The 128,198-nt window shown below is 24.4% G+C and overlaps 5 protein-coding genes across 15 annotated transcripts in view; 3 read left to right on the forward strand and 2 right to left on the reverse strand.

Moving 5' to 3' along the window:
• The window catches only part of LOC129614718 (hepatocyte nuclear factor 3-alpha), a 1,813-nt gene extending 1,551 nt beyond the window's left edge, over positions 1 to 262 (reverse strand). The window contains exon 1 of the mRNA XM_055529556.1: positions 1 to 262. This exon is cut by the window's left edge and continues 45 nt beyond it. Coding sequence (XP_055385531.1) covers positions 1 to 262 — 262 coding nt within the window.
• A 32,323-nt stretch (positions 263 to 32,585) lies between these two features.
• LOC129614690 (GATA zinc finger domain-containing protein 4-like) lies at positions 32,586 to 36,127 on the forward strand. Its single transcript, XM_055529510.1, has 3 exons — positions 32,586 to 33,149; positions 33,449 to 34,449; positions 34,588 to 36,127. The coding sequence occupies exons 1-3, from the start codon at positions 32,828 to 32,830 to the stop codon at positions 35,875 to 35,877; spliced, it is 2,613 nt and encodes an 870-aa protein (XP_055385485.1). The 5' UTR covers positions 32,586 to 32,827; the 3' UTR covers positions 35,878 to 36,127.
• A 652-nt stretch (positions 36,128 to 36,779) lies between these two features.
• Positions 36,780 to 73,471, forward strand: LOC129614689 (nuclear factor 1 X-type). 7 transcript variants are annotated; one of them, XM_055529509.1, is made up of 13 exons: positions 41,171 to 41,787; positions 43,707 to 43,748; positions 53,631 to 53,783; positions 54,331 to 54,895; positions 56,958 to 59,444; positions 66,225 to 66,380; positions 66,880 to 67,333; positions 70,000 to 70,101; positions 70,218 to 70,406; positions 70,652 to 70,918; positions 70,993 to 72,089; positions 72,267 to 72,483; positions 72,945 to 73,471. In XM_055529509.1, the coding sequence occupies exons 6-13, from the start codon at positions 66,339 to 66,341 to the stop codon at positions 73,004 to 73,006; spliced, it is 2,430 nt and encodes an 809-aa protein (XP_055385484.1). In that variant the 5' UTR covers positions 41,171 to 41,787; positions 43,707 to 43,748; positions 53,631 to 53,783; positions 54,331 to 54,895; positions 56,958 to 59,444; positions 66,225 to 66,338; the 3' UTR covers positions 73,007 to 73,471. The 7 variants fall into 7 exon arrangements, with proteins under 7 accessions (XP_055385482.1, XP_055385484.1, XP_055385478.1 ...); XM_055529503.1 differs by having other exon boundaries at positions 41,175 to 41,787; positions 56,958 to 59,395; positions 72,945 to 73,470; XM_055529505.1 differs by lacking the exon at positions 41,171 to 41,787 and adding an exon at positions 42,287 to 42,367 and having other exon boundaries at positions 56,958 to 59,395; positions 72,945 to 73,470.
• An 8,192-nt stretch (positions 73,472 to 81,663) lies between these two features.
• Positions 81,664 to 95,618, reverse strand: LOC129614687 (putative uncharacterized protein DDB_G0282129). 5 transcript variants are annotated; one of them, XM_055529501.1, is made up of 14 exons: positions 95,029 to 95,617; positions 94,825 to 94,933; positions 93,637 to 94,094; positions 92,707 to 92,796; positions 87,920 to 88,008; positions 87,309 to 87,472; positions 86,680 to 87,243; positions 86,218 to 86,590; positions 85,485 to 86,068; positions 84,540 to 85,335; positions 84,049 to 84,281; positions 83,628 to 83,916; positions 83,306 to 83,575; positions 81,664 to 82,536 (listed from the first exon to the last, which is right to left on the reverse strand). In XM_055529501.1, exons 4-14 carry the CDS (start codon positions 92,751 to 92,753, stop codon positions 82,025 to 82,027), a joined length of 3,921 nt encoding a protein of 1,306 aa, XP_055385476.1. In that variant the 5' UTR covers positions 92,754 to 92,796; positions 93,637 to 94,094; positions 94,825 to 94,933; positions 95,029 to 95,617; the 3' UTR covers positions 81,664 to 82,024. The 5 variants fall into 5 exon arrangements, with proteins under 5 accessions (XP_055385476.1, XP_055385474.1, XP_055385477.1 ...); XM_055529499.1 differs by having other exon boundaries at positions 94,795 to 94,933; XM_055529502.1 differs by lacking the exon at positions 87,920 to 88,008 and having other exon boundaries at positions 94,795 to 94,933; positions 95,029 to 95,618.
• Positions 95,619 to 101,635: 6,017 nt separating this feature from the next.
• LOC129614719 (uncharacterized) lies at positions 101,636 to 104,707 on the forward strand. Its single transcript, XM_055529557.1, has 4 exons — positions 101,636 to 101,827; positions 102,517 to 102,840; positions 102,943 to 103,325; positions 104,448 to 104,707. The coding sequence occupies exons 1-4, from the start codon at positions 101,743 to 101,745 to the stop codon at positions 104,631 to 104,633; spliced, it is 978 nt and encodes a 325-aa protein (XP_055385532.1). The 5' UTR covers positions 101,636 to 101,742; the 3' UTR covers positions 104,634 to 104,707.
• Positions 104,708 to 128,198: the final 23,491 nt, after the last annotated feature.

The following is a 128,198-nucleotide window of genomic DNA, read 5'->3' on the forward strand; positions in this document are numbered from 1 at the left end:
CAATACTGGTATTGTTGTTATTATTATTGATTGATTGTCCGATAATGTTTGTCGATGATAATTGAGATGATGAAGTTATAGAAGATGATGATATTGCCGCTGCAGCAGCTGCTGCTGCTGCTTGTTGCTGATGTTGTTGATGTTGATGATGAGAATTTCTTAAACGTTCAACCATCGCATAGTTATATAATTGTAACCGATAATGATCTAATGGTGGTAAAATACCAGGTGGAACAATATTATTACCCAACATTGATGACATTTATTTATTAGAAATGTAAATTTGTTATTTAAAAAATTTCATAATATTTTTGCACATTAATTAAATTTTTGTTTTTGTGTAAAAGTTTTTTGTTGTAAAAGTTGTTTTTTTTTATGAATTTCCAATTATAATTATGTAACTCTTTTTTTTACACCCATATTTTGCACTATATTTTAAATTATTGATATACTACATCATTTTTATTTTTAATTACATATTCTTCAATTAAATTTTATAATAACTAAATTTTTTGTATATTTTTAAATTTTTTGTTTACTTTTTTCCTCTTTTTCCACACTTCTTACAAAATTTGGAATAGACATGTTGTATATTGAATGCCTTATATTTTATTTATTTTTGAAACAGTTTAAAAAAACCTATGCGGATATAAACGAATTTCACATTAATACTTAATTCATTTAAATATTTTTAATTATTAAGTTTAATTTTAAATTTATTTAAAAAAACGGCATTAGAATCAATGCTTTTTTTTAATTCTAACAAAAAAAATTTATTTACGTATATTTTAAATTAAGAAATGTTTCTCACAAATAATTAAATATAATTATGCTACTTATTATGGTACTTAAAATGTGCATAAAATGTGGAATTTTACAATAATTTATAAATTTTAAAAATGAAAATATTAATTTTTCAATATTTCTTTTTACATTTTCGAGACGACGGGGTTGTATGTATTTCATTAAGCTGAGTTATAATTACATTATAATTGCAAAAAAGTAAAACACCAACAAAATAAGAAAACCTCAAAATAACACAGAAAAAAATGAGTTGAAAAAACAAACAAATTTTATTTCTTTTTTTATTTTACTACTCTTTTTTGCTATTATTAATTTTTTTTTTAACTTTGTTTAAGATTTTTAATTATTGTAATAAAATATATGTTGTATACTAGTGTAACACACAAATTGTACTGGCTTACAACACTGCTGATAAAACTTTTGTAGCAAAACAAAAAAAAAATATTAACATGTATGTGTATAAATATATATATATATATATATATATATATATATATATATATATATCTATGTAAACAAAAACAAAAATACTTAAAATGTAAACGTTTTTAATTTATCGCGTGTAAATAAAATGTAATTTTTGTTTTTAATCGATTGTGTTGTGTGTCGAATCACATCGAATCGAACGAATGCAACAATCACTTTATTCTTGAAAATAAAAAAAAAGTATTATTATCACTGTGTACATTTTTTTTGTTAAATTTTTTATTATTTTCTTCTTTTTATTTGGTATTTTATTTTTTTATTAACAACGAAAACAACAGCAAATTATTTTGTAAACAACAACATTGAAAACAAAAATAAAAAACACAAAAATGATATAAAAAGTAGGAATAGGAAAAAATTTTTTTATAGGTGGAATATTAATATTAGGTATAGGAGTTTGCTTGTTCTGTGTTGTGTTTAAGATGAAAACTATAAAACCAAAAAAACAAAAAAAACAAAAAATAAATAGAAGATGAAGAGAAGTTATATTTAAGCTATTTGTTTTGTTGCTGTTTGTTTTTTACTTCTTATTATTATTTGTTTCATAGTCCACTTTTTTTATGCTATTTAAATTGCTTGCTTATTTGCTTGCTCTTTGGTTGACTGACTGGTCTCTGTTTTTGTTTTTTCATTTCAGTTTTTTTATGTACATATTTTTACCTATTAGGTACCCATTTGTAACGACGACCCATTCTACAATACAATGTTATACATATAATACTATTTTATATAATGTGTATGTATACAATTACTCTCTCGATATTTCTTTCCTCTCATTTTTGCTGTATATTTATTCCATTACTTGCTGATCCTACTGGTGTTTACTTAAGTAAGTAAAACAAGATACATGAAATGTGTATTTTGTCATTTAATTTTGTTTTTTCGTTTGTTGTTTTTCAAAGTTTTACTGTGTTTTTTATAATTTCATTTATTTCTTTCTTATGTAGGTATTTTATTGTTACTTAATTTTTTTGTATATAGTAAATTTTATATGTAATAGGTATATTATATACATATATGTATACATATGCATATACGTGTTTATGCAATTCATTTTTATTTAAATTTTCGTCATTGATTCAATTCATTATGAAAAATATATATAGGTACTTACATTTTATGTGTAACATATATATTGTGTACTTTATGTATATACAAATGTGTATTAGAGAGTCAAAAGTAATTCTATGTTGTTTTCTTTGCTATGTGCAAAAAAAAAGAATTTATTTTATTATTAACGTTTTTATTAAATAAGTTTATATGTAACATAAAATATACAAATAATTGACAAAGTATATTTGAATTAGATTATTTAATTTATACATAATTACGGTAAATACATAAATATATCTTACTTAGATATTCTTAAAATGTTTATTTTTATGACTATGTAAATCAATGTTAAATCAATTTTTCTTAATTTTTCTTCCTCAATATTTTTGAATTCTTTCGAAGAAAGTTTATTAAGGTTGGAAATGTTTATCATATGTATATGTTAAAAGATCTTCTTTTCAGCTTTCCATTGCATCGGTTAATAATTATCGAAGTTGCAGCCATTTAAGTCGATACACCTTTTTATCGAAAACAAAAATTTTTCACTGGGATTTTGGGGGTTAAATATTAATTTTCGTCTAAAATTGTCCCACGTTTCTGCCCCGGGAGATTGTGCATTATATATGTATAATAAGAAAAAAAAAATGAATATTCTCATATTGTATACTTGTAGGCATGTATATGTATGTGTAAAGTAACAAAAAATAAATTACCAACATCAAGCGGACATCCCACTTTTTTTTTTCTTTAGGAACAACTTGGAAATACAAAGTAAAAAAAACAATGAACACATTTTTATTTTGTTCTTATGCTTTTTGTTTTTGTTTTTGTTTTCTACGTTGAATTTTTCTTTTCATTTTAATTTTTTTTGTTAACTTTCTGGGCTGTTTTTGTGTTTCACCATATTATTATTTTAGTATTCGAATTTCGTAGTTTTCCAAAAATACAAAATAAAAAAAATAAAGGAAATAATATACATTCACACATATGTAGCAAGCAACAACTAAACAAAAAAAAATTAATGAACACCACCCTATATATGCATGTACCATAGATATGAAAGTATGTATGTATTTTATTTTATCAATAATTAATTTTTTATATCTTACCATTCAAATTTGAATAAAATTAAAAATAGAGGCATCAATAAAAACAATTATTATAATTTTAACTCTTCATTTATGTACTTCTTAAAATTAAAAAATGTGTAGAATATAATGTAGAATTCATAAATAATTAAATAGGATAAAATTTTAATTAATTTTTTTTTAAAATGTGTATAAGTACTCGTAAAGATAATTTTTATATAAAGATTATTCAGTAATTAAAATTTTACATTGGGGTTAGCATAATTTGATTATAAAAGAAAAGTATTTTGAATCATTTTTGAGGTCGTTAGTTTTAAAAACAGTAAAGGTTTTAAAACACTAAAGGTTTTAGTTGAAAAGGAATAAAGTATTTAAGTCATAAATATGTATGTTGTTAAAACAAAATGAGAAAAACACTAAGCGATATGACGTATAGATATATAGGAAAACAATTGAATAAAATTGAATAAAATTAGTTGTCGTTTAATAAAAGAATGTTTATCAAAACATTTCAATTTGCCGAAATTTAATAAAAAGAACGTTAAATGGCCATATTTATTTATACAAAGCCAAAGTATTTTAATAAGGAACAATTACTAGCAAATAAAAAAAGGAGCCAGTTTGATTTAGTTTTTCCTTCATTATTTCTCTTTGTATTTGCTTTATTTCAGTTTTTTATTTATGATTGTTTCTTTTTCAAAAAATTTACTATTATTTTCAAATAATTTTAATTTGGGATCATTTTTATATAGTGCCAACACTAACAATAGCCGCGTTTTTTAATTTTTTATTTCTTAATCCGTTATGGTATGTACATATATGTATAGTAATTGAAATGTTTTACACAATTTCCGTGCGTAACAATAAATTACTGACTTGTTTGTGAAAATTTTTGTTTTGTATCTAGTTACGCTTTTAAACAGCAGATTTTATTATATTCGCTCTTCACACAAAGCATAGCCGTTATCAAATATTTTCATGACAAATATAAGAACATAGGTATGTACATATATGTATGTAAAATTTTATATATTTTTTATAATTCATATTATAAATTTTTTAGTTTATTTTTCTTTTTAATGATTTGTTTGTGTTAATGTCAAAATATTATATATAGAAATAGAAAATGGGTTCGGCTTGCTTTTCTATTGTTCAGTACAAACACATCCAAACACACAGATGTGTGTATAAATTATACTAGTATAAGAGTTTACAATTGGATGATTTTTTCACTTTATATAAATAATGATACAAAGTAATGAAAGAGCAAATGAAGGGAAAGGCAAGAGAGAGAAGTCATAAATTGAAAATTTGTATGCCTTTTTAAAATGTTTTATTTATTTTTATATAAGATACAAACATTTGTATATTTTTTAGTGTAAACTATTGCATTTATTAGGTCAATTCAAACTGTTCAAGGCATTGAAAGCTTTATGCTCATTTTCTACTAGGAGAGAAAAAAATTTTATTTTATTCAACACGCTTGTATGTCTTTCACACAAAAAAAAAACCTTTTGTTGTTTCTTTTTATTTAATTTAATTATTTTGTTTAAATAACTTCGTGGATTAAAAACTTGGCAATACAAAAAATCAAGGCCTTGAAAATAATTTTTTTTTTGTTTTTTTTTGGAAAAGCATTTTAAAATTTTTGCCTAATTTTAATTCGAGTTTTCTATAAAAAATGTTGACTAAGACTTAAAAATGAAACATGGAATTTTCCCCATATTTTATTTTAACTATAATTTTGATTAAATATATGTTCGAGTTTTTTCAGCATTTTTTTGTACCTGCTTGTCAGGCAACAAATTAAAAAGGGGATCTGAGAGAATTGAGAGTAAAAAGTGATAATACACGGGGAAAAATGGGTGTTATATATTTTACTGTTCATTTTCGCATACTGTTTACTATCATTCACATAGCTTTTAAATCAGTTATATGCATTATACCAAATTCATACAGAATTCGTAATAATATATACTGTATATCGAACGCTAAAATACTATCGTAACTTTTTTTTTACCTAAATATTTCTGAATATGCGCAAAGCAGCACTTGCATTAGAACTCTTTCCAAAACCACATTGCCTGTGGTCAATAAGATTCTGTTGCGTTAAATAATTAGTTAAAAGTTTATTAACCCATGTTTCTAACAATTAAAGCGATTTAGATGGGTCTAGGAGAGAAGCGAGTTCCTTTGGGACTTCTACCAAATTTATTGAAGCAATTATTACAAAAAAAAAATCCTTTTGTTGTCTCTTTTTATTTAAGCGAGTTCCTTTGGGACTTCTACCAAATTTATTGAAGCAATTATTATTTTTTTGATATAATCAGCTACTTCATCTTTACAAGTTTCGCGTTAATATCATCATTCTTAAATTTCATAAACCAATTCAGCTAAATCTAGCTTGTTCTTCCTGTCATTTTTTTCAAATATTTCATTGTACGAACATACGCAGTTATTTTATACAAATTGCTTTTAAATGTATAGAATATGATTGATCCGGTACCTCTTTACATTATAATATAATGATACAAAATCCATGTTAGCTTAAATTAGAATAAAATTTTTCAATATTAAATAGATATGTATGTAAATGCGTTTATTGGTATGCTCAAAAAAAATATACCAAAGAAAAAAAAGTAAATAAGAAAGAGGGTGTGGTTTTTATAAAAGTAGGAAGTGCTTGCTTGTCTATATGGTGTATGTGTATTATAAAAATTAATGTTTTTTTATCTCTTCTAACAGTATAATGTTATAGTACTTAGATTTAATTTTTTGTTTCTCTTTGTATTTTATTTTTGATATGGTTGGAATTCACTAGAAAACTTATTGCTATATTTAACTGAATCCACACATAGTTGTTACGTGTTCTCCATAAACGTGATCACACATTCATACGTATATAGGTAATAATATTTATGCACAATGAGTTTAACCAAATAAATATGGTATATGAGGGATGCATGTTGGCATGGCGTATCTAAACAGAGGTACATACATTCGTATACATATGCACGTACATATCAATACCTATTTTATTTCCCGTTTATTTCCATATTTTATATATGTAATAATACTTTTTTTCTTTTCTTTTATTGAAAGTGGGTATATTTCTATCAGTTTTCATTATTTTTTGTATGTATGAAAATTTATGTATGGATGTAGCTATATGTATGTATGTATGTATATTCATCTGACGTATGACGAACGTTTAAATTGCTATGTTAAACAAAATGAGTATTCTTTTATAAAAGTTTTAAAAGTATACAAATATGTAAATGTTTATTTGAATAAATATATTTTATTTACAAAATAAAATATATTTGCAAAAAAATAAGTGAAATTCTTTAAAAATTTAAAAGATATCATTTTAAATTTTCGTTTTGTTTAACGAAAAAGTTGTACGAAATTTGAAATGTTCTATAATTGCATGAATATGCGTACATATACATATATATGTATATTGTTACACATTTTCTTAACTAGAGCGAACTTGTAACAAACTGTTAATATTTGGCTATGTTTCTTTAAATCGTTTTATGTAAAAAGGATTATTTTAATCCCTTAACATAACGTATAAATACTATATACAGAAATATATTTACGCGTTCTATATGGTTTAAGTGTTACGTGGTTTTTTTCTGAAGCCCTACAACTGCAAGTCTTTAAAAAGAAAAGTAATTTGAGTAACACTATTGTAGTAGATGCGCTACGCAGCAGTGTTTTTTATATTCCTTCCTACGGTTAATATCTTTGTTTAACGTTTAAGAGATTTATTATTGATATAAATCTCTTAAACGGCCATGTAAACCTGCTAGGGGTCTACGAAAACATATAATTTTGATCAAATAAGTGTTTTATTTAACTTTCTCACATCATAGGTGCACCTTGCTACTGTTACAGATTTAAATTTATTAAAGAAAATAGCAGGGGGCTATGAAAAATCTATACTAAATGGGACGGTTATCAATAAATATTTAAATATTTTTTATTTATAAATTATAATCTAATCTTTTTATAATTTTTTTTTTGGTTTCACTCTTTACTCAAATATAAATTGTATAAAGTATATAAAAATTAACGTTAATTAAAGAAAGACAAACTTTATCAACTTAATGTCTTTGTACAATCCTCCTTAAAGTTACACTTTAACTAATTATACTACATAGTATTTGCATTCATAGGAACCCTACTTGTCCGTTGAATTTATTATTCTTGTCAAAAGAGATAAAAACTACAAACATCTTTATATAAGACTTGACAATACACAATTTACTAATACATTCATACGGTGTATTGAAAATTGATCATCGTACTTTTTGGTAAGAAATATATTTTATACTAGGTATTTTCGAATAAATTAGAAATGTTCATATGGTGATTTGGGATGTCTGTAAAATAAAAAACGATTAAATACAAAAAATGTGCAGAAATTATTTTATTTCATTTAAATATTAACAAAATTAAATTTCTTGTTCTTACAAACTAGTTACTTACTACATGTAACAAATTACATTATAATAAATTACAGGTAACAAAATATTTTTCAGTTAACCAAAATAATAAAAACATTACAAAATTGTTTTTGAAAAGACTGCATGAAATAAAAAAAATAAAATTTACATAAAAAAATAAAATTTTTAATCAATATTTCTTAAAATTAGTAATATTTGATGAGAAAAGCAATTCATTTTATGACATAAATGTACCTATGTATTCAACTAAATTCACAAAATTTTTTAATTTTCTTTTATAAGAGATTAAATTACATACTAATTTAAATTGTTACTCGTAAAATCTTAACATTAGTAGGTACTTGATTATATTATATTTGCAACAGGCAACAAAATAAAATTTAAAGTTCTTACAATTTATATATGGAAACGTACGAAATTTATATATGGACTAAAGAATACAATAGACTCATTTTTGTACAATAATCAATAGACACAAATACAAAAATATTAACATGACTTGTACATTATAGAAGGCTATGTAAAAACACAGGAAAACTAAGGAACCGTTAGTTTAATGTTTTTAACTAACACACAGAATTTATCAACTATTTATTGTTTTTTTTTTTATTTCACGGAATCTTTGAATCTTGCGCCAAGTTCGATAATAAATAAAAATAAAAACACAGTTAGTTTGTTTTACTTTACTCTTGAGTATCCAACCAAGAATCGTGGCAATAATTAATTTTATTATACTAAACTTAAAATAAACAACTAATTCATGCTTTTACAAGTTGAAACTATTATATATTAGAAATAAGTTCAAGTTACATTTCGTCCTTAGAGATGTCTCCGGTTTCGTACTTGGAACGGGGATATTGTAGGGAGGACGTGGGGAGACCACAATAAGTCGCGAATGGCTGCGGTGGCCTGAGAGATACTCCTGCCCCACTCGGTTCCCTTGAAAATCTACAATCTACAATCTACATTTCGTCCTTTTTCAGTCTTTCATGTTTATTCCTTAATTGGAAATAATAATGTCTAATACCTTCAGGAAGGATTTGAACCAAGTCTTCTAAGTATGCTGCTACTTGATTTGGTTTTAATAACAGAGTATTGTTGAATTTGCCGTGATAAATTTCATGGATAATGTCTAAAATCATAACTTGCATTTTTTTAATTCATTGTTTAGTAAAGAAACATATTGAGCTACCATTAGAAACATCTGAGATTGAAAGACTCTTGCTTATCGTCAAGAGCTTTTAATATATCCTCAATTCTGCTTGCATATTCACCATCTAGTAGTTCAAATAGTTTATTTTCTATATTACCCACAATATTGAGTAATCCACGTTTCTGTCGTTAGTTAAATGACGTGTGGGTGAACAAGAGTTGGTTTCTCTCATGAAGATCTCCTATTTCGTACAGATTTCCTCTCTCTTACTCATTTTTTCTATAAATGCTGATATCTGATCTACGCCTTGAATGATTGCTGCATTGCGATTCCGAAAATTCGTCATACGTTGTAATGTACTGTTTCCATTTCCAAAATCCATTTAGTTGCGATGAATTGTCTTTCGGCTCTTGGGTTTTTCTGTGGCTAAATTTTTACCTTCGGTTCTTTCTCTGCTTCTTGTTGTACTGCTTTCATTTTGATTCAACATATCGTCTTTAATTGGTACTGGTGCTATTTGATGCATCACTTGCTTAAAAGTTCCATATACAGTTTTAACCACTGTCACTTTTACTAGTCTATCTGTTCCACAAATTATTGTTCCAATGCGACAAATTGGTCATTTAAAATATAGAGAATTGTCTTCTTTCATTAATACTAACATCCTTGGCTGAATATTGTTTGTAGCCTTCTTTCAACGATATCTGTGCTGAAGAGTTTTTAGGTATTCTTGCTTCAATTTTGTCCATTGGTCTTTTGATTCGTCATTTGTGACTCCGGTAATATATTGGTTGGTTTTTGTTGATTCATTTTTCCGATCCAGAACTGTCTGTTTTACATTGTCTTTAACTGAAATATCAAATATTTTATTTTTTTTTCATTGTGCGTAATTATATACAATATAAATGTAAGTAATTGATTTAAATTATTTTTTGTTTTCTAATTGATGAAGAATTGTTCTATATTTTCAAATTCGTTGGTTCTTACTCCCCTCTTCATTCTTTTTTAACATAAGTTCGTCTTTGTCTTTTAAAAATATTCTTAAAAATTAAATATTTCAATCGCAATTTATTCGAAATGTTATTTTTGCAAGGCTACTAATATGCTGAGCGCCTCAATTATTCTTGAATCTCTTTCTAATAATATTTTATATAATTTGATTTGAATTATTCAAAATTATTTTTTGTTTTTAAAACTGTATTTTAGAAGGAAAATATAGTACTTTGTTATTATTATTATTAAGTTTTTTAAATCTCCCAAAGATTTTTGACGATCGCTCATTCAAGTGAACATATCTTAAAATTCATTCCATTTTAAGTAATGTCCATCGACTTCACGAAATTCTACAGATGGAAGATTAATACTAATTTTTATTTTGACCCTATTTCTCCAATTTAATTTGTTGATTGAGCGCATCAGCATCGTATGACATTACGCGCATATCTTCTTCTATCTCATCCCATAAATTCCATAATTTTTGTTTGTTTTGTAAATAATATTCTTCTCTGGCTTCTACATTTGTACCTTTCAGTATATGTTCTTTGTTACTTGTAATTGCACTTGGACCATCTTCTTTGCTCTGTATTATATCTCCTTTGATTTCCCAAACCTGCAATTTATCTGTACGCAGGCTTAACAATTGTATGTACAAATGACCGTTATACAGTGAAATATGTGATTGTTGTGATATTCGTAATGTATTGTATACTGTGAATTCTGGGCTACACTACTAAAACCTTTACGTAAATATCTCGCTAACCGCAATAGCCTTTTTGTGTTAATCGCCAACTTGAATCACGTCGGGGTCCAAAATTTATAATCCTCGTTACCTTTTAGCATTAAGAAGTTATAACGTAATTATACGAGGGTCAATATTTATATTTGGGGTCTAGCAATAAAAAACAAACATTTATCATTGGAAATGGTTTTATTGTTTTTCAAAATATTCCCCATGAAGATCAATACACTTTTGCATGCGCTGAAACCAATTTTCGTAGCACTTTTTCCACTCCGATTGAGACACCTCCAAAACATGGTTTTTGAACGCATCGACTGCTTCTTCAGGTGTTGAAAATCGTTGTCCACGCATTTTTTTTTTGATGTGAGGGAATAAGAAGAAGTCATTGGGTGCTAAATCAGGACTGTACGGCGGATGACCCATCAATTCGACATTTTGAGTGCTCAAATAGTCCATTGTTTCAGCTGATTTGTGAGAGCTTGCATTGTCATGATGAAGAATGATTCGCCGGCGCTTGTTTGTTTTCCTTATTTCTTCGAAAACTTTCGGCAAACAGATGGTGGTGTACCATTCAGAATTGACCGTCCTACGTTCCACTAAAGGTACTGTGGCCACATGACCGGTTCTACCAAAAAAAAACGCGATCATTTGCTTGGATGTGCTTCTTCCACGAACAACTTTTGTTGGATTTGGTTCGTCTTGGAACTCCCATACGGTCGATTGCTGTTTCGTTTCGGGCTCATATGCATAGATCCATGATTCATCACCTGTGACTATCTTATAAACGTCTTTTGACGCACCGCGATTGAATTTTTTCAACATTTCTTTGCTCCAATCGACACGAGCCTTCTTTTGTGCAATCGTCAAATTTTTTGGGATCCATCGACAACACACCTTTTTCACGGCAAGATGTTCATGCAATATCTTATGTACGCTGGTGGAACTAATGCCCAAGGATGCCTCAATCTCACAGTATGTCACATGCCGGTCCATCATTACCATTTCGCGCACAGCATCGATGGTTTCCGGCAAAACGACCGAAATTGGCCGACCTTCACGAAATTCATCCTGGAGCGAACGGCGTCCGAAACCAAACTCTTGGTACCAGCGATTTACAGTCGAGACACTCTTGTCTCGATAATCCGCGCCGAAAATCGTAAAAAATCATCGCACGAAAATTTTCACGGGACAATTCCATTTTTTGACCGAGATGAATTTTTCAAGTCACTGTAAACAAAACAATTCGCGCTCGAATGACAAAACGTTCTGAGTGAAGTTGTCCTAAAAAATGTCAAACTTTCCAATGGAAGTGTCAGATTGCACCTGGCAGCCCTAGTATTGCCAGGACCCGAAATATAAATAGTGACCCTCGTACTTCGTAGTACTCTTCTTCATAGAAACCCTTTAATTACTATTAGGCTCCTGAATTTAATTTAAATATTGTTGTATAATACATTATCAATCGTTAAACTTAATAAAAATGTGTTAATTTTATAAAATTTTTGAAATCGTTATAACTAAACATTTTATTAAATAAAAATATATAAATATAATTGCACCCTTTATTCGGAATCTTCTCAATATCTGGTTAACTAGATCTTGAGAAGTTTGTTTGTGGTGACACTGCTATAGTTGATTCTAAACATCATTCTTTTAAATATTAAGTTTCTATTTTGTTTGTTTCAAATTTATGACTTCCATTATTGATTATCAATATGTTGTTATCAATATATAGTGCATCTACTAAATAGGGATGGTCATCAATAAATATTTAAAAAATTCTTTTTTCCTTTTTTTATATCTGTATTATTTTTTTTGTTTTTTTTTTTCAATTTTTATTTTAATATATTTTGTATAATATAAAATGTATGATCCAACCAGATAAAAATTGTGGGTTCATTTGATTCATAAAAGCTGTTGCTTGACTCAATGTCTTGGACGTTCAGGAATCTGAAGAGTTTTACTACGATATTCTTTCAATTGCTGTTTTTGTTTAACAAAAATAAATACCAATAAAAATTGTTTTGTATTCTTGTTTGTGCTTGAAATTTAAATAAGTTCTATGTAATATACTTTACATTAAGACAACATTAAACTGAAAATTCAACGTTATGTCTCCATCGTAAGGATACATCATTATTCTTTAATATGTCTCTGATTCTCAATGATTCTTCTGATTAATGCGTCTTTGAAGTTTCTTTTTGACTCATATGTATTGTAGCAATTTTTTCAAGATTTCTTGGTGAATTGTGTGAGTTGTTCTCTACTGTGACACAAATAAAAGTTTTGATTCATTCAAAACTAAACTTTATACATATCTCGATTATGTATAAGGATACATCAATATTAGGTCTGTCTGGGATAAGAAAGTTTTTAAAAACTTTTAAAGTTTTTGCATGCAAAATGCCAGAGATAATACTTTTTGAATAAAAATGAGAGAAAATGATGACATTTTCATTTTCTCAATGTTTAAAGTTTTTTCGAGTTTTGTAAAGTAAAATTTAGTGTTTTAAAAACTTATAAAATCTTTCAGCTGTCGAAACATATGTTTTTCTTGGTTATGTCAGATGGTTTTATTTTTGAAAAAAAATTTTCATCAAAAATAACTTTTTGCTCAAAACTTTTCAATTAAAAATAAAATAACCAAATGGGGCTCACAAATGGTTTTTTCTAAGTTTCACACTTTTATAATCCAAAATCAAAATTTTCGGTTTTTGGCGTAACCAAAAAAAATTTGTTTATTTTTGATAAATACTTTGAAATTTGAAGTTTATTACCTATTTTGTAAAGTTTTTAAAAGTTTTTTCAAGTTTTCTGTCTGGCTTATTTTAAGTGAGAATTTTTTTATCTTTTTGAGAGAAATTTAGTCATTGTTTCTCTTTTTAAAGTTTTTGCAAGTTTTATCCCAGACAGACCTATTCTGTAATACATCTTTGATACTACCTGCTTTCAGTTTCTGCTTTCAGTTTATCTAGTTCAGTTTCTGCTTGATTTATATGCATATGTGTATCTTGATTCATATACATATGTATTGGAGCAATGTTTCCAAAATTTCTCGGAGTGAGTTCTTTTGTAATTTTACGTTTTTCAATGTCAGTTGTTCCTTCTTTTTTATACTCATAAAATGGTTAATACAGTTCAATATATAAATACCATTTTGGTTTCTGGGTTTTGTTGCAGAGCTTTTTTTTAAATATTTCGCCTACCACTTGAATTTTAGCTCTAGAGTTAAAAATTTAGATACAGCATTCTCTAGTAGTAAATTCATGCTGTTACGATGCGATGAAGGTTAAATAATAGCGATTAAAGCTAAACTAAAGGATAAACTATAAATAATTATAAATTATTAGAATTTTTAGCCATGAATTTTACTTGTTCAGTTTATTTACTAACGGGGAACTTTCGGTGTTAACATTACTTTACTTCTTATATGTATATGGTTATAGATTAATGTAATTATATTATATATTGATATTTTGAATTCTCAACTTAAATTTTTGATGTTAGTTTTTAATTACAATTAAAGAGTATCAAATACAATATTTATATATGTATATGCAATATATACTCGTATAAGTACAATGTATTTGTTCAAATTATGGAACAATAAATTAAGATTATAATTAACTATAATTTAAGATTATAATTAACTTTATAGGTGAATGTAGTACATTATTTATAAGTATCACATTTAAGATGTATTCTATGTCTATTTTATTTATGTACTTGTATTCATTCAGTGTTATCTCTTCAACTGAGTTCAGTTGATAATTTTTACAAATACATATATCAGTAGAATACAGTGTAAATATTATTGTATTTGGCGACTTCTTATAATCATGAAGCGCTCAGCTATATGATCTCATTTCAAAACATTAAGTAATCAAAAAAATTTTTTATAAAAAAATTTTTTAGATTAAATCTTACATACGCATATATTAATGTGTTGTATATACTTTTTGGTTTTCTAATTTAAGTATAATCCATTAATTTTTGGTTCAAATTTTGTATATAATAAAAATGACAGCTTAAAAATTATGTAAAGTGACTTTTTTGCAACATTGTGTTTAGGAATAAATATAGTAGTAGAAATAGGAATAGAAAAATAGATTTTTTTATTTTACATATTAAAATGATTAAAAACATTTCACCTAAAAAAATTTGTCAACCTATAAAATTATTTTTATCCCTTATTTGTTAAATACAACAATTTTTAATTGTATAAAACATATATCTTATAATTTTGTGTTATCCTTCATTTTGTGTAATTCGTATAAAAAGTAAATAAATGGAATGCAATGAAATGAAGTGATAATAAACGAAAAATAAATAAATTCGAATACAAAAGATTATTGATTGTGCGATCCTCTCATTTTACAAAAAAAAAAAACTAATTTATTTTTTAAATAATTTTTTAAATATTTTTTTTGATTATCTTCGTGTCCTTTTTACCACTTCTCAATCTCAATACAAAATATATAATTAGTATACAATAATATATTTATGTGTATGTTGTGCATTTTATAGACAAAAATGTGTGAAATTTTAAGTGGTTTTTACCTTTAAATTGTTAATAAGAAGAGGTTCCTTTATAAGAGGTTCCTTAAAAAATAAAAAAACGAACTTAATAAGCAAGTTGCATAAACATTAGCTTATAAGAACAATATATATGTCCTTTTGAAGAGAGAAAAGCAAAATATCCTTTGTTAAAAAAAATAAAATTTTTCTTTAGAAGCGATAACTAATAGTTTTTCTCTCTCATTTCCTCTCTTTCATTTATTTATGTTTTCGTTTATTTTTTTTTTTAGTTTAATTATATTCATTAGAATTCATTTATACCTTATTACCTTTCATTACTAACAAAGAAATTAAAAAAAATGTATAGGGTTTTCGATGGATTTATAAGAATTAGGTAAGGAAAAAAAATCTTAAACTAAAGAAACTGAAAGAATAACTCAATCACTAAAACTACTATGCACCTAGTTTAACAAAAAAAATTTAAATATTTTCATTAAAAAAATCATTTAAATATTAACTAAATAACCTAAAAACGCATAGTTATATATATAGATCATGATATACAAACTTACTTTAATATCATTGATAAGGTGGGTAATATCATTTTGATAACATATATAAAGAAACTTGAGTTTTTAAGAAAACTGGAAAACTTTTCGCTATTATAATAAAAATAATCTGCTTCCCTCAATAATTTAGTACAGTTAATATGTTATTGCGGATTTTTAATACTTTGATATCAATAAAGTTAAAAAATAGTCGTGAATCCAATTTCGGGCCTATTTACTACAAATACCACGTTGGAATACTTTTATTTTATATTAAATGTTTTTTTTTAATAAGAAGAATTCATTTTTTTCCCTTTGAATATACTCTTTAAAAAGATCTACTATGTTATAAAAGTAAATTGAAAACTAAAAGATAATATTTGCGGCTTTTACGACTACTGTGTCTTTTGATTGTTCTTTTATAGCATTATAGTAAACAATTAAAAAATACAAAACAAAAAATAATAAAAAATAAAAGAAAAATAAGTTACAAAAACAACTTTTTTTTTGTTTTTTTTTTTTTCTTTTATATTATTCTCATGAAAATCTTTGTCTTTTTTCCTTAATTTTATACCTTTATTGTTACAACAATAAACAGTATTAAAATTATTATTATTATGGTTATTACTATTCAGTTATTAATATTATTTTTATTAGAGAGTATCCAGGTATATGTATATAATGTGTGTAATATTACATTTATTTATATAAAATTCACCTAAAAATTCTGCATAGGAATGAAAATTAGATGCTAATCTGTATATAAAACATAACATACTGTTCAAGTAAGGATATGTGAATACAAGCAACCCTCGTACAATACGTTTCGTGTAAAACGTATACGGTAAAAAATTTTAGGATCTGTTTGTGTCCCAATAATGAATATCAGATTCAAGAGAAGTTCACACTTCAAAATTTGATTTCGAAAATTATTGAAGTCAGAATCCGAATTAATTGAATTCAAATTTTGAGAATAATTTCAACAATCGCAATCTATAAGGGTTACCTGTATATACTTTTTTTCGTTTTGCAGAAAACGAAATTAAAAAAAAATAAATATATGTGTAAGGAGTCTTTTTTCCTTTGATTATAAAATTTGAAAATCTATACCTAATACCTTCGAAGATTTTCAAAATGTATTAATATAATAATAAATATTTATAACAATAGATGATGTGACACAATAAGCAAAAATAAAATAAAAGAAATGTAAATAAAAAAAAGATCAATTGACAGGATACTTTGAATACAATTAAAAAAAATTATAAAACAATTTTGATTATTTTATCATTTTAAAAATGTATCTATACAATAGTTTTAAAATGTAACTTAATAAGGGATAAAATTTCTAAAAAGTAAATATTCAAACAGTTTTTGTGTTATTTTTATAGTATGAGTGTGTGTGCACTTATAATACTCGTAAGCACCCGTTTTCCTAATTCATAATTTATAATCAGATTACCACTAAGAAATCAGATAATAAACTTTGATTCTTTAAATCTTCTTTAATAATATATGTATTTATAAATTCCAATTTTTTCAACTTAATCATCATCTAGCAGAAAAAATGTTATTAAAAATTTTTTTTGAATGTTCTGTGGTGCAATACTTGTAAGAATTTTGCGGTATTTGTTTTTTTAGAAGAGTGTCCACATACATATTCTCTATGTATCTTGTTTTAACTTTTTGGTTTTCCCGATTTGGATGATATGACTACACTACGACTTTATTGGTAAAATTATAGTTTTCAAAGTAGCACAACAGTTCAATAGTGCCATCAGTGTATTATGGAAACATATATCTGAGAAAAGCTATTCAATAAGAGATAGAACGTAATAAAAATATTTGCTATACATATACAAAAAGTTTTCCGACGGGTCTCCTATGAATGTCAATCGAACATACATTTATTTATTACATTCATATATGTATATACAAGTATGTATGTTTTTTTAATATACATTATATGTTATATTTTCATTACACATATGCACACATAATTTGCTCTCATATCATGTATATATATAAAATTTGTATTATATATATAGATATAGATTGTTTTAATAGAATTATAGCCCAAATAACATTATTAAGATCGTTTAAATTGAATGATTTTGCAAAAGAACGAATAATATTATAACTTGGATTTCTTCAGGTTTCATATCTGAAAAAAAGGAAAAAAAGAACTTATAAAATATGTTCATAAAGAAATAAAAAAAAATTCTTTTTTCTTTTAGTTAGGGTTACCTAGCCGTCTGAGAAGTGATATGTAATTCTATGTTATTATTTTGTTTTCATAAATTTTGTATATTATGTATGAAGTTCTTATAACGTTTGCAATAATAATACATATAGAATTTTAAATAATTGAACGAAAACACATATATTAAGGTACAAAATGAACTAACAACCAATATATTAAATGATATAAGAAGGAATATGACGAAACGTCTTTTGAACTTCCCTTCGTCTACAGGGGCAAGCACTTATCCAATTCCCACTTTGAAATTGAAATAAATCTAAGCCAATTGTTCCAGTGTTCCAATTCCAGTGTTTTTAATTCCAGTTTTAATTGTTGGCTAAAGTGCTTGTGAATTTTTAATATTTTGTTCGTTTTCTTCTACGCGCTACTATGCATTCTTCAGAGCATTTTCAAAATGAATTAAAAATTATGTGGATAGTATAGTATGCCATTTTTTTAACCTTTGGATGTTAGGTGCAATATATAATATACATATATAAAAACTAATTTTTTTAATGGTATTATAATGTAATTCCACCTTTTTGCGTGTTTTGTTCTTTTTAATTCCTCATAAATAATGTGTTTAATTTTGGTGTTATATTAAAAAAAAAACAATAAAAGAAAAACCTTTTAATAAAATGCCGACATTTTATTTATTTATTTTTTCTTTTTGTTTTTTTTTTATAATAGTTTTTATTTATTATTTGCCGCATTTAAAAAACAAAAAAAAAAGGAAAATTTGAAAGGAAAAATATTTCTTCGTTCTTTGCTTTTTGTGAATTAAATTTGTATATTTGAAGTATGTATAATTAATTTTAATGCATTTTCATTATATATGAATGTAGAAAGCAAAATAAAATTAAAACAAAATAATTTTCTTTTCCAATTAAAAAGAAACTTTATATTCTAATTTAAACAAGGCAAATTTTGAATCGATCTAGCTATGAGCACATTCATCTCAAAGAGTTATCGTATAATGCAGCTTTGCTAGAAGCACCGATTTGAATATCTGGTATTCAATTCCAAATTGATGGTAATAAAATGTTATGGTAATAAAATGTTATATACATGACTTTCTATAGTTCATAGGAAATTTCTATAGTCGGTACAATGATTTCAACTGGGAAAACCCATGTTCGCACGGGTATTCTAGAATTGTTATGATAAACTCTATCTTTTCTCGTGTTTTGTCATTATTTTTTTTTAGATCACTAATGATTCAAAAATTATTCTTCTGTCGTATTAAATATTCAAATAAAATAAAAATCAATTAAATTATTTTGTAATGTATAATATTCTATACGTAGCTAAACTATACATTTTTATAAGTGAATATATATATATCCATGAGTAACGAGAAAAAATAGAGTTGACCTTGTCAACTCTGTGATATCCGTACGAATTGGTTATCCTATGTCAAATAAATAAGCCATAACTGACTATGGGACAGACTATGACTTTAAGTTGCCGTATTTCCATATTAATTTATGCAAAATTTCAGTACTGTGTTTTTGAAAATACTGTGTGTGCCAAACTACTATTGAAGTTGTACGGCAGCTACCAGAAAGAGGTAAGATATTTTAACTAATTTTTTCAAGCACATCGGCCCTACTAATAAATTCGCTTGTGTAAAATTTCAATACAATAGCTTTTATAGTTTCTGAGATATAGTCAAACAACTTTTGAAGTTGTATGGCAGGTACCAGAAGGAGCCACGTAATTTCAACGACTTTTATCAAACATATTGGCCCTACTAATATATTTGTTTGTGCGAAATTTCAATACCACAGCTTTTATAGTTTCTGAGATATAGCCAAATAAATTTTGAAGTTGTATGGCAGCTATCCGAACCGGTACCCCGTCCATGTCCAATTTAAATAGGGTTCTGGCATTTACCACAATAAATCATTTGTGAAAATTTGGTGAACTTAGCTCAATTAGTTTTTGAGTTATCGTTGGGACGGACGGACGGACAGACAAAGCTAAATCAACTCAGACTTCGACGCTGGTCAAAAACATACACTTCAAAGGTAAGGCAAATTTAGTATACCCTTCGAACATACGTTCGTACAGGTATAAAAATTATAAGATTTACAATTCAGTTTACATTAACTATTATCATCACATCATTATATATCATTATCAGATTCTCTTGTACATGTTTGTATTATAATTACAGTGATTTTAATTTGAAGTGATCACTTGAAGAAATCCCAGAAAAAAACTTTTTAAATCGATATCCCTATTGAGAAGGTATATAGATTAGTAGTATATAATATAATTATTATATATAGATTGCGTTTCGCATAAGGTACTAAATAATTTGAGGGATGATTCTTTGATCAATTTCCAACAAAAAATTCTATGGTTACAGGAATTAAAAACTAGGTATCCTATTTTTTTAGCATATAAATAAATGCTTATAACTTAGATGGAGTCATGCGACATAGAGTAACCATTGGGGGTTTGTTTGTTTTATAAAGGCGATTTATTGCTCTTTATTTTCGGTCTTGCAATCAATTCGATTTGAGCCATAGATAAAGCTCGTTCCACGCCTACAATTTTTTCTGAAAATCGATCAAAGAATCATTTCTGAAATTAATTATCACCTAATGCAAAACACCCCGTACATATAGATCAGTTATAAAGAGATAAAATCATTGAATACCCTCCAAATGATGATTGATAGAAGTGTATTTAACTTTCTTTTTTTTAAGTTGTATATTAATTGAAAATAATGAAAAATTGATTATGATGACTTTGTCTTTTTTTTATTAAATTATTTTATATTGTATTTTACTTAAAAAAAAAATCGGACTGTCTTTCAATAATTCTTTTATTTCAATTAAATTTAGTGTTCCAAAAATTTTTTGAATTCAGTCCAAATTTCATAAAAAATTCAAAATAAAAGAAAATTTCACAATTATTAGCGTCGTAACCTGTTGCCAAAATGTTTGACAGAAACGAAACAAAACATTAATTAAAATAAAATGAGCATATAAAAGTGGGAGTAGTTTTCAGCGTAATTTTTTTTCTATATGAGTAGTGAATCACACGTATGTCAAATAGTAATAGTTTATATAAATACTTCACTTTACCAGATGTCAAAATTTGTTTATAATTTAAAAATTATTACGCTGAAGAGTTGGCAATGTTAATTATAGGTCGCCTTTTGTCTTGTACACTAAGATCTATACCCAAATGCTTATACCCTTAAGCTTAAACTAAATCAATTAGCAATACAATTCAAGATTTATATTAATATAAATTCTTCAGAAATTATTATTTTAAGAATTTTCATACATTTATACAAAATTATACATATATATATGATAACTAGAAAATCATATATTTCATGAAGTAGTTTTCACATTGTATAAAGTTTGTTTTTTATGTAAATTAAATGTGATAACCGGAGGTGCATTTCATTGTTCAGTATGTATATGCTTCTATTAATTACAATTTTCACACAATTTTAATACTGTGTATAATATATGTTATATAGAGAAAGAGATAACTATTAAAAAATAAAGTATATGTAAATGTACATATTGTATGTAATTTTTTAAAGATTCTTTAAAATTTTGTGCATTTTCCTTTTAAATTGGGTCTAATTTCTTTGGTGTCTATTCTTTTCTCTGAGATTTTATCAAAAATCCTAGAAAATCAGTCGTGCAAAAATTCTCAATCACATATATCCCTTTTCCAGTTTATATTTTTTTTTGTTTTGGCTTCGTCCAACATAAAAATCTAAAATATTTGCTACATTTAAAAAAAAAATATTTTTAAATCTCTATACTTACCATATGCAAAATGTTTACTCACATAAACTCCACATAATCGAATGTAAAAATCATCAAAAATAATGATAAAGTGTTAAAAAAAGAACAAGAACAACAAATTTCTTTTATTTTATTTTGTTGTTTAGAAAAGTTTTTGCATGGCGTTTAGAAAACAAAAAACAGAAATTACAGAGAATTCTTTTTTTTTTTTTTAAATTACAAAATGTATGAATTCTGAATATTAATGTTTAAAATTCAGTTTTCCTTCAGCTTTAGGATATAAATAATTATTATCGGATTATCGGTCGACAGTGAAAGTAGACTTTTAAATTTGTTTAATACCAAACTAAAATAATTGGAACACTAAATTTTACAAACTACCTCGCTTTACGGCTAAAAATGACAGTCGTAAACCGACACCTTGCCACAATTCAAGATGGCCGTAGTTGGGAAACCGCCATAAAGCGAGCGGCGGTATAACGAGCTATTTGTCATTTATATTTTTCAAAATTTAATTTTTTTTTAAAATCGAAGAAAAAAACTTATTATAAACGAATTACCTATAAAATTTTATATAAAAAAAATTTATATAAAATTTTTAGATTTTTTTCTTAACTCTTAAAATCATATCCATGTTTGTGTATACATACATATATATAATTTGAACACTTTGACACATTTTTACACACGCACACACACAAAAACACACGTATAATGAATACGAGTATGTATTTTGAGGTTTGTGAGAGGAAAAAAGAAAAAATCAAATCAAAAATCAGATATGGAAAAAGGGGTATGCAATTTAAAAAGAAAATATCGAAAAAAAAAAAGAAAAACAAAATTATATTAAGAGCTCTAGATAAAAGGACTTGAATAGAAAAATGATTTTGAAAATGAAACCTCACTTAATAATATTGAAGGTGCTCTTTTGTATTATTATTATTATTGTTGTTGTTCTTCTTTTTCTCGATATAAAAATCTACAAAAAACTACTTCACCGATAAAAAAAGGATTGCTGAAAAAAAAAGTGGTTTTATGTGGGCTCTTTTTTTTTTTCTTGTTGTCCATTTTGTGCATAACAATCTTTAATATAATAATATTGATCATTAGTATTATAATATGTACATATACATACTGCAATATTTATTACAAATATGTATATGTATATACAATTGGAGGTCCGCATATTATATACAATATTGTAGACCTAAACAATAGAAATTTTTCTTTTTGCTGTATACTCAAAAACCATACATAATGTATATGAATAATGTTGTTGATGATGATAACAATAATAATGGATATGATGGTGAAGTGCTGAAATTAAGAGCTCTATATATGTACTCACATGATGTTAAACACTTACATCAACACGTTATACATATATAAAAAAAAAAGGTAAAGGTTATACGTTGAAAATTTTTAATTTTTATTTTTACTATAACGTATATTGTATTTAGTTGTATTTGGACATAGTAAAGAATTAAGGGACGACCCCGTGACATTGAAACAAATTGCAAATATACACAGAATCAACAAAATTAGCATATACATATGTATAAATTGAATTGCCTCGTAATACTTCTCAGAATGAACATTAGTATCCTTGTTCTCTTACATTTGTAATATTTAAGCTTATTTTAGTTGAAATGTTTCAATTATTTTTTGGCAGTTTTACTGTTTTGTTCGCTATTCAATCTTGTTTGCTTCTGGAATACCTTCGAATTTCAGATAATACACTTACAGATAAATATATATATATATGTATATATATATATATTTGTAAGTACACATTAAATAATTTAATCCAGATAGTGTTTTGCTTTCTTTTGATTTCTTTAGGACAAAAACTACATAGATTCAATCTTAAATTTTTATGTTTGTGTTCTTTTTTTTTTTGCTTTAATGTCATGTTGTATGTACTTGAATAAAATGTATTTCATTTTTTTTATATTATTAACTTTTTGATAAACTAATATACTTACAGATATATTGAATATTTTATACTTATTTATTGGTTTGTTATTTTTTCATGTGATATTTAAACTGAAGAAACCCTTAAATTTCTTCTTTTCACAAGTTTCGAGTGCATGTTCTTTAACAAAATAAAAAAAAAGACATAAAAAATAAAATGAAATTCATTTTGTTTGCATTTCCAAGAATATTTTAATATTATTTAAAAAACGGATCTCTTTACTTAAATTTGATATAAGTGCAATGATAAAAAATGATTATTTAAAGAGGTGAAGCAGATGAAAATGATAGCAAATAACAAAATTACAAGTAGTATATTTAATAATAATTATAAATAATAGAAAAAAATAAGAAAAAGCAAACAAAATTTATTTGGTATTTCAAGAATTTTTAAGTATATTGTAATAATTTGTAGATGAACATTTGATTCAATATATGATAAACAAACAACATAAGATTCCTGTTTATTCAAAGGGGAAAAAAAACACTCAAACATTCAGTTTTATTTCAAATTCTTAATATTTTTATGGTCAAATGTTAGTGATATTATTTAAATACAAATATAACTTTTATTACAATCTCAATCTTTTATATATATTCGAAATTCTGCTCTTAAATTTCTTTATACAATAAGATGCAATTATCACTGGAAATAAAATGTATCTGGAAGCATGTTGTTAGTATTGGCTTGCTACAATTAAAACAACCAAGACTCAAATCAGTGCTCCGTCAAACAAATATACAGGGTGAATCAGTGTTATAACAATTATCATCATTTAGGGCATCACAAATGAGTAGAATTTTTATTTTTTAAGGGAAATTATAAGCAAAAAACTTGGGCAAGTACAAATTTCGTGAAAATTCTTTAAAATTTCTGTACCTTCGAAACCATTGAAATTTGACAACTACATAGTTCTGAACAAAAATTTCACTCATTTTTGACGCCCTAAATTAGGGTATATTTTTGAAAGAGCTATGTCACTTATTACTGAATTACCTGTATATGATCCTGACAATACCTGTATATAATATAAAATATACATACGTGTATATATATTCAAAAGACTTTAAAAATATCTTATTCTTAAACCAGTTTGCATATAGAATTCAACTAATAATTTCATTATCCCATGAAATCTAAAAGAACATTTACTATCAGTTTTTCATTAATAAAACTAATTGTATATATGTAGGTAATGTAGTGCTAAAGTTGTCCGATTTCCCACTGAGACGCTGAGCTACTTACATTTTTTTATAAATCCTTTATCTTTTTTATATTCATATAAAAAAAAAACAATATTTAAAATCAATTAATTAATAGCTATTATATACTTATAATGAATATATAATCATATCTTAAACTGTTTTTAATCCAAACAAGTAAATAATTTATTTATTATCTATAAGACCAAGAAAATTATTTACCAAAATTCCATACAAATTTATTCATATATATTATATTCCAAATTTAATATATTAAATAAGGGTGAATACTTACATATATTAATAATATTCGTGCAGAAAATTCTAAAATTAATTTCGAATATAGGGTTGATTTGTTAATAAGCCGTATAAATGTTTTGAACAAATATAAAATAATATAAAAAATATGTATTGAAAATATAGTAAAATACGTATAAGATATAATGTTATTACAACAATACAAAAGGAAGTCAGTGCGATAATAAGAGAAGAATATAAAGAACATACGCATAAATACAAAAGACAAGTAATAATAAATATAAGGTTTTCTATAAAAAAATCTGTTAATTATTGTCATTGCTATCATGGTTGCTTTCATGTATAATTTGCTTTCAAATTTAATTTTGGTAATATACCTATACATATATGTATATCGAAAGTATCAATTATTATTAATATAAAATTTTAATTAATTTTTATTATCCTACACATTCATATACACATTGTATAAGTTGGACTAAACTAATGTCTATGTGTTGCTATTACAAATTATAGTAGATCCTGGCAAAATAAAATTTCACTTTCTAAAAACTTTTTAAAATTGTTACATTTATATAAAATTTGACAAAAATAAATAACCTTAAATGATTCATTTTGTAATATTTTTACATCCGAATCGAGGTTTACAAGTATTGACTTTCAGTCAGTCAGTTTTTTTTTAACATGGTACTTATCTCAAACCATATAGGATTCTTTTGTAATTCCATTTAACAATTTAATTTATTAAGCAATAAACCTATTTAATTTCTGAATAATGTATAGATGCACCTCTCTTTTTATATGCTTCTTTCTTTATGATACCCTGAATTCAAGATAAGAGTAATTGCAGATTCAATACACAATTCAGATCATTAGTAAAATATTGTTTAATTGTATAGCAATTCAATATTTACTGCAATATTGAAGTCGGGGATATTATAAACGAATATTAAAAAAAATTATACATACATATTATTATAAAAAATTTATTCATTCTTTTGATATTAAAAAGAGGAATTAAAACAAAAAATATAATTATGATTATAATGTAAAGTACTGCTGAATACATCTATAGTGTTATATTTTAAAAAAAGAAAAAATCATAAAAGGAAGAATAAATAATCTTCTTAACTGTTAACTGTCTGATTGATTACATATGTATATAGCATGGGTGTACATACATACATATTATGTATATGTTGCAAGTGATTATTGTGGTAATTTCGATATACATTCATCAGTGTATAGTATACATACACACGTATTTGCTTCTTAATAATAATTTTTTTCATTTTTTTGTATTTCTGATATTTTAGTACCTAAATCGTGTTATTTACATTAAGATTTTCGTTTAACATTGTAGTTATCCTTTTTGTATGTTCAAAATGTTATTACACGCAAATAATAAAGATAATAAGGGGTGAAATGTAAATTATAAGAAAAATTTATTTATTTTTTTTTTTATTTTTTTCTTTAAATGTTGAAAAATTATTTAAAAAACCAAAGGAATTCTCTTGAGAGATTAATATATTTTTTTTGTGTGTTCCTTTTTCCTTTTAAAAAGAAAATCTTTTAGCTCTATTCTTTTCTGTACTTGTAATTTTATATAGTACCTATGGTAAAAATTTATGATTTCATTATGTAAAATTGCTTATATTAATTTAAAGTATTTTTACTTTTATTGTTAATACATACATTCAAATTATATATATATGTATAAATTTTTTTTTATTTTATTAAATTTTTTTGGTTTTTCTTAGTTTATTTATATTTGTTATAAACGGTAAATATGTATATAAATAAAATGATAATAATATATAAATTGCAACAAGAAAGTTACTTTCATAGTTCGGTTAATTTAATTTTGTCTATATACAGGGTGAACGTGAAACTTCGTATAATCTCTCGGGGGCAGAAAGGACCATTTTATGAAAAATTCGTTTTTGAGAGGGAGGCCGCAAATAAATATTTAACCCCCAAAATCCCAATTCAAATTTTTATTTTTGTTAAATGGCTAGAACTTCCATAATTATGATCCAATTTAAAAAAATTAATATGCAAGAAACCAGTTTAAAAATTAAAAGCTTAAAAGTATCTCTTCATTAAAACAGTGTGTTATTTGAAGGATTACTAAAAAAAATATTGAAGAAATAATTTACCCTGTTCAATATTTTTTTTATGCTCGTCTCCTAGATAATTCGGTTGTAACTGGAACTGATGGTTTAGGTTAAAAATCGTTAATTTCCCCCTGCGAACGGGAACGATTTTTTTATAAATTGTCCGACCTATCTGCCTCCGAGAGATTATGCCATGCCCTGCATATTATTGCAAGTTGATTAAAGGTTCACCTTGCACATTACTGCAAATTGAATCTTAATTTATTAAAAAAAAATATTTTAAAGAGAAAAATAATAAATTAGATTGTAAAGAAAAATTTAAAATTAGATTTGTACTTCCCGGAAAATTAAACCGTCGCGATATCCTAGTGAATTGCGGAAAGTCCACATAGGATAGTACAAGATAGTATACAAGTAAAGTATGGAATTCATATTTAACCACCTCCTCGTCTTACGCCTTATCAATCAGAATATGCCTTAAAGTTCGTAGATTGAGCCTATCGTATACGTCAATAATAATTTAATATGTTATTTTATAATTTGTTAAACAATCAAAAACTTGCTTAAAACAAACTCAGTCGTAGTTCCCCATTAATTTGAGTTGGTTAGAAAACCAATCTTTGTAAACCGAAATTGTTTTCGCATTCTCCCAATTATTTTCTTCTGGAATATAATTACACAATTTCTTACTTTTTTTTGATTACGAAAACATCAATCCCATGAGACTAATTTTCCGATTATTATTCTTATATTTAATCATATCAAATAAAAAAAAATCTAATTGGTATTTTTGCAGTCTAATTATTTTTCCGTTACATATATATTTTTTTGTATTTGTTTATGTGCTATTTGCTAGTATCTATATAATATATGATGTTTGATAAAACAAAAAAAAAATTAAACTGATTATATGGGTACCAACACCGTGATATGGGAATGATTTTTAACACATTTAAGTTTTATTCACCAACTAACATTCAATTGAAACATAATATTTGAAGATAAAAATAAATATATTTTAAAGTTTATAAAGACGAGCACTCATATGAGATTATGGAAAATATTTCATCAATTCTGGTGATTTGATTTGTTATTTCTGATCCTGGTTAAGGGTAGTCTTCATACACGTTAACCCAATTCCAATTTTGGAAAAGCAATTTAATGCTTTTCTAATGTTACAATACAAAAAATGTTTATATTTCTTCATCAAAGTATAAATGTAGATGAATCTTTATGAGGTATGCTCGAGAAAAGCAAAGTTTCCTTTTTTTACGGCTATATGAAATATACAGTCAAAATAATATTAAAGAGAGAAATTAAAAGAACAGAGTTTTTATCATTGTTTCTTTCCTGGTTTTTTAACTTTTTTTCTCTTTTATTCTCCCTTCTGTTTCAAGCACGTGATTCCTTTTGATTTCATTGTGGATATTTTAGTTGATTTGTTCTTATTTTTTTATTCAATTCTGCATTATATGCAAACATTCAACCATAAATATAAAAATTAGTTCCCCTTTTATATACAATAAAAACTATAATAATGTTATTATAATCTGTTAATATTATCCTTCGAAATCTTACAACAAAAAAAAGGATAATTATATAATTTCAAAAAGGTAAATATGTTTCTACTATGTTTGCATGCGAATTTTTCTTTGTTATAAGATCTTTTTAAAAAAATAATATTTTCCACGAGAATTTTCTTTCAGAACAAATATAGTTTAAGTTATAAATACAGTAGAATTTTGTATAAGCTTTAAGTTTATCTTAGCAATGTATTGATGTTCCTTGATTTCATATCTCATCTCTAGCTTAACACTGTGTACTCAAGCAGGCTGTAAATTGGTAAGTGAAGTTCAATTCATATAGTAAAATTAAAAAAATATTATAGGTGAAACTTTTATAGTAATTTGAAAATAAAAATTTGATAAACTAAAGGAGAATTCTGTTATTGCTTTATCAGAACCGCTATTTTTCAAAAAGGTTTCTAGCAATCTACTTTGTAATATATAATTAAAATTAATTTTTTATATTTTTTCAGCACAGCAGGAAGGAATTTCATATACTGTTAGTTTGTGAAAAATGCTCGTTTTAAAGCTTTGTAATTTGCTAAAATTAATATATGTATAACTACTTTGTTTTTCAGCACCATAATTTTCATAATATCGGAATTAAGCATCATTAACTAACTACAATAGGTGTATCTTTAAATTGCAATTGAAATTTATGGCAAGTGGATTATAACAGATAACAGAAATGAAATATAAAGCAATTTCATAATTTTTGATAATTATGACATTTAGATAATCTCTTTCTTGTTCTTAATATTTACAGTTTTCACGATATTAATTAAAACTAATATTTCCTCTAATATTTAGTTAGTAAAATAAAGATTCCTGAATTCAGCTATTTCTATAACTAATGTACATAAGTTAATTTAAATATAATTGTGTTAAATTTTCGTGCGTTTATACCATTGCTAATAAACGCGGCTAACCCACCCTCATTATCTACATTAATCCCAAAATTTAAGGTTTTGATATTTGTGTAGAAACGGCGTAACGCATGAAAATTTAACTGAGCTAGGCTAGATTACCTATAGGTATTTTAATAAACTTGTACCTACACTTAGCAATCCTTTTGTGGCAGTGATATTAGTAGGTACATCGTCTCTACAATTTCTACAATTTCTACAATTTACAGTAATCATCCATTTTCACTTGAAAAAAGAAACTCTATTCAGATAGAAAATATTATTTATCTTCTATTGAGCTCAATATTTTATATGCAAACTTTTTAATAATTGGCTATTATGTTAATCAGATAAAAGCAACTTTGAAGATAAAACAAGGCTTATAATTGCATGGTAGCTGGGGGATGTACATCTTCTTGTTCATCCTTTTTCATACTATAAATATCAAAGTATGATTACTTTCATATTTTTCGCCCAAATTCACATTATTTATATTAAAATGTTATTTTCTTTTTAAATTATACTAACTATAACGAATTTTTATAATCAATAATATGCATACTCACATACATATTTAATATTGACATAAATTAATCTAATGCGAAAAAATAATACAAACTGTATATTATTCACCACACTCATTATGAAGAAAAAATAAGTTTGTGTGTATGTAGGTTCTTAGTTCTTATGCACTTTGAGTTCCGATTAATTACAGAACAAAAATCAAATAACTATGTATTTTGTATGTACTTCCTTTATTATAAAAAAAAACTTTAACATTGTTGAATTATAGCGAAGTATATATTACATACGTACAATTTTTCAACCTTTTTTTTCACAATGTTTAGGTTTGCTTAAAAACTCACCATACAATTTACAGTGTGGTAGGAATAAGAGAAAAATTTAAAATTTTCACTGGTTTGTGTCTAAGGTACCAGTTACTTACTAAATCTGTGATTTGCATTTGATCTATAAAATCTGATGAGCATTCGCATCAGATTCATTTTAATGTAAGACTTTTGGCAGAAATGTGTTAAATGTTAAAAAAAGACAAAAATCAACCGACCATTCCAAAACTTTTTCAAAAATTTATTTTCCTTCATTTTATTTTTAAAAATTCGAAAAGAAAAACTTCCACAAAATCTTATATAAATTAATAATATAAAAGATATATTATGTATGACAGTTAACTTTCTTATTTTATACAATGGTATGTTAAAAATTATGCTTTACCATGAATAATATTAAAAAGAGTGACATCTGCTATTAAATATATTCAATATTTGCCAACATTTTGCTTTATGTTAATACATATGTCAAATATACTGTCATATTATATGTAGTATAAAATTTTATACTATACCTTTGAAGGGAACCGATATAATTTTTTTAAATGAAAACTTATTGACGTTCTTAAATATGTCATTTAATTTTGAAATGTCATTTTAATTCGAAATGTTATTATTTGAATTTGGTAATTTGGTCAGATAAATAGACTTATTCAATAAATCATTATCGTCTTTAAGAGCAATCTAATACAAACTAAAATGAATTACATTATATTTTATTTTAATGTTAATAAAATATTATTAATGATGTTATGATAAAATTTTGATGTTATTTAATATGTTATTTAATATGTTGATGTTATGATAATGATAATATTTTAGTTTTTTAATTTAGAAACATATTGGAAAAAAAGGATTGTTAAGTTTTTGTAATTGAAATTAATTGTCTTTGAAGTAATTTCAGAATTTTTTTTATGTTTGCATTTAATACTTATATTTTTGCAATTAATTTCAAATTTATTAAAAAAAATTAATGTAAAAATAACATTCAATAGAAAATTTTATACTTAAATATCGTCGGTCCAACAGTGATTTAACGTATCTGAAAAAAGTGCATTTTTCAGAAGATAGAAAAAACCTTATAATATAAATTAGTATTTTTAAAGAGACAATGAAGTTGGCACTACATTTGTATTGTATTTTTGGCAGATACGTTTTCTCACAACAAATTTTTCTTGGAATTCGGATATGTTTTCTCGTTTTTGCTCTTTTACAGAAAGATGCGTCTTTTCACAACGATTATTTTTATACCAAAAAGTCAAAATCGCTAAAATGTCAGATACGTTTAATCACTGTTAGGCCGACGATATAATGGAATATTTTTAATTGCAATCGATTGTAATCGCAAAAATGATTGTTTCTTAAACAAACCTATAATGAAGCTCTAACCTAATTTTTGATTTTACATTTGTATACTTTGAAGGTTTTGAGGTTCTTTGCTATTAAATTTTTTTAAAATTAAACATATATTTGTAATAAATAAACAGAATATAATTTTGATTTAAGTTTCTCATGTTAATTTTAATGGAAAGATGTAGAAATATTTTTAGGTAAAAGGCAAATACATACCTATATTATAATATAACTTGAATCAAGTATTGCAACTTGATATATTGTGTACATAGTTAAATGATTTAAATAAGAAGAAAATAACATTCATTTTTAATAATACTTATTACGTACTAAATTTTATGTTAGTTTAAGATAAAAATTTAGATTAGAAATAAATAAGGTAAAATAAGCTTAATTGTGTAACCAAAATTATAAGTAAATCTTGAAATTTATTCCAATTCATTCATTATAACATCTGTATAAAAGTGTTTTTAATATTTTAATTAAGAATAATTTGTAATTAAATTTTTATTATCTAAACAATAAGAAAAAAATACCAAGTTTAAAAAGCACATTTTCAATTCAATCTATTAGAGAAATTATTATATATGTATATGTATGAATTTAACATAATATATATAGCTCTAACTACTGTAAGAATAAAAACAATATATGTATGAAATTAAAACATTAGGAATAAGAATTTCTCAAAAAGTTCAGAATTAAACAATCAAAGATATGGGTAAAAACTATTCATTAAAAACTTCATCTAAAGTAAAAATGGATAAATATGATAATACAAAAAGCACTGATGATGCAAATAGTTTGAAATATGAAGATCAAATATGCAATGATATGTTATTATATCCAGAAAGTTTATTCGGTAATAATGATGATAGTAAAGAGGATTTAGATGAACAAATGATGAAATCTACAAAACATGTACGTCATAGAAAACGTAAACTTTATAATCAAGTTAGAGAACAAATGGAATTTTATTTCTCTGACGCAAATTTAACCAAAGATCGTTTTTTAATGCAAATAATACGTGAAGATCCATGTAAGTTATTATTTCTTTATAATTGTTTTATTTAAGAAAATAAGTTATTTCACTTCCTACATTTCGTTTATTATGTACCTACTTATTTATTAAGATATGGTTGCAATCCAAAACTTATTTAATTTCAATTTATTTCTTTTCTCATATTTCCTCATTCAATTCGCCAAAGCATAGAATTTATAAATACTTAACCTAGGAATTATTAGTTTTTGTATATTATACCTTAATTGTTTTTATAAATTAAAATTTTGTATTTTCACTGATATTATTTATTATATATATGTTTCTTTTGCTTTTAGATGTACCATTGGAAATCTTTTTAAATTTTAATAAAATAAAAAAATTAATCAAAACAACTGGTGAATTAATAAAAGCATTATCATCATCGAATAAACTTGAATTAAATGATGATAAAACGCGTGTAACACGTATTAAACCTCTAATTGACGTAGATGAGAATCGTGATGGGATTGATGCTAGAACAATATATGTTGAATCTTTACCAGCAAATGCCGATCATGAATGGGTAAAAAAAATTTTTGAACATGCATCAAATGATGGTAAAGTTACATATGTTTCATTACCAAAATATAAACATTCAAAAAAATTAAAAGAATTTGGTTTCGTTGAGTTTGAAACAATTGATATGGCAGAAAAATGTTTAAAAACATTTCAAGAATTTAATGGTCTTTTAAATTATGATAATATCGAACCAATAAATTTATTAAGTATAACAACGTATATAAAAGAAAATAACGTTACTAAAAATATTAATGATATTAAAAAAGAGAAATTTATAAAAGATGATGACTGTGATGAACCAAAAAATAAAAGAATAAGATTAGATATCGATGAAAATCAATTACGTAAAAATGATAACGCAAATATTTGTAATAGCAATAACAATAGTATCAATAATAATATTACTAATAATACAAATAATATTGATGATGATGACATGGAATCATGTGAAGCTAATGAGAGTGACAAAGAATTAAATGATTTGAGTGGTAATAAAAGAAAAAAATTACGTAAAAAAAAGAAAAAAGATAAAAAAAATAAAAATTTAATCAAATCTAATGCAGCAAGTAATACAACTATCAATAATAATTCATCATTAATTCATTCAAGGCCTTTAAATTTGGAAGTTGATTTAAAGGATTTAAAAATATTACCAAAACGTGATTGGAAAAGATTGCGTAATAGATATTTGAATTTACAGCGAGAGAAAATTAACAATTTAAAGAAGAAGAATTGGCAACGAAATAATGATATTTCAAAAGGAAATCCCAACAAAAAGGTAAAGAAAAACAAGTAACTAAAATTGTTATTTTACATAAGATACAAATGTACGTTTTTTTATATAATTCATTTATTTAGTGATAAAACTTTTTAAATTATTTTTTAATTTTAATATGTATTATATTTCTATTTATAGCAAATTGCTGCAGTTAAACATATTGGTCGACTCAATCAACAAATAGCAGCATCCACATCACTACAACAATCAACACAGTTAAATAAATCTGTTTCAACATCATCATCATCATCATCAATATCTGTGCAAAATATAACATCATCATCGAATCAAAATAATATTACATCTGTTATGCCATTGTCAACGTTAACATCGTCACCACCATCATCTGTTTCATCATCTGCAGTACCTAATCCAAATGCTGGAAAATCTTCAATTATTGTACCAGTAGTATCTTCATCGGCATTAGTTACATCGTCAACATCATCATCATCACCATCGTCACCGATAACAAGCATTAAAACAACATCAACAATATCAAACAATAATAATATAACTAATAATAATAACAGTATTGTTAATAATAATAACAACAATAATAATAATAATATAAATAATAGTAATAATTGTAATAACAATATAAATAACAATAATAACAGTAATAATAATAATAATATAAATAATAATAATAATTGTAATAATAATAATAACAAAAATAATAGTAACAATAATAATAATAATAATAATAATAGTAATAATAATAATAACAACAATAGTAATAACAGCAACACTCAAACACAGCAATTAATTGTAATAAATGGTAAAAATTTTGACTTAAAAAAATCACCACATATGAATTTTTATCGGGTTAATAAAGAGATTGATGGGGCATTATATGATGAAGATGAAAATGATAGTCAATCAAATGATACATCATCATTGGATTCACCTGGTATAAATTCACCATATTCAATGATATTAGAAAAAAGACGTAAATTATTGAGTCCAATCACAAATAGTACAAAAACAATTGAAATAAAAAGAAATAATATTGCATTGGAAAAAAATCCATTGTTTCAATTTGAACCAGGAATTATTATTAAAATTGAATTTAATAATGTTATAATTGACGTAAAAAAATTTAAAAATGATATTAAACAACAATATAACATCGATGATGCAATTAAGTATATTGATATTAAAGAAGGTTACAATATCGTACACATTAGATGTGGTACACCAAAAAATTCACAATTATTATTAACAAAATTTTTGAATAATAAATTGAATTTAAAATTTAATAACTGTGAAATCATTTACGGTACAGAGGAAAGTAAATATTGGGATAAAATAATGGAAGATCGTGATATGAAATTAAATAAAAGAATTGTAATTAAAACAAAACGCGGCCGTGAAAAGATAACAAAATTAATATCAAATCATATTAGATTTGTTGATGATGATGACTGACAAAAGTTTAATAATAATAACAATAATAATAATTATAATAATAATAATAACAATAATAACAATAATAGTAATAAGAATAATAATAATTGTAATAATAATAATAATAATAATAATAATAATAATAATAATAATAATAATAATAATAATAATAATGATAATAATAATACTAATAATAATAATAATTATAACAATAGTAATAATAAAAGTAATAACAATGATAATTGTATTAATGATGATAATTGTAATATGATACAACACCAAAAATTAAAAAAAAAATCTAAAAAGATAATGAAATGATAAAATTAATAATGAATATAATTAAAAACAAATTAGAATTTATAAATATGTAATTCAAAAATGTTCAATTATTTTGTATTAAACTTAAAAAAAATTTTAGTTTTCTGTAGAAGGAATTATTAATTTTGGATAATTATTCTGAATCAAAATAAAAAATTAATCCTATTACCATATTTTAAAGCTTTATAATAATAATCAAGGAATATATAAAGAAATTTAATACTTTTGTATTTAAAATAAAATTTTTTTGTGAATTAAACATTTTGAAATAAAACATACTATTATTTATAAACTGTTTTTAAACAAATGTAACATAAGTAATTTATTTTATCATTGTATGTTATATTAAAGTTTTTTTCGGTACCAACAAATGCCGACTCAGTTTAATTGGCAATTAAAATGTATTTTGGAATTTGAAATAAATATCTAGGAAATAAGAAAAAAAAGTAACTTTTATTATAAACAAATTTAATATCACGAAAATGATACTCAAATACTTTTAAAATACTCAATTCATATTCAAATGGGCATAAAGTTATTAAAGAAAAAAGTGTTTTTCTGTGTTTATAATTAGGTTATAATATAAGTTATCTAAAATTTATAATCACTACATATATGAGTGGAAAATTCGTCTAACATTTGTAATTATAAACTAAATCCGCTTATAAAAAACCTCCCATAAGAAGGCAAAATCATGCAATTTAGCGATATGCCTTAAGGTTGATCGAGCGGAAACAGCAGACATCATTCAAAAGTATATAATTGAACTAGCTTTGGATTGAGCATTTGCGGTTGTAAGTATAAATTTTCGTTTATTCGAATAATTCAATTAGATAACTAGGACTGCGTCTGCACAATAGGGTATAGGGTAGGGTATTTCAAAATGTGTACCAATATGTGTATTGTTGGAAACCCGGTTTTCAATAGGCATTGAACAATTTCTATATAAATTTAATATACACATGCAAACATTTATTTTCTTCTTAATGCGGCATCAGTGCTGCCATATAGATTAACACCAAATATCTAATTTTTTTAAAACAAAATCTTTTGAAGATTCGATAAGAAAAAAATGTTCACGAAACCGTCGAGGTCTGCAAGGTATATTAAAAAAAGCAGGAAGCCGAAATATATGCATTGTGAAAAAAAATATGTGCATTGTAGCAACTTCTTTAACCGTTAAAAATATTGACCATTAACAATTGGTACAGGACTTGTTATATAAAAGTTACGGCAAAAATCAGTTTCTTAATACCGAATCGATGTAAAGTGTAGCATTAATTGAAAATAAGAATACGAGTACTTTAATTGCAATAAGCTAAATTCATATGAATATCATGACTAAAATGAGTATAGTTAAACATGATAAAACGCATTTTAGTCATGTTTCTATCATTCTGGTGCGTAAATGAAATAAAATAAACTTTCAAAAATATCTCTTTGCACTTTTCTTTTAATGTTAATAGAAACAAAAAATAATACAAATTCTTTTAATTTGCTTTTTTTTGCATTTCACAAAATCTAATCTCTTTTGATAAATGTATTTGTACTTTCATAATATTCATAAATGAAAAAGTACAAGTATACCTAGAAAAATTAAATGCTTACCTAATAAAAATTTAGAAAAAAATACAAATGTCATTAAAATATATTTTTCCAATCTGAAATTTAAATTAAATAAGTGTATATGTAAATTGCATATGAACACTCGTAATGCACAATTGTACCCATAAATGATATAATAATTATTAATTACGCATGTAATAAATAATCGACAATGAATCAAATACGGTCGCGGGTGTGGGGAGGCGGGTGGAGCACGTGAATTTCAGTGATATTATGGAAATCTCTTAACAAAAAAGCAATAAGCAAAAAATTTTTAGCCCAGGCTTACTTACCATTACCAACCACCATTAGAGAGAGAATATTCATAAAAATACACAAAACGTATTTTTTTTAAAGAGGAAATGACCAATACCAATTAATTTAACTAAAAATAACTCAAAAATATCAAAATTTTGTTTTCAAAAAACATTAAAATTTTGTATTTTTTATGGTCTGATGATATAAAAATATAATTATAAAATTCGATGTTTCTATAAAAATAGAAGTATAGCAAAAAAAGAAAATAAAAAACAAACGGGTTTTCATAGTTTTATTTCATAATTTTACAGAAAATGAAATAAATGGTGGACAAAGAGCAATACAATAATAATATTTTTTTTTGTAAAATGAGAGCATCCATGAAAGTCATTGCTCAATTTTTATACTTGTACGAACGTATGTTCGAAGGGTATACTAAACTTGCCTTACCGTTTGTAACGCTAAGAAATAATGGTCTGAGATATAGAATCAGGTATATGATTTTGATCAGCGTCGAATTCTGAGTCGATTTAGTTTTACCTGTCCGTTCCAACGAAAACTCGAAACCTAATTGCGCTAATTCACCAAATTATCACAAATGATTTATTACAGTAAATGCCAAAATCCTATTTAAATTATTTATGATAGATTATGGTACTGGTTCGGATACCTTTCAAATTTATTCGGCTATATCTCAGAAATTAAAAAAGCTGTTGTATTGCAATTTCGTACGACCGAATATATTAGTAAGGCCAATGTGTTTGATAAAAGTCATTGAAATTGCTTTGCCCCTTCTGGTAGCTGTCATAAAATCTTAAAAGTTACTTGGCTTTATCTCAGAAACTATGAAGGCTGTGGTATTGAAATTTTATACAAGCGAATTTATTAGTAGGACCAATGTGTTTGATAAAAGTCGTTCAAATTGCTTGGCTCCGACTGGAAGCTGACATACAATTAAAAATTATTTGGTTATATCTTATAAACTGTTTAACCTGCAGTACTGAATTTTCGAAAAATAAAATACGGTAAAATGGCAGCTATATTCATTCAAAGTTGTTGAGATCTCATGACCACTTGTTATAGCTGCCATACAACTTCAAAAATTATTTGGCATTATCTCAAAAATTATTGGAATTATAATATAGAAATTTCGTGAAAACAAATGTATTATTAGCGCATTTATTTGTGATAAAAATTGTTGAAATTTCTTGACTCCTTGTGGTAGCTATCATACAAACTTAATAGTAGTTTGATCATATCTTAGAAAATATTGAAATCACAGTACTGAAAATTTGCATAAATTATGTGGTAATATACGGCAACTTAAAGTCATAGTACGTCCCATAGTCCGCTGTAGCATATTTACTCGCGCATTAGACAACAAATTCGTACGGGTATCAGAGTTGACGCGATCAACTCTATTTTTTCTCGGTTTGTTTTTAATTTCCTTCTATAAGATCTAATTTAAATATTGAATGTTTGACATTTATTTTCCATAGAAAACCAAAACCAAAAATTATAATAATTGAAGAAGTATAGTTGCAAAAATTTAATGTAACATATAAAAATAAATATAGTTGTAGTTTTGTATAACTCTAATTAGTATTCCCGTTAAAAAAACTCTACTATTTTATAATCTGTATGGTACTTGTTCTTGAGTATTATGCTTAACTCTCTACACTTTATAATGATTTCCATCAATAACGAGCGGGATCTTTTTTACAATTTTTGTATGTTGTGATATTTTTATTTTGTATGTTGTGATATTAGAGAAAGTAAAGAAAGAAAGCGAATACATAGGATAAATGTAATAGTACCTATTTCACGAATTTTCAATATAGAAATAAATAAAAGAGCAATTCTATTCGCAATATTATTTTTATAATTAGTGTTACCGATTTGTTTCGAGATAGTAATGCACTAATTTTTTTACCGACCTAATCAGATGTAAAGTTTTCGTAAGGAACACTTTTTTCCATAGAAGGGCAGCGCAAATAAACTATTTTTAGAGATATGTCGTTCTGTCAGTCTGTCTGTCGGCATATCGGTCTATATGTGCACGCGTATACCTCAAGCTCAGCTGAAATGATTTTGGCGAAATTTTATATGTGAATTTATTGTCGCGGATTGAATAGTTTTTGGGATATTTCAGGCCTCGGGAACTGGACCTTCTTGCTTACGCAAATAATAAACCTATTTTCTTGAAATTTAATATTAAAATTCGTGGTGTTAAAACAGTGAACCAATACATTTTTATTATATCTACGATACTCGAGTTTAAGTTATTACCGAAATTCGGTGGCGAAGTTTTCAGGGAATTCGGATGACACAGAGTAAAAACCTGGTAAAAACTAAATTTACGTTTTTTGAGGAATGTTAACTATAATCATACTAGTGTCCTTAAAATTGTAAAGAAGTGTTTAAAACGCATTTTTATAGTGTTCTATAACACTTTCACTTAACTAGACAATGTACATTGCGGTCGGTTATGTACTAACTGTATCAGATTTTATTTTTGTAAATTCCAATTAAGAAGAACCAAACTGAATTGAATTTTATATTATATTTATTTTACAAGTTTTCCGTATTCTGAAAGTTTATAAAAAGGCATCGAGATTTTTTTTCCAGTTACTTTACATACTTCAGTTTCTTTCAGTTATAGTCCATATTTCGTACTAAGATAACTGAGTTCCTAATATAACTTACCAAGAACTAATCAAATTCTTTATAGACGGCATTTCATAATCTAGAAAAATAGAAAAAGAAGGAGTAAACAGGAGACAATATGCTCACATTTCGATAAAAAGAATTTGAAAATGCAACAATAACAAGAATGCGCGAAAATTTTTATGTTATATTTTTTATTGGTTTTTATATTATTTTACTCTCTTTTCAGAGAATTAAAATGTATAGAGCTTAATAAAGAACATGCATTCAAATTTTAGTTAAAAACAAAAAAGAAAAAATTGCAACATAAATAATATGCATTGAATAGACACAGTACACATACATATACATTAGAAAATTGTATAAGGCCGACTAGTGAAACAAAAAAGGAAAAGAACAGAAGAGAAAGGGAAAAATACTCTAAAAAAAAGGCCAGACTTATTATTTTTTGTTTTCTTTTTTTTATTTTGTTCGAAAATGAGAAAGGGATAGGAGAATTGGAAAATTTTTATACTTTATTTTTAGATTTTCTTTTGCTTTTTTTTTATTTTTTGCTGCTTTACTAAATTTTCACTTATATTGCATACATGTGTATATATAAAAAAAAATTTTCTTCATCGTAGGATGCAATGATGTTGCGAACATAGAATACTGAAAAAACATAAAATAAAAAAGTTCTACAATTTTTTTTATTTTCAGTTTTTCTTTTTCCTCCCTGTTTCTTCTGTTTCTTTTCTTTCTTGTACTTATACTTCTTCTTCTCACTTTAATAAAAATGGTATTTTTTTTTTATTATTTGTTTTATTATACTTTCTGTTATTCGCCGTTATTAGTCGTTCCGTTTCGTTCTCTTTTTTCTAAAACTAAAATAAATTTATATATAAATAAAAAAAAATAAAAAAAAAAAATATATATATTTTTATTTATTTATCCTAATATAAATTAAAAAAATATATATATAAATAAATAACAATAATAAATATATATAAATAATTAAATAAATGTTTATAGTTTTAAATTAAAAAAAAAATTAAGATAAAATTTTAAAATAAAAAATAATTCTTTTTTTTATATTTATATGGGGTGTGTATATATTTTTTAAAAAAAAATTACAATTTTCAAAATTTTTTAATTTTATTATTTAATTAAAATATGGTTTTTCGCACTTAATTAATTTTCTTAAAAAAAAATTACAAAATTTCTTATATTTTGTTTAAATAAAAAATAAAAAAAAACATAACTAAAAATCACAACAAAAATGAAAATACCCATTAAAACTAGAATTCGAATATAATATCAATTTTTTTTTAAATGCAAACTATATATATATAAAAAAAAACAGTTAAAAAATAGTTTTTTAAATTATTTGTTTAATTTTTTTTTTCTTTGACTCTTTAATTTTCAAATTAAAAAAAATTTAGTTTATTTAATATATTTGGATATATATATAATATATAAATAACTTTTGTATATAACAAAAATAAAAATTAAATGAAAAAAAAATGAAATAAAATAAAAATAAAACAACGGAAATAAATAAATTAAAATTTTTTCAAATATTGTTATATTTATAAAAATATTCACGTACATATGTGTGTGTGTATACATATACATTCTAATATTGTAATTAAAACATGTATATAATACACAACATACATACATAGTAATAAATTATTATCACATTTATATTCAAAAAACATGAGAAAAAAAAACAAAAAAAAAATACAAATGCATAACTTAATATCTAAAATTATATAAATAAAAAGTATTGATAAAAAAAATTAATTATAAAAATTATTTTTATTTACAATATTATGTAAAAAAGTAATAAAAATAAACAATGTACATACATACAACGTATAGCTTTAGGGACGGATGGAATTGTAAGGGATCGAAGTTTTTGAATAGGTTTTTTTTTCTTTTGCGAAATATAAACTGCAAAGATTTTTCTCTACAACGTGAAAACTGAATTTCTTAAATTTTCAACTCTCTGCATCAAAATATTCACTGCTGCAGTCCAATGGAATATTAATGATATTTTTTTGTTTTGGTCTCCTTTTTGACTCCTCCATCAGTACTTGAAAGCAACAGAATTATATATGATGCCTCAATCTCATATAACAATTTAAATTTTCTATTTGTCCTTATTTTCGCTTAAGTGATATTATGTATATTTAAATTAATTAATATTTATTTTTTTTTTGATGTATTTGATAGTAATTGAATAAAATTCATCCGAAAACAAACTAAATTGTACTCATGTCAAAAAAAGCTTTAAAATTACGATTAACCTATTGCATACATTTAGGGGATTTATTAAAATATTTTACATGTTATTCGAAGCTAGTGTTAAAGATCCTAACGAGTGATTCCTTCAAGGAATAAAATTGTTCGCTGAGCGATAATTCAAACTAAGGGGTTTCGGAGGATTATAAAGAAAATGAGATTGAAAAAATATTTTGTCTGGTAATTAATTAACAATGGTAAAGCAATGTGCTATTAGTATCTTTTTTCTCAGTCAATGGACCTTTTTCGAGTAATATCTACTTAAACATGAAATTTGGGGTTAGAAAATTATAGAATTTTTTGAAAACATTATTTAATTCTATTAATATTGTCTTTTTAATAATTTGTCCGTTGAACATTAGTGTCAAATATATTTTCTAATCTAAAGAAGGTACAAGTATTTTAAATTAGAATCTATTAACGAATGACCTGAATGATTCTATGTACTGAATCAATTTCTCCGCTCTAAACTTAAAGAATGAACAGAATATTCGAAATTATAAGATGACGAAAAATTAAATATTAAAATAATTTTTTCTTTTAAATTAATAAAAAAAATTATGTATTTATATTTTCTTTTTGTTTTTACCAATTATATTTTTTAATATCAATTATAAATATATATATATATATATATTTCTTTTTAAATTAATTAATATTTATCTATTACATATTTTAAAAATAAAAAACAATTATATGAAACTTATGCATAATAGTGTTAATTTTTGGATGCCTTTAATAATACAATAAAATTATTGGTGAGTGCTTTAATTAAATATTTTTTTGAAGATTTATTAAATATTTTATCTTATAAATGATAACTAGATAGTCCTCAAGTAGAAAACGTTTGCTCTTATAAAAGAATACACAAATAGAGAATGTTTGGGCCACAAAACTTTTCTCCTCTTGCATATTTTCATACATATAACTCACGAAATATAACAGATAGAGCAGACTTAGTGACCACCCATCATTCTCTTTATAGTGCAGTTCATACTCGTACGAACGCATGTTCAAAGAGTGTACTAAATTTGCCTTACCGTTTGTAACGCCAAGAAAGAATGGTCTTAGATAAAATCAAGGATATGGTTTTGATTATCGTCGAATTCTGAGTCAATTTTGCGTTGTTCGTCCGTCTGTCCGTCCCAACGATAACTTAAAAACTAATTGATATAGTAAATGTCAGACCCCTATTTAAATTGGTTATGATCGTGTTACTGGTTCGGGTACCCGCCATACAACTTACAAATTTATTTGGCTATATCTCAGAAACTATAAAACCTGTGGTATTACAATTTCACAAAAACGAATATATTAGTAACAGCAAGGTCAGCTCTATTTTTTTTCATTTATTCATTATTAATTTTTTTTCTTTGTAAAATATTTTACAAAAATATTCACTTATTTGTAGAAAAAAGGTATAAAAAAATTTTTTCGTTTTGGACTAAATCATTTCTGTTCAAACTGCAATGAAAAATGTATTAAAATGAATTCTATGTTAATTTAATGTTTTGCATTTTAATGTTTCTCTTTCAATAAATTTAGCATTTTATAAACAATATATAATATATATATTGAAATAAAGTGATTAGAGAATATATTGAAATTAAGAAATGGACGTACGACATACAGGCAAAGTAGATTATGATAAAAGTTCCAAAACCAATTCTATAATATGATGACAGTAATATACAGCAAAAAAAAAACGGCAACATTTAAAATAACAATATTAAAAAATATTCCGAAAAATTTATTTTTAGAAAAAAAAAAACAAAATAGTAAAAAAAAAATAAAATTTTTTGTCAAGTGTCTATTTCTAATCAAGTCTATTTTTCTTGCTTCTTTTTTATTTCTTTCGTTTTCTTAATAATTATAATTAATGCATTGAATATTTTAAATGGTCTTATTTAAAATATTATCAGAAAATTAAGCAAGAAGTAAAACAATGGCGAAAAATTATGAAAGGTAACTCAATAGTGGAATAATTGAAGAAATGGGAATCTATTATACGTACATATACTTCCTTGAATGGAATCTATTAAGATTCCATTTAATCGATTTATTTTGTCAAAAATTATGACGTTTCTATATAAATGGGTTGTACGGATTTTTTATTTACTATACACAATTTAGCTTTAATATATAATTATCAAATTTTGTATAATAACGATGTCGTATTCTCTATTTGCGCCGTAACTTTACAAGACCTAACTTTACAAAATTTGCGTCTTGAGAAAAATACTATATGACTTGACCATTTCGCAAAATTCATATTGGCGGGCATAAAGTGAAAAATTGATTCCCTTTTCATTTTTATTTCTGTCATACAACAGTTCAGGTAGTAGCGAAATGATAATTTTCTCCAAACTCTTCAAAAAAAATTTGAAATAACGTAATTACGTTATTATTTTTTGTTTTTCAAATTTGCTGTCAAATATTTTCAGCATCTATAAGTCGCATCTGAGAATCTATAAGTCTTGTATGTTTAGTTAGTGTATGAAATGTTGTTCTATTTTGATTTTCATTTCTCATTAACAAATATTATACAAATTTATTTCGCATTAAACCCTTTAATTTCCAAAACAAATTACATACCTATATTGAAAAAGAGAGTAAATGCATACACACGTACATACAAAACATGCATATGTTTGTTTTCTTTATTAAAATTTTAACTGTTTCAGTTTCTGAACAATGCAAAAAACATTTGTTTTAAATTGGACATCCAACTGGAAAATACAAAAATATAATTAATTTCAAGAATACCCATTCATTAAAATGGCTATACAATAGATTCTTTACAGAATCTTTCATGGAATTCTAATCGTAAATATTCTTTTATTAGACCAACTACTAAGAAATAAAGAAAATATTTCTGTTTTGAGTTAACGATATCCTATTTATTAATCCTGTTTATAAGTTTTTGAAAAAAAAAATAATTTAAAGTAAATACTATTGTAGTTCAAAATATAAATCTACAGTACTAAAACGGTTAAAGAATAAATTGAAATTTTAGCAAGGCACAAAAAAAATAAAAAGAAAGAAACATATAAAATTTAAAATAGACCCTAAAAATTGTTTTTCATTCTTCAATTCTTATGTCTGTTTCTATGCAATGCTCTTGCTTTCTGTTTATATTTTTAAATTTTAGTGTTCTTTTTCGCTCTTTTTTTTACTTTTCTTTTGAATTTTCAAAACCATATTTTATGTTTTTTACTTTATATAATTTTTTTCCACACTTTTTGAGGTTACAAATTTTCAAAATTAGAATTTATATTTGAAAAAAAAAATGAAAAAATAAGTAAAATACAATTTTAATTTTTAAAAACTTTACCTTATCATTAAAATGCATATAAAATACAAAGTTGGATCAAACCAATGGTCTGTAAATAAGCGCTTTTCCTTTGAACAAGTGATGAACTGCTTTTAAAAATATTATTTAAGTTATTTTTATTTATATACAAAAAAAATAAACTGATTGCATACTTGAGGATGAACAAAAGAACAAAGTTGAAAAGAGTGTTAATATAATGTTGAATTTGACGGTTAAGTTGGTGAGTTATGAAAAATAATAAATTTAAATGGAATGCAAATATTAAGATGCAACTAACAGCATTTGGACGTAGCTAACGGAAAGTGCACATGATTACTTTGTATATGTTTATCTGGAAATATGTATATGTGTGTGTGTGTATAGTATGTATTTATGTGTGCTTAGTAAAAATAATAGCTAGGAAATGAAAACGAAATTATAGTTAAAAGAAAATTATGTATGTATATATTTTGTACAAATATTTATTCATAAAATATATTTTGCATACATACATATAAGCATATTGTACGAGGTTTATGGATGTGAATTATTTAATAATCAAATTAAACATATAAAAATAATTGTTACGAATTGAGGATGTTGATATAATGACTTTAAAGTATAATATTTGCGGTGTACGTACACTCAACTTTAGGACTTGAAAGTGATGCTGCGTTAGTTATATGTCCTTATAATATAGAGAAAATTAAAAGTTTACTTTTAATCAAAATTGAATTTTCATTTAAATATTTGTTGTTTTTGATAGCGTAATTTAAGTTTTAGTTCAAAATAATAAAATAATAAATAAATAAATTAAATATAAAAATTTTTCATATTCGAAATAAATTTCGAAACAGCTTTTATTATTTAAATTTATGTGATATGATTGTGTGCGCACATGTGCATTATTTTCACTATATACATACATGTATATAGTTTCGCAACATACGCCTCATGTTAAATATTATTGAAAAGTAAAAAAAAAAATAAATAATTTTATTATTTCGAGAATGAAAGTTTCTTGTTTTTTTTCTTTGTATTATTTTTAATTTTCTTTTAAAGTTTGTGTACAACGAGCTTTTATTGTATTTTGTATTTTATTTTTTTTTTGGTTCTAAAGTATACAAATGTGATGTAAGAAGTCAACAACAGGATCAAGGTCATTTGGCGTATATACTTTTATGCTATGATGAAAAATATGCTAACTTTAATGATTGAACAAAAAGAAAAACAAAAAGCTAATGTAAATAGTACTTAACCGATCGCATACTCTAAATTCATATTTTCTTAAATAATTTAAGTTCGAATAAATCTATTTTTATTAATTAATTTAAATAGGATGAACACAGGAAACACCTTCAAACACTTGTGTCAAATTCTGTATGATAACCGATATAACTTTAAGTTATATACTTAGTAAAGTGTTACTTGGTCCTTAGCAGTGATTTACTTCCTGTGAATCGACTGGCACGTCGTATTAGGAGATGGTGGCTTTATATCAGGGTTGACCATAAGCTCCTTGATCATCAAAGTATAATAATCATTAGTCAAGCTGTAATCATATATGTATGTAAATAAAGCATATAAAGGAATTGAATTCTATGTAATGCGTGTAGTATGTTCTACATTATAAATCAATTTTTTTTCAATATAGAACATAAATGTACGTCAATAAAATTTTCAATAAACCTTTCTTTTTCCATTTTTTCTATATACCTAGAAATATTTATATCTAACTCGAATTAACACAACAGGCTATTTCTCCACTCCAAGTTCATGGTTTTATTATTTAAAAATTCTTTTACATGAAATATGTATAATTGTGATCTTAATATACTTTTTTTTCTACTGGCATAGATTGAAATTGGAAGATACAGAACCAGACTATTTTTGAATTAGTATAATGTTGTAGAATTAACATTAATTTTTTCGTATATTCATATATTAAATCGTTTTTAACAAGTTAGTGGAATTCGTGTTTTCTATCAAATAATAAAATGTTCAGAAACGAATTGTATATACATTTATACAAATCACGAAATATTATATTATATCCATCATCTATATGACATTTTCAAATTTACTTTAGGAACCTAGTGAAAGGAAAATAAAATTTAATTATGAGAAAGTTGAAAATACTCGTAACCTATTATACTCTTATACAAAATGCAAATAGTGTAAAACTGTAACCTATTATCAACTGTATCTTTTAAACTATGGCAATATAGTATGGCGATGACAATGATGATTGTGCTAATATGATATTGATGAATTTGATAATGTTATTGATGACTTATCGAATATATTTTCGAATTATATTTTAATATTCAAAATTTGTAATTTTAAATTGAATGTAAAGAAATAGAAAAAAGAAATAATTTTGCTAACATTGTTTGCCATTATTTTACGTAATTATGTAGAAACGTACTTTATTAATGTAGTTTTATAACCCTTGTTATTTTTTAAATTTTTGAATGTAAAATTTTATAGAATTTTTAATAATATTATGTATGGTTAAGTATCCAAAAATTAAAATTAAATGTGTATACGAGTATTAAATGCCCATTTTATTATATAAAAAGGATTTCGTCGGTTTCAAAATTCGCTAGATATTTGATTCATGTGCTAAAGATTTACATACCATACAATATCTTTCTCTAAAAAATGCGTTCATTCAGACTCCTAGATCAGACGCCATCTGTTTTATAAATTTCTTTCTAAAACTTGCATAAAATTTACTATGAGTGTAAAAGTAAATATTTACCGGTAAATTGGTAGCAAATGCACCTAACCTAAACGCGTGGATTATAATAAAGAAGGAGACAGGAATGGAAAGGCAGGCAGGCGGAAAAACATTATAAATCAAATCGGTTTCTTTGTATATTGGATAATATTTTTTTATTAATCTAATAATTTGATTTTTCAGTGTTTTTTTTTTTTATATTCTTGAAATTCAAAAATTGTTTTCACGTTTCTTCAAAGTTATTTTGAATGGCAATAAATTTTCTTCTATTTATCTGTTGTTATAGTATGAGTTAAAAATGTCTAACATTTAGTACGTGATTTCATATTTTATTAGTTTTTCTTTTACGAAAAAAATCTCATACTGAATAATAAATAACTGTTTTTCTTTTTTTATTGTTTCTTCTTATTTTTTAAATAATTGTATGCACATGAATGTTTTTTTTAGAGAGAAAAACATAGGTATGCATTTTTTATTGCAATTAAATGAGTTTATTTCTTATTTTAATTTTGGTTTTTTTTGTTTTGCGATTTTCTCTCCACCTTTGTGCTTTATTTTAAATTTTACATATGCTGTGCAACCGTTACGCGCGATTATTTTTAAAGAGCTAATTTTCTTGTTTTTTTTGCATGAAAATTTGCATATTTTCTATTTTACTTTTTTTTTGTTGAATTTTTTCAAATGCTTTTGCTGCATTTTACTGCAAAAAAAAATCACTTTTATATATAAAAATCCCAATTATTATTCATTTGTTGTATCAAAATTTAATTTTAGGTCAAAAATAATTATTTTAAATAAATATTTAATTCCATTTTACCACACTTACATTTACAAATCTAGTATGTTAATAAATTTTAACTTTCTATATTAATATCGTGTAGTGTTTTTATATTTAGACGCAATAGAAAATTGTTGTTGTAAATATGGGAGTGGCGGCAGTTTTCTAATATGAATAATTTTATACTACATTCTTCACACGGATTCAAAAGCATTACTTACAGATATATTCCAAATACACTTGTAAACAAAAAAGAAAATGATACATTTATATAGAAATAGAATTCGAAACTTAGTGGTACTTCGAAAGTGACCATAATAGAATGGATCTCAACTAGTAGAATAAAGGAAAAAAGGGGACCTATTTTCTTTTTTATCGCTATCTTCCTTTCGTTCGAGCTATATGGCTTCAAAAGTGATTTTTCTATATATATATGTATATGCCATAGAGAATTAAAACATATGTATTTTGTTGAAATGAAAACAAAATTGGTTGTTAGGATTTAAATTATTAAACAGCCTATAAGTCTTAGGAGTTGTACTTATATTTACATCAAAGTAAGGAAGCTGAAAATGAACGAAATGCCAACCAATTTGTTATTATTTTGCACTATTTATGTACCAAAATGTTTTATGCTTACGCTTATTTACTTTTATATAAAGTTTCATTTGAATGCAAATAAAATAAACGCTTTCTTAATATATAGTCTCTCTTAATAAAGTCTCATTGCAATATGTTACTTCGCCCATAGCCAAAGTCATAATTATATTACGATATAAAGTTTATGAATAGATTCTTTTGGGATTTGGGCTTCAAACAGAGTAAAACTGTAATAACAAAATTTTTTCTAATTTTTTGTTTTTGCAATTGTGCAAAAAAAAATAAAACCGAACACTTCTTTAAACGTTATCCAAAAAAAGGAGAATTATTCTTCAACATCCAGATTACTCCAACTCTATATATACGTATGACTTAAAAGTTAAAAAAAATCATAGTTGTAAAAATATATCTATATAATTTTTAACTTTATTATTATATTTATTTTTTTTTCTAAAAACAACAGCATTGTCTGCCCTCAACCTATTGACTTTCCAAATTTTTCCTAACATCTTGACATACTCATAAATTTTGTTTTATTTCCGATAATTTTTCCATTTTTCAAAATGTAAAATTTCCTTATCTTATATGCAATGTAAAAATAAAAGATTTTCATAATATCCTACTGGTATTATCCTTATGCATGCATATTGTCATTGTATAAGGATAATAGTCTAAAAAATTTATAATTTTTCTTTTTTAGTGTGCAATAATAAAACAAAAAACAAAAAAAAAAGAGAAATACGAAAACTAAAAGTAATTGAGAAAAAACAAAACAAATTAAAATAAATGAAAAATGAGAGAGCACACTACGTTTACTCACATATAAAAAAGATAAAGAATAATGCAATAAAGAGAAAAAACAGAGAGAAAGAGAGAGAGAGAAATGTATTTTTTTTGCTTTGTTGCATTGCAACCATGTGTGAGTGCATATCATATAGTGCAGGGTTTGAAAAATAATAGAATAAATAGGTTTATGAGTGTGTATGTGTTTGTTTTACTAATTTATAGAAAATAAGCAATGAAAAGCTAAAATATATTTGGTGACTTTTTAAAGAATTTTTTCATCTTTTAGGATAATTTTTTTATTTTGTTCATTTAAATCTTTTTTTTTCATATTTTCCTTTTTTTTTAAATTTTTTTTGGAAAATTATTGTTTTAAGAAGTTACAAAGGATTTAGAAAAGATAATGGCCGTTTAAATTTGCTACTAAAAAAATGAGGGTCAACCAAATAATTTGAAGCATAATGTTGAGAACAACTAACGGGGGTGATAGGGTTTAGTGAACTCGATTTAAAATAATATAATATGGAAAAAGAAAACTTTTAACAGTCAACATATTATTTTTTTAGTTAAAAGTTAAACTGTTTAAAATTTTAATATAATTATCGCAGTAATTAGTAGTCCATATTCATTTTATACTATAATCAACACTACGATTTTTGGCTTATTCGGCCAAAACCAATAATTTTAGATAAGTTTTCCCGTGTCATTCAAAATTTTTTAGAATCAGATTTTCAAACTGATAAAAAACCCTACACTAATCTGCAACAAATTTCAACTGAATTTAATTTGAAATTTTAAGTTTTTTTTTTAAATTTTCCACCATAAGGGATCATATACCCAGAAATTGTTGCAAATTTTCAAGCATATATAAAATAAATTTTAAACAAAGTGACATTTTAATTTAGTCGAAAAATTAAAGTTGCAAAAAATATCGACAGTAGAAAGTTTTGTGAACGGAAAAATGTTCGAAAGTTGAAATCATTTAATGATGGTGTTCCCACTCTCACTTGTTTAAACTAAATTATCTCATCTTGTGCAATACAAAATACTTATCTGAAGCATTTTAATTTACATTAATAAAATGCTATACCACCAAATATTATTCTTATATATTTTTTATTGTTGTTATTATTTTTATATATTCTCATATATAAATAAGTTTTTATTTGCCATCCTTTAACATTTGCTTATTTATTTACAATACCGACTATATAAACTTTATGTTATGCTTGTGGAAAAAATTGCAATTTTCTAGTGCATACAACAATGCGTATACCAATACAGAAACAAGTAAATAGTGTAGATATATTCTTTTTCGTATTACTATACTTTTAATGTAGAATATAGTAGCAGAAGTGTATTTTTTGGGAAACAAAAAGAAAAGAAAGTATATGAGAACAGAGAAACACAATTTTCGCATCACATATAAAAGCTGATACATATATATAATTAAGAATGTTCGTTTGTGTAAATATATTTTAAATAAATTTGTTTATATTTTAGTAAAATTATTTTACTGGCTAGGCAATCAAGACTGAAACATTTATTCTTAATATTTTCCTCTTATTTTAGCCATATTTTCTCCTTTACTTTATTTTCCTCTCTTTCTCTATGTTTTTTATCTCCTTTTTTCTATTCTTTTTAAGTTGAGTGCTACACGTTTTTTTTTCTATTTTTCTTTCTTCTTTTTGTTTTTTATAAAAGAGTTGCTCTCAACTTTTTAGTTATTCATAAAAATGTTTTATAGTGTTTAACCTTTTATCTTCATTTATTCTAATAGATTTTTATTTTTATGTAGGTGAAGTAAAGTGTTTTCGTACAAGAAAAATTGTATTGTTTTTTGAACTTTTAAATTGTACTTAGCAGATGGTATAAGAAGCCTGTTATTTGTCAATCAATGAAATCCATGAAATTCTTAAACAAACGTCTACAAAGGTTCTTGATAAAGACTTCAATTCAAAATCCCATTGGATTTGTTGCCAGTTGAATTCCGTAAATTCCAAGGGAAGTGCTCCACAGTATATAATAGTCCCTTAATTGGGGAAATGTACAAGTGACCCCCCTAGCAATATTATTTTCGATTTATTCAAATATGATATAGGTCTTTTTACAAAACCATTAATAAGGAACGAAAACTTTTGTATACCTCATTAACTTTTGTATATAAGATTATACATATAACAAAAAATATTTATTTCTATTATTTATAAGAGTTTCTCAAATTATATAGATATTTGTTTTAAATTTCCTTTTTAATATGGCAATATCTAATCTTGTTATTTTTCTTTGTACCCTTTCTCTGTCACAAATTTCTAAGAAAATCCTTTAAACAATTCATTTTATCCACTTTCATTTATTATTTCACTTTTGGTAAATAAAAAAATAATTATTTGTTTCGTTTTTTTCTCTTTTTTTTTATATAGACATAGAACGCACATAAATGAAATAACAGAAAAGAAAACCCAAAAGAAAAACTCAACCGGAAATTTCCTAGTACTAGAGAAAAAAAAAATACAAAACTTATTGAAATATTTTATTTTTGTCGCTCTATTTTAGCAAAGATATGATAACTAGAGGTAAGTAATAAGTAATAACTAATAAAATAAAATCCTAAATTTAATTCTGTTAATTAAATAAAAACCTAATTTAATTTTGCAATTCTCGAAGACAGTTCCGAAGTGGGTGAAATATGAACCTATGTTGAGCTTAAAATAAGATATAAAGTACACAGATATAAAAAAAATAAAATTTTCTTAAAATGTCGTAAAACCACGTTCCACGACTTTTGTCAGTTTTATTTGGCGATATGTCAAATTATCACATTCTTCTTGAATTGTTTTTTGGGTCTTGAAGTCTCACACAGCCGATTTTCGAAAAAATTTCCAAATAAAATTTGTAGAGCACTTTACAATCTCTAATACGACATTACTAGCCGGGATTTAAGAGTTGAAAGAAGGAGGAAAGTTTTTCTGTACTCTTTTAAGATATAATATTTGAAATTTCTCTGTATTCTCAATACAAAAAGGTGTATTACCGAACTTTTGACCTAGATGATTAATTAAGTTCCTATTTTATTATCATTTTCAAATATATTCAATATAACTCAATTTTATTTTTTTCCAGATGATAAGTTTCAAAAATGTGTTTAGATTTGACAATGACACCACTTCGACAATACACAAAACAATATTACAAAATATCAGCTGATATAATGATTATGGATAAAAATTCTATTCAAAATAATTTTTACCATTACTGCATATTCATTAAATCGTCAGTCTTACGATAAATTAAAAAAAACCAAAAGGTAAAAGAACTGAAATTAAAAACCGGGAAATATTAAATTTTAACCAAAAAAGCAACAAAAATACAACAAATAAAATAAATAATATTGATAAAGAAAAAATATTAAAATAACGGATATTAATATAAAAATTAAATACTAGATAACGCACACACGCATACTTGCACTTATACGTTTAAAAATGAAACAAAAAAAAGCGGAATACTAAACTAAAATATATAAAAAAAAATATACTAAAATAAGAGATTAAACTAAAAAGGAAGAAACTAAGAAGAAATTAAACTAAAAATTAGGATTGCAAAAAATCCTGCTACAAAAAAAGAAAAAACTTATATAAAAATAAAAATATGGTTGTTACACTATTTCGCACATATTATTTATATGGTAAGTTTGAAAATTTGATTTTTATATCTCTTGTATTTAGTTTATAATATTACATGCAGGATGTCTCCATACGAATTAAACCATATCATTTTATTGCCATATCAATAGATGCCAAATAATTTTTTTACAAACGTCCGGGACAAAATTTGTGGAGTTTTTCAAGACTTTTTTGTCCCAAAACCATATTATAATATTTTTTTGTTTCATTCTTCTTGCAATCTATTTTGGGATCTGATCCCTTAAACGACCGATTTTCAGAATTAAGGTTTATTAATTTACTTTAGTCAAAGTTTTAAACTTGTTTTATACTATAATTTTTTGAAACTAAAAAATGCTTATATTTTTTGTCTCTGGACATTTTTACCACATTTCTGGAGATTTCATTTCTAGTAAAAAAAATGTTGTTTTTTCTATAGTATGAATTTAACATGAAAAAAAGTGCTTATTAGTTTCACTCTGTCCGTCTGTCCGTGGACACATTTACAAAACTTCTACGCCCATGAAGATAGAAACCTGAAATTTTATAAGAACATAGATTTTTACTTTTTAGAAACCTTTTTCCGAAGAAGACCCCTCTAAAAATTATAGTCTACCAAAATCCAAAAAATGCCATTTTTCAATCATTTTCTGTAGCAAAACCAGAAAGATCTATGTTCTTTAAATTTTTTTGTTTTATATCAAAGAATGCATCCTTAATGTAGGCAATCTTTGAAATATATTCGTATATATGAATGAAATTAATTTTAATACTGAATTGAATTGGAAATACGGTGGATTGTTTTTAAAGGCATTATTTTCACTTGCTGAAGGGAAAAGAACTTTATTAAAGTATATTCTGAATAAAATGACATTTTTGCAAACGAGTCGGATAAAATATGAATTTCAGCATTTTAATTGTTCCAAAATTCCCGAGACTGGTCCTCGCAATAACCAAATAAACTTTATTTTGTAATGTACATAAAATGTATAATTTTTTTCCTTTTTTTTTCTCATACAGATCATATGAACAAAAACAATTTATTGCACATAATAAAAAGAAATACTGTCGTGTAATATTATATCAGACGACAAGAAAACCTATATTACATATATATTATACATATAAAATAATTAATATTTATTAAACTATTAATAATAATATGTATATCAATTATATATATATCACATATTAAAGTTTCAAATACATTCATTATTATATAATATTTTTTTTTAATTTTTTTCTTAAAAAAATAAAATATGTAAAGAAACACAAAAGAAAAGAAGCAAATAGATAAATAACAAAAAAATAAGAAAGGAAAAAAGAAAATTTAATTTTTGATTTTCCGCTTTTTTTCGGTTTTCTTTTTGTTTTTTTTATCTTATCTCTTTCACAAACAACTACCCTCTTCTATTCATAAAGTATAAATATATACTCTATATAATAATTTAAAAAAAATTATACATAAACGCTATTACAAATATACTGAATTACATATATATATATATATATTTAATATATATATATTTATACTATATATATTAAATAATATATATATATTAATATATATATTTAATTTAATGAATTTTTTTATATTGTTTTTAATAATATTTAAAGGGTTCCTATATATAAAAAGAAACGAAAAATAAAGCAAAAATATATACGTATACATATTATCTATATATATAGTATAATTAGGCTTCTAAAAAATTCATACATACATACACATATAAATAAATATAAAATTTAAAAAAAATTATTAACAAAAAACGAAAGAAGAAAACCAAAAAAGGGAAAAGCAGTAAAAAAATTAAAAACTTACGATCGTGGTACTTTCAAATAAAAAATAATACTCGCTTCTTTTCTTTTTCTTTTTTTCTTTTTTCTTCATTCTTTTTTTATTTATTTTTATTAATTTTTCTATTTTTTGTTTTTTTTTAATTAATAATATTTATTACTCAATATTTTTTACATAATATTAATTATAAAATAATATATATCGTTATTGTCTTTATTAATAATTATACAAATATATATTTAAATCAAATACAAATATATAAAATATTAATAAAATCAAAAAAAAAGAAAAAGAAAACACTAAGAAGAAATAAAGCAATTATAATTAGTTGTAAGGAGAGAAAGGACACTACATACGTAATGAAAATAATTCATTAACGCCGCCGTCACGAAGAGCAAATCTAAAGCAGAAACATAACAATAACAACAACACCAACAAAAACCAAATCAAAATAAGACAAGATTACAAAACCTAAGACAACACAGAGACAACTGTATAATATATTAATTTTGAATTTTTATAATAAAAATAATAATAATAATTAAAAGAAAAAAAACTAAATAGAAATAAAATTAATATACAATTTAAATTATAAAATATATAATTGATGAAATACACCATAAAAAAACAAGGGATATTATCTACAAGAAATAAAAGAAAGGAAATGTCGCCGTGTTAGAAAATCAGAGCTAAACAAAATTTACGCAATTCAAACACCAAAAGAAAAATTGAACCAGACAACCGATTAGAAAACTAATCTTATATATAATATTTAAAATTAAATATAAACTTAAAAAAAAACAAAAGAGAAAAAACGAAAAAAAGAGAGTTCTATTGGTTGCTCTAATAGAACAAAACATAAATCTCAAAATCAAAATAAATAATTTTTTTTACTCTTTAATTTTTTTCACACCACTTAAAAAATTCACACACAAAAACACTTTAGTTAGTGTGTTTAGCAGTTTAAATAAAAAAAATACAAAATACATAATAATACAAATTAATATACAATAATTTAAAACATATATATAAATAAAAAAACAACTATATAAAATTAAGAAGCAATAATAATAATATGGTAATTTTATTAATAGCAAAAAAATTAGCAACACAACAATGTAATAATAATAATAATAAAAAAAAGAAAAATTTAAAATTAATTTAAAACAATAAACGAATTAAAATAAATCAAAAGTAATATAGTAGGTATAACGTAATTATAAATTAAAATAAAGGTAATACTAAAGTAATGCTAAATAAAATAAAAGTAATACTAAATTAAAAAATAAACAAATAATCAAAAACAAAAAAAGGTATCGTTCTGTCTTTATCTTAATTGTATTGATAAAACAAAATAAAATTAATAAAAAAGCACTTTATTTTAATATTTTAACCAATAACATTTTTACAAATAAAGTTCAACATTAAAAAAAAAATTAACTAAAATAACAAAAAACAAAAAAAAAAAAAACACAAAAAAAAGAAAAACAAAAATCTTTTTTCAAAAAAACATACTTCTACTGATTCTACAATAATATTATTTTATAACCGCTCAACTGCAACCACAAAGTATTTGCGCGCGTGATAACGAAACAAGAAGTGACGATCAAAATACGAAAAAAAAGAAAACTGAAAAAACTTCTTTATAATTTTTTTTTAAAAGAGACATCTTTTACCTCCGTTTCACTTCTCCGGTTTACTTTATTGAAAAATATAAGGAATTATTAAAAAAACTTAAGGGAATTAATTAATAAATTGTGTTGATGAGGTTGTAGAATTTAATTTTTATTTTAAATTAAATTTTTTTGAATTTTCAATTAATTTTGGAAAATAAAATATATTTATAATATATTTAGTTAACACCAATAGCAATAATAAAATTTTTTCAATTATGAAACTAACAATAAAAAAATTTACCGTCCGAAAATTTTAATTTAAATTCTTTTCTTTCAAATTAATTATCAAAAATAAAAAACATTGCAAAATATTTATATTTATGACTACAACTACAATACTACATAACTACACATAAAACTATTAATAATTATTTAAATAATAATATTTAGCAATAAAGTATAAAAACAACATTAAATAAAAAAAGAAAAAGAAAATAAACACCAGAGTAACGTTAATAATATAAAAAAAAAAAAATTTAAAGTGAAGTGAAATTTATATAAAAATATTTTTTTTCGTAATTTTCGCGTTACCATATTGTAGTGGTGTAATTAATTAGAATTTTTACTACAAATTCTAACTCTTATTATTTAAAAATATTGATGATTAATATATTTAAATTTACTATTTTTTTTTCCGTTATTGCAATTCGCTATTAAGAATCTCGTTATTTTCAATTATTTAAATACATAAAAAAATCAAAAATAAAAAAAAAGAAGACGCACACAGGCAACAACAAAACTAAAGAAAGAAAAAAAGCAACTCTACATAAAAAATACCCAGCAGAAACAAACACAACAGCACAAAGATATTAAATACTTACTGAGAATTTCAACTAAAAGAGAGAATATTTTGTGTTCTCATTTTACGGCTTTTTTTTGTTTTTTTCTTAAATTTAATATCGAAAAAAATAAATAAAACACAAAAAAAAAACAAAAATATAAAACCAAAATAAAGAAGCAACCAGCAAATGTTTATACCTGATTCACTAAGAAGCTGTATGATTGAGACGGACGTTACATCATATCTACAGACACCATCTTCAGGACAGGTGCTTGTGCTACTCTTCTGCTACCAACCAGCCGAAATCCATATCATATGTAATTAACATATGTCATTAACATACAAACAAAAAAAAAAAAAAACAAAAAAAAAAAATTACAAAATAATTTTTTTCAATTATTATGATTTTTTTTAAATATATATTTAATTGTATATTATTGACGTGTTACAAAAAATTAGCGAAATGAGAATGTACACAATAAAAAAAGAAATAGTCAGGAAAATTATATAATAAAATAAATATTATATAAATTAAAGTAAAAAACAACAATCTGTATGAACGTTCGACTGTTTTATATAGTTAAGAATTTCTTAAAAGACATTTCCAATTAGATGATAAATTTTCTTCTACACATTAAACATTTATTTGATCAAATCTCCTGTCTAATTTAAATTTTTTTTCAATTTGATAAAAAAAATTTATTAATACTCGTATATTAATTGTTGAAGATTAAGGGCAATATTTAAAAGATCCTAATATTTATTTTTATACATAATAAACTGTTTATCTAACAATTTTTTTCTATTTTCGATTAAATTTTTTAATTTTTTCTATTTTTTTTATTTTTCCTATTTTTCAATTAAATTTACACACCAAATTTAAAAGATTTAATTCTTTTTTTTCCAAATATTTTTAATTTATTTTTAGTACCAACTCAATTTTGTTAATAGCAAAATAAATTTCTGTTGTAAATTCTTTATTCTTTTAGTACTAAATTTATTCAAATTACTTCTACTATTGATATTTAATATTTTAATCTAATTTTAAAATTTTTAATTTTAAAAATAAAAAAATCTAAAGTTTGATATCATTTTTTTATTTTAAATTTTTTTTAATTTGAAAAAAAAAAAAAAATAATAAATTGTGATAATGTATTAGTAATAATTTGAAAACAAACAAAAGACTTAAATGAGAAACTTTCGGTTTAAGATTGAAAAACTGATTCAAATTCGAATTAACTGTTTCATCAAATTGATTTTGAGTAATTTTCAGAAACGACTTTTTGTTCTACACGGCAACTCAAATGTCTCGAAAATTTTACTGCAGTTAAAGGATAAGAAGTGTTTTATTTTACATATAGCAAACTTTTTTTTGGAGTTCTCTTAAAGTCACTTCGACATTATACATAATATTGTTTTACTAACAAAAAATATGCACAATTTGTTATATTTAATTTTAGTTATTCACTTAATCCTCGACTAGCCACTCTCCTTTAGATTTAAAATCAAATTAATGATTGTACTATGGTAAAGGTAAATAGTCGAATTCAGTAAATGTAATTTACGAGTATAAGCTGAATTATTTGCAATCTATAATTTAAAAATGAAATTTAACTGTATAATGTCAATATTCTATTCGAACAACCATACGAAGCTTTTCACAAAAAAAAAAGAAAAAACAAAATAGAACGTTCATCCAGTTTGTGTCAATGTCAGAAAATATATGTGTGTTATATCTCTGTAATATTTATTTTTTTTTTTTTTTGATGTAAACTTATCTTATACCTCTCTAATATTGTGTTTTATGAATTTTTTTTTGGTTTTAACTTTTTTGTGTTAATTTGTTTGGGTTTTTTTTTGTGTTTCCCTTTAATGTCAATTAATTTTTTAATTACTAATTAAAATTTAAAGAAAAATTCAAATTATATTATTCAAATATATATATGAAAATTATATTAAATATATGAAATAAGTTTTTGTTTTTAATTTTCTATTTGTGTATATTAATTTTATTCTTTGAAATCAGTGTTATGGATTTTGTAATTAATAATAATTGCTAAATGTACCCTAACTCTAAATGTGATTTTGTTCTTCTTTTTCGATTGTTTTTTTTAGGTTTTTACTTTATTGATTTAATTTTAATATTAATTGTATCATAATATCAGAAATTACTTATTTTCCTTGTTTTTGCAATTATTGATTATTTCAAAATTAAAGTAATCTATATTTTTTAAATATTTTTTTTTTTTATTCTAAATAAAAAAATATATACAAAACACAAAAACCAATCAATAAATTGCACAAAAATTGCATAAGTATTAAATTAATTTAAATTATATAATTAAATTTTTGATAACTTTTATATTAAGTACTTATTACTTAAGTACCTTTTTTTATTATTGTATACTAATTAATGAAATTTCCCACTTTTGTTACGTTAATAACGATATAGTAAAAGTATTTCATATAACAAACTCTTTATTATATTTTAAATTAATATATTATAAGCTTTACAAACAACTCTTTATAATTAATTTATATATAAATATGTATATAAAATATATATATATGTATATATATATATATGTATATATATGTATGTATATATATCGTATATATATGTATACGTATGTATATTTTATTTATTTTGCATAATTTTAATCGTTGGAATATTTTCGTTTTTAAACAACTTTTAAAAACAAACGTTTTCGTTTTTAACTGAAGTTATTTTGGCAGTTATATACAGTTTGCGACTGTTTTAATTACACAGTTTACAAAAGTAAAGACAATTGTGTTTACATTGTGAAGTGAAGTTAAACTCTCAAAGCTGTATATTTTGACATTCGCATTTGAATGTAACATTTGATAACTTTGTTTCAAAATTCACCATCTTTATCGAAATTTATTCGTAAAATAACAAAAAAAGTCAAAAAATAAGTGAAGTTTATGGCTGATTCTGAAAGTTTTTAAAAAGCATTGAATTTTTTTTTGCTGTGTACGCTGCATTCAAAACACTTTCTGCACAAGCAACATTAAAACAATATTGATACTTCGCCTTAGATAACCCAGTTTTTACTGTATGAGAGGACGTAGTCATTTAACACAAATAACTGCCAATGTAATTCTAAATTTTTAAAAACATTCCTATTTAAACTGAATGTAATCAAGACAAGAATTCGGCCTGTTGCCATATATAATTAATATTATAAATAAATAATATTTAGTATAATTAATATAATTTTTTATATAAATTTTTTTTTTGTTTTTTTTTGGATTTTGGTTTATTGTCTTTTAGTATTTTAAATTCTATACAAACACATTTATTTTAATATCAAATGTTTACAATTTTTATAAACTATTAAAAAAAAGTTTTTTTAATGTACTTTATTCATGGGCATTTTTTGCAACACTATAATTACAGTTTTCTGTTTTTTTTTTCTTCCTTTTTTGTGTTTTTTTTTCTAATTAAATTAATTTCCTTCCAATGCATTCACTTATGAACATATGCACATATAATGTAGATATATACATATGCATATATACATGTGTATACATATATACTGCAATAAAAATTATTAATTAATTGAATATACATATAGTGTAATTTATAATAAAAGTACTCAAAAAATGCAGTTTATATTAAATTAGATTTCTTAATATTTTTGAGTATATATTTTTTAATTGAATTTTTTTATGATACGAAATTCATTATTTAATTTATCTTCAATTTCTTATATTTTCTAAATAATATAAAAATTTCTTCGGCTTTATTAAGTGCAAAACTAAAAAAGAGAAGTTTATTCTTCTATTATTATTAATTAATAATTAGTTATTAATATACCCGTCCACTATTATGATTACGAGTACTTATTAGTGATTTATATGATAACATTTTTTAAATCTACATATTATATGATGTATAAGAAACGTTTTTTTTTTACAACATGCATATTATGTACTTGTATGTAAATCTATATATATGCGTGTATATGTAATTTAACCCCATTTTTTCTTCCTTTTTTATATGTGTGTTAAAATTAAAAATTTAATTAAAAAATTTAAAAAGAAATTAACGCATTAAAATTTGAATTCATGTATTTTTTTTTCTAATCATATATAAGTGTAATTTTTTTTATATTTGTATGTAATTTCGGTGTTTGGTGCATTTATATACCTCTATATATATATATATATATTTAAACAGAAAAGAAATATATTTTTTTTTTATTAATATTCTTTTTTTGTTTTTTTTTTTTGGAACTTTTTCTAATATGCAAAATATTTACAATTTAATTTTTTAACATTTTATTTCTATAATAAAAAACAAATCTAAAATGGCCATATAACAAATTTCTTTTTTTCTTTTCTTCGCAAAAGTTGTTAGTGTGCAAAAGTTTAAAAAGTAATAAAAAAACATAAATTAATCTAAAATTTGAAATTTTAAAGAAGGATTAACTAAAGAAATAATTTAAGTAATTAGGTATGAATTACTTTTAATGATTATTCTTGATGATTACATTTTAAACTTTTGCACTTTTTTGTAGTTTTTCTTAAACATCTTTTTATATAAATTATTTTTTATTTAATTTATTTTCTTTTTACAAATCTTCGCAATAACGTTATTACCGATCGCATTTGCATGCAATCAGGTGGTTATGTGATCACACCAAATTTCGAATATCGAGTTTTGGATGTAAACACATTTCTCAATAGTGAGAAAGCGTAAATAAATTATTTTTAGCAAGATGTCGGTCTGTCGGCTTAACGGTCTATAACGGTAAGACGGTGTTATATTTTTAATGATCTTGAAGAAAATATTTAACAGATTAATAGATTGAAATTCTATATATGAGCTTCGTGTGATAATACAAGAAATCACCTGATTTTTGAACAGATTACGTGCATGGTGGTAAACAATGAACGTGTAAAATTTTTGTTAATATCAGGGTTCGGAAACAAAATTCAAATTTTTCTAGATATATATTCACTAAAACCAGACTAGTGTCCTTAAAATTTGAAAGAAGTATTTAAAAGGCATTTTCAAAATCTTATACAGCATTTTCGCTAAACTAGACAATACAGATTGCGGTCGGTTACGTGCTGATCACATCAGATTTCTTTTTTATAACAAATTATTTTTTTATGTTTAATTGCTCTTTTTACCTCTTTCGCATGCTAATGTGTGTTCGTATATATATGCGTGTGATTGAATATGTACATATAAAAATTATACTAAAATTTTTTTTAAAATTTTTTTAAATTTTGTTTTAAAAACAATTAAAACAAACAATTTCTAATTACATTTCTAACTAGATATTATGGAGAAAAATGTCAAATATCAATTAAAAAATTTAGTTTTTTCGGAACTTGGGGTAATACTTAAACATATTTAAAAAAAATGTATTAAGTAATGTAACTTTTCTTATGTGTCCTGAGAAACCTGTTTTAGGGTCTAGCGCTTCCTGGTTATTTCCATTTTAAAAGATACCATTACAGAGGTTTTCAATATACCTTACCTTTAATAAAAATTTTTGGGGATCCGAATTTAAAAATTTCCAATCTTTCGTCTGAATTTAAAAATTTCCAATGCCATAGTTGTTAGTTAAATTAAGACTACTACCTGAACTCTTTTTATATCATTCACACAGAATTTTTTTTTATCGACCGGAGGTCATGTGATGGCACCAAATTTCGAATGTTGAGTTTTTTGTGCAAACGCACATCTCCATAGTAGGGAAGCGCAAATGAACTTTTTTTAGAGACATATGTCGGTCTGTCTGTGCATGGGTGTATCTTAAGTTCAGCTGAACTGGATTTTACATTTTTGCTCATATAAAGAGAAATAATAAAACAATTTATCATTTAAATTCGATGTGTTAAAACAATCAGGCTACAAATTTGTTTAGAAAGATCAGAGCTCGGGAGCCGAATAATGGACTGATTATAGATTTTTTACTATAAACTAATTAATGGAACTAATTAATGAAATTTCTTGAAATTTAAAATTTGAGTTTTGTTTGTTATCAAGACTAACTGACAAATTTTTCATGGAATTCGGATGACACAAAGCAAAACTGTACTATGGCCGAATTCACGGTTTTCGAAGGAATGTTAATCAAAAGCCTTCTAACGTCCTTAAAATTGTAAAAATGTGTTTAAAACGCATTTTCTTGATCTTCTGTAATACTTTTACTTAATTAGACAATATAGATTACGATAGTGTATATGCTGACCACATCACATTTTTTTTATTGTGAAAATGCATTGTAGAATAACAAATAACACTGTGACAAAAACCCATATATTTTAAGTTTTTAATTTAAAAATTTAACGCTTTCGTGCTGATCATGAAATTGTATTATATTAATTAATTAATATTTGATATTTAAAGACAATATTTTTTTCTGTTTTTCGTTTTCTTATTACTAATATGTGTCCGAATTTTTTTATATATGTTTGACAATAAATATAATCCAATAATTGGTAAATTTTTGTAATTTAAAATTTAATATTTTTAATGAAATTTTTTCACGTTATTTGATAGTTTAGATGTTGTGTTGTTTTAAATGTGTGCGTTTTCACTAATTAAAATTTTCTTGTTTTTCTTTTTTAATTTTTTTTTGCGTTTTATTTTATGCTTTTATATCAAATTTATTTTATGTAGTTAAATGATAACAAAAGAAAAATGCTAATAAATAAGCAAATAATCTTTGTTTGATGTTGTTATTGTGTTTTTACCTTATTCTTTTGTTGTTATTTTCTTATATTATATATATGTTTCTCTCTGTGTAATTTATATATGGCTACCTTATTTGTGGGCAAAAAATTTTGAATATGAATTTTAAATAATTATTTTTTTTTCTCTCTTCTTTTTTTTCATGAATCCGATTTCCGGTTTCTGTTATTTTCTTTTTTCTATTTTTTCTTTCTATTTCTTTCTCTCACTCATTTTTTTCCTCATCTGTACCATTTTTCTAAAATAACTGTGCTGAATCAAATTGGTGAAAATTGCAATGGAACTGGTGTCAACGCCATTTTGTTATCACCTTCAATTAATATGTCGCATTTTGATGAATTTTTTTGTTTTGGAAATTTAGGATGAATTTCATCCGTTCATCGAAGCGTTATTACCATTCGTTAAATCATTTTCATATACATGGTTTAATTTACAAGCAGCAAAAAGAAAATATTATAAAAAACATGAAAAACGTATGTCACTTGAAGAAGAGAAACATTGTAAGGACGAATTACAGGTAAGATTTTTTTCAGTAAAATTAAATATGTAAGATCGTGATATGAATCGGAAAGATGTCATTTTGCAAAAGTAGCCAATTAAAATAGGTAGTCTAAAATTATAACAAATTTGAAAGAAATATTAAATTGAGATTGAACTTCTCTCTTCTCGATTGAAAAGAGTTTAATACAATAATTTAGCGATAGAAAACCAATATTTTATATATTAGAGAAAAATAAATGAATTTATTTTTCGAATTTGTTTTTAAAATAAAAAATTTGCAAATTCACCATCAACTTCCTTCTAAATTTAGGAATTAGTAGATAAAGCTACTTAAAAAGTATCTTTGGTTTTAGTGTTGCAGTAATACGCTATTTTTACACAATTCAGTATTTCTGCATTTCTTGTGCATGAATTCAGGAAATAATTAACGTATTATTAAAAATTAGTTATTCATGTTAATGAAATCTTAATTTTTTTTTTATTTTTTATATTTTTTTTTATATTTTCATTTCTAGAATGAAAAAGCAGAGGTGAAACAAAAATGGGCATCTCGCCTTTTGGGAAAATTAAGAAAAGATATTACACAAGAGTGTCGAGAAGATTTTGTACAAAGTATTACTGGTAAACGTCAATCGATATGTGTATTATCAAATCCAGATCAAAAGGGTAAAATGCGTCGTATAGACTGCCTACGTCAAGCTGATAAAGTATGGCGTTTAGATTTAGTTATGGTGATATTATTTAAAGCAATACCATTAGAAAGTACAGATGGTGAAAGATTAGAAAAAAATCCAGATTGTACACATCCAGGTTTATGTGTTAATCCGTATCATATAAATGTATCTGTACGTGAATTGGATTTATATTTAGCTAATTTTATAAATACACATCCACATGATATATTATTAAGTCCACCGGTTTATCACCATAATTATAATAAAACGAAAGAAGAAGATCGTAAACAGAAAGGTAAGAAAAAATGAAATGTAAATATTTGAAAAAAAGAATTTTTTTTTTTTTTTGTTTTACCGAGAGGAAGGGTGAAAAATCTCGAAAGACACTGCCAGACGAAAAGCAGTAGTGTGGAACTTTAATCCACTAAAAAACACCCTCCTCAAAATAAACTATAAAACTAGTCGGAACGACTAACCATTAATTTTGCTCTAACTTTTTTGATTATTTACAAGCTTTTGATCTGACACAATAGTGTACTAAGTACTCATTGTTCCAGATAAAAAACTTTAAACTAACTCGAGAGGTCTCGTACGTTTAAGTCTCCTAACAAAGTTTTAATCGTCAACCAATCGAGCCGCCTCGATGTTGACATGATTGGATGAACGCATTTTATGATTGGCTGCTTGCTTTTTAATTTCGTCTGTTACACTTAGGATCGTGAGATCCCTGTGTATATCGGCATTACGGACATACCAAGGGGCGTTTACAATGTCCCGTAATACCCTATTTTGAAATCTTTGTATAGATTGGATATGAGTCTGCGCAGCGCAGCCCCACAACTGAATACCGTAAGCCCAGACAGGCTTAAATATTTGATTATATATCAAAACTTTGTTGTATATTGTCAATTTAGAACGCCTCTGTATTCAAACTTTCTGTATTCCTCCTCTAATTCCTCCTCTAATTCTGCATTCCCTCGGTTTGCATCTGGTGCAGATCGCAATGCACCACATTTTTTTTTATTATTATCGCCGTTCCGCCCTTCGCTATATTTCCAGGATGGTTCGAGTTGTAAATTCTATAACCTGGAAACCGAATCCTGCTTCTTAACAGAGCTGTTCTAGTTGGCTAAATTTTATGTATGTCAGCATTCTGATCATCACTTTTTTTGGCTTGAGCTTTACTCATGTTTATATCTTTATTGGTCTGTGGAGCTTGAATGTTCGGTAGTCCACCTTTTATATTTTTATTCTTTTCTAAAATCCGCACATCAGATGAAGGTGGTGAACGTCGGGTTTTCGCGTTCCTCCTGAACGGATCAATCAAATGCAATAAATGGCTCTCCCCAGAATCCGTAGAGCCGACCTCCGAAGAGGGTGGATTCTCCAGCGTGGTTGAATTACCATCTGGGGTACTAAATCCTTTTGTTTTGTCCATTGCACAAATGATTAAATTCTGCCTTTTATACCTACTGCCAGGATTCAAAAACTGCCGTCCCTCAGGGATCAAACGCAGACCAGGGAGCCGCCTATTCTAGGTCAGACGCTTCTGGATTTACCGCCCGCGCGCTTCCTAACCAACGAAACCCGGATTAAGCGCCGAGTACTCGTTTTCACCCGCTCTCGTCAGCCTTACTAAGTAAGTTGCCCAGGAGACACCCGGCAGATAACTATGTTACCTACCTTCTAGGAGGTGAGAGTCGGATAGCCTTACTAAGCAAGTTGCCCAGGAGACACCCGGCAGATAACTATGTTACCTACCTTCTAGGAGGTGAGAGTCGGATTTGTTGGCAGAGCTGATGTTTTCAGAGGGATTCAGGAATGAAAAAAAAAACTGAAATAAAAACAAGTAAAAACATTTAAGTCGGTATAAACCGACTGAATAATACCCTGCACTTTGACAATCTGAGTTTAAAAATTTGTTTTTGAAATATTTAGAAATAATTTTGATTGCTAAATGGCAATTACTTGAACCTGTCAAACCATTCAATAGAAACTTCACGAATATGATGTCTGACCTATATGTGGGCACACGACGGCCGAGTTTCATGAATCTAGGTTTATTATTTTTCCAAATATTTAAAATTAACTTTCGGAGTTATATGGCAGCTACCTGAACCTGTCAAGCAATTCCATTAAAATTTTCAAAATATATGTCAAGTGTAATTGGACAGATCTTTGCAAAATTTTATATTAATATCTTTATTGCTTTTTGAAATATTTAAAAAAACCTCTTTAAGTTTTATGGCAGCTACCCGAACCGGTTGTCCGAATTGGTCCAATTACAATAGCAGCCGTCTTTGGCATAAAAGAAAAAACTTGTGAAAATTTGGTGTCGATTGCATTATTTGCTTTTAAGTTATCGTGCGATCGGGCAGACGGACATGTCTAAGTCGACGCAGAATTTTACGCTGAGCAAGAATATATATATACATATGTCCATAAAGGGACGACTCCTTCGAGTGGTTACAAACTCCATACCAAAGTGAATATACCCTTCACGAAGTGCATGGGTATAAAAATTGGCTTTAAAATTGCAGTAATAATTATTACAGCAAATTTGCAATAATAATTATTACACAATTCAGCAATTGTACAACTCATAAGTTAAATTTAATATTAATACCGTATTGCTGCACTTAGTTATGTCAGAACGGCTTTCAATAAAATTGCGCTTTGCCATTCTTATTTTTTTTTTAAAGAATTAGAACAACAAAAATCAGAAAAAAAAATAAAAATTCTATTTGCATAATGGCAGAATTTTAATTCTAACAGAATTTCTAGATGACAGAAATATGGTATTAATTCATTAAGCTTTTATGAATTATAACTGCTGAAAACTTTGTGGCCATAAAGTTGTATTGTTATCTTGAAGATACGAGCTTTGAAAATTCCAAAATGAATATGAATATTTATTTTTTTTATTTCATATAGTAATTTTCATTTCTTTGATCTATTTAGTTACAGGTTTTACACATAATCCATATAATGGAGTCATATGTAATGATATAATCTTGGCTACTGGTGTTTTTTCTTCCAAAGAATTATGGAAACTTTCAAAATGTAAGCAAAACAAAAAACAAAAATAAAAAAATAATAATGTATTAATTTATACAAATATATGTAAATTTATATAATAATAATACTATTAACTAAAACATATTATAATTATATTTCAGCATCAATTCTTGATGAAACAAATGAATTGATTCACCAAGCGAATACAACTAATATTAAAATGGAAAATGTTGCCAGCACATATTACTGTAACAGTTATCCGTTAACAACAGCACCTGTACCGAGCATAGTTTCAGCAGTAACTGACCGTTCTTTAACATCATCTATGGTAGTATCAAGTGGTTATAGTAGTAAGTAATTTAAAATGTTTTTATATTTTTTGTAATTATTCCCTTTCTTCAAAATTGCAGTAATACGGTTTTAACACACAATTCAACTTATGAATTTTAATTGTTGAATTATCAAGAAATACAGTATTAACGCAATTTTGATGTTATAGATTTATAATATTTGTAATATAAGTTTATGTAGTAATCGAATTGTTAATTTTTAATATTTCACATATCATTTTTCTTTACATTAAAACAAAAAAAAGTTGATTTAGTTGATCCTAGATCAATGCATTTAACGAATTCCCCATTATTGCGAACGCAACCCTCATGTAAAACAGATCCATGTTCAACACCACCAAATGAAACTGGCAGTAGTTTTTCTGTTATATTAAGACCAACACAAGATCAAGTCAATAGTAATAATCATACTGGTAGTGGTGGAGGTGATCCAATACCACTACAACGTTATACACCAACAAGTGCAACATCTAGATTAGTTTCTGTTAATCAATCAAGGTCGAATCAAGAAGGTAACAAAAAAAATTAAAAAGTTTATGTACAAAAAAAAAATCTTATATTTTATATACCATATATAATTATACAGTTCTGTTGCAACATAATCCAACTGGTCTTATATCACATTCAATAAGTCCTGGTGCAACAACAATATACTATCAACATAACAGCCCAAATGATCCTCCTGATGTTTGTTCATCAACATCAAATGATGGTAATCAACAACAACAACAGCAGCAACAGCATCATCACCATCCACATCATCATCATTCACATACACAACATCCTTCAGTGGTTGCTTCAACAAAATATGTTGAACAAACTGTAAATGGTCATGATACATTAACAGATTTTGTAACATTTGTTTGTCAAGAGCAGCAACAACAGCAACAACAGCATGATCCCAGTAATAATTCAAATCAAAATTCATCTGATCAATTCCAAGTTCAAAATGTTGGTGTTAGCCGAAATAGCAGTACCGGTAGTAGTGCAACATCATCAAAAACTTCATCATTACAATATCCACAATATAGTACAATGTTACCACCACCACCATTGCCACCGATGGCAAGGCCAGTTGCTATTATAAGATCAACAGCTGATTTAACAATGGTTGGCTCACCACCGTCATCCATATCACCACCGTCAGCAGCAAATACTGGTTCAATATCATCACCTCAATCACATCCGCAACAACAGCAGCAGCAACATCATCACCATCATCACCATCAGCAACAGCAGCAGCAACAACAGAATCGATCAGATACAAATGATCAACACAATTTACAGCAAACCAACACTAGCACAAGTAGCGCTGGTGGTGGTAGTGGTAATGTATCCAATTCTAATAATAATGGTGGTTCAAATAATAATGGTAATAATGGTGGTGGCAATAATAATAGTAATTCTAGCAATAATGGGGGTGATAATCAAAGTAATCCTGGTACGCCAAAAAATTCCAGCGGTCCAAGTGGTAGTACAAATAGTGGAAATAATAGTAAAAATTGTCAATCAACTGATATGACATCATCACCACCGTTAAGTCCACAAGACAATAATATGGACATTGTATGCCGAAAATCATCGTCATCATCATCTTTAACCAGAATTTCAAGTAATCCATATCCAACGGGAAGAGATTATGCAACATTTAATCATCATTTTCATACTCAATCATCAGCCCCGGTAAATTTTATATTATTTATCTTTTAATGATACTTTAAAAGTATTTGATCTTAGTTTTTCATTTCCTAAAATATTTATATAATATTAATATAGTATGAAATACTTTAAGTTTTAGGGGACAGTATGTTTATACCGAAACTTACATAACTTTTTTTTTTATTTTCATTTTAAATTAAGCTTTTGGGCTATACCAGCTCTATTTCAACAATGTCTATGTCGGGTGTTTTAAGTCCAACAAATTTAAGTTTATATTCGTCACCTGTTACAACGCCACGTACAACACCAAGAACTAGATGGAATCCACAATTTTTAATGGAAGAAGATTTTGGTATGATTACACATCCGGTTTCTAGTAATAATCCTGAAGTAAATTCAGTTATATTAATGGAAGAAGGTATAATATGTTCTTTAAATTAAATAATTTCTTACATATAAATTTATTCAATTATATTTATGATAAAGTTAAATTGTACATATTTAATATGTACAATTTAACCCTGTAATCGAAATTCCATAAATATAAGGTAAAAACCATATATATTTTCTATGAATTCAGCTTATTATGCAAGTGCTAATTGCTGAATTATCTAGTATTATAGTACCATTGCAATTTCGATAATTCAATTCAAGTAAAAATATAGAAAATTTAACTTCAAATTAAATAAATGAAAAATTATTTTATGATTGGAGGGTTAAAAATTTTTCATTAGTGTGAATTCATTAGAATTCCCATAAATTCTTTGCCTTTAATTTTTTTCGACTTAATTTTAATGAAATAATTAACTAATTTAATCAATTATTTTTAAATATTTACCCTTTCTTCTATTTTTTTTCTATTTATTTGATATTATTCAGATCACTCTTCAACGATTCGATATACTGAAGAATATTCATCGAGTAGAGACTATGTTACTTGATTCTAAAATTAATACGTAAATTATTTAGTAAATATATATATTTGTACATATAAAATAATCTCTGATTTTGAAATTACATTAAAGCAATAATAATACGAAATTCAAGGGCTATATTTTCTGAATTGTGTATTAGTATAGTGGTATTGTAATTTTGAAGTCGAGGATGCTATATACATACATATACAATTATGTTATTGTAAAATTAAATGTTTTAATTTATAAAAAAAGTATACTATGATATAAAATTGAGTTTTAAATATTCAAATTACATTTTAATAATATTTAGTATTACTAAAATAACATTTAGTAATGTATCTATATATATTTTGCATGCATATTTATATTTATTATTATTATACAAAGTAAATAAAAATAAAATAATATAAATTATAAATAATTATTATAACTTTGATATTACAAAAACAAAAAAAAATTAAAATTCACAAAATCCCTGACTTCAAAATTTCAGAAATAATGTATTAATACAAAATTCTGCTTATTATTTGTAATTGCTGAATTATGTTCAAATACAATACTACAACAATTTCTAAGAAGATAGGGTATTATTATTAATTTGTACATCTATACATATAACGTTTATTGTACGTAAAAGATTAAATTTTTTTCGTTTAATTTTAGTTTCTTTTTTATTAAAAATCTAAATATAAGAAAATCTTTCTTTGCAAATTAATTTTCACTTTATGAAATTTCATCAAATTTAACAAAAAATCGACAACAAACTGAATAAAAAAATAAAATAAAAAGAGTTGTTAGATTTTGTTAACTTTCCAATTAACATGAAAAATATAAAAAGTAAATAGCTGAATTGTGTAATAAACACAATTCAGCTATTTACTTATATCTGTATTACACAATTCAATTTTCAAATACTTTATTATTAAATTGTGTAATATTATACATTAATATACTGAAAATTCCGATAAACTATGAGGGATTCACATAAGAAGAAATTTCACTTTTTTTGAATTTTTAAAGATGTATCGTCAAACTTTTTATGTTATCAAGATATTTTTAAAAGTAAAATATCATTTTATATTAACACAAATTATATATATTCAAAATAAATATAATTTTAATTTCTACTTTAATAAATTAAACCAACTTTCGTTTTCGTTTCTTAAAACAGTATAAAGAATTCAAAATTGCCAATTATAATGGCATTATTGCACAGTTCAGCTTACGAAAAATAATTGCTGAATTGTGTTGCAATACAGTTTTATTGCAACTTTTAAAATTGTTATATATATAAAACATTTTATTTATATTAAAAAGATAATGATGCACTTTTATAACAATAACAATATAATAAGCCAGTTAGAATGTGCGCCTATTATATACTTACTCTGATAGTACCAGTATTGCAAAAAAAAAATACTGTATAATAAACTCAATTCAATTTATTAAAAGTGATAATTGCACTGGATTAATGAAAATTAGTGTCTAATATCAAGATAAAAATATAAACAACGGTTATGACTTGCTAATACATAAAATTTATAAAACAGAGCTGTAAATTTATAATAAACAAAGAAGAAAAACCAAAATTTAAACATTATTTTGATTTTGTATACAAAAAATAGTAAAAATAAATTAACCTATATGTATATATAATATATATTATATTATTAATTCTTATAAAAGAAAATTTTACCAAGTTTTATATAGTTTTTATTATAGTTAATAAGGAACTATTAGAAAAAAATAAGTAAAAAAAAACAAATTATTCGTAGTGTTTCTTAAGTAGAACTTAAACAAAAATAAATAAAAAACAAATAATGTTACAATTTATATATACAACAATAATAATACTGCAATAAAACTAAAATACAAAAAAAAATTAAAAGAATAATACGTATATAATGCCGTGATATATATATCTGAATATCAATATGTGAAATCAAAAATACAATTTTTTGTAAACTTCATACACATAACGTACATATATAGTATTAAATATGTATATATGAATCAAAATATTGATATATCTGAATATGAGTATATATAATATGAAATATTATATACTCTAATTAACTAAAACTTGAAATGTTATGTTTGACATATTTATAACCATTTACATACATTATATATTATTATCCCCTGGCTTCAATATTTCATTTTTAATACGAATTTAATTTAAAATTCAGCTTATGAATTATAATTGCTGAATCGTGAATAACAGTATAACATTACTGCGTTTTTGAAGTCATAGCATAATAGTATATATTATAATACATATAAAATAATATAAAATAATATATATACTTTTTAATATATATATTATTATATTAAAATATGTGTATAAGGTAAAATATCACATATATTGTATACTTATTTATTTGTTTCAATATACTAAACAAAAACAAGAAAAAAATAATAACAAGTGAATTAAATAGAAAATTGACAATAGTAGGTTAATAATAATCTAAACAACAAAAAAGAAAATACATACACTCATACAAGACAACTAAGCTATAATATATAAATTCTTTAAATATTAAAATTACAAAACTTGCACTTACATATATTACTGCTATATTACTTTTTATACATATATAAATATATACACCTGAAGTTCAAATTGTATTTTGCTATATTTGTAAAATTTAAACAAATTTTTTCGATTGCACTCCTGCTGAATTAAACAGTAATATCCTCTTTTATAATTTCAAAATTTACAGAAATTACAATATTTAAGCATAATTCAGTTTTTGAGAATGGCTTAAATAAGTAAACAATATCGTATTACTTTGACTTTGAAATTAGATATTTAGTATTAAAGCATTTTTAATTGCATTATAATATTATAATATATATTATAATATTATATTATTATAAATTATATAATGCATACGAAAATGTTTTTGAAAAATAGTACATTATTTTTTATAAAATAAGTTTTAGTTTAATCTGCTATCAGCAATTTACCTCTAAATTAAATTGGATTAAGAAATATGGAAGTCAGTTTTCGACCGTTCGCCAATCATAAATTTTAACAAATTACTATGATTTTTTACCGTAAAAACCCTGTTTAATTTAGATCTGATCGAAGAAGTGATTCGAGTAATGGAGTTGATATTGGTCAAATCAACCTTTTCTCGTGGAATATGAATACTATTACTGCAATTTCAATACCAGGGGAATCACCTATGATTTCAAAATTGCAGTAATATTTTATTAATATGCATTTCAGCAATTAAAACTCCCTATGCAATTTGGATTTCAGGGACATTATACAATTTATACAATCTTACTATTTTATATTATATATAAATTAATTTATAATATTATATTAATGTTATTATAGTACATACACATTTAAAAAGTACACAAATGTGAATTAAAAAAAAAAACGAATTAATACTTTACTATACAAACAAAATTATTTATAAACACAAAATAAAAGTGGACATTTGCTTACTCAGCAATACATTTTTAATTGCTGAATTATGTAAATTGCTGATAAGATTTCATTGAAGTGTAAATGTCCAAATATATATTTATTGCAAATTACATCACATAACTGCTATATATAAGCTATTATTTATATATGTAAATGTTACTTACTATACACGTATTAAATTAAAAATTTTTATGAAAAAAATTGAGAAAAAGTTACTAAAACGTTTGTCAATAATTTTATGATATAAACAATATATGAAATTACAAAAAGTATTTTATACATATGTATATATATAATATGTATATTTCTAGATATACTTATATAATTGAAAATTAAATATTTTTAAATAGCAAGAATTTAATATGTATTATATACATACATATATTCCTGACTTTAAAATTGCAATATTAAGGTATTGATATACAATTCTTATAAGTTGTAATTGCTGAATTGTGCAGCAATACAATATTACTGCTTTTTTTAAGTATCGGATACATATAAATAATATATTCTTCATAAATGTCATAATTTTTGTTTCAATGCTTTTTTTTGTTTTGTTTTATTCAACTTTTATGAATATTGAAAATACAAAAATATTTTATAAGTTTATATATATGAATTTTATATTTATATCTTCTTTTTAACATATAAATATATTAACATATATTTTTGATAATGGAGAAAGAGAAAAAAACATAACAAAACAATAAACTATATAGAAATTCAGTTGGACTGTAAAATTTTACCAAGTGCCATCAAAATAAAAAAAAATAAAGAAAACATTATGTTTATTATTAAATAAAAAAAAAACGAAACAGCCTTTTTATATACATTGTTAAGAATAGTGATAAAACAAAATGAAAAATATTTCCCTTATATAAGTAATCCCGTTACAAAGTTACACACAAAAACAAAAAAAAACTAAATGGATGAAAAAACAAATAAAATAATTAAATAAAAAAAATAATTAAAATTGAAATAAAAGACAAATAAAGAAAAAAAAGTATCCAAATACAATTATACAATTACTTTTATTAAAATTATAAAACAAAACATATGTAGTTACATTCAAGCAAAAATTAAAAAAAAAACGAATACACTTATATGCTAGCCATCTTTTATTTTATATTGCATATTCTTATCATTTCAAATTTTTTTGTTTATTACAATAATTAAGTTCTGAAATAAATATCTTGTTTTTTAATTTTTTATAAATTATTAATGCAGTAAATATAATTCAATAATTAATAAATATGCACAAAATTATATTATGCACGGATATCATATTCTTTTGACGCTGAAATTTTAATTTCCGTATAAAATTTTATTTCAGGTATACAAATTTATCATTCAGTTTTATGAACTCTACTTGCTGAATTGAAATGGTCATATAAAAATCACAGTTAAACTGTATTGTTATACAATTCAGCAATTACAAGTCATAATATATGATATATAGCACTCTACAAAATGAATAAATAATATTTTTTTTTGTTCATTTCTATTAATATAAAAATTTTTGTAGTTTGTATTAAGTTAATTTTTTTAATATTATTAAAATTAACTAGAAATATAAATATGAAAATTATTACTTTACTTATTTCATGTCAATTACAAATTATTTATATAATAAGCATTATGCTAATATAAAGATATTATTAATTTTATATAAATAATAAAATTCAATGTAAGGTGAATTGGTCACTCACCTTTTTAATTGAATTTTATTAATTAAATTTTCATAAAACTTTTTCCAAGTTCAAAATTGCAGTAATAAGTGGTTATAGATTGTAATTGCTGAATGTTAATATGTAGTCATTGCTGCTGCAATTTTAAAGTCAACGCAATATATTTTTTTATAATAACTTATATAATATATACATATTATACGGTCGTCTATCAAAATTTAGATCAAATGTCAATTTGATTTATTCATAGCAATTAAAAGTTTATACCGTAAGTCATTATGACGTTTAATCTGCATTTTGGTAGAAGTATACATAGCACGGTTAGCATATAATTGTATTTATTTTTTGTTTTATTTAATATACGTACTTTTTTTTTATTTTTTAATACATTTTTTTTAAGAATTAACTTATTGAAATTATATATTCAATAGAGTTATGTATTTAACAGAATTTTACACAAATATTATAATCTGGAAAAAAATCATTATTACGTTATTAAAAAAAAAAAATATATATATATATATATATGTATAGATAATAATTAAGGAAAAATAATATTGTCGATTTTTTAATTTTAAAATTCAAATTAATTTAAATTTAGAGAGCTGAAAATATGCAATTTAATTATTACTGTAATAATAATAATCATTATAGTTTTAAAATTTAATTTTTTTTATTTCAATTTTTGATTATTTTTATTTTTCAGTATATTAACTTACTTTTTTTCTTTCAACTGATTTAATTTATTTATAAAATCTTTAAAAAAATTGTAAAAAATATCTATAATTTTTTATTTATTTTATTAAAATCATTTAGTTTTAATAAAAATGTAAATTAAAGATGAATTTCAAAATAATAAATATTAATTTTATTACTTTTAAATTCAAGTTGTTGTCTGCGTTGCGTAATTTCGCCCAGACCTGGTAACAATGTCACATGTCTCAAATTAATTTGATCGCAAATTGATTTTTGTTTTGGTTTGTCATATTATGACGTATGACAAAAATTCTAAACTACTTATGATCTAAATTTTAATTTATGAGCAAAATGTTTTGTTTGTAAACATTTTATTTGTTGAGCTTTACCAGTATTTTAATTTTGTTATTAGAATGTCACAAATTATATATCAAGATTTAATCATGTTTTAACATTTAACGTTCTTCTTAATTTTTAATTCTTATATTTATTTACTTTTATTACACTTTGTTTGTTTTAGTTTTTTTTTATTTAGTTTGTCAATTACACACGTATAAAATTTTGTATGTATTTTTAATTTATACATATTTAATTTTTTTATTTTAATTGAAAATAGAAATTTAGGAAAATTTATTTGATTTTACAAAAAAAGGAAATAATAATATTAAAATATTATGACAAGTATAATTGTAAAAAAAAAAAAGGTAATTACAATAATTAATTGATTAAATTTTTAGTACAAATTATTGGTCACAATTTGTACTTTGAAAAGACATTTTGCTTTTTGTTTTTTGTCTTCATAAAACAAAAAGTAAAACTAAAATTCATAAAAATTTATATAAAAAAATAAAACAAATATGTATATACATATTTAGATATGAAAAGGCTAATATTGAACAAAAAAGAAAATAATAAGAAAACAAAGCAAAAAACATGTTAAAAATAACAAATGTGGTAGCAAATAGAATAATTTAAAACAAATAAACTATATAATTAGATTAAAAACAAAACAAAAAGTAATTTAAGTTTTAGTTAATAGTTTCTAAAATCAAAAATAATATATATATATATATATATATATATATATATATATATATAATATATACATACGTATATGAATGATACAAATTTAGTAGAAATGTTTGAAAAAATTAAAAACAAAAAAACTATACATAACACATATACAAATTTTAAAATATTTAAAATATTTTAAAACAAAATTATATTACTTAGATGAAAAAATTACAAAATGAAAAATTTTTTGTAATTATACAACATTAAAAAAAACGATAATAAATTATATATATATAAAAAAAAGTAATTTAGCTTAAATAAATTGAGAAAAAATAAAATAATAATAATAATAATAAAAAGTATATTATGAAACAAAAAATGTTTTAATATTCACTTAACAAAAATATCATTTAATATAACTTCAAGAATGAAATCAATCCTAATATTACGCATGATTTTAAGAAAAAATTCTCTCCAATATCAAACAAAACTCGTGAAAAAAGAATTTTTTGGTTTCAACATAAAAGGTAAAAATATGAACAAACTAATTAAAATTTTGTTAAAAAATTCATAAATATAAAAAAAAGGAGAAAAAATATAGTTGACCGTGTCAACTCTGTGATACACATACGAATATTTACCTTGTGTGCGAGCTATAGGTCAGACTATGACTTTAAAATGCCGTATTATCATATTAATTTATACAACACATAACAAGCCCTAATAATACACTTGTTTTCACGAAATAATTTTTGGAGTTGTATGGCAGCTTTTGCAAGGACTCATGATATCTCAACAACTTTTGATGAATATAGCTGTCATTTTGCGTATTTTATTTTTCAAAATTTTAGCAGTGTAGGTTGAACAGTTTTTAAGATATAGCCAAGTAACTTTTGAGGTTTTAGGGCAGCTGCCAGAAGGAGTCAAGTATTTCAATGACTACTATAATAAATCATTTGTGAAAATTTGGTGAATTTAGCTCAATTAGTTTTTGACTTGTTTTTGGGACGGACAGATGAACAGACGGACAGACAAAGCTAAATCGAGTCAGAATTCGATGCTGATCAAAAACATATACATACTTGAATTTATATCTCAGACCATTATTTCTTAGCGTTACAAACTGTAAGGCAAATTTAGGATACAATTGGAACATACGTTACGTTCGTACGGGTATAATAAGTTTGAATTAAATCAATGGTTTGTAAAGTGCCACTTTTCTCTTTTACAAGTGAAAATGTTATTTTTGCAAGCATTATTTAAATTACCCTTATATTAATGCCAAAGTGTTTTAAAAATTGCATACTTTCAGGTTCATAAAACAAAAAAAAATTTAAAGTGAGCTGAGAGAGGTATTTTCATTTTTTAATGTCATTTACCGTTGCATTTTTGCTCTTATTGAAATTTGAAAAAGTTTTCGAAATATAGGGCGCTAAAAATTCGAATTTTGGGAATTTCGTTTGGGAAAGGTTGGAAGGGGATAGAGGTGGAAAAAAATTTTCTTTTAACGAAGTAAACTATTTTTTGATAGAAACTTACCATCTAGAAGAAAAGCGATGTTTAAAATTAAAAAAAAAATGTTTAAATAACGGCTAATTTTAGTTGTAATTTTTTCATTTCAGTATTCAAATACAATGATATAAAAAGATGCAAGAATGCTGTGATAGAAAAGGAATATCGCTACATTCCGACTGTTGCGGAATATAAAAACATTTGTGGTTTCGCAACAATAAATAATGAAAAATATACTCGTATCATCATTAGAAATTTGAGGGGCTATAACTTTTAATATATTAAAAGAAAAATAACTCTAAAAATAATTTATGTTTATTTTGTGTTTCTTTCTTTTAATTAATTTTAAATATTTTAGTACAATACAAATTAACACGTACACAAATTCCTAGTATTACCCATGCACGACTAAACATTTTACCAAACTTTTTAGGGTTTGAACATACATATTTTCAATACATGTTTATATTCAATTAGTTCAATTAGCTCTAAAGATTTATCAGAATTTCGAAGGCAAAAAATACAGAATAAACATTACGTTATTCAATATGGTATAGACCTAATTTCAAAATTAACTAAAAATGTTGAAGCGTGAATGGGTAGTTTATAGTACACACTATAATCATGTACTCTATTATAATATATGTATGTATATATATATATATGTATTTATATATGTTTAACGTATTATAAACAGCCATTACCCCAACAGCCACACCATGGAATTTTACCTCCACCATTATGTGAAACATTTGACATTTTTCTTCTTGTTACATTTAAATTAAAACTAGCTGAAGATTCATGTGATGACGCTAAACTGTTATTGCTATTACGTTCTGATGTTGATATACCACCACTAATACCGACAATTCTGTTAACACCATTAATTAAGTCATTATGACTATCACCATAATTATTAACACTTATTGATGAGCTGTTTTTATGATGATTTATATAATAAGCTCGATTTGATTTTAAATTATTTGATGCATTACTATTAATATTTTGCTGTTGTTGTTGTTGCTGCTGTTGTTGATGATTATGACGATGATGACGATGATGATGATGATGTTGATTATGTTGATGTCCTGATATAATAGTACCTTCGGAATGACGTCTTGATGTTTTACTATTATCATTATTATTATTATTATTTGACAATAATGATCGTTTTGCCGTTTGTGTTGTACCATCATTATCTAGAATAGGAGAAAAAGAAAAATTTAGCAAAAATTATTTTAATAACAATGATTAGTTGTTAATATAATTTGGTTATTTTTTAACTGTTAAAAGACAACTTAGACCAAATACAGGGTATCATGACTTTATGCCGTAGAAATATACTACAACTTTTTTTACCAACGGCATTGTATGCAATAATGTCGAGTTTTCGGTGGGAACGCATTTTTACATAGTAGGGGAGCGTAAATAAACTACTTTTGGAGAGATGTCGGTCTGTGGGGGTGTGTGCCCTGCGTATATCTCAAGTTAGGCTGAACTAATTTTGATGAAATTTCATAAATGTGAATTCATTTAGGCTGTGGCACAGATTGCTAAACTTTGGTATATCAGACATCGGGAACTGGACCTTTTTGAGGGCTAATTTCACATTTTTGCGTATATAAAAAAAAAAAAAAACAACTAATTTCCTTGAAATTTAATATTTAAATTCGGAGTGTTAAAACAATGAATTACCGAAACTAACTGGTGAACTTTTCAGAGATTTGGATGCACAAATCCAAATTCTACAAAGAGTTAAATTTACACTTTGCTAGGTTTGTTAACCAAAAGCTTGCTAAAATCCTTAAAATTGAAAGGAAGTGTTCAAAAGGCATTTTCATAATCTTCTGTAACACTTTCACTGAACTAGACACAATATACATTCCGGTCGTTATGTGCTGACTACATTAGATTTTTTTTATTAATATTTTATTTGGAATCAGTATAGTACGTATAAGTATAAATTACCATTAATATCACTATTCTGACCACCAATGACACCACCAGTTGATAAACTTATACCCGATGTGCTACGTGATGATTCATTACTTAATTTGCGATTATTTTGGTTATAATAATGATTACTGTTACTTCCACGTTTAATATTATGATTATTTTGATGATAATGATTAAAGTGCTTATTGTTACTGAAACGTTTTCCAACGGAATGTGGTGAATTTGGTGTACTATGTATTTGTTGCTGGCATTCATTATTTAATATTATTGAATTTGCTGCATCTATATATAAAACAAAAATAATTATTTTAAAGTACCAAATAATAAATAATACCAAATAATTCTAGATGAGATTTTTGTTTTTGAATTTCAACCATATTTCCTGTTACTCTAAATAAATCATTTGTTGATGAACTAAAATTTTGATTCGCCTCTAATAATTTTTTATTCATTGCTATTAAATTGTCTTCCGATTGTGAAAATTCAATATCATCTTTCTTAAACTCATTTTTCATATTATAGATCGATTTATTTTTATCACGATCATTATTTTTGTCGTATGAATTTAAAATTGACACAGGTCGAAATTTTCTTATACTACTTTTATCTGAACCCGATGAACTCTGAAAAGCATAAAAAAGTAGTAGTGATTAGAAAAAAAATGAGTTTATATGCATTGCAAAAAATCCAATGCATATAAAAGTGTTCGATTGTATATATTGATTTGTTATTGGATCTTATTAAATTTAATTTACTTCATAATTAGTTTCCGATAATTTTGAAATAGTTGCAATATTATTTCTGTTTGATATTTCTGTATGAATGTTAGCTGTTGATGCTGTTGTAGCTCCTGTTGGTGTTATAACTGTAGTATTTGTTACAATTGGACTAATATTCTTTGGTTGAGCTTCTGGAAATACTTCTTGTCCAATTATTACATTTTCCGGTTTCTGCGGACTTTTTTTTTGATGTTGCAAAACTGGAATTACTAGAAAATTCAGATACATATATACATAAGCATATTTATAAAAATTGAATGTGTAAATACAATTATAACTTTGTTTTAGTCAATTAATTTTAGACCGTTGTACAATGATACGATTTCTTTAAATATAATTTAAACAAATAAATTGCTTTACATGGTTTATTAGTAGTTTGTTTCTTAAACATATATATATATATATATAATACATAAATGAGTATATATATAGAATAAATATGTATATGTATAGTCAGTTCAAGTTACCTGTCGGTATAGTTGAACAATTAATTAATTTTGAATTTGAATTAGTTGTTGTCGTTGTTGTTGTAGTAATTGATGGTTCGGTTATTGTTGTTGCTATTGTTGTATCAATTGGTAATATTGAATTGGATATTGATGGTAATATAATATTTTCGAAACCTAAATATGGTAATTGCGGTGGTAATAATGTCATTGGTTTTGGTAATGTTTCTGTACCAGAACTAAAATCAGGGCTTATTTTGTCATTACTATAGTTCTTATATAATATATTGTTAAATTGATCTAACTGTTGTTTTAATTTGTTATTAGTATTTGAATTATTATTGTTATAATTATTATTATTATTTTTATCGTTATTATTATTATTATTATTATTATTATTACTATGAATAATTTCTTCATTATTTTCTTCCATTATTATTATATTATTGTCATTATTTTGTAAATTAATATTACTTTCATTATTCTTATTATTATCATTTTCATAATTGTTATCTTTATTTTTAATTGTATTTATACAATTTGTTTTATTATAATTTAATACTAAATTTATTTCGGAACGATGATATGGTAAAATTTTATTCACATCATGCTGCGGCTGTTGTTGTTGTTCATAATTATTATCATTAATTACATATAAATTGTCATTAACATTATCATTACTATTATTACGATTTCCAATAAAAGTTTTTAACTGTTTCTTTTGTTGTTGCTGCTCCTGCTTTATATTGTCATTTATTCTTGCATCTGTTGATAGATTTTGTATATCAAGCAATAATTCTTCTAAATTTCCACCATCCTAAAAAAATCATTTAACTGTTATATCAAGGCTTTAAAATAAATGTTCGCTCAAAATTTAAATTAATTTTTAGGCTAATACAATACGGGTAGGTAGTTTGATGTGTGAACTATATTACTGATTTTTTAATATAATTTTAAATTTGTTACCTGAAATAAATTATCATCACATTTTGATATTGCGTTAATTTGTAAAATTTCATTGTTATGATTTCCTCCCAGTACGTTTGCTACACATATATCTGGTGGTCCAGTATTTATTTGAGAGATCGCTGATGATGTTGCTGATGATGTTGGTTGAGATTGTAATGATTGTAATGATGATGATAATGATGGTAATATTGAAAATGTTGAAGTTGATGAAGGTGGTTGTGTTTGTTTTAAAGTTATTGGTATTGATAAAGGTAATGATTGTGGTTGTGATAATGGTGACGATGAGGATAATGGGGATGATGATACTTCCACTGATACAGGATTCAATGATTGAAAATTTTTTGATAATACTAAATTTGGTTTATGTGGTGGTAATGTCTTTATTGCAACAATTTCGGAATTTAATTTTGTTGTTGTAATCGGTGAGAAAAAATGTTTAGGACTTTTTATTTCTAATTTATTATCATTTTTACTATTCTCATTATTATTATTGTGTTTGTAATGTTCATTGAATAAATATTGATGATCATTATTAATTGTAGATGATGATAGATTATGTTTACATGTTACACGGTTTGTATCTATAAAATATAAATTGAAATAATTTTAATATTTCATTTGATTTTAATATGAAATATACAATTATTGAAAACTTTTATTAATTAAGCAGTTAAAAACTAAACTTTAGTCGTTTTTAATGAAATTATTTATTTATTTTACTATTTCATACCAATAGTTAGTCCAAATTTCTCATCACATATATTTTCAAAATGTGATAAAGGTGGAATAATTGTTGTTATTGTTGTTGTTGTTGCTGTATCAGTTGATATTACGGCTGTTGTTGTATTTTCTAAATCTATTGTTTTTTCTTCTGTTATTATCCCTGTTCTTGTTGGTGATTTTATTAGTGTTGTATAACAACAATTCAAATCAAGTTTTTTATTAATTTCATTATTATCTTTCATTAATAATAATGATGATGATGGTAATAATGAAATTGGTGTGGTTGATATTAATTGGGGCAATGTTGTACCACGTATTAAACTTGTGTTATTATGTTCAAATTGTGTTGATAATATTTTCGAGTTTATTTGCTGTTGTTGCTGAAACAAAAGAAAGAAATATTTTAATTTAATTTTTAACAAATTTATCAAAAAAAGAAATGATTTTTTTAAATAATTTGTGTACCTACCTCAATATCATTATAATTATCATTTTTCTGATGATGTATAGATATATTACTGCCATCACTATTTGTTAAATTTTCTTCGGAAACTATTGATAAATGATCAAAATTCATCTGATAAAAATTATTATCTATATCATTTTGTTGTTGCGATGATTGCTGTTGTTGTTGATGTAATTGAAAATGTGGAGGTCTTTGTTCGTGAAATGTTGATAATTGTATTTTTTGTTGTTGTTGTAATAATTGTTGCTGAATATTTTCTGATGAATTATATATTGTTGAATAAAAATCTAAATTTGATGATATCGCTGTTGCTGGTGTTGTTGTATATGTTATTAATGATGATAAAGCTGTTGTTATTGCATCTGTAGTCGTTATTGATGATGTTGTTATTGGTAATATTGAACGTCTACGTATTGGTAGTGGTGAAGAAGTAACTATTAAACTATTACCGCTTTCATTCGAAGATGATACATTTGTTGGTGGTACAGTTTTTGTTCCATTATAATAATAAATGTCTTTAAATTTTTCATTTGCTGAATCAATTTCATGGCATGTATCACAGGAATCCTTAAAAAAAAAAAACAAAATACTTTAAAAAATTACAATAAAATTTTTTTTATTTTTCAAATTACCTCCGATTGACTTCCACTATTTAAATTTTTATCGCCTAAATTTTCACTACTATTACGATTTGTATTCAAAAATTGATGTAATTTATCATATTCATCACGTAAATTCCATATTTCGCGTTTCAACTGTTCATTTTCTCTACGTAATTTTCTAATATCGTTTTGTCCTGTTTTTCATAAGAAACACAAAAAAAAAATTTTAATTTAAGTAGTTTTAGTTTTACGAAAAAAAATTAATGAAATATTCACTTTTTCAGTAATTAAAGAACTATAATTTTTTTACACAAATTGCGATTTGCTACAGGTGCTTCATTTGGAGGCATATTCATTCATATAATTTTGATTATATTACATGAAGGGTCTCAAAATTCTCTGTTTAAATGCTACATTATGTATTTTTTTTAGTTCATTTAATAAATTTAAGTTTACCATTTTTCAACTCAAATTTTGAAATGTCTAGTTCAATTTCAATCAAAAGTTTTCATTTTTTACTAAATTTTTCGAAAATCTTCTTTTTTCATATTTATACTGCTTTGTTTTTCGAAGCCAAAATATAAACATTAAGAGAACTAACTAAATAATTTAGTTAAAAAAGAAAACAAATATTTTCTAACCTCTTTCCACTTCTGCATTTATATTAATTGTTCTTAGCCTTAATTCTTCATTTTCATATATCATGCCACGTGAAGATTTTCTGTCCAATCTGAAATTGACAAAAACGAAAAAAGTACAGAAACTCTATTGAAATTGATATAACCAAAATAATAAATAAAATTACATTTGTGGAAATGGACTATGGATTTTATATGAAGATAAAAATCAAAAAAAATGTAAAGAGGTACATATTATTTAAGTATACTCATATTTATATTACTATAAAGTCCTCATTTGACTAGATGGATTAAAACCGATTTAATTATGATAAATACTTGAGTTAATTAATCATTTAATAATATTTTCGCCTCTGAAAGAGCAGTAAAAATTAAGAGGTTTTGGTTTTTTATTTGGACACATCAAGTATTTTTTTTCGCATTTTTTAGCGAAAAAAAATATTAAAGCCTAAAAAAAATTTTAGTATAGAAAATTTTGGTTTTTCCGGCTAGATCTTATATACAGGGTGTCACCTATTAAAGTGCACTCATGAGTAGACAAAACTTTTGTATGGAGACGATGTTCACAGCTCATCAGGTTCGGAGTTACACGGGCTTAAAGTCAATTTCGACAGATTTTTGCTTTTTGAAATTTTAAGTAAAACTACGTGTCTATGAAGAGGCTTTAAAGCTCAAAATATTTGAAGTTTTAACTTTTCAGGTTTAAGAAAAGTTTTTGGTATATAGCAATTCATTTTGATAGGAGACACTCTGTATATAGATCCAATAAAATAGTTCATAAGTGTTTCTTTAAAATATTTTCTGTATGCCCGAAAAATAGTAGTTTTGAGGAGTATTGAGTATTGATGTGCTTCTGAAATCATAATTGAAATATTTATATATTTTGACTCAACGACCGGTCGCCGTCAATAAGGCTGCTCGTTAATAGACCAAAATTTTTAAAAGATTTTTTATTTTATTCAATTATTAATTTTTTTTAATTTTTCTATAATTAATCACTTTCTAGTACTTGTCCATTTGTCACCTGATCCTTTTGCATTTTTATTACGTCTTTGTTGCTGTTGATTATGTGATGAACTACCAAAAACATCACGAATTGAACGTGAACCTTTCATAATATTTATTTTGAAATATTAAGAATTTGACCAAGAAGGAATTCTTCTGCTTACTTAATTTTTATATAGTAATTATAAATATATGGATATTTTTGATTGGATTATTGACGATGATATTTTAATTATAATTTTTAGTTGAATGGAGCACAGTTTTTGAGTTTTATTTTTTTCGTTTTTTTTTTTTTTTTTTTTTTGACTTTTAATGGTTTATCTCGTTTTTATATTTTATTTTTTATTTTTATTTTGGCATTGAGATTATTAATTTCTTTTTTTAAATTTTGTTTTATAACAAAAAAAATTACACTTAATTTTAATTAGTTAAAAAATTTTTAAGCTTTGAATATTATTTATTTTTAAAATATAAATAAACTGATAAATAAAAATTTATAAAACTTTTAGTAATTTTTCAATTTATGAATGAAAATATTTTTTGTTGAATGTTAAAAATTTTGCAAAAAACTAATGACCTAATAAAAAGTATACGTGTCGCGCGCGCGATTTTATTTATTTCTATTTTTTTTTCAAATAAGTCTATCTCTATTTTACTCACACGTAAAGAAGCCAATAATACTAATAATAATAATAATAATAATTACATTATAAGATTCATACAGAAAATCTTTATTTACAGGCACCCCTGTATAACACATTTTTTTCTAAAAAGCGTTTTTGAGATGACGCAACTTGAAAAATATTAGACTTTTGTAAAAGGCGAAATACTGATTTGCATAAAGCGAAATCGAAAATACTTATATTGTTAATGGATCCAACAATTTGTTTTTTAACAAAAACTATGTCCTGGAAATTTTTTCTGATGAAATTAGTTATACGCGGAAATAGCTTACTATTTAAACGCTATATGATCTCCAAAGACAGCCAATAGTAATAAAGAATAAATAATGAAGTTTTTTAATGAATAATATTTATGTTTTTATAAATTTTTTCCAATTCTGTTTTCTTTTTTGGAAAAATTTGTATATCCGAGCAGTTTCACTTATTCCGTTCTTGACTGTGAATTTTTTTTTTGTTATGAAATGTAAACAAATACTTTAAAAAATTTTTTTTTTTATATTTTTTAATTTTTTTTATAATCAACAAAATTTTGATGTCAAACATGTGTATATCTAGGGCTGCCATACCGGTTGCATTAAAAAAGGAAATACTTGCGTCGTATCTATCTAAGTGTTTTTTTATGATTTAGCTTAAAATTAAGTAATTCTATGATTAAGCATTGCAAGTGATGATCTTGTGAAAGTGAAAGATATAAATTATGAGCATTTCGTAACTTCAATATTGCAGGGATATATTATATTTTTTTTCTCCTTATTCCACATGGGAGCATTAGGATTTTCGATTTGATTTTTTTTAGAGTCAAATTTCAGTTTCACAAGTGGATGAGTTAACTAGACGGTGACCAGTCTGCCGTAATTTTTCTTTGTAATAAATATTGAGGGTTATTAATAATTACTTATTTTTATTTGGTATTCAATATCGAATGTCATAGATATATGGGTGTGTAATTACTTTTATATTAACATTTTATTTTATAATATTGTATATTAAGCTATATAACATTAAGTATAACTTTTATAGTGAGCTGTAACCATTGCACTTTAAGAATGCTTTCATATTCATAATATTCAATAAGACTTTATAATACTCGCGTGTGAAATTTATTTAATTTTAAACTTTTTGTTTTTAATTTCCCCTTTTTATACCCGTACGCACGTATGTTTGAAGGATATACTAAATTAACCTTACCGTTTGTAACGCTGAGAAATAATGGCTTGACACAAGTATACATTTTTGGTCAGCTACGAATTCTGAATTGATTTAGCTTTGTCTGTCCGTCTGTCCCAACAATAAGTCAAAAACCAATTGAGCTGGGCTCAAAAACTTGAAAAGTTATTTGGTAATATCGTATAAACTGTTCAACCTACAGTACTGAAATTTAGAAAAATAAAATACAATAAAATGGCAGCTATATTCATTAAATGTTGTTGAGATCTCATGATCACTTTTTATACAACTATACAACTTCAAAAATTATTTGGCATTATCTCAGAAACTATTGGAATTATAATATAAAAATTTCGTTAAATATTGAAAACTCAGTACTGAAAATTTGCATAAATCAATATGGTAAAAATTTATTTTTGACTTTAAATTGCCATATTAATTTATTTAAGTCATAGGATGTCCTATAGTCCACTATGGCATATTTATTCGCACATAAGATAACAAATTCGTTCGGGTATCACAGAGTTGACATGGTCAACTCTACTTTTTCTCGTTTTTAAATATAGCTGATAACCTTTTTAATGATATTCTTCTTTATTAAAGAAATTGAAAAGTATTTTTTGTGCTTCTTGTTTGCACCCACATATGTGTACACAAATACATCAACGCATAAAAGACACTTGTTCAAAAAATTGCTGTCGATCAATTGAATTCTTAAAAGAAAATTTTTATTTTTGCTTCTTCCTTCCAATGTATAAAAAAGCAAAATCCTCTCTTACTCTCTTTATTCCCCTTTCGATTCTTTTATAAAGAATTATAAAAAAAATTTTAAAAATTAAAAAATAAAAATAAAAGAAAAACAAAATTTGGAAAATTTCAAAAAGAAATTCAGAGTGAAAGTACGAAAAATTTTGAAAGAAATGACAGATTATGAAGTTTTAGATAGTTTTTTTTATTGTTTTTGTTCTTTATTATTCTCGATTTGATGGTTGCAGGCTTAAAACAACAGCATAAAACCAAACGGTGAACAATCCAGCTTAAGTGTTATATAAATATAAGTTTTCATAACAGGAGCCTAAATGGACAGATTTTAGAAAAACTAATATATACTCTCACTTTTTTAAATAAAAATTTGAAAAAAGTGCTTCTTTTTTTTTACCGACCGCATTGCATACAATAAGGGAGTAAATAAACTATTCTTAGGGAGTTGTCAGTCTATCGACTTGTCGGTCTGTCTGTCTGTCTGTCTGTGTCTGCACTCGTGTATTTCAAGTTCAACTAACGGATTTTGATGAAATTTTATGTGTGAGTTTCTTTTGTCTATGTCACGGATTGGTTAATCCTTCACTGTTTTTGGGATATATCAGGCCTTAGGAACTGGACGTTTTTCCTGGCCAATTCTGGCCAATAGATTTTTGCCCATATAAAAAGGTATAATCCACTAATTAACTTGAAATTTAATATTTCAATTTGGAGTGTTAAAACAATGAACATATAAATTTTTTGAAACAATCAAACTTCGGAAACCAAAGTGAGGGTCTATTTTACATTTTTTACCATATCTGCGGAACGGATTGATGGAATTTCTTGAAATTTGATATTTGAGCTCTAATTTTTACCGAAACTAACTAGCGAGCTTTTCAGGGATTTCGGATGGCACAAAACGATATTCTATTAAGAGCCAAATTTACATTTTTCTAGGTATGTTAGCTAAAAGTTTATTAGTGTCCTCAAAAATTGTAAAGAATTGTTTAAAACGAATTTTCATAATCTTCTGCAATACTTTTACTAATCTAAATAATATACAATAGGGTCGGTTATGTGCCGACCACAACAGACTTTTTTTTTTTGGAGGGAAGCGAAACGTAAACAATGATAATAAAAAGGAGAGAAAATGAAAATGTAAATAAAAAAAAAATTCTTTTGTAAATTTACCTTCTATTTGGTTTAAAATTTGCATGACGTCTCCTCTCACGTAGCATATCTAATATATTTCATATCTAGGCCGTCTCTTTAGGAGAATAACTGCATGGAAAAAAAGAGATAAAAAGGAAAAAAGTAAATAAAACAAATATCGTACTAGCACAATAGTATCTGGAATATCTACTGTAGGAAAGATTATATCGTTTTATAATCACTATGATTGGTCTCATCACTTTCAAACAGTGTCGTGTATCGTAACAAATCGACAATATCGTAACGCAATTTATTACATTCATGCTGTTGCTGAATCTCTATTTCAAAGAGCAACCTGTTATTGTGATTTTCAAAATACGGAAAATATCATAGACTTTGAAAACAGCCCAATTCTAAGTTGTTAATTTTGGAAATAAAGTGGTTCTTAATTGAATTTTTTTCTATAAATTTTTAATGTTTTTGACCCACATTAAAAATAGATCTTTAAAATAAAATCATTATTTTTTTTGTAATAAAATTATGCCAAATCATTTTATAATTAAATAAATAACTATGTACATTGTGTATACATACATAATTCATATGTACTGTAAAAGATTTCCATAGAAAACAGATGATAATTATTATTATTTCCAAAAGGACTTAAATAAGTTCTTGTTGAAATGAAAAGTCCTTTACATCTTAAACAATATAAAAATAACATAAAACTAGAAAAATTAGAAAGAGAATTGACTAATAGTCATTCACCTTGAATATTCTTCTATTTTGTATAATAAAAGTATAAAAGAAAAATTTAAAGATGCAACTATAATTCTAAAACAATGTGCAAAATACATTGTAAAAAAATTGTAACGGTAGTTTCTTATCTATTGTCTCTATCATTGTTGTAAAAAGTGAAGCCCGTCGACAATATAATATTATTATATAAAATTGTGTGAATACACTCACCGACGGAAGAAAATCTGCACCAAAGGTCGAAACTTCTCCAAATATTACTTTGGTTACATTTGTTTTATTTTACTGGTAGGATCCACTAGTTATTTTCTTTCGATTTTACGAAACTGTTCAGTTTGCGTAAGTACCTAATACTAAAAACTTTTTTTTCGAAATAAGTCTACATCATGACCAAAAAAGTATCTACAGCTTCATTTAAGAAGGGCGTGGAACAAAAATATTAGCGTAAATTTTACACAAAAATAATTTTTAAAATATGACGGCGGCGTTGTGAACTAATAAGTTATCACAATTTTATTTTTTGTTTTCATAATTATTTCAAATACTTATTTAACTTTTTTTTACGTAAAACTTTTTTTTTGTTTAATTTAAGACCACAAAATAAAATTACGATTTTTTTACTGCGTATTTACATGAGTACACCGTACTTTTGTTGTAAATTTTTATAAGTTCTTCAAAAGTAACGAGAAAAACCAATAGATAGGAAATATAATCGAAATTAAAAATAGAAAAACAATAGAATTATGAAATAATATACACAGGGTGATTCACCAACAAGTGCCATACCATCTACCATCGGGTAGAGGGTCGAAAAGGAGTAAAATTTTTGTTCGGAGCTTAGCATTAAATCGAAACCGTTTCCGAACCACAGAGATTTTTAGAAAATTTGAAGATAGAAGATAACTCCCATCCAAAAAAGGAAGAAGTTTCAAACAAATAGTTTTTAAAAGAGGTTTAAGAAGGCTTTAAATAAACAGCAGCGGGTCTTCGGCATTGTAAATTTAGGAAAATTCCACTTTTCCTTACCTTTTATTTTTTTTTTTTGTCCCGACAATTTCTAATGAATTTTTTTAAGCTTGCAAAAATTTTTTTACAAAATTTTGCCTAGCTGCTTAAGTTTTAATTTAGGTCATTAACAGTTAAAATATCTTTTATTATACAGGAAATATAGCAAAAAAACCTTTTCTATGTCCAGTTTTCAAAGACCTTAATAAAATATGTAAATTCAAAAAATTATGACTATTTTTCATTTTTTTTTTTCCGAAATTTTGGAGCGGAAGTTACAAGCCGAATTATCTTAAAAACAAAAATTTTACTCATTTTCGATTCTTTCCCCGATGGTATATGGCTCCTAACTTGTTGGTGAATTACCCTGTAGAATTTTTTTGGTTTTGTTTTTACATTCTTATTTTAAAGTTTTTATTTAATAATTTTTTGATTATTTTTTTTAAATTTTTTATTATTCGCTTTCCTTTTTTAGTTTTCTTGTCTTTTTTCCTAAATAATTTTCCTAAATAAATTATTATTAAATAATTAATGAATGCATATATTACAGTATATATAAAGTATAGTGTTCAAACAAGTACTGATTCCATTTATAATTACATTACTGAAAAAAATAAGTAAACGGGAGAGTAGTAGTCACAAACATTTAATTGCGTTATAATCGGAAATATCAAGTTTGCCAGTTACTTTGAAAACACGGTCTAACTTTAAATGCAGTCAATTACATTACTATTTATAGCTGCATAAAAACACTGTTTTCTGCTTCGATTAAACTCCCTTTCCTCTTTCCTGCCCTTCGGAATTTCTAGAGTGCATAATGAACAGTTTTGTTAAAGAAATATATAGATATTATTATAGTTCTTAATTTTTTTTCCTTTTCAAATTAATAATTTAGCATTGTTTAGAATAAAAATTACAGATTCACAGAGAAATTTTTTCTTTTTTAAGAAAAAATAAATAAAATATTTTTGTTTTTCAAAATAAAATACTATTATAATATGAAAGCTAGAAAATAATAGTAAAATTAATAAAATTTTTCTTTTATATTTTTCATTCTTGACACATCGAATCACCGCAATTTTGACATTTTATTGGAAGTGTCAAAAAAAAATTGTAACGAATTACAACCCACATACAATTCTTTATTTTTTTTTGTATCTAATTTGATCTTATTCTTTTTTGTTATTCTTGTCTTAATTTAAACGAAATATTTTTATTAAATAAATTGAATTTTATTAAAACACAGAAAAAACAAAGAAAAAACCAAAAATTCCTTTTGATTTTTTGAATTTTTTTCTGTAAACGTTTTGATATCTGACATTTACAACTTAAAGAACGCAACTGGATGATGCACAAAATAAGATAAGATGAACAAGAAAAAGAAAAAAAAAGAAAACAGAAAAGAAAGAAAACGAAATTCAATATAAAAATAAAATAATAGCTTTTTTGAAATTTTTTATTTTAGAATCAAAAATAATGAAAGAAAACGAAGAATGAATAATAAAGAAAAGAAAGGAAAAATAATAACAAAAAAGGAAGAATACCCCAATATAGAAAAAGCCAGAATTCTCAATTTAAATGTTATATATTTTGTGTGTTTACAAAAATTAAAAGAAAAACGAAAACAAATTCAAAAAATAATGTAATAAAAATTAGATGTTCTAATAATAATTATATTTAGTTTAGAAATATAAGAATGATATTCCTAAAGGAAATCTAACATACTGCTTAAACGAAAACAACAATGTTTAGTTTTTCAATATCATTGTTGGATTGCTTACTTATATTGTTTTAAGCGTTTACGTATTATGAAAGCGCGCACACATGTATGCAGTGGCATGATGGCATTATACGAGTGTCAGTAAAAAAACTAAGCAATCAAATAATTTACAATTTTTCCATCAATTTTTAACTTTGACCCAAACGATATGTATTTGACAAAATAATTTACTGTTGAACATATTTCCAATCCTATATGCAGTAATTTCAAAAACTAAAATAAGAACATCGTTTCGCTCTTGTTCTATATATATATAGTAGGTAAAAAAAATATTTTTTTTTTAGTTTTTATAGGTGCACTGCAAATCCCATACCTTCACTTTAATAACTTTAAAAAATTACAAAAATTTGATATGTTTATGAAAAAAATTCATAATTTCATGAGAAAAATCATCAGAATTATAAGAAAAATATATTTGTAACAAAACAATGAAGCAGAAAAATCAAATTGTTAAAAAGTTGTATTCAGATAAACTTTGAATTTCAGATGAGAAACTTTATTTTAGTATGCCCTATTATATTGGTGAGTGAATATGTTTTGACCAGATCTTGTTTTTACCCTCTATAAAGAAGTGCAGTTTGAAAAAAGCAACGAAAGTATTGCCTTTATACGCTGTTCGATAGACTCTAAATAAATGGAGAACCGAAAGCTGTAATTTTGTAGATTTTAATTGGTAAAAATTCAGAAGATATAAAAGAAATGTTTGTTCTAATAAAATAAAACGTATGTCCTCTGATACATATATTCCTTTAATTTAATTAATTATAATTAATCGTACAAGCGTGCATAACTAAACGAATAAAAATATGAAAGAGTGCATTCGTGAGAAAAAAAACAAAAGTGAAAATTACTTTTTTTTCCTTTTTTATTCCTCCAATACTTTACATGTACTTATACATATATTTATACATATATTTCTCTTAAATTCTAAAATACTCATTTATTAAAATATTATATCTCATCATGTAGATATATTAAAACATTTATCTTCTATAAACAAAAATTGTTTTTTTGCTTTTTTTAATTTCTTTTAGGAAAATTCACGCATGAGATGCAATTTAATTGTAAGTGTATTTTATAACATTTTCTTTAATATACACATCGTATGTACTTATGTTCCCTTCTTATTTTTTTAAAGCCTATTATCTTTTTTTTTACAAATTACACTTTCTGCACTGCTCCCTTTCGCTTTGTTTTCTTTATCTTCCCATATGTATTTATGTATTGCATTTTTTTTTACACTATTGCATATGCAACGTATTGCTACATTATTCAGCTGTTGTAATTAAGCAAATCCAACAGAAAACGTCTTAATAAATCGTATATGACTCCACCAATTTACTATTGTTTCTTTTAATTTTATTCTCATCCTAAATATATGCATTATTTTATAATTATTAATATCAATTCAAAGGATTTATGATATGGGGGATAAATATATATATTACTATGATCAATTCAAAGGATTAGTTCAAAGGTTATGGCTTTGGCTGTTTAACTGACTTGCCTGCGTTTTGAGCTTTGGTCAGGTCACTGTTTTAAACCTATGCTCAATTGACATTTAAATTAATGTCTAGTATTTAAAAAAAATACTGTATTAGTATGTAATACAATTGCATTGTTCAAAAACTATTGATATTTATATATTATATTATATAAGTGAAACATAGATTTAAAAGATGAACTGTAATTTTGACCCTAATTCATGTCCTTCTATAGTTTATTTTTCATTAAAAAATAAAAAATATAAAATTCAAACTTTCTTATATAAGTTATAAGAAAGTTTGATTTTATATTTCAATTTAGATAAGAAAAAACTTTTCTTTCATATACGACTTTGATCTTTTTCTTTAAATTAATCAAACTAAAATTAAATCACTCTTTGTTAAATCATCAAATCACATTTTAAAATGTTTTGCTAATTTTAATCAGAGCATATTAAATATTTTTATTTCCTATACGATTATTTAAGAATCATTATTATTTGGTTAAACAGAAAACCAAAAATTATATAAAAAAGATACAAGTATATGGTAGTATTTATATTTAGTTTACAATATTTTTTATTAAATAAATTTTAAATAAATAAATGCCATAAAAAAATCTATATAAACCTGGTGATAATAATAGATTTTTACTTGCAATCGTTTTTCATTTTGTCCCCTTACCATAGGTCGATTTTCACTTGGCTATATTACGACCTAGTACACCATGTACAACTAATTATCCTATAGTACTCGTAAGTTACTTTGAATTGAGAATTAAAATTTTTTTAATTAGTTAAATAAACGTAGAAATATCACATATACTTTCATACATATATATATGAAATAGTGTGTGGTACATGTAGTTGAGCCATATTATACATATATTATTATTTAATAAAATAGAAAAGTGTAACGATAATAATGATGATGTTTAGTATTATTGTAATTTAAATTTTATAATAGTTATAAAGATAATTATTAAAATTTTCTTTTAACATAATGAAATTATTTTTTTATTATAATAAAAATAGAGTTTGGTGAAACCAATGGTTTGTAATTTAGCACTTTTCTCCTTTCCAAGTTAAAATGCTGCTTTTTAAAACAATCTACATTATTAAGATTACTTTCATTCATAACGTGTAAGAATATATTATAAAGATTACATACAGTTAAGACAAGCAATATATGCAATCTTTGAAATAAACAAGAATAAAAATGGGCCGAAGCGTTAACATAATGGTCGAATTAAAGGATTGATTGTGTGAGTTAAGAAAAATAATTATATTTTTTAATGGTATGGCGTTTACCGCTAGCTTTTTTTTTAAGTTCAAATATGGTAAACAGCGGTAAGAGAAGCCTGCCATTATTTTTATGCGTTTGCAAAATTTCACTAAATAGTCAAAAACACTAAATAGTCAAAAAATGGCATTTTAAGGCTTTTGAGTGGCTATTTTAGAGGGGGCCGATAGGTAAAACTGTTCTTCTACGGAAATGAAATTCTAATAAAAACCTATCTGCATACGAAATTTTAGCATTCTATCTTTTAGAGTGTAGAAGTTTTGTATACATGTTCACGGACGGTCAAACACAGTGAAATTAGTATGCTCTTTTTTTCAAATTTTTTTTGGAAAAGTGCTAAGAGAACACATATAAGGTAAGAAATATACATATGTATAAAATATTATACAGGGCTCATTTGTTTCAGAGTTAATTAAAACATTGATTGGAAAAGGTTGATGTGATTTGGTAATATATGTTAGTTTAAGATTTAAGTTTTCTGAAAAGCTCGCTTTTATATTTTTTTCATTTTTAATTCATAACTTAGCAGATTTTTTAACTGTAGTAAATTTTAATATTGTCAATGAGTTGCTTATACTGAGTACCGAATCGGTAAGCGATAGAAATATTTGCTCTCAAAAAATCTATATTATTGTAAACACAAACCAATTCGTTTAAATGAATTGCGTCTATAGTATAATTAGCGTCTATAATAAAATTTTTAAAACTTTTATGGTAATATCATTAACGCTATCCACTTTCTAGTTCAATTTCCAGCGGAAGTAGGAGATAAATTCCTATATTTTTCTTTTGTTGGTTTTTTTTTATTTGTGCATAACCCTGTAATAATTACTTATAACATTTTTTCTTTTTTTGTTTTGATTATCATTTTCTTCACCTAATAATGAAGAGTAAATTGTATCGTCATAGTTTTTTAGTAAGTATGTATGTTATATTAGATTTTTTTCAATATATATATATGTCTCCATTACAAAATTTACGCTTTTAAGTCTCATGTTCATTGTTATCATTGTTAAAACATTTTCTAAAAATTTCAAAATGTATATACCTTTTCTTTTTGTTTTGATTTTTTATTTTCATTTTACGATGCTTTTGCAAGCCATTGTATTTAAATTTATTGAAATATACATACATTTATGAATGAATACATAAATACAATGTGTTACATTTTATTCGTATACGAAATAATTGACTTTCACATCCCCTCTTTGAATAAATAAAAACAAAAAAAAGAAGCCTATTATAAAATCATTATTTATTTTATGATGTTATATAAAATTTATAGTCCTATGAATATGTCAATAGATCTATTTGGCAATAGATTTTACAAATAGATGTAAATACCAATGTCAAATTGACTTTACCTAACTTTCTTATAAAAGTATTACACAAAAATACAAAATTAAAATTTTTTATAACATTTTCAATCTTTTGTAAAATATCTTCAATAAGGCCATCTATTGGGAAAAATTTGCGTAACTACTTCTGTTATCAACTTTTTAGCACTTTTCCAAAAATTTTTTGAAAAACAGTGCTTATTAGTTTCACTCTGTCCGTCCGTCCGTCTGTCCGTCTGTCTGTCCGTGGACATGTTTACAAGACATTTACTTTCATAAAAAGCTGAGATTTTATATGTACTGAGATCTTTATTGGAAACTTATTTATATAGAAGAAAATTTTTACCTATCTTCCACCCTCTAAAAGTTATAACTCCCCAAAACCCTGAAAATGTCATTGTTTAGCTATTTATTGCAGTGAAACCATAAGCATTTTTCAAATTTTGAAAACGCAAAAAGGCAGTGGCTTGCTTCTTCCACCGCAGCATAGCATATTTGAATTTTAAATTCTTTGAAATTCTTTTTCCTTTGAATTTTTATATCGTTTTTCTTCTAGACTGCAAATTGTAGGAGTCTGAAATTTAAGCAGCTTTTAGACACTAATAAATAGTTCATTTCGTTGGAAGAAAATTTTTTTCCATTTGCATCCCCCCTCAAGTTATCGCCTTTCGAAATTTGTAAAATTCGAATATTTGGCATCTCATATTTCCGAAATTGTAAGCTTTTCAAAATTTCTATAAACGAAGAAAGCCAATGGTAATTTCCATGCAATTGAAAAATAAAATTATTTTTCTTAACTCACACAATTAACACTTTAGTTCGAGCATTATGTTAACACCTTATTCCATTTTTTTTATTTTATATCATTATCCAAAATGTATGCAATCTTGGAAATATATTCATGTATGAATATATAGTATATAGATTGATTTAAAAAGCAGTATTTTAACTTAGTAAAGGGAAAATTGCTACATTGTAAACCATTAGTTTGACCCAATTTTATTTTTATGGAGGCTGGCATACTTGAGCTGAAAAATTTTGTTTTCAATGTGATGGGAAGAAGTATCTTATAGTTAAAGAGTTGAAACTAGAAATATAATAACTATAATAAATTTTCATATTAAATTTTTTTATTCAATTGCTTTTTTTTGTATTTTTTTTGTGTTTTTCTTGAGAAAATTCAGTTTTCTTCTTCGCTTTCCAAAAAGTTAAGATTTTTAATGTTTTCCAGAAAAAGTTAGAAATTTTTTACTTTTAGTGTTAGTTAAGTCTTTATAAAAAAAAGATAGTTATAAAATGAAATGAGAAGATAAAAGAAGGGAAACTCGCAAAATTTAATTTGAAACCAAAGAAAAAGTCTCGAAAATATTTAAAGTCGAACACCAACTTGCGAAATATTATAAAAAATTTAATGAAAAAAGTTAAAATTAAAAAAATGTTAAACATAAATAGCTTGCAGATTGAAATTATAACTTTGTTACTAATGTTATCATTAGGTGAGCAATATCTTAATTTTAAAAGAAAAGCATTTAAAATAAACGTAAAAATTTTTGTTTAAAATTATAATTAATTTATAAATAAATATTTAATAAAATAAAATTCACGCACAAATGTTGCAGATATCAAATATTAAAATTGAAATTCAAAGTGGTTTTCATTTTCAATGGTTAAATTCCAATTTTTTTGAAATAAATATTAACATCACAAAATTGGATTATTAAGCCTAGAGCGTACTAAAGTTTTTTAAACATGCTTCCATGTTGCGCAGCCTATTACCTATATCAATAAAGTGTTAAATATAAAAATAAAGTGTTAATATAAAAATAAAAAGAAATAAAAACAAGTAGAGATACCTTTTAAAAATATTAATGTTTTGAACAGTTTGAGCTAGTTAATCATATTAAATTTTTGAGGGAATTGAGTACATCAATTGAAAATAATGAAGGAATACTATAAAGTGTGACTAAAGTTACTGCACATTGTATAGGTATAAATAAACGGCCACAATAATAATTTCCTAGTGATTATACAATTAATCAGTAACTACTTTTATTCATATTTTAATTTCATTGGAGTATCTGCCATAATTTATTAATTAAAAAAATAAAAGCAAGAAACAATTTTCTTTTTTTTTTTAAAAAACAAAATAATTTCAAAATCTTATTTGAATTAACTTTTTTTTTAGATACCATATTATGTGAGTCATATAATTCAAATTATAATCGTAAATGTTCAACAAAATTGGAATCAGCACTCGAACATATGCTAAGACGTAATAGAATGCGATCTGGTAGCCGCAGTTATTTTGACATTACAACACCGTACTCAATATATAATTCATTATATAATAATAATGACAACAATAATTATTATAATAATGGGGAATTATTAAATATAGATGATCGTAAACGGTCATTAAATATAAAATTAAATAATGAAATTTATGATAACAGACCATCAACTTTATCTTCTCCATCATCATCGTCGTCATCATCAACATCATCATCATCACCATCTTCATCATCATCAATATATTATGATATAGATTCAATTGAAAATCGTTATAATGATAATACTAATAACAATTATGATGATAATATTCAAATAAAAGCAAAAAAAAACCGTATTGAAGTAAGCGACTTAAAAGTACGTTTACCATATAATATGCAATGGGTATATGTTGATAAATGCCAATTTAGTTCATATAATCATACATTAGATACACGTTTAATATTTCCTGATTTGACAATAAGTGGTAAAATAACTTTATATCCAATTGGTGGTAAATGTAATATGATATTACGTTTAAGAAAAGCTGGTATTGAATTTCGAACAATACCATTACATCAATCCATATCAACATCATCATCATCATTATCAATAAATAACGAATCAAAACATGGTTCATCATCAGCAGTTCGTACTGATTCACATTTTAGTGAGCCAGGATTTTTATCAGTATTTGCACATAGTTGTGAAGGATTAATAACAAAAATTAGTAATAAATATTATCATAATTCAAAAAAAAATCAACTTTATAACAGTAATAATAATAATAATAATAATAATAATAATAATAATAATAATAATAATAATAATATTAATAATAATAGAAATAAACGTACTTCTACGCTTTTTGATAACAATGATGATTACGGTTCTATTGCATACAAAAATTCATATAAAAATAATCAATTTAATAAAAGGTATTATAACTACAAAAAAAGTAAATTTAATAATATATACTATGATAATAATAACTTGAATAATAATAGAAATTTTGATTATTATGATAATGCAAATTATAATCATAAGAGATATCGTAGAAATTTATATTACAATGATAACATTAATAATAAAAAACAAAATAAATCAATTGAAATTATGTTAAAAAATAATGATGATATATTTTATTTTGATGATAATACAAAAGTATTTTCACCAGAATCAAAAACCTTTAGTGATTTGTTTAATAACGGTTTTATATTCGGTAATAATCAAAATAACAATAACGACAATTTAAATGATAATTACTTTGAATCATCAATTGATAATGATAAATATAATTCAAATCGTTATAATAATTATCATAATCATCATTCTAATCATCAAAAATATAATTATCATCATTACAATTCTTTCAACAATGGAAATAATAATAATAATAATAATAATAATAATAATAATAATAATAATAAGAATAATGACAATAATAAAAATTATCAAAAATATCAACAACATCAGAATTATAATTCACATTCTCATGATAAGAATAATAATTATTATTATAATAATTATGACAATAAGTATTTACATGATAATAATTATAATTACGATACAAATTATGATTCAACTAAATATAATAATTATAACTATAATAAATATTATGATAATAAAAATAATAACAATAATTATAATTACTTTTTAAATAATAAAACAAATTATTTTCCATTTGAATTAACAAATAAATATTTTTATAATAAAAAAAATAATTTTGGAAACAATGATAATACTTTTACATCATCATTATCTAATAATAATAATAATAATAATAATAATAATAATAATAATAATAATAATAATAATAATAATAATAATAATAACAATAATGAAGACTATAATAATTATTATAATGATAATTTTGATACAGATAAAATTAATGATGCATTTACAAATGAATTAGAACAATTATTTTCAATGGGTGTACGTGGTATGTTAACAACGTATATGCAAAAAACTTTACAGCCAGCTATTAAAGAAACATTAATGGAAAATATGGGCTATACATTGAGCTATGGTTAAAAAGATTTTGTTTTTATTTAATTAAAAAAGAGATTTGAACATTCAATTAATTATTATATTTTTGTAACACTTTTGTTATTGTCTCCTTTAAAAGTCCTAAAAATTATTGTTTCATTTTTTTTTAATTTTAAATTTTAAAAATGTTTTTTACATATATTCCTAATAAATAAATAACAATTTTTATTTTAGTTGGTTTTAACATTCTTCAAAAAAAAATTTTTTAAAAATTTTTGTTATCCTCCCCCACCTAAAAGTTATAGCTCCTCACATTCCTAAAATGCTATAAATTTTTTACTATAATATATTGTAACGAACCACAAGCATTTGTGGCAAGTCTCTTCCACTGTACCGTAGCTTAGTTGAACTTTAAAAACAAAACGCCACTAAAATTAGCCTTTACTTAAAACCCGTGTTTTTTAAATTTTATATTTACTTTTGTACTAGATCATAAGTTGTAGGAGTCTAAAATTTTCACAGTACTTAGATACAAGTAAGTGATTTAGTCGCTTTTTCTCAAGTTATATCTCTCGAAATTTGCAAAATTTAAATTTTCAGCACTTTATAAGCTTTTCCAAAATATAATTATTATTCTTAAGTTACGCAATTAAACCTTTAATTCGACCTTTTATACTAACACCTCTTTGAATTTTTATTTGTCCCCCCCCCCCCCCTAAATGTATGCAATTTTTTGAAATATATTGATATATGAATGAAAGTTATTTAAAAGCAGTATATTCAGTTGTTTAAGGGAAAAGTATTAATTTACAAACCATTGCTTTTACCCACTTTCATTTGTATTAGTTTTGAATTTAAATCAAAATGATCGTATAAGTATATCCGATTCAATACTGATGGTACTTCTTGAAATAGATTTCATTTTCCCTTTTTTTAATAATTATGTATTTGATAATTAATTTATAAAGTGTTTAAATATATTGCTATATTAGAAAAAATTCAATATAGTTTAAATTTCTATGTTCGTCCTCTTATAAATCATAAATGTATATATACAAATGTTTCAAAGGGATTATACTAAAAGAAAATTGTATATACTTATTCCTGGAGATGTCATGGCTTCTAAAACGAAATTTCAAATTACGACATGATATATAAGTTATATTTTTTCCAATTTAAATTTCGTGATACGACACTGAAAAATTTTGCATTGATTTTATTATTACTTTTCCTACTGCTGCGAAAATTTGACATGCAATATTATGATATCTTTGTTGCTATAAAAATCGAAACTAATAATTTCAACTGTTTTTGGTAAATGTAAATATTTTTATCTATGTTGCCAGTTATTTTAAGTGTTGTATCGCAATGGATACAGTACAAATAAAAATAAAGCAATGTTTTTGTTGTTTTAATTTTTATTTAACATTTACTTAATTACATAACTCTATCCAAATCTTTTTTGTATATATATATATATATATATATATATATATATATATATATGTATCATAACATATAATATATGTATTTGGATATTAAATATATGTTTATGAATATTTGTGTATAATGTATTTTATATATAAATAAAAATATCTTATATTTTTTACATAATTTCAGTGAGTATATATGTATATGGATGTTCCTTGGTATACATGTATGTTTTTATATGTAACATATACGTACATATATAATATATTTAATTATATACACGAAAGATTTTATTACATAATATATTTGTATTTTACAAATTATAATTTTGGGTTTTAAACATTCTTGTTGTTTGTACAAATATATATGTATATATATTTATAGAATTTTCTTTCCTTATTACATACCTTTATTTTTTTCATTAAAAAACGAGAAAGTGTTTTTTTTTCGTTTTATATAATATCTTTTGTAAAAAAATCAACAATATTGTAAATGCTAATTTTTTTCATATTTCTTTGAACTCAATAAACAATTTTTTGATTTAAAATTAGTTTAAATTTTTTTTTTAGTTTTTGTTTAGTATTTCCTCATTTTCGTGTTTATTTATTTATTTATTTATTTAAAATAAAAATATTTGTAAAAAAAAAACAAAGAAAATCTAAAATTTATATCAACATTAAATATTAGTAAAATAATAATAACGATATTAATATGGAAATTATGTATATGACTTAATATTAAAATTTAATTTCAAAATTGCAATAATATTGGACTTTAACACTAATAAAGACAAAAGATATTACAAGAACAAAAATAGATTACTAAAAAACTGAATATCTTTAGAAAATTTCAACATTTTTAGTCTTTTTTGGCAATACATTAAATTTTTTGTTCATATAATCTGAGACTTTAAAATTGCAGTATAAAATTACTTTTATGTTCAAACAATTCAGCTTCTAAGTTGTTATATCTGAGAATTGTCTGTATCAATATGTGCAACAGTATTATTGCTGCAATTTGCAAATCACAGATACCTTGACATTAGAATTGTCGTGAAACTGTATCACTACACAATTATTTAACAATGTATAGTAAATACAGTATTACAGCAATTTCGATATGGCGGGAATATTATTTAAAAGATTGTATATGTTTAATATAGTGAATCGACTACATTTTTATAATAAAGTACATTTTTTTAATAAATTAAGAAAAAAAAATAATAAAATTTTGTTAATTATATTTTGTGTTTTTTTTTTGCTTTCATTATTATATTTACTAAAACATTTTTTTTATTAATACGCTTCCTTTTTTAGAATATTTTGTGCTTGTTTGCTCATATGAATTTTTAAATTATATTTATTATATATTTATATATATCAATGCTTGCATTCATTATTAAAGTACAAAAAAAAGGCTGTTTACGTTAAAAATAATTTTAAGTTTTTTTGTATGTTTTTTTACAATTAGTTTTTTTTTTGCTTTTAGAGGAAATTGTATTTCCATTACATATATTCATGACTTTGCAATATGTCAGCAATATTTCAACGTTTGAAAATTAAAAACAATAAAAACAAAGAAACAACCAAAGATGAGAGTGAAAAAAAAAGGAAGCGAATAACTATGGTGCAGTTGTTGTTGCATCGTCGCCTTGATCTAGGTTTCCAAAGGTTGGGGGGGGGGGAAGTGGTTAATTTTATTAAAATAAAACAAATGGGCAAAATTATTATAAAGTACGGGAAATGGATTGCACATGGGTGAATTATGATAATTGCTAAATTCTCTAACAAATACAGTGTTCTCACAATTAGGGAAACGGAATGCTTTAAATAGCTGTACCATTATATTCAAAATAGCAATCAAAATAAATGGCACACTAGATGCCATCTATTTGAGAAGAAAATGAATCGAATAGTTTAAAACAAAAAGCACAAAATATATAATTTTAAGTTGAAATAAAAACAATAAATTTAAATTCAAGTAAATTATTTAAAATAATTATTAAATTGAAGTTGAAATATATTATGTATTGAGAATTTTTTTCATTTACTTTCTTATTTATTTACATATTTTTTTTTTTTGGTTATTCTTTCAGAACAATTATGTAATAATGTTTGTTACAATAAATTTGTTATTTATGTATATATGTATATAGTAGCTACCGAATTTTCATATTTCAACTTTTTATTCAACTTTTTTTTAAATTTTTTTAAATATTTTTTATTATTTTATTTTTTTTTTAATTTGACTTTCCTTACGCTTTTGAGCAGTTATGAAATTTTTAAAATATTTTTATTTTTTTTTTCTTTTTGTTTAAATGACATTTTTAATTACTTTGAATTCAAAATTATAGCAAAACTTTATAAATATACAATTGAGTTTAAAAATTTTAATTGCTAAATTGTGTATGAATACAGTAATTACCGAACTTTGAAAGTCACGTATAATTTTATATTTAAAAAAATTTGAATATGGTGTTTTATAAACATGACGTATTTATAAAATTTACAATATGTATATTTTGCTTAAAATTGCGCCAACATTCATTTTTACTTAACAATTTTTCTTTACAAAAAAAAAACGGAAATTTTACAGTAATATGTGGTAATAATATACAATTTTATTTGTGAAATGTGTAGCAATAAAACATTAGAAATAAATATACGATTTTTAAATTAAAAATTTATGCTAAATTTTTCTGATGAAATTTCGATTTAAAATAAAAGTATATATATATATAAATAAAAATTTTGTCCAATTAGAATCACAATCATATACATATTATATTCGTATAGAAATACACAATTCAGCAACCAAAGATATTAGCTGAATAGTATATCAACTTCATATTATGTATGTTACTCCCTTCCCCTTACACCCGATAATATAAGCTAAATTTGTTCAATTTTAGGTAAAGTATTGGCACACATCAGAAAAAAATCTACAAATTTTGAAGTTTTTAATGTACGTAAAATAAAATACAGCTGGCGTTATATATGTATATTTTATTATATATGAAGACAAACAACAATAACAATATATATATATTTATATATATATATATATAATAATAAAATTATGATGTTTATATATAAAAAAGCAAAATTAATATAGAATATTATATTGCAAAATAGTTAGTCCTGTACTTTAAATTCAAATTCTAACAATAATTTGGTGAGATTTCAAGATATGTTTAAAATTGCAGTAGATAATAATTTTTCTATATATGATATATGCATATATATATATATATATATATATATATACACATATATATATATATATATATATATATATATATATATTTATATATATCTACGTATACATATATATCATATAAAATAAATAATATATATCTATATCTTACATATGATATATATTACATTATATAAACAACATTGTTTTTGTTTTTTGTTCTTTTCACTCGGTGGTTATTATATTACCCATATTCGCTGGTACAAAAAAGAAAAAAAAATTACTATATGATTTAAAACGAGTAATTTATTAGATATGCTGAAAAGAACAATAATAGATTTCAATATAATATTAAAGTGTATGTAGTGAGTCTTATGTTTCAGCATTACATATATACAGCTAAGCTGTTCAACAAAAATTTTATTTTAAAATTAAAATTCTATTTTTGTTTAGTATATATTATATTATATTAAACACATATATAAATATATATATGTCTTTAATGTATTATATATATAAGTATATAATATAATATAAATATATATATATATATATATATATATACACATATATATATATATATATATATATGTATATATACATATATACTTATATTATATGTATACAATCTTCTTATTATGTATTTTAAATATTATAACAGTTTTGTTGTTAATATTATTGATGTTAATTTTTTTTAGCTGAAAAATATAATATAGCATAATTATAATTTATATTTAACTTCGATATAATTAATATGTACATTATGTAAATTTGATAAACAATTAATTTTTGGCTGTTAAATTTTACATATATATAACAATATTATTTTGATTTTTTGTATTTATGATATAGCAAATTTATTGTATGTTATATTTTATATTATAATTTTAAAAAAATTGCTATAATATTCAATGTTTATATAATTCAGCTTGTGAATGACAATTGCTGAATTATATACTAATATCTTTATTAATGCAATTTTGAAGTGAATAATATTACGAGTATATATGATCTTTTTTTTCATATTGTAAAATAGTGATGATAAATATAGACATTTTCGACAGTTTTGTAAATAATTACGTCCCGCGATTTCAAAATTGCATTAATATTGTATTGATATGCAACTCAACAATTACAATTTATAGGCTGATTACAACTCATAATTGTGTATTAATATCGTATTATTGCAATTTTGATTCAAATTAAAAAAATAATGCGTAAATTTATATATAAATATTAATATGTATAATATATATGTATAATTTATAAAATAATATATATATAATAATATATACATATATTTTATTTATAAAGAGCGCGTATTAATTTTTTTTTGTTATTATATTTTTCAAATATGCAATTATAATAAGAAAAATATAAAAAAACAAAAAATATCAAACCAAATTGCTTAACCATATTTTATATGTAGTCCTACTTTTATAGGAATACTAATATTATGGAGATTGAATAATACATTATAACATATGTATATATATACAAATTAAGAAAACATAACACTTCTATGCCCATTTTTTAAATATATTTTATAACATAATATAGCAGAAGGCTATTCGGATGTCCAGGTATTTGGGAGATCAGGAAATTGTAGTAATGTATACAGCATATTTAAACATATTTCAGTTTAAGGGGGGCTATCATTGCCGTAGTTTGTACTGTAATACTATGCATTATACTAAACTTCAATTTTGAATCAAAGGTGTCTCTTGAACGTGCATAAATCATACTGCTTAAGATGATAAGGAAAATGAAAGCGTACATTTCCTGTTGCCGTATATGATTTAATTTATTTTTTTCGTTATGTTTCATGCTTTGGCTGTCTTTTTATATTATTAATTTAGGGATGGTATTTATTATAATATACTTTACAAAATGTATTTACGTATGCATATTTGGTGATACTATGTCAACAAAATTCATTATAAATTCATGTTTTTTTTCTTATAACAAATTTTTTTGGAGTATTTTATATTCTTTTTGTGCATAAATATTATTTACAATATCAGCTCCTATCTATGTTTATATGTTACTGTCATTGGCGATCTTATTGTATTTCAATGTTTTTTTGTTTTTTCTCCAAATTTTTTTGATTAAATGTTTTTATATAAATATCTTATTGTTATACTTTCACTTTTTAGTTTCCGTGGCCTCAAAACTGCACTAATTCTGCATTAATACACAATTCAGCAATTATATTTCCTAAGCTGAATTGTGTATTAAAATGTTATTAAAATTACAGTAAGATTTTGAAGTCAGGATTTTGGTTTTAAGTCATTAAAAAAAATTAAATTTTGTTGAAAACAAAATTAAAATTATTTAAAAAATTATAAATTTTTTTATTATGGGCGGCTTTTCATTACAAAGAGTGTTGTAAGTGTTTTGATAAACATTTCAGTATTTTTATGTTATTAAATTAAATAAATTTTTATAAACCGCGATTATTATACATATTGTAAAATAAGCAAGTAAAGTTCTTGAATCAAATAGAATATTAATATTATACAGGGTGCGTAAGGTGGCAAATAATTTCAAAGACGATTCTTTCTAGTAAGTCTTTTCTAGTAAGAAATTTTTTGTGAGGGGGGGGGGGGGGAGGGGTGCAGATATAATCATTTTCGAAATACAGCCTGTTAAAAAAAAGGTGTCAGATTTTCTCTTCATATAGAGTAACTATCGGAGGCTTGTTTAGGCGATTGATTTTTCTTTATTTTCGGTTTTACAATCAATTTGATCTGAGCTGCAGTTTTTGAGATAAAGCTCGTAAAAGTGAGAATTTTTGTTTTATTTTTTGAAATTTTTTTAAAGAAACTTGAAATTTTTTTAAAGAAACTTGAATTTTAATGAAACTTGATTGTGAAAAATAATTTTAACTATGTAATTGAGCAATTTCTAACGTGTTTAAATTTATTCTGATTACATTTTAATAAAGAAAAATATTTTTTTTGTTCATTCTCGATCAGTTTCCGTGTTATTAGAAAATTCATCAGTTACAGCTCTTGAGCTAAATAGTGTGTTATTATTGTATAAGTGCAATTTTGAAGTCAGAGTTTCTGGTTGTTATACATAAAAGGTGTAAAAAGTGATTTTGAAATATTTAAAATGAGTGAAATTTCTCCAACATAAGTGTTTTTGTGGTGAAGTCACAAGTTATATGAGATAAAAACGCTATATTGAAATGTGCAGATTTAAACCAGCTTAATTTATCCGATGAGTGATGTAATGGCGATAAGAATATGATTGGAAGAATTTTATTTGTGATTTTTGTTTGTAAACAAGTTTTCAGATATTCTAAGCATTTTATTACTTAAAATGAATTTGATTTTGTATTCTGTTTCATTTTTTCAATATTTTTTGTTTTCTTAAATATAAGTTTAAATCAGTAACAATTTCAGTCATTCATATACTAAAAAGATTCCTTTAAGTATGTGAGATATTAGCCCACTCTTCCCCATTATAATAAATTCAGCAATAATCTGAATAATATAATAAATATAGTAGAATTGCTGTAATTCTGATGTCTGACCAAATATTATATATTAATAGTTGATCGGGTTATTGAAATGTATGTTTGTATATTTTAATGTTATATAAATATTATGTATAATGAATTTGAAAAATTTGTCTTATAAAAAATATAGTACAAAAATAATAACACGTTTTTAATAATATTTAAATATATTTTTAGTATAATATTATTATGTATGTATGTATAGCGGTGGTAGAGGCAGCGACAACGGCGGCTGACGACCTGAAACTGCGAATAATTGCTTTATATTATAATTGGTGTTCGGCCGTTTTAAAAAAAAAAAATTGAAAAACAAAAGAAAAAATAAATGAAAAGCCCGAGCTTTGTTTGTGGTGCTTTTCTTTCAAATAAGAAAAAGAAACGAAAAAATGGTATTTTATAAAAAAAGGAAAATAAAATTTTGCTTTTTGTTTTTAAATTCAACAATTTTTTTTTTGGTTTTTTTTTTTTTTTTTAACAATATTTTTTTCGTAATATTTAATTAACAATCAACATTAAAAATTTAATAATAAATTTCTATTAACTTTATTTTATTATTTTTTTTTGGTTTTTAGTTTTGCTTTTCTGAATTGTATGCCTTTTTGGTTGTTTTTTTAATTTTCAGTTTTCTTTAACTTTTTTGTTTATATATATATATATATATATATATATTTATATATATATATATAAATATATATATATATATATATATATAAATATATATATATATATATATATATATATATATATGTATGTATATTTTAATATATAACTTTTTTAATATATATTAATATATATATTTTATGTGTCAATATAACAACTTCTCTAAAAATAGTTAAAATTTAATAATAAAAATTTTTAAATTTTTACACATAGTCGTAAATGTGTTAAAAACAGAAAGACTGGTTTTATTTATGAAAGAAATGTCTAAAAAAAAATTTTTTTTTTTTATAATAAATACCAGAACAATAGAAATAATAGATTGTAATAACGACTGAATTTTGAAATACAAAAGAAAAAATAATAATGAATCATTAACAAAAAATTCAAATACTGCCCTTAAAAACACATAAAAACCTTTACAAAGATTATTGATTGCTGAATCATGTAGTTCGGATTTTTTTATTATATTCTACATAAAAACGAATTCTATTTTTCAGGTTTTTCAAGTTTGTGTTACATAGATTTAGGTTTTAGCTATTATTTTTGGATATGTTGTTTTTTTTTAATAGCGTAACGGTTAAATTATTGACACTTTGAAAATTCGATACAATTATTTGCGATCATCAATGGTAGCAAACGAAAAAGTAAATTTGTGATCTACTTTCTACAATTCTTGTTTGCCGGGTATTTTATTAGAAAAATTTTTAATTTTTTTGCTCCTTTTCACAGTTTAAATTTTAATTAAAGTAATAGGCGACCATGAATGATAGCAAGACAAAAAGGAAATTTGTGATCTACTTTCTACAATTCCTGTTCCCCGGGTATTTTATTAGAAAAATATCTAATTTGTTGCTCCTTTTCATAATTTAAATTTCAATGAAAGTAATAGGCGATCATGAATGATAGCAAGACAAAAAGTAAATATCTAGTGTACTTCCTACAATTTCTATTCGCCGGGTATTTTATTAGAAAAATATTTAATTTTTTGCTTCTTTCCACAATTTCAATTTTAATGAAAGTAATAGGCGACCATGAATGATAGCAAGACAAAAAGGAAATTTGTGATCTACTTCCTAAAACTCCTGTTCGCCTGGTATTTTATTAGAAAAAATTTTTAATTTTTTTGCTCCTTTTCACAGTTTAAATTTTAATGAAAGTATTAGGCGGTAATGAATGATAGCAAGACAAAAAGTAAATTTGTGATCTACTTTCTGCAACTCCTGTTCGCCTGGTATTTTATTAGAAAAAATTTTTAATTTTTTTGCTCCTTTTCACAGTTTAAATTTTAATGAAAGTAATAGGCGATCATGAATGATAGCAAGACAAAAAGTAAATATCTAGTGTACTTCCTAGAATTTCTGTTCGCCGGGTATTTTATTAGAAAAATATCTAATTTGTTGCTCCTTTTCATAATTTAAATTTCAATGAAAGTAATAGGCGATCATGAATGATAGCAAGACAAAAAGTAAATATCTAGTGTACTTCCTACAATTTCTGTTCGCCGGGTATTTTATTAGAAAAATATTTAATTTTTTGCTTCTTTTCACAATTTCAATTTTAATGAAAGTAACAGGCGACCATGAATAATAGCAAGACAAAAAGTAAATTTGAGATATACTTTGTACAATTCCTGTTCACCGGGAATTTTATTAGAAAATTATCTAATTTTTTGCTCCTTTTCATAATTTAAATTTCAATGAAAGTAATAGGCGATAATGAATGATAGCAAGACAAAGAGTAAATTTGTGATCTACAATTTACAATTTCTGTTCGCCGGGTATTTTATTAGAAAAATATCTAATTTTTTGCTTCTTTTCACAATTTCTATTTTAATGAAAGTAATAGGCGACCATGAATGATACCAAGACAAAAAGGAAATTTGTGATCTACTTCCTAAAACTCCTGTTCGCCTGGTATTTTATTAGAAAAAATTTTTAATTTTTTTGCTCCTTTTCACAGTTTAAATTTTAATGAAAGTATTAGGCGGTAATGAATGATAGCAAGACAAAAAGTAAATATCTAGTGTACTTCCTACAATTTCTGTTCGCCGGGTATTTTATTAGAAAAATATCTAATTTGTTGCTTCTTTTCATAATTTAAATTTTAATGAAAGTAATAGGCGATCATGAATGATAGCAAGACAAAAAGTAAATATCTGGTGTACTTCCTACAATTTCTGTTCGCCAGGTATTTTATTAGAAAAATATCTAATTTGTTGCTCCTTTTCATAATTTAAATTTCAATGAAAGTAATAGGCGATCATGAATGATAGCAAGACAAAAAGTAAATATCTAGTGTACTTCCTACAATTTCTGTTCGCCGGGTATTTTATTAGAAAAATATCTAATTTGTTGCTCCTTTTCATAATTTAAATTTCAATGAAAGTAATAGGCAATCATGAATGATAGCAAGACAAAAAGTAAATATCTAGTGTACTTCCTACAATTTCTGTTCGCCGGGTATTTTATTAGAAAAATATCTAATTTGTTGCTCCTTTTCATAATTTAAATTTCAATGAAAGTAATAGGCGATCATGAATGATAGCAAGACAAAAAGTAAATATCTAGTGTACTTCCTACAATTTCTGTTCGCCGGGTATTTTATTAGAAAAATATCTAATTTGTTGCTCCTTTTCATAATTTAAATTTCAATGAAAGTAATAGGCAATCATGAATGATAGCAAGACAAAAAGTAAATATCTAGTGTACTTCCTACAATTTCTGTTCGCCGGGTATTTTATTAGAAAAATATCTAATTTGTTGCTCCTTTTCATAATTTAAATTTTAATGAAAGTAATAGGCGATCATGAATGATAGCAAGACAAAAAGTAAATATCTAGTGTACTTCCTACAATTTCTGTTCGCCGGGTATTTTATTAGAAAAATATTTAATTTTTTGCTTCTTTTCACAATTTCAATTTTAATGAAAGTAATAGGCGATCATGAATGATAGCAAGACAAAAAGTAAATATCTAGTGTACTTCCTACAATTTCTGTTCGCCGGGTATTTTATTAGAAAAATATCTAATTTGTTGCTCCTTTTCATAATTTAAATTTCAATGAAAGTAATAGGCGATCATGAATGATAGCAAGACAAAAAGTAAATATCTAGTGTACTTCCTACAATTTCTGTTCGCCGGGTATTTTATTAGAAAAATATCTAATTTGTTGCTCCTTTTCATAATTTAAATTTCAATGAAAGTAATAGGCGATCATGAATGATAGCAAGACAAAAAGTAAATATCTAGTGTACTTCCTACAATTTCTGTTCGCCGGGTATTTTATTAGAAAAATATCTAATTTGTTGCTCCTTTTCATAATTTAAATTTCAATGAAAGTAATAGGCAATCATGAATGATAGCAAGACAAAAAGTAAATATCTAGTGTACTTCCTACAATTTCTGTTCGCCGGGTATTTTATTAGAAAAATATCTAATTTGTTGCTTCTTTTCATAATTTAAATTTTAATGAAAGTAATAGGCGATCATGAATGATAGCAAGACAAAAAGTAAATATCTAGTGCACTTCCTACAATTTCTGTTCGCCGGGTATTTTATTAGAAAAAATTTTTAATTTTTTTGCTCCTTTTCACTGTTTAAATTTTAATGAAAGTATTAGGCGGTAATGAATGATAGCAAGACAAAAAGTAAATTTGTGATCTACTTTCTACAATTCCTGCTCGCCGGGTATTTTATTAGAACAATATCTAATTTTTTGCTCCTGTTCACAGTTTAAATTTAATTATAAGTAATAGGTGATCATGAATGATGGCAAGTAAAAAAATAAAATTCTAGTGTACTTCCTACAATTTCTGTTCGCCTGGTATTTTATTGGAAAAATTTCTAATTTTTTGCTCTTTTTCACAATTTAAATTTAATTATAAGTAATAGGTGATCATGAATGATGGCAAGTAAAAAAATAAAATTCTAGTGTACTTCCTACAATTTCTGTGCGCCTGGTATTTTATTGGAAAAATTTTTAAGTTTTTGCTCCTTTCCACAATTTAAATTTCAATGAAAGTAATAGGCGACCATGAATGATAGCAAGACAAAGAGAAAATTTGTGATCTACTTTCTAAAATTCCTGGTCGCCGGGTATTTTATTAGAAAAATTTCTCATTTTTTGCTCCTTTTCACAATTTCATTTTTAATGAGAGCAATAGGCGATCATGAATTATAGCAAGTAAAAAAATAAAATTCTAGTGTACTTCCTACAATTTCTGTTCGCCTGGTATTTTATTAGAACAATATCTAATTTTTTGCTCCTTTTCACAGTTTAAATTTAAATGAAAGTATTAGCCGGTCATGAATGATAGCAAGTAATAAATTAAATATCTAATCTAGTTTCTACAATTGCTGCTCGCCGGGTATTTTATTAGAAAAACATCCAATTTTTTGTTCTTTTTGAGAATTTAAATTTTAATGAAAGTAATAGGCGACCATGAATGAAAGCAAGACAAAAAATAATTTTGTGATCTACTTTCTGCAATTCCCTTTCGCCGGGTATTTTACTAGAAAAATATATAATTTTTTGCTCCTTTTCAAAATTTCAATTTTAATGAAAGTAATAGGCGATCATGAATGATAGCAAGACAAAGAGTAAATTTGTGATCTACTTTCTACAATTCCTGTTCGCCCGGAGTTTGTTTAGAAAAACATTTAATTTTTTGCTCCTTTTCACAATTTAAATTTTAATGAAAATATTAGGCGATCATGAATGATAGCAAACCAAAAAGTAAATTTATGTTCTACTATCTAAAATTCCTGTTCGCCGGGTATTTTATTAGAAAAATACCTCATTTTTTGCTCCTTTTCGCAATTTCAATTTTAATGAAAGTAATAGGCGATCATGATGATAGCAATACAAAAAGTAAATTTGTGATCTACTTTCTAAAATTCCTGGTCGCCGGGTATTTTATTAGAAAAATTTCTCATTTTTTGTTCCTTTTCACAATTTCATTTTTAATGAGAGCAATAGGCGATCATGAATAATAGCAAGTAAAAAAATAAAATTCTAGTGTACTTCCTACAATTTCTGTTCGCCTGGTATTTTACTGGAAAAATTTTCAATTTTTTGCTCCTTTTCACAATTTAAATTTCAATGAAAGTAATAGGCGATCATGAATGATAGCAAGTAAAAAATTAAATTTCTAGTGTACTTCCTACATTTTCTGTTCGCCTGGTATTTTATTCGAAAAATTTTTAATTTTTTGCTCCTTTTCACAATTTAAATTACAATGAAAGTAATAGGCGATCATGAATGATAGCAAGACAAAAAGTAAATTTGTGATCTACTTCCTACAATTCCTGGTCGCCGGGTATTTTATTAGAAAAATATCTAATATTATGCTCTTTTTCACAATTTAAATTTTATTAAAAGTCATAGGCGATCATGATGATAGCAAGACAAAGAGTAAATTTGTGATATACTTTCTACAATTCCCGTTTGCAGGGTATTTTATTAGATAAATATCTAATTTTATGCTCTTTTTCACAATTTAAATTTTATTGAAAGTAATAGGCGATCATGAATGATAGCAAGCCAAAGAGAAAATTCGTGATCTACTTTCTAAAATTTCTGTTCGCCGGGTATTTTATAGGAAAAATATTTAATTTTTTTCTCCTTTTCACAATTTAAATTTCAATGAAAGTAATCGGCGATCATGAATGATAGCAAGCCAAAGAGAAAATTTGTGATCTACTTTCTACAACTCGTGCTCGCCAGGTATTTTATTAGAAAAATACCTCATTTTTTGCTCCTTTTCACAATTTCAACTTTAATGAAAGCAATAGGCGATCATGAATGATAGCAAGCCAAAGAGAAAATTTGTGATCTTCTTTCTACAATTCCTGTTCGCCGGGTATTGTATTAGAAAAATTTGAAAAAAAATAATGATAGCAAGACAAAATGTTAATTTGTGATCTACTTTCTACAATTCCTGTTCGCCGAGTATTTTATTAGAAAAATATCTAATTTTTTGCTTCTTTTCACAATTTCAATTTTAATGAAAGTAAAAGGCGATCATGAATGATAGCAAGACAAAAAGTAAATTTGTGATCTACTTTCTACAATTCCTGTTCGCCGGGTATTTTATTAGAAAAATATCTAATTTTTTGCTTCTTTTCACAATTTCAATTTTAATGAAAGTTATGAATGATAGCAAGTCAAAAAGGAAATTTGTGATCTACTTTCTTCGAATTTCTGCTCGCCGGGTATTTCATTAGAAAAGCATCTAATTTTTTCCTTCTTTTTTCAACTTCAATTTTAATGAAAGTAATAGGCGATCATGAATGATAGCAAGCCAAAGAGAAAATTTGTGATCTACTTTCTACAACTCGTGCTCGCCAGGTATTTTATTAGAAAAATACCTCATTTTTTGCTCCTTTTCACAATTTCAACTTTAATGAAAGCAATAGGCGATCATGAATGATAGCAAGCCAAAGAAAAAATTTGTGATCTTCTTTCTACAATTCCTGTTCGCCGGGTATTGTATTAGAAAAATTTGAAAAAAAATAATGATAGCAAGACAAAATGTTAATTTGTGATCTACTTTCTACAATTCCTGTTCGCCGAGTATTTTATTAGAAAAATATCTAATTTTTTGCTTCTTTTCACAATTTCAATTTTAATGAAAGTAAAAGGCGATCATGAATGATAGCAAGACAAAAAGTAAATTTGTGATCTACTTTCTACAATTCCTGTTCGCCGGGTATTTTATTAGAAAAATATCTAATTTTTTGCTTCTTTTCACAATTTCAATTTTAATGAAAGTAAAAGGCGATCATGAATGATAGCAAGACAAAAAGTAAATTTGTGATCTACTTTCTACAATTCCTGTTCGCCGGGTATTTTATTAGAAAAATATCTAATTTTTTGCTTCTTTTCACAATTTCAATTTTAATGAAAGTTATGAATGATAGCAAGTCGAAAAGTAAATTTGTGAACTAATTTCTACAATTCTTGTTCGCCGGGTATTGTATTAGAAAAATTTGAAAAAAAAGTAATGATAGCAAGACAAAATGTTAATTTGTGATCTACTTTCTACAACTCCTGTTCGCCGGGTATTTTATTAGAAAAATATCTGATTTTTTGCTCCTTTTCACAATTTTAATTTTAATGAAAGTAATAGGCGATAATGAATGCTAGCAAGTCAAAAAGTAAATTTGTGATCTACTTTCTACAATTCCTGTTCGCCGGGTATATTATTAGAAAAATATCTAATTTTTTGCTCCTTTTCACAATTTCAATTTTAATGAAAGTAATAGGCGATAATGAATGCTAGTAAGTCAAAAAGTAAATTTGTGATCTACTTTCTACAATTCCTGTTCGCCGGGTATATTATTAGAAAAATATCTAATTTTTTTCTTCTTTTCACAATTTAAATTTTAATGAAAGTAATAGGCGACCATGAATAATAGCAAGACAAATAGTAAATTTGTGATGTACTATCTACAATTCCTGTACGCCGGATATTTTTTTAGAAAAATTTTTAATTTTTTGCTCATTTTCACAATTTCAATTTTAATGAAAGTAATGGGCGATCATGAATGATAGCAAAACACAAAGTAAATTCGTGATCTATTTTCTACAATTCCTGCTGGCCGGGTATATTATTAGAAAAATATCTAATTTTTTGCTTCTTTTCACAATTTCAATTTTAATGAAAGTAATAGTTGACCATGAATGAAAGCAAGCCAAAGAGAAAATTTGTGATCTACTTTCTACAATTCCTGCTCGCCGGGTATTTTATTAGAAAAATATCTAATTTTTTGCTTCTTATCAAAATTTCAATTTCAATGAAAGTAATAGGCGATCATGAATGATAGCAAGACAAAGAATAAAGTTGTGATCTACAATCTACAATTCCTGTTCGCCGGGTATTTTCTTAGAAAATTATCTAGTTTTTTGCGCCTTTTCAAAATTCAAATTTCAATGAAAGTAATAGCCGATCATGAATGATAGCAAGACAAAGAGTAAAGTTGTGATCTACAATCTACAATTCCTGTTCGCCGGGTATTTTCTTAGAAAATTATCTAGGTTTTTGCTCCTTTTCAAAATTTCAATTTTAATGAAAGTATAGGCGATCATGAGTGATAGCAAGCCAAAGAGAAAATTTGTAATCTACTTTCTACAATTCCTGCTCACCGGGTATTTTATTAGAAAGATTTTTAATTTTTTTGCTCTATTTCAGGATTTGAATTTTAATGAAAGTAATAGGCTATCATAAATGATAGCAAGTCGAAAAGTAAGTTTGGGACCTACTTTCTACAATTCCTGTTTGCCGGTTATTGTATTAGAAAAATTTAAAAAAAATTAATGATAGCAAGACAAAATGTTAATTTCTGATCTACTTTCTACAATTCCTGTTCGCCGGGTATTTTATTAGAAAAATATCTAATGTTTTGCTTCTTTTCACAACTTCAATTTTAAAGAAAGTAATAGGCGATCATGAATGATAGCAAGACAAAAAGTAAATTTGTGATCTTCTTTCTACAATTCCTGCTCGCCGGGTATTTTATTAGAAAAATATCTAATTTTTTTCTTTTTTCACAATTTAAATTTTAATAAAAGTAATAGGCAACCAGCAAGACAAAAAGTAAATTTGTGATCTACTTTCTACAATTCTTGTTCGCCTGGTATTTTATTAGAACAATTTTTAATTTTTTTGCTCTATTTCACGATTTAAATTTTAATGAAAGTAACAGGCTATCATGAATGATAGCAAGTCGAAAAATAAATTTGTGACCTACTTTCTACAATTCCTGTTCGCTGGGTAATGTATTAGAAAAATTTGAAAAAAATTAATGATAGCAAGACAAAATGTTAATTTCTGATCTACTTTCTACAATTCCTGTTCGCCGGGTATTTTATTAGAAAAATATCTAATGTTTTGCTTCTTTTCACAACTTCAATTTTAAAGAAAGTAATAGGCGATCATGAATGATAGCAAGACAAAAAGTAAATTTGTAATCTACTTTGTACAATTCCTGCTCACCGGGTATTTTATTAGAAAGATTTTTAATTTTTTTGCTCTATTTCAGGATTTGAATTTTAATGAAAGTAATAGGCTATCATAAACGATAGCAAGTCGAAAAGTAAGTTTGGGACCTACTTTCTACAATTCCTGTTTGCCGGGTATTGTATTAGAAAAATTAAAAAAAAATTAATGATAGCAAGACAAAATGTTAATATCTAATCTACTTTCTACAATTCCTGTTCGCCGGGTATTGTATTAGAAAAATTTGAAAAAAAATAATGATAGCAAGACAAAATGTTAATTTGTGATCTGCTTTCTACAATTCCTGTTCGCCGAGTATTTTATTAGAAAAATATCTAATTTTTTGCTTCTTTTCACAATTTCAATTGTAATGAAAGTATTAGGCGACCATGAATTATAGCAGGACAAAAAGGAAATTTGTGATCTTCTTTCTTCGAATTTCTGCTCGCCGGGTATTTCATTAGAAAAGCATCTAATTTTTTCCTTCTTTTCTTAATTTCAATTTTAATGAAAGTAATAGGCGATCATGAATTATAGCAAGACAAAAAGTGAATTTGTGATCTACTTTCCACAATTCCTGTTCGCCCAATATTTTATTAGAAAAATATCTAATATTTTGCTCCTTTTCACAATTTCAATTTTAATGAAAGTAATAGGCGATCATGAATTATAGCAAGTCAAAAAGTAAATTTCTGATCTACTTTCTACAATTCCTGCTCACCAGGTATCTTATTATAAAAATTTTTAATTTTTTTGCTCTTTTTCACGATTTAAATTTTAATGAAAGTAATAGGCGATCATGAATGATAGCAAGTCGAAAAGTAAATTTGTGACCTAATTTCTACAACTCCTGTTCGCCGGGTATTTTATTAGAAAAATATCTAATTTTTTGCTTCTTTTCACAATTTAAATTTTAATGAAAGTAATAAGCGATCATGAATGATAGCAAGACAAAAAGTAAATTTGTGATGTACTTTCTACAATTCCTGCTCGCCGGGTATATTATTAGAAAAATATCTAATTTTTTGCTTCTTTTCACAATTTAAATTTTAATGAAAGTAATAAGCGATCATGAATGATAGCAAGACAAAAAGTAAATTTGTGATCTACGTTCTACAATTCCTGTTCGCCGGGTATTTTGTTAGAAAAATATCTAATTTTTTGCTTCTTTTCACAATTTAAATTTTAATGAAAGTAATAAGCGATCATGAATGATAGCAAGACAAAAAGTAAATTTGTGATCTACTACCTACAATTCCTGTTCGCCGGGTATTTTAATATCTAATTTTTTGCTTCTTTTCACAATTTAAATTTTAACGAAAGTAATAAGCGATCATGAATGATAGCAAGACAAAAAGTGAATTTGTGATCTACTTTCCACATTTCCTGTTCGCCCAATATTTTATTAGAAAAATATCTAATATTTTGCTCCTTTTCACAATTTCAATTTTAATGAAAGTAATAGGCGATCATGAATGATAGCAAGTCGAAAAGTAAATTTGTGACCTAATTTCTACAACTCCTGTTCGCCGGGTATTTTATTAGAAAAATATCTAATTTTTTGCTTCTTTTCACAATTTAAATTTTAATGAAAGTAATAGGCGATCATGAATGATAGCAAGTCAAAAAGTAAATTTGTGATCTACTTTCTACAATTCCTGTTCGCCGGGTATATTATTAGAAAAATATCTAATTTTTTGCTTCTTTTCACAATTTAAATTTTAATGAAAGTAATGGGCGATCATGAATAATAGCAAAACGAAAAGTGAATTTGTGATCTACTTTCCACAATTCCTGTTCGCCCAATATTTTATTAGAAAAATATCTAATATTTTGCTCCTTTTCACAATTTCAATTTTAATGAAAGTAATAGGCGATCATGAATTATAGCAAGTTAAAAAGTAAATTTCTGATCTACTTTCTACAATTCCTGCTCACCAGGTATCTTATTATAAAAATTTTTAATTTTTTTGCTCTTTTTCACGATTTAAATTTTAATGAAAGTAATAGGCGATCATGAATGATAGCAAGTCGAAAAGTAAATTTGTGACCTAATTTCTACAACTCCTGTTCGCCGGGTATTTTATTAGAAAAATATCCAATTTTTTGCTTCTTTTCACAATTTAAATTTTAATGAAAGTAATAGGCGATCATGAATGATAGCAAGTCAAAAAGTAAATTTGTGATCTACTTTCTACAATTCCTGTTCGCCGGGTATATTATTAGAAAAATATCTAATTTTTTGCTTCTTTTCACAATTTCAATTTTAATGAAAGTAATAAGCGATCATGAATGATAGCACGACAAAAAGTAAATTTGTGATCTACTTTCTACAATTCCTGTTCTCCGGGTATTTTATTAGAAAAATATCTAATTTTTCTTCTTTTCACAATTTAAATTTTAATGAAAGTAATAGGCGACCATGAATGATAGCAAGACATATAGTAAATTTGTGATGTACTATCTACAATTCCTGTACGCCGGATATTTTTTTAGAAAAATATTTAATTTTTTGCTCATTTTCACAATTTCAATTTTAATGAAAGTAATGGGCGATCATGAATGATAGCAAAACAAAAAGTAAATTTGTGATGTACTATCTACAATTCCTGTACGCCGGTACGCCGGATATTTTTTTAGAAAAATATTTAATTTTTTGCTCATTTTCACAATTTCAATTTTAATGAAAGTAATGGGCGATCATGAATGATAGCAAGACAAAAAGTAAGTTTGTGATCTACTTTCTACAATTCCTGTTCGCCGGGTATTTTGTTAGAAAAATATCTAATTTTTTGCTTCTTTTCACAATTTAAATTTTAATGAAAGTAATAAGCGATCATGAATGATAGCACGACAAAAAGTAAATTTGTGATCTACTTTCTACAATTCCTGTTCTCCGGGTATTTTATTAGAAAAATATCTAATTTTTTGCTTCTTTTCACAATTTAAATTTTAATGAAAGTAATAGGCGACCATGAATGATAGCAAGACAAATAGTAAATTTGTGATGTACTATCGACAATTCCTGTACGCCGGATATTTTTTTAGAAAAATATTTAATTTTTTGCTCATTTTCACAATTTCAATTTTAATGAAAGTAATAGGCGATCATGAATGATAGCAGGACAAAAAGTAAATTTGTGATCTACTATCTACAATTCCTGTACGCCAGATATTTTTTTAGAAAAATATTTAATTTTTTGCCTCTTTTCACAATTTCAATTTTAATGAAAGTAATGGGCGATCATGAATGATAGCAAAACAAAAAGTAAATTTGTGATCTACTACCTACAATTCCTGTTCGCCGGGTATTTTATTAGAAAAATATTTAATTTTTTGCCTCTTTTCACAATTTCAATTTTAATGAAAGTAATGGGCGATCATGAATGATAGCAAAACAAAAAGTAAATTTGTGATCTACTACCTACAATTCCTGTTTGCCGGGTATTTTATTAGAAAAATATCTAATTTTTTGCTTCTTTTCACAATTTGAATTTTAATGAAAGTAATAGGCGATCGTGAATGATACTAAGCGAAAAAGTAAATTTGCAGTTAAATTATATAAATTAAATCTACTTTCCACAAATATTTCCAGTATCTATAATTAATTATTAATCACAAAAATTATAGATTATAATTATTTGAAATTTTTTGGAATCTAATTTTACTATGTTATAAATTTTTAATTATTTTATTGGCTCTTAATTTTAAAAACTAATAAAAAAAGGATTTATTTTAGGTAATAGAAAAATAGTGAAAAACATTAAGAAATTTGTGTGATATTTTTGATGTAATTGTTGCACTATTTGAATGCGAGAAACTGTGTTTTAGTAAAATAAAATATTTATAAAAACTATTATAATTTGATAAATAAAAGTTAATTAAATTTTTATTTAAGATTATTGAACATTTAACTAATACGTTGAAATGTTTTGCAAGAATTTATGAAATAATTGTTTCTTTCTTGCATAAAGTCTTTACTGAAGATCTAAACAACTTATTTAGTATGAAAACTTGCTTGATCAAATTTTAGGAATAACATAGTTGGTCAGTGTATTTCAAATAAATTTTTTTTTAAATTGACCTTTGATAACCCTGGGAATGAATTTTATAAATATGAAAAATCATATTAAATACTACGTCGCTGTCTATTGGCTTGATTTGCATGAACTAGTTTAGTTTTTAAATATGTGTATTTTTATAAAAGAGTTTCTTTTTATCTTATTTATTTAATTTTTAATTATATTTTTTTTCATTCTTAATGACGTGAATAATAAGTTTAAATTCCTATATTTAATTATTTTCCTGTATTTAAATTATAGCAATAAAACTGTTTTATATATCTAAATTGCATTATTTTCTATTATTTTTATAAGAATTTTTATGAATAATTGCTTTCATACCATGGAACCATGGAACAGCTATATTGGGGTGTAAATAATTGTATATTTTGGTACTCATGAAAATAAGTTTCATTTTTAATGTTTGTATTTAAAATTTGAAAAATTTGAGTAAAATATTATAATGAATATCTCTTTTATGAAGATAAATTTAATTTATATTTTATCGGTGCTCAAATTTCTACGATTCTATTTAGAAAAGACAGAAAAGAAGAAAGGGTGTCAATAATTGTATACGTTACGTTAATACAAGATATTTTGATTTCAATTGTTAAAGTCTTATAGATTAAAAAAACCTGACCTTTAAACCAGTACTTTGAATATATATTATTTGTATTTAATTATTAAATAAAAACTTATGTTAAACTAATTTTTTGCAAAAATATTGTGCTTTCATTATAGACTAGTCTGCTTTTTACACTGCAATATTCTGAAATTTTATAAAAAAGTATTGAAAATTTTTTCAATTTACTGTTTTTTATGTGTTATCAGGAGAGATAGAGAGAAAAAAAACGTGTGTATGTATGTGTTACTAATTAAATTTTTGTATAAAATTTATAATAATATATGCATGAATATATGTACATTATAATTAAATATATGTATGAATGTAAAAATGAGTAAATATAAAATTTTTTTTTAGATAAAAATCAAAATTATTTTAGTAGTTTTGTTGTTTTTTTTTTTTAATATTTATATGGTATTTTCTTATTTCTTTTTGTCTTCTTTTATTTCACTATTTTTTAATTTTCAGCCACAAAAATATTTAAAAATGAATAATTAATGTTTGTCTAATAATTTTTATAATTTAATTAAATATTTTTTTTTGTTTTTTAATAATTTATTAATTTATTTTTTTTTTTGTATATTCATTAATATTCATGTTTTTTCTTATTTGTAAATTATGATACTTGGGTGATGACAATAATGCTTTCTTTTCAAAATATATGTATATATATATATATATATATGTATATATGTATATATATATCGAATATATAGTTTTGTTTTTTTTAATAATCATATTTTTTTTCTCTTGTAAAATATTTATAATGAAATTATAGGTATATTTTTCAAATTTTAATTTCATTTTTTTTATGTTTCTTTCATTTTTTTTATTTATAAAATTATTGTATATATGACATGATTTATTTCTATATATACACAAATACATATTTATATATATATATATATATATATATATATATATATATATATATATGCGTTTAAATAATTATACTATTTCTAAATATTCATAATTATTTTTGTATAACATATCTATGTACATAATATTATATATGTATATATGAATGTAACACCACGACGACTTCAAAACTCCAATATAATATACAATATTTATACACAATTCAACTTATGAATTTTAATTGCTGAATTGTGTAT

Source organism: Condylostylus longicornis, unplaced genomic scaffold (genome assembly GCF_029603195.1).
Source record: "Condylostylus longicornis isolate FDR11 unplaced genomic scaffold, ASM2960319v2 ptg000116l, whole genome shotgun sequence".
NCBI lineage: Eukaryota > Metazoa > Arthropoda > Insecta > Diptera > Dolichopodidae > Condylostylus > Condylostylus longicornis.

Coding starts and splice junctions, on each gene's coding strand:
- LOC129614689 (XM_055529507.1), top strand. CDS start 59,315: ATGTTTATACCTGATTCACTAAGAAGCTGTATGATTGAGACGGACGTT. Junction 67,334..69,999: donor AGAAGATCGTAAACAGAAAG/GTAAGAAAAAAT, acceptor TGATCTATTTAG/TTACAGGTTTTACACATAAT. Junction 72,090..72,266: donor ATACTCAATCATCAGCCCCG/GTAAATTTTATA, acceptor TTTTAAATTAAG/CTTTTGGGCTATACCAGCTC.
- LOC129614719 (XM_055529557.1), top strand. CDS start 101,743: ATGAAAAAAGTTAAAATTAAAAAAATGTTAAACATAAATAGCTTGCAG. Junction 102,841..102,942: donor ATCATCAACATCATCATCAT/CACCATCTTCAT, acceptor TTCAAATAAAAG/CAAAAAAAAACCGTATTGAA. Junction 103,326..104,447: donor GTGAAGGATTAATAACAAAA/ATTAGTAATAAA, acceptor AATAATGAAGAC/TATAATAATTATTATAATGA.
- LOC129614690 (XM_055529510.1), top strand. CDS start 32,828: ATGGGTAAAAACTATTCATTAAAAACTTCATCTAAAGTAAAAATGGAT. Junction 33,150..33,448: donor AATAATACGTGAAGATCCAT/GTAAGTTATTAT, acceptor TTTTGCTTTTAG/ATGTACCATTGGAAATCTTT. Junction 34,450..34,587: donor AAGGAAATCCCAACAAAAAG/GTAAAGAAAAAC, acceptor TTCTATTTATAG/CAAATTGCTGCAGTTAAACA.
- LOC129614687 (XM_055529498.1), bottom strand. CDS start 89,031: ATGAAAGGTTCACGTTCAATTCGTGATGTTTTTGGTAGTTCATCACAT. Junction 87,473..87,919: donor AAATGCAGAAGTGGAAAGAG/GTTAGAAAATAT, acceptor TATGAAAAACAG/GACAAAACGATATTAGAAAA. Junction 85,336..85,484: donor GTGATGATAATTTATTTCAG/GTAACAAATTTA, acceptor TGATTTTTTTAG/GATGGTGGAAATTTAGAAGA.